Here is a 113,965-nt window from a genome sequence, read left to right as displayed (position 1 = left end):
ACGTTGTAATTGTTTTATACAGGCTATTCATTTGGATTTATCCATACAGCTACCATTTTCATGACTATACATTCCTTTCTACATCAGTATTGTTTAAACATACCTTACGTGAGTCTATTGTATCTCCCTAAAGGGTTGGCCTGCCCCTGGCCCAGCTGCCCCTGCCTGCCAATATCTCCTTCCCATAAACCCTGGAGAACACCTAACCTTGTGAGGCCAAGCCTTTCAATGGCTCCCACTGCCTGCTGGACAGGATTTATAAACTCTTTCCTGACCCATTCCTTACCTGCTTCTGAAACCTGGCCCTTACCAGAGTCCCGCTCCTCGCTGGTACTCTGATTCTTTCATACTCTGGACAAACTGCTCCAGTCCTTCAGGACCAGTCACTTCCTTGGACGGCTCCTTGTGATCTGTGAGGAGAGGCAGACACCCTTTTGAGAGTGCCCTGCTCCAAACCCACTTGGTTGTCCAGCCTGCTCCAGCTGCTCCGTGATGCATGGATGGCCTGAATCATGTGTGTGTCCCCATTTCCTGGCCCAATAGGAACATAGGGCCTACACTGAGGTTATCCACAATATAGTGATAATAACCCCTGTAATGCTTTTTCCTTGTGTTGCTTTGAAGTTCAAATCCTAGTCTATGTGAAACAGCTTTAAAAGTTGGAGGGAGTATGTACCAGGATTAATGGCTGTTTCATAAGCTTAATGGGAAAAATTTTTAACAAAACATGAGTAGCTTTATTTTATTCCCAGGAGATTAATTTAAGCATCAGTGGATAATTCATTTTCTAGTCATGTGCCTGATAATAAATTAGCTTTGTAATAAGAAGTCATTGTTAAAAATTTTTTTCTTTGTTGTTGAACTCTTTTAAAATAAAATCTTACACGAGACCCAAATATATGAAATAAATTTAAAATTCACATTGTGGTTGAAGCAGGAGTGAGGCTTTCTCACAGCAGTCATCAGCAGCACAAAACGACCACCCTGCTGTTAAGTCCAGAGAGTCTTAGGCAGGTTTATTACGTTCTTTTCAACCAGAAACTTGAATAACTGTTTACCATTCCAACAACCCATCTCACATTTCGACGTACCTTCTTCAGAGTTAAGGAGAGCTGCTTTATACACAGTGTGGTCAGATATAGCCACGTATGTAACAAACACTCCCGCAGAGTCATTGAGTCCCTCTGTGAACAGTCTGCTCAGCTGGCACTAAGTACTGTGGCGCGCTGGCCTGGCTCTGTACTTCAGGTCACCTACCCTCCAGGACTCCCTGCCTACCAGAACCCAGGTGTCACTGATCTTGCGAAGAAACTTCTGAGCTTGTTCTGTGACACATATAATTTACTGAATTTTTTAAGACTGAGAGATATCTGTGAATTTCAAATGCAAAAATAAAATTTAAAGTGTCCAGATAAATTGTGTTATGCAAGGTTTTATTTACAACTTGGATGACTTTATGATTGCTCAGAATCTGACACAGACTAATAAGTTTTATTGTCTGAAAATACTCATAAAATACCTCATCTCCAAAATAATTCAAATGAGTAATTAAATGAATGTTTTGAAAATGACAGTTTTCAAAAAGGAAAATTAAACACATTTTAGTAAATATATATGTTTTATTTGTCAAGAGTAAATGTCAGTTTTATTTAGAATACTCAAGTACAAAAAATGAAAATTTATATATCTATGACTGTTAAGAAATGTTAGAAATCATTAAAATGTTCTGAGAATACTAGTAAGGCACTGAATGCAAATACCACCTGAAATATGAATTATGTGCATTTTCATATCTTTAATATTCAGATGTTCTTAGTTATTTTCTCAAAATGTATTTTTAATAAAATGATTCAACATTATTTTTCCCCTGGAAGACAGAGTTTAAACAAGTATGTAATGAAAAGTTTTCCTAATAAAAGCTGTGATACACTCATACTCAAAGGTACTTTATCATTAGGAAAAAAGAGTTTATATATTTGGATGTTTTAACTTTTAAAGATATTTTGTTCCACCACAGTAATACATCAGCCATAATAAGGCATAATAAAGCATGAAGTCATATTAAATAATTTGACATAAAAGCTTAAGATCGTATCACCAATTGGGTAACTGTATCAAAAATTTTTAAGTTCTATAAAACTATTAAGAGGTTAGAGTTTCAGCTCTATAATACATCCCAAAACATATTCCCCAAAATTTTTAGTATAAAAAAGGTTCACCTTGGAATATAAATGCAATCATATAGTCACGATATTAATGGGTTCTGTATTTTCAATGGCAGTGACACTTTGCTCTTTGGTATAATGCACTGCAGTGACAATAGCTTGGTAGCAAGACAAAAGATTTAGATTCATCACAAAACAGCAACTTAAAAATTTCTAACAACAGTGAATATATATGAATATGTAGGTACAAGCTGAGTATCCCTTATCCAAAATGCTAGGGACCAGAAGTGTTTTGGATTTCAGATTCTGGAATATCTGCATATATACAATGGGACCTGACTAATTACATAATTCAGGTTTCACATCCACCTTATACATATAGCCTGAAAGTAATTTATATAACATTTTTAATAATTTTGTGCAAGAAACAAAATCCGTTTAAACTGAACCATCAGAAAGCAAAGGTGTCAGGTGGGGAATTTTCCACTTGTGGGGTCAAGTCAGTGCTCAGAAAGATTCAGATTTTGAAGCTTCTGGATTTCAGATTTTTGAATTAGAGATGCTCAACTTGTAGAATCATTCACTCTGGCTTATGTATTGACCTTGTACTTGAAAGTACTTTTCCATAAATATCAGTAACTGTGGCCGTTCACCAAATATAGAAGTGATAAAACAAATAAAAACAGCAAAATCAAAGCACACTTCTAGTTTTTTTTTAATAAAGTTTGCTTGTGATGATGACCTTCTGTGCTCTGGAACTTCTGTTTTACAAAAAATTGGAGCTGGAAAGAAAAAGAACCTTTTGATTGGTACACTTTGAAAGAAAACATTCAAGAAGTAAAAATTAGCAAATATGCACCTAGTATATTATAGGATATCTGGCTATGGGACTTTGAAAAAGCAATGAAAAAACCAAAAACACCAAACCATATTTTCTTGAAGATAAATTCTTCTAGAGAGCGCTCAAAAAATACGGGTTTGGCCCTGATTTTGCAAACAACAGTAGGGTTCTCAAGTGGAGCAGGGAAATAATTTTTACAAGGTAAATGTAAATTATCTTTCATATAGGCAAAAAAATGTGAAATCTAATTTTAGTAACACTGGGTTAAGATGAAAGGAAAAAAAGTATTAATAAAAGAGCCATAAGCTTTAAAATTCAAAGCAGGTTGAAAAGCAGTAATAAATTTATAGTTTATCTTTTGAAATTCAATGCTTGAATAAAATACAGCTTTTATACTACTTATTCTTTAAAAAGTAATTGCATGCCTACTATGTACCAGACAACTGCTCTAGGCTCTGGGGATGGCTATATCAATGAACAAGATAATGATCCATGCCCTTGCAGAGCTTACATTAAAAGATCATACATGCGAATTCCTTCTTCTTTTCCAAAAAAAACAAAAAACAAACAAACAAAAAACCCTGTAAAATATATAAGCCAATAAAACCTGCCAAAGTCCTGTGGTTTACTTCTCCATGTTTAAAAAATTGAAAGCCACCAATGGGCCAAGGTTATGTTTTATTATTTTAAAGTTGAGTTGCAATATTCTGAAAATGGGTCTGACATAGATGCAGTGAGAGCATTAAACCAGATGTGTTGCTCTGTGGGGAACATGGGAGCATGCAATGCTGCTAGCACAGAGGCAGCTAGAGTAAACTGAGGCAGAGTCCACCAAATGAGCATTCTGAACAGAACAAGGCATGATGAATTTCCTCAACAGCCAAATAGTTAAACCAACAGGGACATCTTTAGTGGGAGAAATAAAACAAGGGACACAAAGTACAGAAGGAAATTATCACAAAGGAAAAATAAACTTATTTTCTAAAACTTGGGTAACTGATTTTAACACATACCCCAAACCTACACGCCTTGTGATTATCATCCACATGCTACTCATGGCCGCCCCCTTGCACTGTGGCCCTCTCTACCTTTCTCTGCATCTTTACGTCCACCACTGTTTTCACAAGTTCTGACATCAACGCACAGGAGTTCGAATCCACAGCTTGGTTCCCTTATTAAAATAAAAATTCTCACAAAATCAGTATCAGTAGAATTTGTTCTAAAAAAATGAACCTAAGAATTAGTTTAATAAAATACTATCTATGTCTATAATTCCCCAACAAAGGGCACAGCTTCATTTAGACATGAAATTCAAAATAACTCATGGTAGGTCAGCAGCCATTAGCTGTGTACTAGGGTCACGACTGGGCTATGAAATAAGAGCAGCCATTTTTCCCCCAGCTAACTGATCCTTTCTACACTGTGATGTATTTTTATTTTGTTCATTCATTCATTTTGGCAAATACTGAACACATAACATGTGCCAGGTGCTGTTCTGGATGCTGGGGAAACCGCAGTGGACAAGAGGGACAAGGTCTCTCCTCTCCAAGAGCTGACATTTAGTTGGAGGAGGCAGACAAAGCATAAGGAAGCAGAAGTAAGAAGCGCAAGGAAGATCCGACAGGGCAATGTGACAAGTGCGGGCAGGGCTGCCAAGGAGGGTGGCTGGGTCTCTTACTTCTTACGGTCCTTGTCCTTCCTCAGGTTGCTGCCTGTTGCCAGAAAGGACTGGCCGTGAAATATCTCGGAGGTAGCTTTCTTTTTAGAGAAAGCAATTATTTCTTCTTCCAAAAGTCTTCTCTTTTCTTCAAGTTTCATTCTCTCTTCTTGGTGAAGTCTCTTAAGGTGCTCAAATTTGGCCTGTAGCTGGAAACAAAAGTGCAATCCCCACTACTGACACAGCACGGCAGCAGAGGCACGCTCTCCAGCTCAGCAACACAAAGGCGGACCCCATAGCACAACACAGAATAACCTACACAGTCAAAATCTTCCCGAAGTCTCAGAAGTTCACAGTTCAAGGAAAAGTTTACATATGGAATTCCCTTGGTAACTTTAATTTTAAATGAGTTCCCATGCAAAAAATGCTTTAAATATAATAAAAATCACAGCTTTATGAACAAAACTGTTTTTAAAACACTGTGACCTTTTCCTAGAGTTTTTATTTTCTCAGTGTATATTTTCCCCACAAAACTTCTTAAAGTCTCTTAAGTCCATGCTCAATAAAAATAAGAGATGCAAAGTATAGAAAGAAATCACCAGGAAGGAAAAAAACAACAACACTATTTTCCAAGTAAAATATGTGCAGTAAACAGTTATTGAAAACTGTACTGGTAAACATCACTGGAAAGCAAGTGTCAACTGTCAACTATGTCAAGAATGTCAAAACTGTATTCTATTTTTCCAGTCTTTCAATGTCTTGAGATCTAGGCTTTAAAAAAATCCTAAACTCAGAGAAAGTTTTACATATAAAAATATTCATCGTGTTAGAATTTACACTATCCAATAAAGATAAAGTCAAAGAATAAATGCTAAACACATCTGATGCAGCCGCAGGAGAGCAGAATGTGCAGGACTGTTGAGCTGAGGGCAACTAAGAAGCAGCAGATACAGGAAAGCTCTCTGACCTCCCTTTAGGTGCCTAAAGGCAGGATATAGATGTACAAAGACAAAAGGTATCCAGCTCCCTTCCCCAACCAGGGAGAACAAAGGTTAACCAGCAAAGACAACTTCAGACCCTTTTGGGCCTAGAGACTGGTACCAGACAGCTCTACATTAACTAGCTTTACTGGCTAGCCTTCATCTGCCAGCTATGTGCCTTCCTCCAAATTGCTGCCCCTAGAGACTCCAAGTCCTTTTCCTTTGTCTTGTCATTTTTTGTAAAAATTAACTGTTCTTTGTTGAAGATGCTATAGAAGGTAGAATGCAGTCACTTCTTTGAGAACTACTCATTGACTGTATCACCCATGTATATGTGAAATACACATGCTAATAAACTTGCTTTTCTTTTGTTAATCTGAGAATAAGGGGTCATTCCAATTAAGAACCTATAGGGGTTATTCTTCCCCTAAACAACTGTTAAATGAGTTTCACAAAAGTTTATAACATTACCACAAGAGATTTCTCTTAAGTGAAAAAAGCAGAAGAAAAAATTATTTAAAGAATAAAATTCAGTAGTTTTGCATCTCCTTGGGGCTGAAAATCACTTGATAAACCATATAAAGGGAGCAATGTCACCTTGGATGTCAACTTAGGGGCAGGTCTGTCTTTTACTTTATATTTTTCCACAATTTAAGGAATGCCCTATATTTCTCAAAGCTATGAAGGGTATAAAACTCTGTAAACTTACAAATAAAAAGGAAGCTTTAAAACAACTGGGATATACCAAAAGAAAAATTCTATCTAATGTTTTTTACCATGATGGCTGGCACTGAGTAAGCACTCAATAAATATTACCCATTGTTAATAACAAAAAATAGGAAACTTATCTTGCTCCAACTGCCACCCCGGGTAGTTCTTTCTGTGCCCTGTGCTCTGTTATAGGTGCAAAAGAGAAACCCTTAGCACACATGTGCTGGGCTAACTGTGGAGCAGCGTCTCCCTGAGGATTACTTAGGAGCTATGTCTTTTTTATTTTTATACCCCCAGCACAGCACACAACGCTGCTCATAAAAGAATTCTAAATGATGTAGAAGAACTAGTAATGAGAAGAAATACAGATGGAAGTTATGTGAAGTTCTGCATGCAAGTTCAAAGAGACAAGGTCCAAGGAAGAATGTAGGTGGTCCTGGTTTAATTGTGGCTTACCTCAAAAAAAAAAAATCTAGGGTCTTAAGCCAGCTCCATACGAATCAGCTGTGTGCTGTGCCCTCTAACAACACAAAGACAGTGTCTAGAATCTACATTTTAAAAGATAACCGTATTTTTGGTCCTCTGATCTGGTTAGGTAAATCTAACATTAACGTTTTAGTTCTGGGTAGAAACCTAGCATTCATGCAAACAAAGCAGGACTTGGTGTCTAGAAAAAGATGACATAGCTGGGCGTGGTGGCTCATGGAGGTTTACAGGCATGAGCCACCGCACCTGGCTATGTCATCTTTTTCTAAGACACCTAGTTGTCTAGAAAGGGGGAGACCTTTGGGAGGCCAAGGCGGGTGGATTGCCTGAGCTCAAGAGGTCAAGACCAGGCTGGGCAACACGGTGAAACCCCGTTTCTACTAATACAAAAAATTAACCAGGTGTGGTGGTGTGCGCCTGTACTCCCAGCTACTCGGAAGGCTGAGATAGGAGAAATGCTTGAACCCGGGAGGCTGAGGTTGCAGTGAGCCAAGATGGCGCCATTATACTCCAGCCTGGGCAACAGAGTGAGGCTCCATCTCAAAAAAAAAAAAAGATGACATATAACATTTGAGGAAATATTTCACTGAAAATCAGAGACTGAGGGAAGAAACCAGAGAGCTAAACTCTGGTCTAATAAAAGTGTTATGTTCCAAATACGGAACAGGTTGTCCTGTGAGCCAGCGAGCACCTGACAGGAGAAGTATTCCAAGGGAAACAAGGTTAAAACAGATAATCGAATAAGGCCCTTCTAACCTAAGATGCTTTTATTCCAGAGGATGTCTTTTCAGAGAAGCATCAGTTCCTTAGTATTTGTTTATTTAAATGGTTCCTGCTTTTAAAAAAGTTACATGCTAGGTACGTGTGTGTGTTTAAAGGGCACGCTACCCAGATGTCATTCAAATCGGTGGCACAAACAGAGAGTGACAGTTTTCTGCACACGTGTGCACCGGTGATGTGGGAGAGGAGCAGGAGTGGGGCAAAGTCTGGAAAGGAAGCAGCAAGGGCAGGTTTCTATCACGTGACTAGAGATAGCTCTCTGGTTACTCAAATGGAGGTTGTGTACCTCATATGCATACTAAAATATCTTGAAAGGTCACAGAGCCCTTCATACATCATTCATGAGGTTGACTAAAAATTTCCAGGAAAACTATAAAGAGGGAAACATTAAACAAGATGGTGGGGAGGTGTGAATGTGACTATTATTCACACTGTGTGGCATTTCCAGCTCTGGCTATCAACAACTATTTCATATACATGAAGCATGCATGCATGGTTCCATTATTCACTATGACAGGCAGTTAATTCAAACACATTTTCAAATTCTCAAAAAATTAAAAACAAGGGATCTCTTGTGTTACCAATAGTCACCAATTCTCTTAAGATTAAGTCATCAATATGGTACGACAGTCTCCCCTTTTCCATGGGGGATACGTTCCAAGACTCCAGGAGGATGCCTGAAACCACAGGTAGTACCATACCCTATGTTTTTTCCTATATATAGACACCTATGGTAAAGTTAAGGCACAGTGTAAGAGACTAACAATAACAATGAATAATAAAATAGAACAATTATAACAATATATGTAATAAAAGTTATACGAATGTGGTCTCTTTCTCTCTCTCTCTCTCAAAATATCTTATAGTAATATTTTCAGACCGTGGTTGACCACGGGTAACTGAAACCTGAGAAAGCCAAACTGAGGATAAAGGGGAATACTGTACAATGCTATACCTTTTGTAAACACTACTTTTAAGGATACTACACATTCTGTCACTCAAAGATCCTTTTAAAAGTATCTTTTTTCTTTGGGAGGCCGAGGTGGGCGGATCATGTGAGGTCAGGAGTTCGAGACCAGCCTGACCAACATGGAGAAACCCCGTCTCTACTAAAAATACAAAATTAGCTGGGCAAGACGGTGCATGCCTATAATCCCAGCTACTCGGGAGGCTGAGGCAGGAGGATCGCCTGAACACAAGAGGCAGAGGTTGCGGTGGGCCGAGATTGCGCCACTGCAAAAAAAAAAGTAACTTTTTTTTTTTGAGAGGGAGTCTCACTCTGTTGCCCAGGCTGGAGTGCAGTGGCATAATCTCGGCTCACCGCAACCTCTGCCTCTTGTGTTCAGGCGATTCTCCTGCCTCAGCCTCCCGAGTAGCTGGGACTATAGGCATGCGCTGCCATGCCCGGCTAATTTTTGTATTTTTAGTAGCGATGGGGTTTCAGCATATTGGCCAGGCTGGTCTTGAACTCCTGATCTCAAGTGATCCACCCGCCTTGGCCTCCCAAAGTGCTAGGATTACAGGCATGAGCCACCACACCCGGCCCCATTTTTAGAAATTAGAAATAAATACTAGGGAAAATATTTCACTCTGCTGAGCTAGCAGATGACTTCCATCTAAATTCTGTGTGGTCCCTTCTGCCCTGCCTGCCTAGAAGTTAGAGCCTTAGAGCCCAGTCTTTGTGTTCACTTAAAAATTCCCTCGACCAGGGTTCTCGGCTGCCCTCTGTGCAAACCCCTTCTTCACACCCTGTATTATAAGTCTCCTGTTCTCTTCATGTTCATGGTTGTAATGTAGCTGCATTTTTAAATTGCAAATTACTGAGCATACTTTTTGGAAATATGAGGGGCATAAATGTTAAATGAAAAAATTATCCCAAGATATAGACTGACATATCAAATTGGGTAGTAATAATAACTTAATGATGGTCAAGTAAGCTGAGGGATAAATATAAATGGTACTTTTTCTTAAAGTGGGGGGGGGTATATAAGAAATCCATGTGTCACACACACATGCCTCATGAGTTCTTCTAGAATGTTGTCAATAAAGGAATAGGGAAGACAGAACGTCAACGATATTTGGAGACATCATTTGTTCTGTGCATCTCCCCACTCTACTCATCTAATGTTCACACACTATTATCTAAGCATACATCATTTTACTAACCTACATATAAAAATCTAGATTTATACAAAAGATAAGGGATATTTGTTTCACAACAATATTGGCAAGGACATATTTAAGTAACAGTCCTTTATTATAGAATTAAATAATGTTCTGAGTGGTATCTTTTTATTAGTGAATTGGCAAAACTAAGAGTCATGCTATATAAGAAACACTTGAATAAAAGAAACTAAACAAACATAATACCCATGTACAATATGTAATCTGTGATTGCATCCTGGTTCAAAAACAAAAACAGAAAAATCACCAAATAAAAAGGAACGATTTTGAAAGCCAATCTTGGGACAACTGGGGAAATCTGAATAAGGACTGAAGATTGGGTGCGATTATGGTATTCCTATTTTCCTAGGTAAGGGGAAGGACATAGGTATCCTATACTTTCACTTTTCTGGTGTTTGAACTTTTTCCAAATACAACATCAAAATTTGAATTATAAATAAATTAGTAAACTATTACTTTTACAAAACCATTTCCTGCACAGTTCACTTACGCAGCAAGTACTATAAGTGTATTTGAAATAATAAACTAGCACAACTGGATTACAGATTAACTCTTCAAGAAATCATGTATTTTCAAGAAAATAGCTTTACTCAAAACCTAAACTGCTGCTTGAGAACTAGAAGCAAACAAAACTATGGAAGTTCACTGGTGATTTTTTTTGGTGCCAGGACTACCCCAAGGTCATCTAGACCAGGGGTCCCCAATCCCCAGGCCACGGACCAGTACTGGTCCATGGCCTGTTAGGAACCACTGCACAGTATGGGGTGAGTGGCGGGCAAACAAGCAGTATTGCCTGAACTCTGCCTCCTGTTAGATCTGTGGTGGCATTCGATTCCCACAGGAGAGCAAACCCTATTGCAAACTGCGCATGTGAGGGATGTAGGTTGTGCACTCCGTATGAGAATCTAATGCCTGAGGATGTGAGGTGGAACAGTTTCATCCTGAAACCATCGCCCCTGGTCCGTGGAAAAATTGTCTTTAGGAAACTGGTCCCTGGTGCCAAAAAGGTTGGGGACCACTGATCTAGACCACCTAACTACACCCTGACAGACTGAGAGACTGGGTTCAAATGGGAAGTAAAGCTACTTCACAGCCTTCACAAATCCCCATTTCAGGGCAAACAACCACCCCAGCAACACTCAAAAAAGGCTTTATTAAGCCATAGTAAAAATGTTTATGGCTCATGGTTAAGACACTTCTCAGTAACCTAGTCCATTATGAGCCCTTGGTAAGCCATTTCAAATGGAAGAATATTTGCTCAAAAGGCCAAAATTCTCTTTGGTCTCAGTTAAAGGAGTGAGATGACAAAGGGAAGGTCATCGTTTGGAAAGCATCACGGTAAGACGCATACACTGTGTTGCCACTGTGGCTGTGAGGCCCACCACCTTCAGGAGTTGGCCTGTGGCAAATGTGGCTTACCCTGCCAGGCACAAGAAAACATCCAGTGGTGTTTCTTCCTTTAGCCTTGGCACTAACAAAGACAAACCACCACTGAGACTGGTTAAATGACGCACCTAAAAATTGTATACTGTGGATTCAAGGCATGGTGGATTTCATGACAGAAAAATGTTTGCACCCAAGAGGGTAGCTGCTGCAGCTTCCAGTTCATTATAAGAATTTCAACGATTAGTCACTCCATAAATGCACTACTTTAAAAAAAAAAAGAAGGCCAAAGTTTTCATTTAATTTCAGGCTATGATTTTAAGTCAATATTCAAATACTATGTGTTGGAAAAACTACTCTTTAAAGAACAAGTAGCCTACAAAAGCATCTCAAGCAAATTCTTGGAATAAATTCTCCAAATTAATAGGACATCTAAAAAATAAATGCAAACCACATCAAACCAGCATACTTGCCTCTCTCTCAGCTTCTTTCAATATGGCTTCTTTCTCCTTTACTCGTTGCACAAACATCTGCTTCATTTCTTCTTCCTTCCTCTGACGTTCACCATGGAACTCATGTCTTTTGGCTTCATAGGTCTCTTGAAGACTAAAAAGTTATTTGTGTTACTCTCCTGTTAAAAAGTTATATAGGCCGGGTATGGTGGCTCACGCCTGTAATCCTAATACTCTGGGAGGCCAAGGCAGGTGGATCACCTAATGTCAGGAGTTCAAGACCAGCCTGGCCAACATGGTGAAACCCTGTCTCTACAAAAATACAAAAATTTGCTGGGCATGATGGCAGGTGCCTGTAATCCCAGCTACTTGGGAGGCTAAGGTGAAAGAATTGCTTGAACCCAGGAGGCAGAGACTGCAGTGAGCCGAGATCACGCCATTGCACTCCAGCCTGGGTGACAGAGCAAGACTCTGTCTCAAAAATAAAAAAAGTTATATAATTGGCCGTGCCTGGTGACTCATGCCTGTAATCCTAGCACTTTGGGAGGCTGAGGTGGGAGGATCACCTGAGGTAAGGAGTTCAAGACCAGCCTGGCCAATATCGTGAAACCCTGTCTCTATTAAAAATACAAAAAATTAGTCAGGCATGGTGGTGTGCACCTGTAGTCCCAGCTACATGGGAGGCTGAGGCAGGAGAACTGCTTGAGCCCAGGAGGTGGAGGCTGCAGTGAGCCAAGATCCCGCCACTGCATTCCAGCCTGGGCGACAGAGTGAGACTCTGTCTCCAAAAAAAAAAAAAAAAAAAAGTGATATAATAAACTTTAAAAAATACAAGTGCTCACCTAATGACATTAACAGGTTCTTGAAAACTATAACTTTAAGTGAAGCAACATATAATTAAACCAATTTTTACTGTAGGGTAATTGATAGAAATAAGAATTAAGTTCCTATGGCATATTTCTGGTCACAAAAACACTATCAAACTTGTAAGTAAAAACTCAAAACCTTCCTAATATTAAACATAGAAATAAATGTTAGCTATATACACATTTAAGAAAAATTAAAAACAAGTAGGACAATTAATTACCCAATTTTTGGTGCATCAGTGAGTGATGGCAGTCATCGTAGTGGAGGCGAAATCAGGGAATAAGTGTTTGCAAAGGGAAAACTGTAAAGATCATCTCCTACCACAATGTAATTCAAAAACAAATAACAACAAATATGGCAGGCTCACTGACTTCTTTCACACCACATTGCTTACTGTCCTACATTTGTGTACTGTATACTTAACAAATTTTTATGTTACAATAATACGTATTCATTCATTCATTCTCCAACCTGCTTACTCCAGTTCAGGGTCATGGATGGCTGGAGCCTATCCTGGAAGCTAAGTGGAAATCGGCCCTGGACAGCACGCCATTCCGTTGCAGGGCACACTCACACCACCCACACCCAACTCAGATTGGGACAATTTAGACATGCCATGAACTTAACGCTGACAGCTTTGGGATGAAGAACCCAGAGAAAACCTGTAGATACAGGGAGAATGTGCCAACTCTACACAGACAGTGGCCATCACCAGGAATCAATTTTTTTTCTTATCAATGTTATAACAAAATGACATTGAACAAAACATTGTTATTCAAGAACCTGCCATACATCCCATGTTCGGCCTCATATATGTAACAGGTACCAATATCTTTTTACACATGGTAACCCAAAACATGAAATTTCCTATAGCATGAAATATGAAGTCACCTGTGTTAGTGCTGATATGGAGTACTAGAGTCCTGAAGTCTCTGCTTAAGCAACTCCTTTACAAGAAATACCCTCGTTTCAGCCTGAACACATCCCTCTTTCAATCTCACTATGAGTAGAACTGGAATCACTATGTGTAGAAACTTGGAAATCCTGAGTCATCTTTCACTCTTCCCTTACCCTATCTCCCTATCTTATCACCAAGGTCCATTAGTTCAGCTTCTGAAGCTAAGCCTCTTAATATAACCTTCTTTCCATTTCTACAGATTATCTGATTACAGCCGAACCTGATCTTTGTGATTTTCTGCCTTCACTACTGCAACAATCTCCTAATTCATCTCTGAGCTTCTAGTTCCTCTTTCACTTTGTTCTTGTCACTCTCTAGATTTTCCACCAAAAGCACAGATCTCATTATCTTTTCTCACCACATTAAAGTTATGTTATCTATAGAATAAGGTCCCACCTCCTTTAAATTGCACTCAAGAAACTTTGTATCTGGCCTAATTTTACCTTTCCAGATTGATTTCTCACCAAACAATTCTGACACCCTCAGGTTTCAGTCACACCAATGAACAGCCACACCAGTTCACTGTTCCTAGAATGTACCTGGCATTTCAGGCTTCAATTTGTGGCCACTGTCCACTTTCTACCCCCATGCTGCCCTGCTAATCCTCTGCCCCTCAAGGGCAAATTCACATACAACTTCCTCTGTGAAGTCTTCCCCATTCTCCCCTGTTGCAGGCTGAAAGAATGAGGGTCATGATCAACTCAGTATACCACTGGAGGCTTTATAAGTAAAGAGCAAACTGTTCTCACAAATGCAGAATGTTAGCAAACTGACAAACCGCGTCTGCCGTCCAGAAGAAATGCTGAGGGCAGTCACAACCCAGGCACAAGTGTTTCTTGTGACCATCTACAGGGCACATCTGAAGCCTGTTAGCAATAATATGAACCTGTGATCAATTAGGCAGCTGACAAATCATTACCTCTTCCTCCCTGTTCTTTCTACCCAATAAATATGAAGGGCTGAAGAAGATTGGGGTGGCTGCCTTTGCCCACTAGAAGCAGGGTGCTCTCTTCTTCCCCTGGCCCCTTCCTTTAAAACAGTTTAAGTTTTCATTTCTGCATTTGTCCTCCTTCGTTCAGTCCTGTAGTGACTGCCACACTCCCCAGTTAGAATTAACTGTTCCTTCCAAGCACTGCCATGGCATTTATATCCTGCCTACCTCTCCCTTCTCATAGGTCACAAACCTTGAGAACAGAAAATGAATCCTTATTCACCTCTGACTGACTATCCAGCAGAACTCTCTAGACATTTCAGTTTCTTTATCAATGTTCATTCCATGACAAATTTCTGGGAGAGGGGAGGCAGACTGAACCAGCATAACCAGCAAAGAAAGGACTATCCTGGAACTCTACCGGTAGCTGCCCTTTCCTATGTGTAGCATTTTGGAAGTATAATAAACCTTCCTATATGTCAGAAATGCTGAGCCCTTCCATTTGGGCTTGCTATCAGAATATCCCAAAGGTTTGACAGAGAACACAAATTCACTTTCCAGCTGCATTAGTGAGAAATGTCTATTGCTTATAAAAATAAATCAATTTCAAAATATGATGAATTAAGAAATCTTATTAATCTTAAATTTTATAACTGGAGACATCAAGCTTTTAAGTATAGAATTCTGTAAGTTCAAAGAAACACAGAGTAAGAAATACTACACAACAGCTACCATGGCTGAGAGGTGAGTGTGAGGCATGCACAGGAGGGGTTCCAAGAAGAAACAGATCCTAAACACTTGCAGAAACATGTTCTTTAAAAGAAGAGATTACAAATGTGCAAAATACCCTAGACATCATATGTCTCACACCCCAAGGAGGCATTTTACTTAGTACCAGGCTTTTTGCTTGTTTGTTTTGATCTTTTTTTTAAAGAAGCCCCTATATTTATCAGCTACTTTCATCATCTTTAGAAACTTCACTACATTTCACTAGTCCAACATGACTGATAGTCTTTATAGACGAGCTTGATGTAAAAATATCTTGAATTCATAACAAACATAAGATTTTTTAAAACAATGACTTCATTAATCTATACAAGCACTTGAGTTGTTCACAAGGAAAATACACCTACCCGGTGAAGAGAAGAGATCTAACATGTGCTGAGTATCTGCTACTGGCAGGATACTCTTCTGGACTCCTTTATGTTGACTATTTAATTCCCACAGCAACCCTGAAGAACAAGCCCTCACATTCTAAATAAGAAAACTAAAGCACAGAGAGTAATCCGCCCAAAGAAACACAACTGAAAAGTAAAAAGCTGGGATTTGAAGCAGATTAGACTTGTTCCAAAGTTCATATTCCCAACTACCACAAATCGGATTGCCCCAATGTGATGTCTCAGCAGAAGAAAGTGATGGACGGCTTCTGCATATTTTGCATCTTATTGTGCTGCTTTCCAACTTCTGACAATGTAAATTTACAAGGCCAATTTCAAGTAAAGAAACTTGTACTATTTTTCAAAAGGTGGTAAAGAAAGATCTAGAAGAGAATGGTCTATAAAGTTAGTATTCTAAAACTAATGCAATCATTGTTTCTTATAGATTAAATAAAAATAAAAACATTTTTTTGCTATACTATTCCCTTTTCTAGCATAAAAGTAGCTTGCTGTCATAATTTTTTTCTTTTCTTTTCTTTTTTTTTTTTTTGAGATGGGCTCTCACTCTGTCATCCAGGCTGGAGAGCAGTGGTGCAATTATAGCTCACTGTAGCCTCTACCTCCTGGGCTCAGGCAATCATCCTGCCTCTATCACGCAAGTAGCTGGGGCTGTATAAGCATGCCACCACAGCTGGTTAATTTCTGTATTCTTTGTAGAGATGGAGTTTTGTCATGTTACCTAGGCTGGTCTCAAACTCCAAAGATTAAGTGATGCACCTGTCTGGCCTCCCAAAGTGTTGGGATTATAGGCGTAAACCACTGCGTCTGGCCTGTCATGAATATTTAATGCCAACATACTACTATTGTTGCAAATCTCACTGATTTAAAGTTGAAAACCAAAGAGAAAGAAAGAAAAAATCTCAGATGCTCATGTCATCAAGAAAAGTCCTTTCCTTCAATTGGGACATGTTTGTGTTTCAAGTACAGTTCCAATAAGCCTAGTGAACTTTTTCCAAGTCTACTATGGACTACTTGAAGAACTATTTAGTTCTTCAGAGTTCCAAAGACATTAAGTTTTACTAAAATTACATCAAACACTTAAGCAACTCTAAACTACTACGCATAAATCTTCCTTTCAAAGCTATAGGTCCCACAGTACTTCAATGACAGTGATTTTGTGCTAAAAAGTTAAAGGTGATTAACTGTGGGAAAGAGATTAGTTAGGTTAATCTTTATTAAACTTGGGGATTTAAAGAGTTTTATAAAGGCATGTTTCCAATGGTTGAAATAATTAATATAAAATGTTAAGATCAGTAAATTAAACTATAAGACTATAATGCTATTTACGTGGGGCTCGTGACAAGCCTACAATTGGTGCTGGCAGATTAGGATACCCACTATGACTCAGCATACCCATTCAATAAAACGTAAGTGGAAAAACAAACGGAAGTTCTGGCAACAAAGAGGGCCAGGAAGTACAGTGACATAAAGGTCACCCAACAGGTTCGCATCACTTGTCTTTATTGCTAGATAGATGTAATACTGGGGGACAGATTTTACATGCCAAACAAATTACAACAACTACCAAATTAAATGGGAAAAGACTCCCCAGAAAACAGATATAAATTATCTTTTATTTTATTTTTTTGAGATACAGTCTCACTCTGCTGCCCAGGCTGGAGTGCAGTGGTGTGATCTCAGCTCACTCCAGCCTCCACCTCCCAGGTTCAAGCAATTCTCCTGCCTCAGCATCCCACATAGCTGGGATTACAGGTGTCCGCCACCACACCCAGCTAATTTTTGTATTTTTAGTACAGACAGGGTTTTACCATGCTGGCCAGGCTGGTCTTGAACTCCTGACCTCAGGTGATCCACCTGCCTCGGCCTCCCAAAGTACTGAGATTACAGGCATAAGCTACCGTGCCTGGCCAGATATAACTTCTTGAAACTATAAAAAATAAAAGTTTCCTAATACATCAGACTATAATGAGCTATAAAAGCCTTATCAAATCATTTAATCACATACGACAAAGCACCAGAAGAGACATTTTGCGTCAACTTTACCCAAGTGATCCAGAAATACCGTAGAAAGGCCTACTCTCTCAGAAGAAAATACTGAGCCACTGCTCCCACTAGCTCTGTAGCCTGACCTAAACTTACTGAGTTTCTTCCAGCCGCTGCTCCCACCCAGTCCATAGCCTGACATAAGCTGAAGAACCTCCCTTTCTAATTTCCCCTTCTTTGTGTGATCAGTGAGCAGATGCTTCCCAACCTGAAGAAATGCTCAGTAAATGGATGTGATGGGCAATCTATGATTCCTGACTGCCTATCATTGAGCCCTTTCCTCTTGGTACCATTATCCTCATTACCTTTTCGGGGGTTACCTGTCCCCCATGGGATACAGTCTTGTGGGACAATTAATCAGGTTCATACTCACTCCTAAACAAGAGATGGGAACATGAACTACATTGGGCCTACTGGACTTTCTTTCCCTGGATACGAATTGTGAGCAGTGAACAAAAAAGGCTGGCAATGGTTTCAGTTCATTCATTCCACTCCCAGAGCTAGAACGAAAATGGTTTCTTCGTGTTGTAGGCCTTCCCTTCAAATCTGCAAGTCCAGACCTATGGAGCCTTCCAACCCCTGCCGTTTTTCTTTTTTTGTTTTTTTGAGACGGAATCTTGCTGTTACCCAGGCTGGAGTGCAGTGGCATGATCTCGGCTCACTGCAAGTTCCACCTTCTGGGTTCACGCCATTCTCCTGCCTCAGCCTCCCGAGTAGCTGGGACTACATGTGCCCGCCACCATGCCGGCTAATTTTTTGTATTTTTAGTAGAGATGGGGTTTCACCGTGTTAGCCAGGATGGTCTCGATCTCCCGACCTTGTGATCTGCCTGCCTCAGCCTCCCAAAGTGCTGAGATTACAGGCGTGAGCCACTGCGCCCGGCCCCAACCACTGCCTTTTTAAACTGAACACAAAGTGGTCTTCATTATTCTCCAAGAATTGTCAAGGAAGTACCTCTGTACTTATGCAGCATAAACTTGGCCCTCAACTTTGACACAGCAGCACACTCTCTCTTTCTTGATCCCCTCTGTCAAGTTTCAAGACGTGACACTGCTGGTTTTCCTCCTCCTCCCTTCTCATGCTCTCCTATCTGCTCCTCCAGCTGACAAATACTAAAGTGACTCAAGGCTGTTTCCGAGTCAACTTTCTTTCTAGATGTACTTCTCTCTACAGGCAGTCTTATCCCTGGTCACACTCAGAATTAATCATTGAAATGCCCATGACTCTTAAGCGTATTTCTTTGGCCCAGCCCTTCTCTGACCTCCAGAAAGATACCCCAAAGTGTTTACTTGTAATTGTCACTTTGCTGTTTCAGAGGAAACTCAAAGTCAACAGGTCCAAAACTGTGACCTCCATTGTGCCTACCACTGCTGCCTCACACATACATAAAAGCTAGTCCTCCTTCAGCCATACCTATCTAGATGAATGCATTAACCATCCACCTAACCATGAAACCACAAATTCAGGAGACTAGGAGTCTCCTTCTAGCCTCCTGCTTTCTCAGTTTATTGTATCCAAACAACCACTAAGTTCTTCCAATTGTACCTTCTAGTCATCTCTCAAATATGTCCAGCTCTTTATTGTCATTGATCTCACTTTGGTCAAAGAAATGCTCTCCTAACTGGCCTCTCCTAAGCATCTCTGCACACCCCTTCAATACCTCCTTCACATTAGAGCAAAGAATAATTTTTAAAATGCAAATACTATTCCTAAAATAACGTTGCCTTCCCCTTAGGACAAAGATCAAAATCCTCCCCAGGGCCTCCGCAGCTGCTGCCTGCCTGTTCTCTTCTCTCATCTCATGCGAGCCCAGGCCTGCTTCATCTGTCCTGCTGTACTGCGGTGCACTGATCTTCTTCCAGAGTCTTACAGATGCCATTCTCTCTCCATCTTCAGCCCTTTGTCTATGTCTTGCTCTGTTTTCCCCAAGCTATTACAGCTCAAAATAGTCACTGCCTCAAGAAAGTCTTCCCGAATTTTCCAGCTTAAATTTGGGACCCCCCCACCCACACCACCCATTTTACACTGTCTACCTCTCCTTTAGTGCTTATATCACAGCTACAATGTACTGTGCAATTAGGTGTTTAATTTTTGAACTCCCCTACGAGAACGTAAACTCCATGAGAAATAATAGTAATCTCTAGCATTTAGCACAACCTTTTAAAAAACACTTAAGATTTTACCCAGTATTATTCACTGTTGACTCCCAAATTACTATGGCAGCCCTAACTTCTCCCTAGCTCCAGATTCATGTTTGTAATAACCTACTCAAACTCTTCAACTGAATATTTAACAAGCAGCTTAAATGTAACATTTCTAAAACCTCTGAATTACCAATTACACCCCTAAACGCTCCGATTTCCATCCTGCTCAGGTCAATAAAGATCACTACCAGTCACCCCACTTTCTAGGTCAAAATGGTGACTGAGTTATCCTTGATTCCTCTCTTTCCTTCAAATCCCATATCCAAAAATAATTTATCAGTGGGTCCTCCTCTCTTTCCATCCAAAAATAATTTATCAGTGGGTCCTCCTCTCTTTCCTTCAAATCCCATATCCAAAAATAATTTATCAGTGGGTCCTAGTAACTTCAAATTACATATCCTCAGCCAGGTGTGGTGGCTCACGTCTGTAATCCCATCACTTCAGGAACCCAAGGCAGGCAGATCACCTGAGGCCACGAATTCAAGACCAGCCTGGCCAACATGGTAAAACCCTGTCTCTTCTAAAAACACAAAAATTAGCCGGCGGTGGTGGTGCATGCCTGTAGTCCCAGCTACTCAGGAGGCTGAGGCATGAGAATCGCTTGAACCTGGGAGGCAGAGGTTGCAGTGAGCCGAGATCACGCCACTGAACTCCAGCCTGGGCAACACAGCGAGACTCCATCTCAAAAAAAATAATAATAATAAAATTAAATTTAAAAAAATTACATGTCCTAAGCATACTTCTCACCCCTCTGTCACTACCACTCTCTTTCATGCCTCCATCTTCTCATGGCAACCTCCTAACTTGGTCTCCCCACTTCTGCCTGCCTCCCCCCAACTCTCTTCTTCACATAGGGGTCCTCCTCCCACCCCACAATACAGACTCTACACAGACAGGGTCTCTTGTTTGATCCCACAGTGCACATATACCCAATGACTAGCATTTGGCTGAGCAGACAGCAGACAAACTAATTATTTGCTGAATGACTAAGAATTCTGACTGCAGATTTTTAGGCTTCATCCCTGGAAATTCTGACCCTGAATTTCTTAATCATCCACAGGTGACTGATGATAACTCCACCAGACACCCAGGCCCATCTCCTCACAGAGGACTTCAAAGCTGTCCCTGCATGCTCTTACTCAGGACTCCTTCCACCTCAGTGCACAGAGGCCTCTGAAGTGATCCTGACACTTGGAAGAAATGAGAAGAGAGCCTCCTCTGAGAAACACTAGGGAAGCTAACTCAAGATGATTAATCTTTAGTGAAGACAGTATCATGAGAAAATTGTCAGTTTACCAGAATGGCCCACAACCAGAAGCATCCTATGCCTGAATTTGGTGAGGGTGGGTTAAGTACATACAATGCTTTTTTTTTTTTCTTTGAGATGGAGTCTTGCTCTGTCACCCAGGTTGGAGTGCAGTGGCACGATCTTAGTTCACTGTAAACTCTGCCTCCCAGGTTCAAGAGATTCTCCCACCTCAGCCTCCTGAGTAGCTGGTTTTACAGGAGTGCACCACCACACCCAGCTAATTTGTGTAATTTTAGTAGAGACAGGGTTTCACCATGTTGGCCAGGCTGGTCTCGAACTCCTGACCTCAAGTGGTCTGCCCGCCTTGGCCTCCCAAAGTGCTAGGATTACAGGCATAAATCACCACACCTGGCCGTAAGTATACACAATTCTTAATTCACTGTGCTACCAGAAGCGAAAACATTAATTAACTCCATAGACTGAAGAAATTTAAAATTTTAACTTCATCTAAGATTAAGTCTTCCAAAAGCTTATATGCAACAGCAGCACTGATTTGATGCACTCCTCCCTCTTTCTTTTGTGTTTACTCTGGTGCAGGTGCTAAGAACCAGGGAAATAACAAATGCAAACAATGCAATGGAAAAGGAATCCTCAGTCTCATAAGAGAGTTTAAAATAGCATTTGTCCCAAGGATCTCATGCTTTCCTCCATGCAAACACTGTTCTGGAATGCTACATCAAATCGATTTGATTCCGTACACTAAGGATTCGAGTTTCATAAAATCTGGGATACAGCACCATATGAAATTACCAAGGAAGTTTCTACAACTTTTAATGCTTTATATTACTGAGCAAGGAGGTGTTCAGATTCTAAAATTCTTATAACTACGCTGTAATATGGCAAGAAACAATCTAATCTCCGACTCCCTACAAGCACTTTCATTCTTTCTCTATAATATGTTTTGCTGAGCTTCACTCATTCCAAAACTTTTACAGAAGAAAAACCAACAGAAAATGTTTTACTTTATTTTAAATGATTCCTGAGGACTGGTATAGAGGCTCACATTTGTAATCCCAAAGCTTTGGGAGGCTGAGGTAGGAGGATCACTTGAGGCCAGGAGTTTGAGACCAGCCTGGGCAGCATAGTAAGACCCTGTCTCTACAAAAAATAAACAAATAAAAATAAGAAAATGATTTGTGTTCCAACTTACCTTTATGAAAACAGTTAAATATATCATCTGTCTCAGATAAATACAATAATAAATCAAATAATGAGGGTATTTTCCTTCAGTTACTCATGTCAGCATGAACTGAAACAGGGGGCCTCTGTCATACATTCTTCATCATGTTTAACTCTTTCTGAGTCAGACAAGGACTTAAAAAGCAAGACTCTTCAAAAGCAAGAAGGAGTCAAGTGATTCAAGAAGCACAATAATTAGTCATTACCAAATGATTCTATATCGTGGTTTTGGGAGATTCTAAACAACACATGCCCCATCACCCTGGATATATAAAAATATGCAATCCTCTCTAACTTCCTCTTAGGTTGGCTTCCCAAGAACCCAACCCTACCTGACCGGCTTGTTTTCTGGGCCCACATCTGTAAAGCCCATTTCCTCCAGTTTGCAGCGCCTGTAAAGCTCATAGTGCCTGGTATGGGTCTGCTCTCGCAGGTCCTCCATGTTTGTACAAATGAGCATTTCCCGCAGCTTTACAAAGTCACAGTGGTTTTCATTTTCCACTAGCCAAAAAAAAAAAAAAGAAAAGAGCAACACTGGATTTTAATTCCTGGCACACAATTAAGTGTTTGCTGAATGAACAAATAAATGAAAACATGTGAAATAACAAATAGCAAAATGATCAGTTTGTTTAATTGCTACGATTATTTTATACAGGTAACTAAGGAAGAAACTCTTGCAGTGTAAACACTGTATCATAGGCAAGGTGAATTAACAGACCAGGAGATTTACTTTAAATTTAGTAGCCAATGGACCACCAGGAAATAGCAAAAAAGACACAACTTATTGTTAACCAACTGTTCTAGTTATTTCACACGAATATTTTGTTAGCAGTTTACAAACTATCCTGAAGACATTTCACGTAATGTTTAAAAAGAGTATATAATATTAGTTCACCAAAACTTCAAAGTAGTAAATTCTACAAACTCAAGAATACTATCCATCCATGCTATAATTATCAAATTCATTTTATACAACACATTTATGATCCTGTGTTAGACACTATTCAAAATTAGTGAACACACTTACATGATCCTTCTTCTATGTTTACGGTGACTAGAGGACTACAAATAAATATGTGTTATTGTGACCAACACTCTTTGGTATAATTATTACTTTTATATATATATATATTTTTGAGACGGAGTCTGGCTCTGTAGCCCAGGCTAGAGTGCAGTGGCCGGATCTCAGCTCACTGCAAGCTCCGCCTCCTGGGTTCACGCCATTCTCCGGCCTCAGCCTCCCGAGTAGCTGGGACTACAGGCGCCCGCCACCTCGCCCGGGTAGTTTTTTTTTTTTTTTTTTTTTTTGTATTTCTTAGTAGAGACGGGGTTTCACCGTGTTAGCCAGGATGGTCTCGATCTCCTGACCTCGTGATCCACCCATCTCGGCCTCCCAAAGTGCTGGGATTACAGGCTTGAGCCACTGCGCCCGGCCTATATTTTTTATAAAATTAAAAATGTTACATTTTCTCAATATTTTTCACTAATTATAAAATTTATCAATTAAGAAAAAAAATCCGCATTTGGAAATCTATACTAGTAAGGGTAATCTATTCACCATTAATTAGCACTATAAGTAAATGAACCATACAGTACTACTTACTTACTCATTATAATGTCAGATAAATAATCTAAATGTCAAGTGGATTTAACTTTTTAAGTTGGCTGACTGGTTTATTCTGGAAATAGCTGGCAATACTTTGATCAGCAAAAATAAATAAATTTATAAGATGGTTGACCGTCCTCATAGTTAAGTGGTAATTAGTGATGTTTTATGTCTGAACACTAGTTTCTACATTCACATTTGGGTCAGAGTGCCCCACTGTTGTTTCCCACCTACTGACAGGGTACCGCGGGGAGGTAATGTGTGTGTGGCATAATGAGAAGGTGGAGGCTCTACATGGCCTCCAGACTTTGGCTAAAATAGTACACAGCCAACTCCTCTGACAACCAATCACATCCAAACTAAGCATCACCCCAAAGAAGGCATGAAAGGCAGCTTTGAGATTACTAGATACATATTTCTAGTCATCCTTTGTCTCATTTACCTTGTACAACACCCCAAGGGTACTGGCGAGCTTTGACCATCTTGTTTCCAACTTTCACCTCATCCATACTTCCCACAACAGCAAATGGCAACTGTCCCTGAAAAAGAATATCAAACACATCTCATACCAGTGTGATAACTGACTAGATAAAAGACATTTTATGTAAGAGAGAAGAGAATAATTTATTAAATAAACCTATTAAAATCAAATGGTCAGCTATGCCTCAGATTTTAAAACCTGTCAGTGAATATGTGCTAACTGTTCTACAAGAGTCATCTTTGAGCCCCATAAAGAAAAGTATTTACATGCAAGGCATTATGCTATTGGGAATACACACAAACAAAAAAAATCTTATTTATTTTTATTTTTATTTTTTTGAGACAGTCTTGCTCTGTCGCCCAAGCTGAAGTGCAGTGACATGATCTCAGCTCACTGCAGCCTCCACCTCCTGGGTTTCAGTGATTCTCCTTCCTCAGCCTCCCGAGTAGCTGGGATTACAGTTGCTCGCCACAACACCCAGCTAATTTTTGTATTTTTAGTAGAGACGGGGTTTCACCATGTTGGCCAGGCTTGTCTCAAACTCCTGACTTCAGGTGATCCACCTGTCTTGGGATTATAGGTGTCAGCCACCACACCTGGCCGAAAAACAATTTTCCCCTAAATGACAAAGATAATGTTGAGGAAATTACACATACACACACCCACAGTATACATATTGTGTATGTAACTATACAATAGTGTATTCCTATTCTGTGTGTACAGTGTGTGTGTATAGATATGATACTAATATAAAGTAGTATACAAAGTCCCAAATTAATGTCAATATAGTAAATGTCCTAGAAATTGAGAGGAGTGAGAGATCACTGGGAGCAGGAAGATACAAACTAAGCCAGATCAAGAAGAACAAGATTTAGATGGATGAGCAAAGTGGCAAGAAATGGCTTAGAAAAGGAAAAGATTCTGAACAAAACGTAATAGCTAGGTTCAGGGGCAGGGAGCAGACTGGTCTGTCTGAAGTTGAGGATTAATACAGGGGAAAAGTCTAATGTAAAAAGTATTAATTACTATGTTTAATATTTTTAAATTGACATATTTAGTTTCTTAATGGTGGCTTTCTGAATATTCTAGGTGAGCACAAGAAATAAAATTAGATGTAAAGACAATTTAACATACAGGAATTAAGATCACCTCATTTACATTAGTTTTTTTATAGACTTAGTTTAGGTACATTAATATAAAAGTGGTATGAAAAATCAGAAAAGGAAAATAGAAGAAATGGAATGAACAATTATTCAAAGTCACTGGTAGGCGCTTAACAAAGGTGACATCATTCATCCCTCACAACCACCCTTAAGATGGGCAGTATTAACCTAACTTTGTAGATATGTTAAGTCTCAGGGAGGTTAGTAACTCCAATGAACATATGGCCAAGCCTGTCGGATTTCAAAACCCATGATCCTACAAAATATAACCAGGTGCTTTAAAAATGTGTTAGCTTCAAGAAAGTAAAATAAAGAACTTAGTAACCTTCCATTGTATTAAACTAAAAGTTACGTGAATGTAACTTGGCACTATAAGAGAGAAGGAGCATAAATACTAGCTTTAAGAGGCCTCCTTAAAGATTTTAAGATTCTACAGCATGCAAAGAGAGGCTGTAAAATCTTCTCGTGTTTATAAAGACAAGGTAGGAAGGTGTCATCTTTCTAAGGCAATTACATACGGTTCCACAAAAGGTATATCCCAGTCTCACAAATGTATCACTTTATTTTGGTGAAAGCAGGGTGAAAGAAAAATATGCTTAAAAATAAATTCTCCTTATACTTTTTCCAATTTAAAAAATAAAACAATTTCTCATACTAGACTTTTTGAAAATTCACCTTGTTTGAAGTCTTTTTGGAAGACACAAGTGAAAGTATATTAGTAGCAATATTACTCACAAATTAGTTTTATTTTCACATGGAAAACAGAATTAACATTCAATCAGGAGCTCACATTCATCGCAGCATTGACCTTAGCGATAGTGTCATCATCCGTTGGGAACTGGTATATCTGGACGCCATTGCTGACCAATTCACTCATGAGCTTGATCTTAAACTTCTGTAATTCAGTTTTAGAAACCGTATCTGCTTTGGCAATCACTGGTATAATGTTTACCTATTAAGAATAAAGAAAAACAAAATCTTATTGAGGATTTTTTTTTAATCCTGCAGCTGTTTTTTCACTCAAAACCGTTCATTCTTTTCCCTAAACCTAGATTGGAGGGCTGGCAAACTACGGTCCATCTTGCTGTTGATTTTTATACATAAAGATTTACAGGAACACTGCCACATCCATTTACTTGTGTACTGTCTACAGTTGCATTCACACTACAACAGCAGAGATGAGTTACTGCTGCCAGAAACCACAGGGCCCGTGAAGCCCGGTGTATTCACAGCCTGGCCCTCTGCAGAAAAGGTATGCCAACCCGGACCTAGATGGCCACTCTCCTGTATATATACACCCCTTACACGCTCATTCCTACAGATGCTGGCCACACAATCTTTTTTTTTTTTTTTTTTTGAGATGGAGTCTCGCTCTAATCCAGGCTGGTGTGCAGTGATGCAATCTCAACTCACTGCAACCACTGTGTTCCGGGTTCAAGCGATGCTCTTCCCTCAACCTCCCAAGTAGCTGGGATTACAGGCACCTCAATCAATGCTTTCAGAAAGCAGAACTCTTGTAAGATTAATCTTTCATTTGAGTTTAGGTTTAGAAATCTCACATTTTCTTTTCTCTCAAAATCTTGCAATTTCATCAAACACTTAAAAAGTAAAATGTGATAAAAGGTAAACTGAACTGGCTCCTTAATTCACTAAGAATTTTTATTTTTTAGTAATCTAAGCACTAAGTAACCAGGGTGATTGATCCCTCAGCAAAACTAAAAGACAGGTGAAGCTTCTCTTTCTGCCTCTTGTTTCAGGACTGACTCCAAGCCTACCTATGCCCCATTGTCACAGACTTACTTAGACAGCAGAGGAAGGAAACCGTATGTACTAATACCAATTAAAAGTGTTCATGATGCAAAGGAATAACTTTCTCAATATTATTTAAAGTCCTATCACTGACAGAGGGGAAGAGATATGGGGCTGTGAAGACCAAATAACTTGTAAATTTAGTTCTATAAGATTAATATCCCCACAAAAGACTGATAGCTCCACAAATTTGTGACTGGTGGTTCTTAAGTTTTTTAGTTTGGTTTTCATCAAAAACCTCAGGCTAATCAGTCATATGTATCAAGAGAGTAAAACCACAATGTAATTTTCAGATTAAAAGTAAAAAATTGGCTGGGCATGGTGGCTCACGCCTGTAATTCCAGCACTTTGGGAGACTGAGGCAGGTGGATCACCTGAGGTCGGGAGTTCGAGACCAGCCTGACCAACATGGAGAAACACCATCTCTACTAAAAACACAAAAAAATTAGGTGGGCATGGTGGTGCATGCCTGTAATCCCAGCTACTTGGTAGGCTGCGGCAGGAGAATCGCTTGAACCCAGGAGGCAGAGGCTGCAGTGAGCCGAGATCACGTCATTGCATTCCACACTTCAGCCTGGGCAACAAGAGTGAAGAAAATGTGGCACATATACACCATGGAATACTATGCAACCATAAAAAAGGATGAGTTCATGTCCTTTGTAGGGACACAGATGCAGCTGGAAGCCATCATTCTCAGCAAACTATCACAAGAACGGAAAACCAAACATCGCATGTTCTCACTTATGGGTGGGAATCGATCAATGAGAACACTTGGACACAGGAAGGGGAACATCATCCACTGGGGCCTGTTGTGGGGTGGGGGAGCGGGGAGGGATAGCATTAGGAGATATACCTAATGCAAACGACGAGTTAATGGGTGCAGCACACCAACATGGCACATGTATACATATGTAACAAACCTGCACATTGTGTACATGTACCCTAGAACTTAAAGTATAATAAAAAATAAATTGAAAAGAGGAAAAAATTATAATTCCTATTCTATTCTTAATTTTTTCTCTTCTCAAATTTCACATTGATGCCAAGTATATATCTGAATGTATCAGTCTTCCATATGCTCCAAAGGAGAGAAATTTTTTCTATCTATGAAATTAATGGCAGAAAACTTTCTAGCAATCCTAAGTAAACAACTTTCCTGTTAAATTAGTCAAAGTACATAAACATTTTGATGCCAGGTCCTTAGTTTCAATATTATATACTTAGGTATTCAACGAATTATGCCAAGTTAATAACTTAGAATTGCTTGCACAATAAACTGCAGTAGACTGAATACTAAACATCAATGTTTACATGACTATTAGAGGGAGGGAAAGTAACAGATACTGCCCAAAGAGGGTCACTTGCCACCAATGGCATAAGAGAAGATAACTTTCCACATCAAGCAGTTGAGTGTTCTGATTTTGAGGAACAGAAGACAACTATCCGGAGGCAGCCTGGGGAGTGGAGAGATGAGGTCAGCAAGCACACCTCTCATCTTTATGTAGTGCCCTTGTGTAAGTTAGAATTTCCCTACACCCACCAGCTGCCCCTACAAAAAATCTGTGTATTGCTATTTAAAATGGGCCAAATCAAGCAATTTAAGCATATCCTGGTTTTTCCTTTAAACTTATAACAAAACTTAGGTGTTAACTTCCTGTCTAGTTTGTACAATAGAAAGATAAACGCAGGATTTTGATAAGGGAGTCCCAATTTTAGAATTCGTCTCTCATCAACTGAATAAGGCAGAAGTGAGTAGTGACAATCTTTAAATGAGTGCATGATACCCGTGACCTTTACTGTTACCACAAAAGATTTCATTTTGGTTTGAATGAAATAAGGTATTGGTCAAAAGGTAATATTGTAATGCTCATCAATGTCTTTACAGCTGCCCCCCTCATCATCTGTGGGTTCTGCATCCACAGATTCAACCGAGGATCAAAAATATTAGGGGAAATTTTTTTTTAATGACAATACAATAAAAATTATACAAATTTAAAAATACAGTATAGAAACTATTCACATAGCATTTACATTGTATTAGATTTTTTTTTTTTTTTTTTCAAGATGGAGTCTAGCTGTAGCCCAGGCTGGAGTGCTGTCGCGTGATCTTGGCTCACTGCAACCTCCGCCTCCCAGGTTCAAATGATTCTCCTGCCTCAGCCTCCCGAGTAGCTGGGATTTCAGGTGCCTGCTACCATGCCCAGCTAACTTTTTGTATTTTTATTTATTTATTTTTTTTTTGAGACGGAGTCTCGCTCTGTCGCCCAGGCTGGAGTGCAGTGGCGCGATCCCGGCTCACTGCAAGCTCCGCCTCCTGGGTTCACGCCATTCTCCTGCCTCAGCCTTCCCAGTAGCTGGGACTACAGGCGCCCGCCACCTTGCCCGGCTAATTTTTTGTATTTTTAGTAGAGACCGGGTTTCACCGTGTTAGCCAGGATGGTCTCATCTCCTGACCTCATGATCCGCCCGCCTCGGCCTCCCAAAGTGCTGGGATTACAAGCATGGGCCACCACACCTGGCCTGTAGTAGGTATTATAATGAGTAATCTAGAGATTATGTAAACTATATGCAAGGATACAAGTAGGTTATATACAGTCATGTGCTACTTAACCATGGTGACATGGTTTGGATTTGTGTCTTCGCCCAAAATCTCATGTAAAATTGTAATCCCCAGTGTTGGAGGGGTCTGGTGAGAGGGAACTGGATCATGGGGACAGAGTTGCCCCTTGCTGTTCTTGTGGTAGTGAGCAAGTTCTCACGAGATCTGGTTGTTCAAAAGTGTGTAGCACCTCCCCCTGCTCTCTATTCCTCCTTCTCAGGTCACATAAGATACGCCTGCTTTCCCTTCACCTTCCGCCATGGTTTTAAGTTTCCTGAGGCCTCCCCAGCCAGGCTTCTTGTACAGCCTAAGGAACTGTAAGTTAATTAAACCTCTTTTCTTCATAAATTACCCAGTCTCAGATAGTTCTTTATAGCAATGCAAGAACGGACTAATACACATGTTGATAGGAATGTGAATATGACCTTAGGTGATTTTGATGCTGTGTGAACATCACAGAGTATACTCACACAAACCTTGATGTTATAGCCTATAACACACCTAGGCTGTATGGTATGGCTCACTGTTTCTAGACTAGAAGCCTGTATAGCACGTAACTACACTGGATACTGTAGACTAACTATAATACAATGGTAAGTATGTGTATATGTAGGCAACTATAATACAATGGTATGTGTATATCTAAACATATCTAAATGCAGAAACATATAATACAGTACAGTAAAAATAAGGTATAATCTTATGGGACCACTATTCTATATTTGGTCCCTTGCTGACTAAAATATAGTTTTGCACTGCAAGACTGTCCTACACTATTTTATATAAGGAATTTCAGCATCCTCAGGGTATTGAAACCAATCCCCCTTGGATACCGAGGGATGACTAGGAAGCATCTAGAATTAGTTATTACAAGAGTTTGCAGGTTGAACTGCTGATTCAAGGTGCACTGCCTCTGAACAAGTGCTCATTAGCTCTTCCATTTATTCCTGAAAATCCACTAAGGGAATACATCAATATAAATTGCTCCTGGCTAACACTTCTTAAAGACTTCTGATGACTCAAAGGTGGGTGGGTTGGCCAGTACCTCGAATACCAATACGTAAATATCCTCAATAAACTGTGCCTGTTAATTTTTAAATAAGTTTTAAATAACAATAAATAACAGAGGTCCTTCATATATGCCAGGCATTGTGCTAAATGCTTTGTAATGTTCATCTCAGCTAATCTCCCCAAAAGTCTTAGAGTGAGCTCTCTCTAGCGCTTTTTTTTTTTTTTTGAGATGGAGTTTCGCTGTGTTGCCCAGGCTGGAGTGCAGTGGCGTGAATTCAGCTCATTGCAAGTTCCACCTTCCGGGTTCACCCCATTCTTCTGCCTCAGCCGCCCGAGTAGCTGGGACTACAGGCGCACGCCACCACACCCTGCTGATTTTTTTTTTGTATTTTTAGTGAGACAGAGTTTCACCGTGTTAGCCAGGATGGTCTCGATATCCTAACCTCGTGATTCGCCCACCTCAGCCTCCCAAAGTGCTGGGATTACAAGCATGAGCCACCGCGCCTGGCCTCTAGCACTATTTTACACATGAAAAATTGAATCCGAGTTCATCCAGGGCCACATAGCCGCTAAGTGGCGGGGCTGAAGCAGAATCCAGGCAGTTCAGCATGATGGCCATGTCCTAACCCCTCTTGACTGCCTGTTTTATACCCGGACGGGGAGACCTCAGCTAACTTTTAAGACAACCTTCTTTTTTTTTTTTTTTTTTCAGATGGAGTTTTGCTCTGTTGCCCAGGCTGGAGTGCAGTGGTGCAATCTCGGCTTACTACAATCTCCACCTCCCAGGTTCAAGCGATTCTCCTGCCTCAGTCTCCCGAGTAGCTAGGGCTACAGGCGTGTGCCATCATGCCCGGCTAATTTTTGTGTTTTTAGTAGAGACAGGGTTTCACTATGTTGGCCAGGCTGGTCTCAAACTCCTGACCTTGTGATCCGCCCGCCTTGGCCTCCCAAAGTGCTGGGATTACAGGCATGAGCCACCATGTCCGGCCCAACAACCTTCTTACGTAAAATAAGAGGCAGATAGTTTACAGGGTAGTTTACACTTTTATCATAAAAAATAAAGAATATATTTAAGTCACCAAAGTTGGAAAAGATTAGATAATATATACTTACACAGTATACTAAAGCAAACTTCTATGGCAGATAGGCTCTTACTGAGCATGCCTATTTGCTAAACCCTCTATTTACATGGATCAATTTAATTAATTTTCATATCTGCCTCTTGAGGTAGTTCTTCTCCCTAGTTTTTATTTAAAAGTGGAGGACACTGAAAATCACTTAAGTTCACTGAGGCTCAGAGGGCTAAAGAAACGTGCAAGATCAGACAGCTAGTAAATGACAGAGCCAATATTTAGAGCCATCCTCCACTGACACCAGCTTCTACAACTCTTTATACAAACTACCTCATGTTGCTCCACTTTAGCTAAGACAAAACTGCACACTCTTGTTTTTATGTTCCTTTAACAAATATGAATTTCCACATAATCAGACTCAACTATGAAAACAACTGGTTAAATGGTTAGAACATCTGATCACATGTGATCAGGTGAACAGACTGTCATATAAGCTACATCAATTTTTGCTAAAACCAGGGGACCAAGTGACTAGTCAAAAGTAAATCGACCGATGTGCCAAAGCTTCACTAGGCAGGCCTTCAGGCTTTCCATACAGGTTTCTGCAGAGAAAGCAGCAGCATCCAGAACCTTGGATTTTGAATTCAACTTACACAGTTAGTAACTAGGATCATGAAAGCTTCATTTCGCATACCATTTGAGATTATGGAAAATTCTAATGTTTCTTTAATATAAGATTACTGTCTTTAGCCATCTTTTAAACAAATATAAAAATCTGAAGTGAGTTAGTTTATGAATTTTTCTATAGCTCCCCCAAATTTATATATAGCTCCTTGACTCGGAAATTCAAAAATAGGTTTTCTCTGTATGGTCCAAATTAAAATCTATTTTACGACAATATCTAATGAAACATTAGACCTTCATCCTTGTTAATGAAGTTCTTCTCACTTAATAGTTTCATAAAGTAAAATTAGTATCAACTAAATTCTGCATTAAAAATGTAGAGAATACCCATGTTCTGGCATGCAATTTAATCACTAAAAAGGGAACTACAATTTTATTGCAATATTCCTTCTTTGCATCTCATCTTCCAAATTGAATTTCTCTGAAAAAATAAGCTAGATGGAAATATAAAATGTTTTAAAGATTTCCAGGCACTGGGCATGGTGGCTCATGCCTGTAGTTCTAGCATTTGAAGAGACCAAGGAAGGAAAATCACTTAAGTCCAGGAGTTTGAGACCAACTGGGCAACATAGCAAGACACCCAACTCTATAAAAAAAAAAATTAAAAAGTTAGCTGGTGTGGTAGTACATGCCTACAGTCCCAGCTACCTGGGAGGCAGAGGCAGGAGGATCATTTGAGCCCATCAGTTTGAGGCTGCAGTGAGTCACGATCTCACAACTACCTCCAGCCTGGGTGACAGAGTGACTCTATCTCTAAAAAAAATAATAATTAAAAAAAGATGCACAGGATAAAAGTTACAATACATACCCATATTGTAAAAATATTTTAATAGTTCAAAATAAATATGAAAGTATGGTAAGGTGATTCCTTTCCCCAACTCACCTTGCTGTCAAGGTTCTTCATGGTTAAGAGATCAAGTGTCTTCAGAGAGTGGCCTGTCGGTGAAATGAAGTAGAGGCACACATGGATGCGAGAATCATGGTAGGTAAAGAGAGAACGCTTAATCTTCAGCTCTTCTTGGAGATAGGCCTCAAACTGAGCATCTATGTAGTCAACTATTGGTTGGTAGCTGAAAAATTATTTAAATGTTTAATACAACATTATTAGTGCTACCTTAAGATATCTGTGCAACTCTTAGAAGTTTGAGGTCTATATTTTCATTGATTAATAAACAGTTAATATCTATGCTGAACAGATAACTGTAGTGATAAAAAAAATGTACAGAACATGCACAAAAGCTATACAAATGCTTCTCAACTTACAATGATGTTACATCATGATAAATCCATCACATAAGCTGAAAATATTAGCTGAAATGCATTTAATATCCGAATAAACCTATCATAAAGTTGAGAAATCATTAAGTCAAACTCTCCTAAATTCAGTATCATTTGTACTTCCAAAACCGTTAGGGCAATCTGTGCTTGAAACGGTATTGAATTTACATTGATTCATTCTCACAGTCATTCACACGCTGGGTCCCTTTCTGACATAGCTTCCCACACTTACCAGACTGCTGAAAGAGGCTGGCAGCAGTCTAATTTGTAATCAAACTGGTACATGGCTTATTATTTAACTAATTGAGAAAATGCATAGGTATCAATACTCAAAAGATACTTAAGTCAAAGTCCATGACTCCTTGCCTCTTAGATTTATAAGGCACGAAAAGCATAAGTAAAGAAGAAAGGCATACATCAGCTGAAAGTATCTAACTAGCAATGCTAGCATGTTTTTATTTTCATTTGATTATAAATAAAAGAAAGGCCAATTATATCCTCTGCTCAGATAACTCCTCCCTGGAAATGCAGTCTTCCTTCTGGCTGACTCACGTTATTCAGCCTTCAAGATGCAAATCAATCACAGTGCATGTGCAGAGCAGTGTGCTAATGCTGTTCCAAGAACAGTCTGTGAGCATTCCAAGTTCTGATATGTTAAACCACTGCCTTTGCAACTTACTTTTCTACTCTTAACTATTCTCATTAAACAAATCTGGGTTTCCAAGTGAAAATAACAGCAAACAGTTCCCATGTCAAATTCCCTGGAAACCTTTGTAATATCCTTCTAGCCCTATAATGAACCAGTACCTTGAGCAGCTGAGGTACTTAATAAATGTGTACAGAATTAAATTCTTCTATAAAGTTGCCTGACCTTCTAGTCCTTGAGGATCATCACTTCTTTTAAAATTATAGAATACACATTGTTCTCCCTATGCAAATGGTAAACAATGTGAGGACTGAGACAGTATCTTATATATCTGTGTTTTCCACTACAACTAGCATAGGCTAGGCTCAATGGCTCACATCTGTAATCCCAATGGTTTGGGAGACCAAGGCAGGAGGATCACTTGAGGCCAGGAGTTCAAGAACAGCCTGGGCAACAACACAGCAAGACCCCCTAAAAAATTTTAAAAATCAGCCAGGCATTGTGAGGTGCCTATAGTCCTAGCTACTTGGGAGGCTGAGACGGGAGATCCCTTAAGCCCAGAAATTCAAAGCTGCAGTGAGCTGTGATTGTGCCACTGCACACCAGCCTAGGTGACAAAGCAAGATTCTGTTTTAAATGAATTTTTTAAAAAAATTCATTTAAACACAGGGTCTTGCTGTGTTGCCCGGGCTGGTCTTGAACTCCTAGCCTGAAGCAATCAACCTGCCTTGGCCTCCTAAAGCACTGGGATGACAGGCATGAGCCACCACATCCAGCCTCAAAAAATGATATTTTTTTAACAAGTAAATAAATTAAATAAATAGCATAAAACCTTGAACATTACAAGAATTCAATTCATCATCAGAGTGATTATTATAACAACAGTAAGTGATCCTTCAGAAAGTGGTCTAAATGTGACCCAATAGGATTCGCTTCCCAAAACAATAAAATGGGAAAAATTAATCTGTTAAGTATATATTTCAAATAAACATTCCAAAGAAGCTTTTATTAATGACCTGAAATAGGTCAGTAAGAGGACCTATTATATGACCTAAATAAATAACCATAAATGTACCTCTATCTGAATGTTTTGTCTTATGCTATTCAAGAATGAAAACTGTAAAGATTTTCTGCTAAATAAATAATATGCCATTCTTTCATAATCTGGACAAAAAGATAAAAAATATGAATCAGAGAGATTAAAAGACACAAGATATAATGAGAAGATCTAACACACATTTCATCAAAGTTTTCAAAGAAAAAGGGGCAGAGGCAATATTTACAGAAGAAATGTCTGAGATTTTTTAAAAAGAACTGACGGACACTATTCAGAATCAAGAACTCAAACATATCACAAGCAGCGTAAATTAGAAATAATAAAAACCCAGATACAGCATAGCAAAATTGGAGAACAATAAAAACAAAGATCTTAAAAGCACTGGAGGAAAAACAGGAGAGAACCCTTAAGGGTGACTCCTTAATAGCAAAGATGGAAGCCAGGAGAGAGTGGAATGATATTTCCAATGCAAGAAAGAAAATAACTGGCAACCCAGAAATGTATATCCAACTAAAATTTCAAGTATGTGAGTAAAACAGAAATTTTTGGTTAATAAATGGTAATAAACATATACTGGTCATATAATAATACCTTGTATAGTTAAAAAATAGAGAACTCGGCCAGGCATGGTTGCTCACTGTAATTCTAGCACTTTGGGAGGCCAAAGTTGGAGGATTACCTGAGGTCAGGAGTTCAAGACAGCCTGGCCAACATGGTGAAACCCTGTCACTGCAAAAATACAAAAATTAGCCAAGCATGATGGCGGGTGCCTGTAATCCCAGGTACTCAGGAGGCTGAGGCAGGAGAACTGCTGGAGTGCAGGAGGTAGAAGTTGCAGTGAGCCAAGATCGCTTCATTGTACTCTAGCCTGGGTGACAGAGTGAGACTCCACCTCAAAAATTAAAAAAAAAAAAAAAAAAAAGAAAAAGAGAGAGAGAACTTGGTCAGATAGTGGCTCATGCCTGCAATCCCAGCACTTTGGGAGGCCAAGGCAAGAAGATTGCTTGAGGCCAGGAGTTTGAAATCAGCCTGGCCAACATGGCAAAATCCCATCTCCACTGAAAATACAAAAATTAGCTGGTGGGGTGGCGTGTGCCTGCAGTCCCAGCTACACAGGAGGCTGAGGCTTAAGAATCACTTGAACCCAGGAGGGGGAGGCTACAGTAAGCCGAGATCGCACCACTGCACTTCAGCCTGGGTAATGGAGTGAGACTTTGTCTCAAAAAAATAAAATAAAATAAAAAGAGAGAGAGAGAGAGAGTGAGTGTTAGTATATAATAGCAATCAGGAGAAGGGATTAACAAAATTTAACTGTTCTAAATTTAATTTCATTGTCTATTTGTATTATCAAGGAGAAGTATAAACACTCATCTTCAACCTTAAGTGAAAGATTATATGTGATAATGTGTAAGAGAACAGGACCCCTACGTTTTACCATAAACAAAAATTAACTCAAGATGGATTAAAGACTTAAATGTAAGATCTCAAACAATAAGAATCCTGGGAGAAACCCTAGAAAACACCATGCTGGACACTGGCCTTGGAAAAGAATTTACGATTAAGTCCTCAAAAGCAAAGGCAACAAAAACAAAAATTGTCGAGTGGGACCTAATTACACTAAAGAGCTTCTACATAGCAAAACAAACCATCATCAGAGTAAACACACAACCTACACAATGGGAGAAAATTTTTACAAACTATACATCCAACTATAGTCTAGCAGCCAGAATCTGTAAGAAACTAACAATTAAACAAGGAAAAAACAACCCCATTAAAAAGTGGCCAAAAGACATGGACATACAAGCAGCAACAAACATGAAAAAATGCTCAACATAACTCATCAGAGAAATGCAAATCAAAACCACAATGACATACCATCTTACAACAGTCAGAATGGCTATTATGAAAAAGTCAAAACACAACAGATACTGGCGAGACTGTAGAGAAAAGGAAATGCTTGTACCCTGTTGGTGGGAATGTAAATTAATGCAGCCACTGTGGAAAGCAGTTTGGAGATTTCTCGAAGAACTTAAAACAGAACTATGATTCGACCCCGCTATTCCAACTTAGAATATATCCAAAAGAAAATACATCGTTCTACCAAAAAGACACATGTACTTGTATGTTCATCATAGTTCTGTTCACAATAGCAAAGACATGGAATCAACCTAGCTGCCCATTAACGTGGACTGGATAAAGCAAATGTGGTACACACATACCATGGACTCCTACACAGCCATAAAAAAGAACAAAATCAAGTCTTTTGTAGCAACATGATGAAGCTGGAGGCCGTTATCCTAAGCAAATTAACTCAGGAACAAAAAACCAAATACCGTATGTTCTCACTTATAAGTAAGTGGGATCTAAACATTGGGTTAAAGTGGGATCTAAACATTGAGTACACATGGATATAAAGATGGCAACAACAGACACTGGGGACTACTAGAGTGGGAAGGGAGAAGTGGGGTAAAGGCTGAAAAATTAACTACTGGTACTATGCTCACTACCTGGGTAACTGGATCACTTGTACCCCAAACCTCAGCATCACACAATATACCCATGTAACAAACCTGCAATTGTACCCCAAATCTAAACGAAAATTTGAAATTGTTTTTTAAAAGGAAAAAAAAATACTTATAAAAATGGAAATAAGACTGGGAGCAGTTGCTCACGCCTGTAATCCCAGCACTTCGGGAGGCCGAGGCTGGTGGATCACCTGAGGTCAGGAATTCGAGACCAGCCTGGTCAACGTGGTAAAACCCCCCGTCTCTACTAAAAACACAAAAAAATTAGGTGTGGTGCCAGGTGCCTGTAATCCCAGCTACTTGGAAGGCTGAGGCAGGATAATCGCTTGAACTGGGGAGGTAGAAATTGCAGTGAGTTGAAATCACGCCACTGCACTCCAGACTGGGTGACAGAGCGAGACTCCTCAAAAAAAAAAAAAAAAAAAAAAAAAATTGAAATTCATTTCAAAAAAGAAAATGAAACAAAAAGTTATTGCTTTAACAATCCTTTTCCCCCTTTTATAGTTTAAATTTGATACAGAATCTCTACTCAATCTTTATATGAGCTTAGGAGAAATATGAAAAGAAATAGAGACATCAGGTAAAATATAAATTAAAATTTCACTATCAAAACTTTCCTGCAATGATTAATAATTTAACTGGCTAATTTGATTAGAATTTTACAAAAAATTCACGCATCAGGTATTTGGCCATTGTCTATAATTGTTCTTACATGTCTTATTTTTTTTTTCTTCAAGGAGATAAGCCCTGCCTGAAAATTAGTATAATTAATATACATTTAATTTGCATGTCAGGAAATAATTAAAGCTACTTTTGCTGAAATGCACATTTTAATAAGGTGATTCAAATTATTCTAAAGAAATTAGACAAATGGATAATGTCAATGTGCTAATAAGAACAAAATATTGCTTAATTATTTTATTGTTAAAAATTAATGTATGGAAGGAAAGGTATGGATTACTATAGGAGAAAATCAAATCATAGTTCATAGGGCTATAAGGCAAATGTCTTGAAATAAGAAAAACTTGTTTTATTACAAGAAGAAAACACGTACCTCTCTTCTTTATTTATTTGGTCACCAAATCCCACTGTATTCACAATGGTCAATTTCAATCGAACATTACTTTCCTGGAGTTCATATGTCTGAGCTTTAAGTTTAACATTTGGGCAAAAATGTGAGGATTCATAGTCTTCAAAATTAGTATTAAACAATGTGTCAATCAGTGTTGATTTTCCAATTCCAGTTTCCCCTGAAACACACAAAGGTACATCTTTATGGTTGTACGAATGGCTGAAAAGAAATACAACTGTAAATGCCTAGAGTGGTTTCAAAGATCCCTAGTATTTCAAAGGCCAGGGTGCACATGAAAGAAATACACACTATGGCTGGTCCCCCAGGTCATTAGCAGAGCACAGAGTAAGTGTGCTAAGCTACTCAGGACTCTGACAACAACACTGAAATGTTCACAGAACAAGCCAAAAGTTTAAAGCTAACAAAAACAAAACTAACAGAATCTAAACAACTGAAGAGAATCCCTGGGATCATGATTTCAAATTGATAACATAAGCATCGTTCTGCCCATGACAAGAATGAAGTGAGTACAAGGAATATGAATGAACAACTTAGAGGAAGATAAGGTGGCACGTACCCACACAGAGAATATTAAAGCAGAAACCTTGCTGAATGGATCTGTTCACCAGCTGATCAGGCAAACTCTCAAAACCAACATGGCCAGACATAGTCAAGGAACGAACGTTTTCTCTTTTCTGAAGGAAAATAAGGACAAAAACAACAGCAATAATAACAGTAATAAAAAACTTTGACTTAAATAGGATGTAGGTGTACTTGAAAGGATAAATATATCAAATAAATGAAAAATTTTATAATCATTATACCTCATCTAAGATACAAGTGATTAAGTAAATTTTCAGGAAAAGAAACCTGTGTCCAGATCCTCAAAACACACATTTCTTATCCCTTTCATACAACGAGAGTCTAGCACTATGTGTAACATTAAAACATTCGATTTCCAAAATAGGAAAATATCCAACTATGGCATATTCACTTACAAAATAAAAAGTTAAAGTCCATTTGTTTATAAATTTTTAACAACTTAGAAAATTCTTACATTAAAATGTCAAGTGAAAAAAAAAATACACAACAAAAGTACAGATACAGGTTCAGCTCCCGGTAATGGCAGAGTAACTTAGGTCAAACTTATCCGCCTACTGATAACTATTACAAGCAACCTTTTTAAGTCACTAGAGTGCAACCAAAGGCAGATAGACACTGGACAGAATAAGACTAGAGGGAAGAAAACTTATCAGGTGAGATGAGTTTATCTAGCTTTTTCCCTGAAGACACTCCCTAGTCATTATGGCAAAAGGAAGATAGAGTTCAGGAGGGAAGTTATAGTCTTCATGGGTTAAGATGTCCATTGGAGATTGGGGCAGGCAGATTGGTTGGGAATTCAGGGAGAAAATTCCAGAAAGAAGGGAATCCAAAATCTACAAACACACTCCACTCAAATCCATGGCTGATGGCCAAACTGCACACATATAGAGGGAATACAAAGATTCCAGAAAGGGGAAAATGGGAATTGGGAGGAGTTATGCAGAGTTTTCAAGTGCCATCTTGAGGAGATGAATAGAGCTTAAATTTTAAGCCTGTAAGTTAAACGGTCTCCTGTAAACACCCTAGCCTTCTACTGAAACCCTAGGAGTAAGGTCCATAACTCAGCAATCAGAAAGCATAGCTGAAGCAGACGTGCCTTAACAAAGCCTTTAACAAGGCTCAACATGATCGATGTGATCAGTCAGCAATTTAATTATCTGTCAGAACAAAGTTCAACATTCTGCAGAAGAAAACAGAATCTAGCATCTCCATAGTATCTACTATACAATAAAAAATACTATGACAGGGAAAAAAAACAGAAAAATGTGATTCATGGTCAAGAAAGAAAGTCAACAGAAAGAGATCCACAATGAACCAGATGTTTAATTAGCAGCTAAGAACTTCAAATAATCACAACAAATATGCTAAAGAATCTACAGAAAAAAGACGGCTATCATGGGTGGCATGACAGGGAATTACAGAAAGATATGAAAGAGCTCGCAACAGCAAAAAGCAGCAGACAATTTCTAGAATGTAAAAGTGCAACATCTGAAGTAAAAAATATATTTAGTACTAACAGCAGATCAAATAATGGAAGAGACATTTGTTCAATAGTTATCCAAGCTAAAAATCTCACAGAAAGAAAAAAGATAAAACTATGCCAGTCTTAAAAACTTGCATGAGAGTATCAAATGGTCTAACACACCAGTAATTGGAATACAAGGAGAAAAGTTAGAGAAAGAGGAGAGAAGGTGAAAGTGTGGGGTAGGAGGGAGGAAAAAAAAATCTAAGTAATAGTGACTGAAAACTTTCTAATTTTCTAAACTTGAACTCAGAACAAGAATTTTAGCAAACTACAAAGAGGAAATATCCAAAGGAACCCACATCTAGGGACATCACAGCAAACTGCTAAAAAACAAAGATAATGAAAACTTTAGGCCCGGCACGGTGGCTCATGCCTGTAATTCCATCACTTTGGGAGGCCGAGGCAGGTGGATCATGAGGTCAGGAGATTGAGACCATCCTGGCTAACATGGTGAAACCCTGTCTCTACTAAAAATACAAAAAATTAGCCAGGTGTGGTGGCGCACACCTGTAGTCCCAGCTACTCAGAAGGCTGAGGCAGGAGAAGCGCTTGAACCTCAGAGGTGGAGGTTGTAGTGAGCTGAGATTGCACCACTGCACTCCAGCCTGGGTGACAGAGCGAGACTCCATCTCAAAAAACAACAACAACAACACGAAAATTACCCGGGCGTGGTGATGCCTATAATCCCAGCTACTCGGGAGGCTGAGGTGGGAGGATCACTTAAACTCGGGAGGCAGACATTGCAGTAAGCTAGAGATGCTGCTTAAGAAACAATGCAAACCAGAAGACAAAACAATGACCCCTATAAAATGCCAGAAAAAAAAAAAAAAAAGACAATGTAGAATTCTATAGCCAACGAAAACATCCTTCAAAAATGAAGGCAAAATGAAGACAACTTCAGATAAATAAAATCTGAGAAAATCCACTGACAGTTGGCCCACGGTATAAGAAATGATAAAAGTTCTTCAAGAGAAAGGAAAATGACAACAGATGTACAAAAAGGAATGAAGATCATCAGAAAGGTAAATATGTGGGTAAATGTAAGAGAGGTTTTTTTAACTTCTTGAAAATAGAAATGTTTAAAGCAATAACAAAAACAATGTGTTACAGGTTACATGCACAAGTAAAATATATAAGAAACACAAAATACAGGAGGAGGACTGAAGGAATATTGTTATAAGGTTTCTACAGTATACATAAAGTGTTATATATATCAATTTTTTTTTTGAGATGGAGTTTTGTTCTTTTGCCCAGGCTGGAGTGAAGTGGTGTCATCTTGGCTCACTGCAACCTCCGACCACCAGGTTCAAGGGATTCTCCTGCCTCAGCCTCCCGAGTAGCTGGAATAACAGGCGCCCACCACCATGCCTGGGTAATCTTTGTATTTTTAGTAGAAATGGGGTTTCACCATGTTGGCCAGGCTGGTCTAAAACTCCTGACCTCAGGTGATCCATTCACTTCAGCTTCTCAAAGTGCTAGGATTACAGGCGTTGAACCACCGTGCTGGGCTAAAATTTTATATTGTCTGAAGGTTGGGTGTGGTAAGTTAGAGCCTAGGTCAATTACTATCAAAAAAAAAAAAAAAAAAAGCCAAAGAGGTATAGCTAATAAGCCAAAAGCAGAAATGAAATGGAGTCATAAAAATTCTCTATTAATCCAAAAGAAGGTAGGAAAGAAGAAAACGAAAGGACAAGGGCACATATAGAAAACTAGTTATCAAGAAAATGTACAATGTCCACCTCCCGAGTTTAAGTGATCCTCCCACCTCAGCCTCCCGAGTAGTTGGGATTATAGGTGCCACCACGCCTGGGTAATTTTCGTGGTTTTTTTTGTTTGTTTGTTTTTGTTGTTGTTTGTTTGTTTTGTGTTTTGTTTTTTGTTTTTGAGATGGAGTCTTGCTCTGTCACCCAGGCTAGAGTGCAGTGGTGTGATCTCAGCTCACTGCAACCTCCACCTCCCAGGTTCAAGCAGTCAGGTCAGGCGCGGTGGCTCACGCCTATAATCTCAGCACTTTTGGAGGCCAAGGCAGGCAGGTTACTTGAGGTCAGGAGTTTGAGACCAACCGGACCAGCATGGCAAAACCCCATCTCTACTAAAAATACAAAAATTAGCTGGGCATGGTGGTGCATGCCTGTAGTCCAGCTACTCAGGAGGCTACAGCATGAGAACCGCTTGAACCTGAGGCGGAGGCTGCAGTGAGTCAAGATCCTGCCATTGAGCTCCAGCCTGTGCAACAGAGCAAGACTCTGTCTCAAAAAAATTCATAAAAATAAAAATAAATAAAAAGTAAAATTGAATATCCAACAAAACAGCTAAAATAAAAAGGCTGAACATGTCAAGTGATAGAGATAATGAAGAACTGGAATGCTGGTAAATTTGCTAGTCTGAATGCAAAATGGTACAGTTGCTTTGGAAACTAGCTTGGCAGTTTCTTATGAAGTTAAAAACATGCTATTATATAGCCAAAAAAAAAAACCCGCTTGGAGGTATCCAAAATAATGAAAATATATGTCCACACAAGAACTTATGCATCAATGTTCACAGCAGTTTTATTCCCAATGGTCAAAAACTGGAAACATCCCAAATATCAAACAAGTGGTGAATAGATAAACAAATTGTAGTATACTAAACTACTGATATATGTCACAACATGGATGACGAGCTAGGTATCCCGACAGTGATTTATTTACTGAGGTTTGAGTTTTTAAAAATAGGCATTATGTGCATTTTTCACATAATCATATATTCATACACACACACACACACACACACACACACACACACACACACACAGATGTAAATGTCTCAAAGGGTGATGACAGACTATTGAGAGTGGTTACCAGTCAGCAGTAGACTAACAGACTGCGGTGAGAAGAAATCGCTGTTTATTGTATATAGTGGGCAGAATTCTAAGATGGTCGCTAACACTGATGCCCCTGGTGCACACAAACTTTCTCCCAGTTATTAAATCAAATGCTAATTTAGGTGTCACTGAGAAGAGATTTTACAGAGTGATTAAGTTTCCAAACCAGTCAGTCAGCCTTCGAAAGGGAGATTATCCTGGGTGGGGGCCAGACCTAATGAGGTAAATCATTTTTTTTTTTTTTTTTTTCCTTTTGAGACAGAGTTTTTGCTCTGTTGCTCAGGCTGGAGTACAATGATGTGGTCTCAGCTCACTGCAACCTCCGCCTCCTGGGTTCAAACAATTCTCCTGCCTCAGCCTCTCAAGCAGCTGGGATTATAGGTCCTTGCCACCATGCCCACCTAATTTTCGTATTTTTAGTAGAGACAAGGTTTCACCATGTTGGTCAGGCAGGTCTCGAACTCTTGACCTCAGGTGATCCACTCACCTGGGCCTCCCAAAGTGTTAGGATTACATGTGTGAGCCACTGTGCCCGGCCATGAGGTAAATCCTTAACAGGGCCTGGACACTTCTGGCCAAAGACTTGAAGCATGAAGGGAACTCCACCTGCCAGTTCTCCCTTGCTGGCTTTCAGAATGGAATGGTCTCTAGGAGCTGACAACAACCCCCAGCCAGTAGGGAACTGAATTCTGCCAACAACCGGAAAGAGTATGGAAGGAAAGCCTCCAGATAAGAACCCAGCAGCTGACCTCGTGAGCATGAAACCCAGAGCAGAGAAGGCAGATGGGTCACATCTGGCCTTTGACCTACAGAACTGTGAGCTAACAAACAGATGCTGCTTTAAGCAGCTAAATTTGTGACGATTTGTTATGCAGCAACAGAAAACTAGTATACTATATTCTCTTTTGTGCCGTTTGAATCATTTTTAGTCATGTAAGCATGTTATCCTCATATATTTTTAAAAAGCACTGAAGAAGCACTAGGCTTCTTCCTCGTGAAAGTGTTCAAGATGATAAGAACTTCATAACTTGTTAAAGTTGCTATCTGATAGGCATATGCTTATTACATACAAGTTGAACTAAATGGCCTCTAGGATTCCTTCTAGTTCTACAATGACAGGATTTTAATGCCACCAGAAAAAAGAAGTATTTCAAAAATGAGGGTGTGGTCCCCACGATGTAACACAGAAGAGGGGCCAGGGAAAAAGAAACTAAGCTAACAGTCACCGGATGGACTAATCACTAAAGATTAAAGATTACTAGTGACTCTGACAGTAATCTCTGGAGGATTAAACATCATTCAAAAAGTCTGTGAGGAAGATGGAACAGACTGTTAGTACCATTGATATATGGAGAAAGAGGGAAAAACAAGAAGAGACTACAGTTACTGGAGCACAGAACTAAAGAAAATTATTTAATCTTATTGAATTACTGGCCAGGTGTGGTGGCTCACGCCTGTAATCCAAGTGCTTTGGGAGGCAGAGGCAGATGGATCACTTGAGGCCAGGAGTTCGAGACCAGCCTAGCCAACGTGAGCAAAACCCCGCCTCTAATAACAATACAAAAATTGTCCGAGTGTGGTGGCACATGCCTATAATTATAGCTATTTGGGGGGCTGAGGCATGAGAATTGCTTGAACCTGGGAGGTGGAGGTTGAGTGAGCCGAGATTGCACTACTGCACTCCAGACTGGGCAACAGAGCGAGCGAGACTCTGTCTCAAAAACAAACAAAATAAAAAACAACTTACTGAATTACCCATGTTTGTATTTGCAATTTTCTTTCTAGCTAAAGTTTAAAACGTTCCTCTTTCACCAAATTAAATTTACTTCCTATTTTTAAATACAAATTTCAATATAAATTACCAAACCCCTCCCTGCAGATCCTTAGAAGAATCAGGTCTAATCTTGTATCAGGGAGGCATCTGGCAGGACCACCCAAGGGCTCCCTAAACTCTGCCATTCACAGGAGTTCTATGCACCCACCACATTCTGCAGTGTGCTTAAAAAAATAATAATAATAACAGCTGGGCGTGGTGGCTTACGCCTGTAATCCCAGCACTTTGGGAGGCTGAGGTAGGCAAATCACTTGAGGCCAGGAGTTCGAGACCAGACTGGGCAAACTGGCAAAACCCCATCTGTACTAAAAATACAAAAATCAGCCAGGTGTGGTGGCACACACCTGTAATCCCAGCTACTTGAAAGGCTGAGGCATGAGAACTTCTTGAACCCAGGAGGCAGAGGTTGCAGTAATCTGAGATTGCACCATCACATTCCAGCCTAGGCAAGAGAGCAAGGCTCTGTCTCAAAAAAGAAAAACAAACAATGAATGAAAAAAAGAAACAGGGCTGGGCGTGGTGGCTCATGCCTATAATCCTAGCACTTTGGGAAGCTGAGGTGGGCAGATCACTTAAGGTCAGGAGTTCAAAACTAGTCTACCAACATGGTAAACCCCATCTCTACTAAAATACAAAAAAAATTAGCTGGACGTGGTGGCAGTCACCTGTGATCCCAGCTACTCGGGAGGCTGAGGCAGGAGAATTGCTTGAACCCAGGAGGCAGAGGTTGCAGTGAGCCGAGATCACACCACCCCACTCCAGCCTGGGCGACAGAGCAAGACTCCGTCTAAAAAAAAACAGAAAAAAAAATGTCCTTAATGTCAGAATATTGTGTATACTCAATTATTCAATCCATCATCGACTTTTCACTTGAATCAACAGAAAAATTAATTCATGTTGGAGGTGAGTACAAACAGAAGTCTCTATCACAAGAGTCTATGAGCACTCCAAGTAGTTATTTTAAAATCATAGAAGCATTTACAGTACAATATGGTATCTATTTAAAAGACATACTCACTCTCTGTTCATCATCAGATCCTTGTGAAGACATACAAGTTGTTTTCGTTGCCATGTGAGACTGAAAGAGCTAAAAAAGGAATACAAAGGCTTAAAAGGAAACAGAAACATTACTCCCCAAAACCCAGTATCTAAATAATATATTTACATGAATAAGGTGTTATAATACTGTTGTTATCACCAAGTTTTGAAGTGTAGTCTACATTATTGAATCATGTTTGAAATTGTGGCTTTCTTGCTGGATAGGTATCTACATAAGTAAATTACATATAATATTCAACACATATGGTAATATACTCACACACAAAAAAATTGTAAGAAATTAGTAAACTTCCATTTACAAGTAGGGAGACAAATAACTTTTTTTTTTTTTTTTTTGAGATAGTGTCTTGCTGTGTCACCCAGGCTGGAGTGCAGTGGTGTGATCTCGGATCACTGCAACCTCCATCTCCTGGGTGTAAGTGATTCTCCTGCCTCAGCCTCCTGAGTAGCTGGATTACATGCATGCGCCACCATGCCTGGCTAATTTTTGTATTTTTAGTAGAGACGGGGTTTCACCATGTTGGTCAGGCTGGTCCCGAACTTCTGACTTCATGATCTGCCCGCCTCGATCTCCCGAGCACTCCCTGCTCGGATTACAGGCGTGAGCCACCACACCCTGCCTTTTCATTTTTAAAGATACTCTAAAAGCCATGAAGTCCCTCAAAATTAGGTATGTTCCACTGTAGCGTGTCAGAGGAAACATAAATGTCAAGAATGCTACAATTGCAGTGTGGTGGGGAAAGCAGGGATTTTATAATTTTAACAACTACCTTTGTCACTAACATAATCATTTATAGAACTCATATTACACATCCATATCACTATGCTAGCTCGTTAAGTTCATTTTCTTATTTAATCCTTACAATACATCTGAGCTACACATAGTATTATTCCCACAGCCTAGATGAAAAAATTCGGATTCTGAAAGGTTGAGTAATTTACCCGAAATCATACAAGCCAGTAGGGTGTAGACATAGGTCTGATTTGACTGCCAAACTGGTGTTCCTTCTGCTGCCCCAAGTTGTAAACCAAATGGATATTCACTGTTCCCAACAGTAGAGAATGAGGGAAGAGAGGTACAAGAAAAACTGTGCTAATTCCAAGGTACTGCTATCCTACTTCTGAATACAGCACAAGATACTGAGGAAACGTCACATTATTTAAAAAGTAGTATTAATATTGGTAAAAAAAATTGCAAATGGTACCAATGAGAATAGAGTGCACATTACTCCCTTCCCACTCTTGATTCTCTAGTAGCTCAGTGCTCTTCCTGAGAGGCACCAGACCCTTACGCATCCTTCCAGAGAGAGGCTGTGCATGTCTAAGCAGGCCTCCTTTGTTTATATAAATGGTAGCTGTCTACTGCTCTGTGCTGTGGTTTTTTTTGCTGAATCTTTCTGAGACTGTTTCGCAGTACTATTTAGATCTACCTCATTCTTTCTACAGCATAGTGTTCTCCTCTGTGTACTACAGTGTGGTATATATACAGCCGCTCTTCATTGAGACTGTCCTCTCCTCTGTACTTACAATGAACCATGCTGCAACAAATGGCACTGCAATGAAAGACAGAACTTGGGTGCTCCCACCACCTCACCCTGATCCTCTGTGTGCGCACACACAGTGAATGAATCCTACACAGACAAAATAGTGCACATCGTGACTGACAACCATCTTTTGCTGGTACATTTTGATAAAATAGGCTGACCTTGTAACTGAACACTCCGAATAACAGTGTTTTTTTTGTTTTGTTTTGTTTTGAGACAGAGTCTCGCTCTGTCACCCAGGCTGGAGTGCAGTGGCGCAATCTCAGCCACTGCAACCTCTGCCTCCTGGGTTCAAGCAATCCTCCTGCCTCAGACTCCCAAGCAGCTGGAATTACCAGCAAGCGCCACCACACGGGGCTTATGTTTGTATTTTTAGTAGAGATGGGGCTTTCACCACGTTGGCCAGGGTGGTCTCAAACTCCTGACCCAAGTGATCCTACCGCCTTGGCCTCTCAAAGTGTTGGGATTATAGGCCTGAGCCCCCGCGCCCAGCCAACAGTGTTTTCAAATACTAAGTTTTTCTAACACAAAATGATGTTTGTCAGTTGGAAGATGCTCCTATAGAAAAGCATGCAAAAGCTCAGTGAGGGACACAATGGTCCTGGTTGTGTTTTCACAATCTGAAAAGTGAAAAGTATGTAATGATACAAAGCACATCAGAGACTAGCCTGATTTTAATACCTGGCCTCAGGCTTTAGTTTTTAACTACACATATACTTCACTTACACCCTGCCATTCTGAAAGGCCCCCCAATCCCAGTCACCATGTGGTACCTAAGCAGTATCACATCCCTCTAGTCTGTAGAATACAAGCAAAGTGAGAGCCCCTGGAAACAAACAGTGGTGGTTACAGAAATTTGGAGAAATTAGAGATCACTGAAGGCAGGAGTCAAAGAAGAAAATGACTTTGAAGTGAGTCAGGAAAGAGGTACAGATCTAGATGAGACATTTAAGGTAGAAAAAAAAATCCCTAAATACCACAAGGCAGAATTTCGTACTAGAAGAAAACACAGTAAGTGCAAGAATTTGATGGAAAAAAGGAACAGATTAGGGACAATACCTGAGTGGCAGACTGAGTAAACCAGAAGTGTCCATTTAGAGTCTGACTTTCTGCTAAAGGCTAAGAAGTGCCACAGATAATATTTGGCTAGGGGCCCTGTTCAGAGCCCTGCACTAGACACAATGAGGAGGAGGGTAGAACATTCCATGCTTGTCATTAATTCCGGACCTAACATACTACCTGCTTGCCTCTCAGCATCTGTCTCTACTATAAGTGATGTACTACACATATAATTCACTGAGGCTGTATTATTTTGACTTGTCAAGTATAGAACTTTAAGGAAAAGTTTAATTTTTATTTTATTTTAGAGACAAGATCTCCCTCTATTGCTTAAGCTGGAGTGCAGTGGTGCGATCACAGCTCGCTGCAGCCTCAACCTCCTGGGCTAAGGGGATCCTTCCACATCAGTCTCCCAAATAGCTGCGACTACAGGCACGCACCACCACACGCGGCTGAAAATCAAACTTTAAAAATTACTGATAAAAAAGTAGTTTTTAGTTTTTAATATAGTGATGCTATATGATCAGCATATGAGTTTTGGTAAAATGCTGCTTAGTGTTGATAAGTAAAATTTGCTTAGAAAAAAATTAGAGGCTTTAGGCTGGGCGCTGTGGCTCACGCCCGTAATCCCAGCACTTTGGGAGGCCGAGGCAGATGGATCACGAGATCAGGAGATTGAGACCACCCTGGCTAACATGTGAAACCCCATCTCTACTAAAAATACAAAAAATTAGCCAGGTGTGCTGGCGGGCACCTGTAGTCCCAGCTACTTGGGAGGCTGACGCAGGAGAATGGTGTGAACCCAGGAGGCGGAGCTTGCAGTGAGCTGAGATCACACCATTGCACTCCAGCCTGGCAGATAGCGAGACTCCGTCTCAAAACAAAAAAGAGAAAAAAGAAAAAAGAAAAAAATTAGAGGCTTTATACTCATTTACCACTAAATTTAAATAAAATACAGGTTAAATTTCTGTCATTTATGTAAGTTCATATCAAATATCTGCTTTTGTTTATTGATTTACTGTGTTTCTGAACATCTGCCAAAAAGCCTACATAAAATCTCAGTGGATGAATGTTTTGATCAGGAAGTTTAAATGAGTCACATTAAAGTAATATGAATAATTATTTCAAATATTTTCCACTAGTACTACTTGGTCAGTTAAATTTCCAAAACAAGTTTAATACTGGAAAAGTTTTGAATTTTTTTTAAATTTATTAACTTAGTTATTTTTGAAACAAGTTCTGGCTCTGTCACCCAAGCTGGAGTGCAGAGGCACGATCTTGGCTCACTGCCGAGATCCTCCACCTCCCAGGCTCAAGCTATCCTCCTGCCTCAGCCTCCTGAGTAGATGCGACCACCAGCACATCCCAGTATGCCTGGCTAAATTTTTTGTAGAGACGAGGACTCACTCTGTTGCCCAGGCTGGTCTCGAACTCCTGAGCTCAAGCAACTTGTCTGCCTCAGCCTCCCAAAGTGCTAGGATTATAGGCATGAGCCACCGTGCCCGGCTGGAAAAGGTTTTTAATAAATTAGCAGGAAAAATAACAATAGGACAAGTGTTGGCTGAATCCCTCTAATGGCAAACAGAGCTCTGTGTAGGGCTAAGAAACACTAAATTAGAAAAAAATTAAAAATCTGCCAAGAAGAATTCTGGCCTGCTCTACCGTTGACCACTACTTAGTATGTGTAAACCACTCAGCTAGGCTCTGCAGTCTCAACAATACTAAGATATGGCCCTTGACCTTGTGACTGTGTCTCAAGAGAAACATGAATGCACAACAGGCAACCACAATCTCGTTTCAACGTACAAGGGGGTAAGGAGACTAACCATCTCAACCCACCTTTGACTACATAGTCAATTTGCTTCTATTTCAAAGATACATATATCACACACACACACAAAACCATATATAAATCTACACACCTACTTTCCAAAAGGAAAAATCCCATACAGTAACTTAACTCCTAGCAAAGTCAACCATATACTTTTTAAGAAGTTGTATTATCTATGAGTCCTAGAAAGAAGTGCCAGACGTGAGACAGCTGGAGGAAGGTCAGGTGCTCCACCTTCTTTAAAATCCCAGTTTGTGGGATACAGGCAATGTGAGAGACACACAATTCATCCTGGGGCCCTTGGGAGACATGGCCTTTTCCTATCTGCCAATTACAGATAAACTTATGATGGTTCTTTCACAACAGGCCCCAGATAACAATTTTCCTTACCCTGCTGGGAAACATTTCTGAAAATGCCTTACAGCCGCCCCTTAAGCAGAACAATGAGGCTCAGGCAACAGAATCCTAACTTAGCTTTATAATCGCTTCACTGTGTTTTTGTTTTGTTTTGTTTTGTTTTTTTGAGATGGAATCTCATTCTTGTTGCCCAGGCTGGAGTGCAATGGCATGATCTCAGCTCACTGCAACCTCTGCCTCCCGGGTTCAAGCTATTTGTCTGCCTCAGCCTCCCAAGTAGAGAAGCTGGGATTACAGGCATGCACCACCACACCCAGCTAATTTTTGTATTTTTACTAGAGACAGGGTTTCTCCATGTTGGTCAGGCTAATCTTGAACTCCTGACCTCAGGTGATCTGCCCACCGCAGTCTCCCAAAGTGCTGTGATTACAGGCGTGAGCCACCGCGCCTGGCCTTATAATCGCTTCCCTTTAACTTCACTTTTCCAAAATGTTTTATTATTATAAAGTTAGTCCAAAACATAGAACCAAAGTTTTTACACCGTCCCTTGGGATTCTATGAGATGTTTCTTGGCATTCTTTAGGACAATACGAGCAAGAGTGAGAGAGAGAACAAAAAGCAAAAAGTGGCCTAAATAATTATCATCTGGAGGCCGGGAGTGGTGGCTCACGCTTGTAATCTCAGCACTTTGGGAGGCTGAGGCGGGTAGATCACTTGAGGTCAGGAGTTCAAGACCAGCCTGGCCAACATGGTGAAACCCCGTCTCTACTAAAAATACAAAAACTAGCCAGGCGTGGCAGTGCATGCCTGTAATCCCAGCTACTGAGGAGGCTGGGTTCAATTAATTTGCTCATTTGCTCCATTTACCAGGAGGCAGGAGAACTGCTTGAACCCGGAAGGCTGAGGTTGCAGTGAGTCAAGATCACACCACTGCACTCCAGCCTGGGCAACACAGAGAGACTTGGTCTCAAAAAAAAATAAAAATTAAAAGAAAAATTATTATCGGGGCCTATTTTATGAGTTTCAGGAGGGTGGGGTATTTGGCTTGAAACAATACTTTGAAAGATTCCACAGACTCATTATTTAAAATCATTTTATAAAATCTTCAGGTTATGGGAAAATTCAAGTTAAAATAAAGTTACAGATTAACAGTGATCCAAAATTTTCCTAAAACAAGTAGTAACATTAAGTTATTCAAGTTAATGCAGACCACACTGCTAGAAGGGGATGCTAATTACAGCCCAGAAAAAAAAAGAACTCAAGTGGAGGCCGGGCACGGTGGCTCACACCTGTAATCCCAGCACTCTGGGAGGCCAAGACCGGCAGATCACTTGAGGTCAGGAGTTTGAGACCAGCCTGGCCAACGTGGTGAACCCTCTCTCTACTAAAAATACAAAAATTAGCCAGGCTTGGTGGTGTGTGCCTGTAATCCCAATTACTTGGGAGGCTGAGGCAAGAGAACTGCTTGAACCCAGGAGGCAGAGGTTGCAGTGAGCCGAGATTGCGCCACTGCACTCCAGCCTGGGCAACAGAGCAAGACTCAGTCTCAAAATAAACAAATAAATAAATAAAATAAAAGAACTCAAGTGAAATTACCAAGAGTGAGCAACATAAGATAGCAGCAAGTTGGCATCCAGTGTGCGTGGCCTGTTTGCATATCCCCGGGAGGGTGTTAGTATAGCAAGGCTTACAGTTGTCCAATCCCATCAAAATAGCACCTCCATTATACCATCAAACTCCAACAAATACATCAAAAGTTAAAGGATAACTGCAAATTCTACTTTTTAATCTCAAAAGATCATCAGGATGGGGAAATTCTTGAAGTAGTTCATATAAAAGTTAAGAGTCTCAAGCTTAACAAAAGCTTGCACTACAACAATAACAGTTGAAAATACAAATGCAATTTTATTTTAAAATTACTCCTCCTAATTAGAAAATTATTATAGAAAAAATATCATTTCTAATTTGTGCTGTTACTAATTAGTAACATTGCAATGAATGTTCCAATTTGTGCTATTTTACTAACACTACAACAAACTTCCTCTCATGGCAGCCAAAGAGGTGTGCCATTCCGATTCCCCCTTCAAGCAATACCTAGTCCTGTGCCTACAAAGATTGCAGCTCGCTGACCGTCTCTACCTGCAGAGCCTTCGGATTCTGCTGCAGTATAGACCCAAGACCACTTTCTCCCTAGGCAGCTGGTAGGTGAAGACTGGGCGCAGTAAGGATGTCAGGGCTGCCTGGCCCAGACTTTGTCAGATCCACACTGTTCTGCAGCTCTCACTGCCCAACTGGGCTTCCTCCCTTCTTTCCTTGCATGGCTATCAAGATCTGGATCAGGGTCTGAAGGCTTCCTCCCCAACACCCACCTGTCCTGCTTTCTTCCCTCTTCAACTTTCACAGGCAACATTCCCCCTGCCCCTCATCTCCAAGAAATCTCCTACACTGCTAGCTCCTCCTACATGTCTGCTTCCAGAATTCCACCCAACTCACCAGTATAACCATCAATTATTCTGTGCATCTGACAATATCTTCGTGATAAATTCCTAGAATATCATTCCTGTTCCAAGCAAACTGCCCCTCAAAAAGACTGGACCTGCTTATATTTCTAATACTAGCAATGAGTTGAAAAAAAAAAAAACACACAAACTGTTTTTCCTCTGCTCTCACACAACACAGGATAATTTTGTGACCAAATGTGGGAAGTTTTTCCCACCCACCAAGCAAGAATCAGTTCTGTAGTGGACACTAGCTGGGTGCCCTCTAATTTAATTCTGACACTGTCCACTTGGCAATAGAGTCAGATCCCACAGACTGAGGGCTAGTCCCCAAGACTCTGCCCCATCCCCACTCGACTTCTGCTCATCACAAGTAACAAATGGTTAGAAATCAGGATTCCCACAACCCCCATCTCAGGTTCAGTTAATTTGCTCATTTGCTCCATTTACCAGTTTATTACAAAGAATATTTTAAAGGATACAAATAAACAGCCAGATAAAGAGAAAGAGATACAAAGCTCAAGATCTAGAAGAGTCCCAAGCCCAGGGGCTTCTGTCCCCATGGAGGGGGGTGTGCTACCCTCCCAACACATCGATGTGTGTAAGCCTCCACGATGTGTGTAAGCCTCCACGTGTTTGGTTATCTGCAAGCTCTCTGAACCCAGTCCTTTGTTCTTAAGGAGCCTCCATTATACAGGCATGGTTGATTAACCACTGGCCACTGGTGATCAGTTAACTCTCAGCCTCTCTCCCTTTCCTAGAGCCTGGGGGATGAAGCTGAAAGTCCCAATACTCTAATCTTGCCTTGTTCTTTCTGGTGACCAGCCCCATCCTGAAGCTACCTAGGGGCTGCCAGCCACCAGGCATCTCATTAGCATACAAAAGACATAACTTTGGAAGTTTTAAGGATTTCAGGAGTTGTATGTCAGGGGGTCAAAGACCAAATACATATTTCACAATAATCACTAATGTATAAAAGGGTCCATTTCATTATATATTAATCAGTACAGGGTATTAATTTTTAAATTTTTGTAAATTTGACAGGCAAAACTGACATCTTAATTTGACTTCTGGTATTTTAAACATTTTTTGGTTTACTGGCCATTTCTACTATATTTCCATAAATCACCAATTCATGTTTTCCACTTGCCTATCAGGGTACTCCTTTGTTTCTCTTACTAGTAAGACCTATTGAGTAGTGTAACTCTTTGCTTGTCATGTGTATCATAAATATCTTTTCCTGATTTATTACTGATCTTTCCAGTTTTCATAAAGTCTAATCTATAAATCTTTTCTTTATGGCTTCTTCCTTAAATATAAAGCTTAAAATATCTTTCTACACCCTGAAGTTAAAAAAAGTAACTAAATTTTATTTTATGATGTCTTACAGATTAAGTTTTATAATACTCTACGAGTTACTTTCTAGTACTGTATGAGTCAAGGAAACATGACTTTTTCCCAATATTGTTAGCCTATTGCAGCATAAGAGGATTAAGGGACGGCAAAGTCTGTCATATGGAAATGAGCTTCCCAAGGGAAAAACCAGGACCCATGAATAGACTAGTGAAGCAGATTTTGACACAAGGAAGGGAAATGACTGAAGGACTCAAGTTGTCTAACAGAAATGAGCTGCCAAGGAAGCACTGAGCTCAGGCCCTGGAAGGGTTCCAACAGCGGCACAGTAACCCCTATCAATACTACAGAGCTGATTTCTGTACTATGTGGGTAACAAAGGTAACAATTTTCTAAGATCCCTTTCAGCTCAGATTTTATAACTATAACTTGGAACAAGCAATGAGAGAAAGTATGTGATGTGAAGAATGAAAATAACTTACAGAAACTGCATGAACAGAAAGGGAGATTCTGGACAATAAAATTAAGATTAAGACAATAAAATTGCATCTTATTGATGTGAAAAGACCCTGTGGAACTAAATCTCAAGGCTTATTTAAATAAAAAGTAGGCCGGGCACGGTGGCTCACGACTGTAATGCCAGCACTTTGGGAGGCCAAGGCGGGTGGATCACCTAAGGTTAGGAGTTCGAGACCAGCCTGACCAAAATGGTGAAACCCCATCTCTACTAAAAGTACAAAATTAGCCGAGTGTGGTGGTGCATGTCTATAATCCCAGCTACTCAGGAGGCTGAGGCAGGAGAATCGCTTGAACCTGGGAGGCAGAGGTTGCAGTGAGCCGAGATCACACCATTGCACTCCAGCCTGGGCAACAAAAGCGAAACTCCGTCTCAAATTTAAAAAAAAAAAAAAAGGATTATTAGATGGCTTGAATTCCTTCAAAAGAGAGCATGTTCCATACAGGCTAGGTGACAGAAAAGCCAATGAAATTTGAGACGGCATTAATTTAGCCCAGGAAAAGCAAATGAGAGAGGAGTTGAAGAAAAGGGAAAGGAACAGAAATAGATACACATTAAAAGGACTTAAAGCCTGAACAACACGGGCAGATCCTGTCTCAAAAAAAAAAATTTAGCCAGGCACAGTGGTGCGTACCTGTAGAAACAGATACTTGGGAGGCTGAGGCAGGAGGATCATCTGAGTCTGGGAGGTCAAGGCTGCAGTAAGCTGTTACTGTGCCACTATACTCTGGCCTGGGCAACAGACCACGGCCCTGTTTCAAAAACAAAAACAAAAAACAAAACAAAAAAGCATTAAAAGCATTAAAAGGAAAAGAACATTTGAGGAAAAAAAGAATACTTAGGAATCAGTGAGAAGTCTATCAATGCTTTTCACTTATTCCACAAATGTATACAATATTATCATTATTATTATTATTTTGAGACGGAGTCTTACTCTGTCACCTAGGCTGGAGTACAGTGGTGCAATCTCGGCTCACTGGAAGCCCCACCTCCTGGGTTCACACCATTCTCTGGCCTCAGTCTTCCCAGCAGCTGGGACTACAGGCACACACGGCCACGCCTGGCTAATTTTTTTGTGTGTATTTTTAGTAGAGATGGGGTTTCACCATGTTAGCCCAGATGGTCTCAATCTCCTGACCTCGTGATCCGCCCGCCTCGGCCTCCCAAAGTGCTGGGATTACAGGCGTGAGTCACCATGCAGTGCCTCACAATATTATTTCTAAAGCCTTACATTTTAAGGACAGAGTAACAGACCCCAGACATTGTGGATCAAAGCTGTATAAATCAATATTCTTGCAATTTAAATCTTAGTACAATTGGGAGACATACATACAACTAAAAATATGGAAAAGACACTCAGGGTATAATGAAATCTGCATAGTCAGAGAAGGCACTGGCAAGAAAAGGCTTGAACAGAGACTTGAAGAAACAGGAAATTTCCTAGCAAATAAAGACTGGCTGGGCACGGTGGGTCCTAAGGTCAGGAGTTCGAGACCAGTCTGGCCAATATGGTGAAACCCCATCTCTGCTAAAATTTTTTTTAAATAGTTAGCCGGGTGTGGTGGCGGGTGCCTGTAATCCCAGCAACTTGGGAGGCTGACACAGAAGAATTGCTTGAACCTAGGAGGCGGAGGTTGCAGTGGTTGAGATTGTGCCACTGCACCCCACCCTGGGTGACAGAGCAGGACTCCATCTAAAAAAAAAAAAAAGAAGAAAGAAAGAAAAGAAGAAACAAAGGAGGCTGGGCATGGTGACTGCGCCTGTAATCCCAACACTTTGGGAGGTTGAAGGCAGGTGGATCGAGGTCAAGGAGATCCCGAGACCATGCAGCACTGAAACCAGATCTACTAAAAATATAAAAATTAGCCAGGCGGTGGCAGAGCCTGTAGTTCAACTACTTGAGAACCAGATCGCCATCCGGGAGAACTCGATCCATCAAACAAATCAAAAAGATCAAATCGAAAGCAAAATCAAATCAAAATCAAAAGATCAGCAAAATCAAAAAGATCAAAATCAAAATCAAAATCAAAACGAGGGGAAGGAAAAGAGGTGGAGAAGGGAGGGAGAATTAGGGAAGAGGAGGAAGAGGGGAAGGGTGGAGAAGGGGAGGGGAAGGGTGGGGAAGGGAGGGAAGGGGAGGAACAAGACAGTAGTGGAATCAGCATATGCCAAAGGTACAAATATAATCAGTATGGTTGGAAAAGCACAGTGAGCACATCATTGAAATCCAAAGAGGCTTACATGTAAATGCAAGGACAGCAGAAAAGGTGGGGCTACAGAGGCCAGGGAGTCCGCCCGTGACTTCATGATTCTGAGTCCAAGTGACTCAAACTAAGGTCACTGGAGAGACGTCACTGTGAAGCAGGAAAGAGAATAGGAGAGGAATCAGCACAGGTTTGATGCAATTTTGGAACTACTGAGTTTATGGTTCCTATGAGCACCCTGGATCCCTCAAAGAACTTTTATGTAATCACCCAAATCTTTAGTCAAGCATATAATTAGGGTAAATTTTACATTATCCAAAACAAATATACATGGCCCAGTGGTAATTCTCACTTCTCTTGAAGTTTCCACTGATTCCTTGAGACTGGAATTGTTCTATACTGATAAGAGCACTAAAGATTCAGCTTAATTAATCAAGCCAGTTAGGCTTAGTTTTTAGGCTGAATATAATTATACCATATTACTAGTATCAGGCAGCAGTTTATAAAATATTATCTCATTTTTATAGTCAGAAAAAAAAATCGTCAAAAGGAAGAAAAAAGTTGCATATATTGAAATGGGGGAATTATTACTACAATGGGCAATTACTACTACAAAGATTAGAAGAAATAAAAAAATTGAGAGAAATGGATATGTGACATTAAGCAGTAGAAGAATACAGGTTTGTGCTGTATTAACACCATGGTTAAAAGTAAAAATGATTTCTGCATATGAACAAGTATTATGAAGTCTGAGTCTTGGAGGGGGAATAAATATTTCCCTTTCTTTTTGATATCTATTAATATTATTACTTAGGTGAATTTAACAAAGACTAATACAGAAAAAAGACTACAGATCTTCCTCAAATATCTAAAAAAATGCATTTGATCAGCAGCTATGTATTGAGTGCCTACTATGTTACAGAAACTGTCTTAAGTACTGGGGATGCATAAGTTAAAAAACAGAAAAATCTCTGCTCTTACACGGCTCCTATTCCAGTTAGGAAAAGACAGACAAAAATCTAAGTAAAGCATACACTTTGCTAGAGGATGATAAATGAAAGAAAAATAAGGCAGGGAAAGCAGATAGGAAATGTGGAGGTGGCATGAGCAAGGGATGGGCACCTCTACCCTGTGTGTTTACCCGCTTAGGGGGGCACAAGGACAAGGGCAGAAAACTGAAAAGGTGGGGACTGAAAGGATAATCTATGCAGATGCTGAAATCATCCAGAATTCTGACAGGTCTAATGTTAGAGAATTATAGGCAGTCAGTAGCTAAACCATCAGGCACCAGGAGAGGTGGTGTTTCAGATATGAGTGCAACAAAGGCATGTGGTTAGCAGACAGTATGACAGCTGAGTGAGGTCAGAACTGTTAGCCGGGAGAAGGAGGATCTGGAAATTGACGTGAGGAATGTGGCAATCAACTATTCCATCTACAGATTCTAGGGTACAAGGTAAATCCATAAATGACAGAAAGTTCCCAGACATTCCCTCTGGGAAAAAGTTCAGTCAACATAAAATTAGTCAAATATTTCTGTATTCTGACTAAAATCACGAATACATAAAGGAAGGCATGGCCCACCTTAACCAAGAATAGCAGTGGGCAAACCTTCCTAGGAAGCTGTGGAACAAGACACAGGTCATAACGAATTGAAAACTGTCACTGATTATCCCTCTTTCAGCTATGCTGACAAACACATGATTCCTGTTCCTGCTCAGAGGCAATCCTTTTGAACCCAGTCATAGCCTCTGGTTACTCCGGCTGCACCCAGGCCCTGCGGGATCTGGCCCCACCTAGTTTCCAGCTTCATCTTGCTCCTGATGTCCTCCTCTGGCATGTTTCAGACACACCAAAGCTCCACTCACCACCAGCCCTTTGCAATGCCATTCCCTCTACCTGGATGCCCTTCCCATCCTTTGTCCCACACAAAGGTTCTTCCCCTCAAGGGGCTTATATTATAGTGAGGAGACAGAGTTAAACAAGAAAACAAACCGTGTAAGTGCTGTGGAAGAAAGAAGTAATGTGGTAAGAGTGTAACTGAGGTGGTAGTAGGGAGGAGATTTTCACAAAGGCCCAAATGCAACTCAATGGAGAAAGTAGAGTTTAAAAAAAAAAACAAAACCAAAAACAACAACAACAAAAAAAACAGTGCTGGAACAATTGGACGCCCATATGCTAAAATGAGCAAAAAGAACCTCGATTCATATCTGGTACCACATATAAAAATTTATGCAAAATGGAGCTGACCTAAAAACTTCTAGAAGAAAAGGTATAAAATCTTTGTGACTTTGGGTTAAGCAAATACTTTTTAGCTACAACACAAGAAGCACAATCTATAAAAGAAAAAATGATGAACTGGACTTAAATAAAAAAATTCTGCTCTTCAAAAGATGTAGTTAAAGAGACTGAGCTGGGCACGGTGGCTCACAACTGTCATCCCAGCACTTTGGGAGGCCCAAACAGGTAGATGGCTTGAGTTCAGGAGTTCAAGACCAGCTGGGCAACATGGTGAAACCCCGTCTCTACAAAAAATTTAAAAAATTACCTAGGTGTGGTGACGCATACCTATAGTCCCAGCTATTCAAAAGACTGAGGCAAGGGGATCAGCCAAGCTGAGACAGTCGAGGCTACAGTGAGCCATGATCATGCCCCCCTGCCCTCACTTCAGCCTGGGAGATAGAGGGAGACCCTGTCTCAAAAGAAAAAAGGGACTGAAAAAACAAGAAAGACAAGATACAGACTGAGATAAAACAGCTGTAACTCATCTGTCTCATAAAGGACTTATACAAGAAATATATATATGTGTATATATATTTTTAAACTTGTACAACTCAATATTTAGACACTAACCCAATTGAAAAGTGGGAAAAGACGGAACACTTGACCAAGGATGTACAGATGGCCAATAAGCACATGACAGTCATTAGGGAAATGCAAACTAAAACCACAGTGAGATATCACTACATACCTATCAGAATGACTAACAAACAAAAAAACCCAAAATGGCAAGGATGCAGAGCAACACACTCTCATTCATCACTAGTAGGAATACAAAATGGTACAACCAACTTGTAAACAGTATGACAGTTTCTTATTAAGTTAAACTCATACTTACTATACCACTCAGCAATCCTACTCCTAGACACTGACCAAAGTGAAATGAAAATTTACATTCAGCTGGGTGTGGTGGCTCATGCCCATAATCCCAGCACTTTGGGAGGCCAAGGCAGGTGCATCAACTGGAGGTCAGGAGTTCGAGACCAGCCTGGCCAACATGGTGAAACCCTGTCTCTACTAAAAACACATAAATCAGCCGGGCATGGTGGCCCACACCTCTAATCCCAGCTACTCGGGAGGCTGAGGCAGGAGAATCACTTGAACCCAGGAGGCGGAAGTTGCAGTGAGCTGAAATCATGCCACTGCACTCCAGCCTGGGCGACAGAGTGAGACTCCATCTCAAAAAAACAAAAAACACATTCACACAAAAACCTGTAAGTAAAGGTATACAGTATCCTCATTCATAATTGCCAAAAACTGGAAACAGCCCATATGCTCTTTAAATGGAGAAAGGATGAATAGACTAAATTGCGGCACATCAATATAATGGAATATGACTCAGTGATAAACATGGATGAATCTCAAAGGCATGGCATTGAGTGAAAGAAGCCAGTGCAAAGGCTATGAAAATTCCATACAACTGACACTGCGGAAGGCAAAACAATAGAGGCAGAAAACTGGTCAGTGGTTGTCAGAGGAGGGTGGGATAAGAGGTTGACTACCAACAGCACAAGGACATTTTCGGGGGTTATAGAACTAGCTTAAATAGCTGGTGGTTACACAACTGTATGCCTTCACCAAAACTCATTGAACCTTATACTAAAAAGGGTAAATTTATTGTACATAAATTGTACTTGAGGCCGGGCGCAGTGGCTCATGCCTATAATCCCAGCACTTTGGGAGGCCAAGATGGGTGGATCACCTGAGGTCAGGAGTTTGAGACCAGCCTGCCCAACATGGCAAAACTCTGTCTCTACTAAAAATACAAAAATTAGCTGGGCATGGTGGTGGGTGCCTGTAATCCCAGCTACTCAGGAGGCTGAGGCAGGAGAATTGCTTGAACCTGGGAAACGGAGGTTGAAGTGAGCCGAGATCGCACCACGGCACTCTAGTCTGAGCCACAAGAGTGAAACTCCATCTCAAAAAATAATAAATAAATAAATAAATTAATTAATTAATTGTACTTGAATAACAAAGTTAATTCATAAAAGTATAACAATTTTCTGACTAAAAGGTAGGTAAATGGCAAAGTGTAGCTAAAATAATCAGAATATCTGAGGATAAACTAAATAATATCTGTATAATTTTGTAATCAACAAAAAAGAAAATACATAGCAAAATACGCAAATACAAAGCAAAATTAAAATATTTTCTCCAACTGTTCAAATTATAATGCTGGCTTAGGTTCTTTGGTCCTCAGAGTTACATAGAAACTGTAAATTATAATTCTTTTCTATACAACAGAATTTCTGTTACTATATGACAAGCAGCCTATCTTCTACCAAAACAGAGAGCCCCTAGAAATTCTCTCAATGACCCATGTCACAAAGGAGAAGAGTTAACATGACATCAGTATAAATGTATGTTAAGAAGGCTGTTAGAATTAACTGTTTATAGTAGCAACAGATGCAAAATGCTGCATCATTAAGAACTGCCAAAGCCTGCAATGAGGTCTGGGGCAAGGAGGTACAAAGACAACATGGAGCAAACAAGAGACATTTTGTGCAAGGATGTGTGAAAGTTGCATCTCATCCAAAAAACTGGAGATAACAGTACTCAGCTCATGGGCTGGGAGAATAAAATGTGATAACACAGGATGGGCGCGCTGTCTCACGCCTGCAATCCAGCACTTTAGGAGACCAAACAGGGTGGATTACAAAGTCAAGAGATTGAGACTATCCTGGCCAACATGGTGAAACCCCGTCTCTGGGTGTGGTGGCACATGCCTGTAATCCCAGCTACTCAGGAGGCTGAGGCAGGAGAATCGTTTGAACCCAGGAGGCAGAGGTTGCAGTAAGCCGACGTTGCACCACCGCACTCCAGTCTGGCGACAAAGTGAGACTCTGTCTCAAAAAACAAAAAATAAGAAACAAAATGTGGTAACACAAGGGAAGTACTTGCCATGGTAAATGCACTTCAGCATCTGGTAGCATTCAATTACCATAGTGGACATAGTTATAGCCACAAAGAACAAGTCCACAGAAAAATATATCTTAACTACTTTATTACCTGCAAAGATCTTCAGAGATTACTGGGCCACTAAAAGTTGAAAATAGCTAAAAAGTTCCCTTTTATTAAAAAAAAAAAAATCGCACTAAAAATTTTAAAGCTATTTCTTTTTTTTTTTTTTTTTGAGATGGAGTCTCACTCTGTCACCCAAGCTGGAGTGCAGTGGCACGATGTCAGCTCACTGCAACCTCTGTCTCACAGGTTCAAGCGATTCTCCTGCCTCAGCCTCCCGAGTAGCTGGGACAACAGGCACGCACCACCACGACAGGCTAATTTTTGCATTTTTAGTAGAGACAGGGTTTCACCATGTTGGCCAGGCTGGTCTCGAACTCCTGACCTCAGGTGATCCACCCACCTCAGCCTCCCAAAGTGCTGGGATTACAGGCATGAGCCACTGCGCCCAGCAAAGCTGTTTCTTTCAGGAATAGTGAAGAATTGAAAGGCTTCTCATGTTATTTTAAGGCTGAGCATATAAACAGTGTCAGACAGTGAATATTCTTCCTGTCTAAAATGTCTAGCCTGATTTTCTCCACTAATCCGTGCCCATCTCTTCCTTTACTATTTAGCTCAATATTGAGCTTTTGTAAAAAGCTTTAAAGGTAGTATAAATCATAATCACACAAATAATTTGTATTTTCCAAAAATTCATATTAGTAAGCTGCTTGGAGTAAGAATACATCTCCATAGAACAATATTACAAACAGCTAAGGTCCTGAGTAGGTTCTCGAATGCCTCATTTAACTTATAATGTACAGAGTATTTAGTCTTAGACTGTTTTCAAATCTAGTAGCAGACTAAGAAGAAAAAACATATGTTGCCCTATTGCTAGGATGGCTAACTATAGATCATGCATTCTCAATGCGGGCAGTACCTGTATTATCTCTCCCCCTAAAGAGAGGAGAAATTGGTTCTTGGGAGGACAAAAATAAATAAATAAATAAATGGTCTGTGGCCTTCAGCAAAGCTCAACCTTATCTGAAAAATGTATATTCTTTAGTACTGGATTCCTCCCATTAGGGAGAACTTAATTACTTGAATTAATTTAATAAAAATCAAATGTTATTAATTACATTTTATTTAAATTTAATTTTTCTCCTGAGGTGACAATAATGAAAAAAATGTTGAGAAACACTGTTCTAGACAAACCTTGAAAAAGGCAAAGTTTAGATTTAGTCTTTTCCCACCTTCCTTTTCGCAGCCCTCCCCTCCCCTAACTCCTCACCCAACTTGCCCTAAATCAAAACTACCTACCTGTGTTCACCCCTAGGGAAACTCTCACTTCCTTGATTCCCAGGATCTCCCTAGGCATTAGGAAAGTCACCCACTGACTAACCTGCCTGGAGGTATCTATACTTTTATAAGACGACAAAAGGACTTTCTATAAAGTAGATTTCATGCAGTGCAAATGGGAAAAAAAACTGAAGATTATGCTGGAGATGGGGAAAAGTTCAATGTCTGTTTCTGAAGCCGTGACTCATTCAGAGTGAGCAGAACTAGCTACTAATTTGTCAACGAGAACATTTCTCATCTATTCACATAGAATTACCTTAGTCAACTATTCCTCTTAAAGGTCCTTTATAACAAAAGCAGTTTTTCATTTTAATTTTCAAAAATCATTTGAGTTAGTTCTGGCCTAACTTAGAGCTCAAGGTAATGTTCCTGCCAAATAGTATATATGCAGCTAAGGGAAAATGTCACCATTCACAGCTTCTATTTGTCTATGAGAAAACTGGGATAGTTTTCTCATGGACACTCACTAAACATTCAAGGTATCCATCAATATACTCCCTACCTAATATTTCACAATTTGTGAACTCTTTCTATGCAACAGACACTCTAAGACAATAGGACTTTCTTGCTATCCCCATAAATACAGACCACACAGAGGGCAGGATAAACTTGACCTGATTCTTAAGGGAGGAAGGTAAAGGAAATCAGAGAATAGCCACATTTCCACCTTATCTTTGATAAGCTCCTTGGTTATGTGAAGTTAGGCTGAAACTAGTGTGAAGGGGCTGGGAACCCCATCCTACCTGGCACAGACCAGGCAGCCTATTTACTAAAAATAATACCAACAAAGTATAAGTGCTATATCCCAAGCTATTAAATCTTATTTGTTTTACGGTGTTTAACATTAGAATTTAACAGTTTACTTTTGTCATTATGACTATGAGATATGTGATTCCTCCTCCATAATCCTTAAATCAGTAGTAGATACAAATCCTGAAAAATATTAAATTTTCTAAATAAAGCATTATCTAAATCAACCTTCCAGATGTAATCAGAAGAAAGTGTAAGAATTAAAGTTCTCATTACAAAAGCTTTGCGCATCAGGCATTTTATACTAGGAATGCCCAAAATCTAAAGCAGAGACAAATTACATTAATATGGTTGAAAACAAGGGTCCTGTACATATTCTTGAAGAGAGGGAATCTATCCTGCAGTAGATTATAAAAATTTAAGAGTATCCTTCTCCTTCTTTCCCACACACCAAAATATAATCAATCAATCAATCAATTAATCCAAACAGAGTCTGGGACTACGTTATAATGAAAATCAGTCTGGGAATATCTGAAAAGTATGAGACTATCAGTGTTACAGCCTAGGGAAGGTGGGGCTTCATTAGACCATACATGTAGATGAACAAACAGCTCCTAGCTGCCTGCAAGCATCTATAATTTATTCATTTAACATTCAGCAAGAGTAAAATTGTCCAAGATAACATACTTTCCATATAAAAAAAATCAACACCTGTCCTCAACGATATATGAGTATGGCTATGGAGGATACAAAGAATAACACAGGTTGCTCTTCCTGAAGGCAGATCATTTAATTAAGGACGAAAAAATGCAGAGCTTACTTGATGCAAAAGGTTAACAACACAAAAACATAAATTAGGAGGTACTGCAAGGTAGCATATGACCAAATGCCAAATGAGAAGTAGTCTGGCTGCCAGGGGCTGGGGTTCTCTGGGAAAGCTTCAGAGGAAGTAGCATGGGAACTGAGTCTTTCATTATACTACAATGATTATAGGATCTCCAGATGAAGAGATGGGAATATCCGAAGGCGCGGAGATGGTAATTAACAGGACATGAAAGGAAAGAATTAAGAATCACAACTTCAAGACAGAAAGTAAAACAAATGAGAGAAGCCTCTTAGATACAAAAATTATCCTCACTGAAGAATAACTGAGAAGGAATGAGAAAAAAAGTTCAGAAGCATTGTAGCTAAGACAGAAAATGACAAATGTGGACAGGAATTGCAAAGATTTAGACACCACTTAAAAGGTAAGGATAACTGAAGAAGTGGAAAATTACGGCTGTTTCTCAAGAGAGGAAAAGGCAGCCAGTGGACTGTACTCAACACTGTTTCAAGATCCACTATCTCAGTCAGCAATAACTAATTATACAGTCAGGATCTCCTGAATCATAAAATGATGCAATTCCCTAATAAGGGGCATGGTGGAGATAATGGCAGGGACAATATGACACAGAGCAATCTCACGATCACTAGCTCTGATTCCTTGAGCGAGACACTAAACTTACCTGAAGTGTTTTTTTTTTGTTTTTTGTTTTTTTTTAAGAAAGAGTCTCGCTCTGTTGCCAGACTGCAGTGCAGTAGTACGATCTCGGCTTACCGCAACCTCCACCTCCCAGGGTCAAGCGATCCTCCTGCCTCAGCCTCCCGAGTAGCTGGGACTACAGGTGCACGCAACCATGCCCAGCTAATTGCTGTATTTTTAGTAGAGACGGGGTTTCACCATGAGGTCATGAGGTCTTGATCTCTTGACCTCATGATCCGTCTGTCTGGGTCTCCCAAAGTGCTGGGATTACAGGTGTGGGCGACTGTGCCCAGCTACTTCCCTGAGTTGTAATATCCTCTTCTATTAATAAAAGGTCTGGGCTGGGCACGGTGGCTCATGCCTGTAACCTGAACACTTTGGGAGATTGAGACAGGTGGATCACCTGAGGTTGGGAGTTCAAGACCAGCTTGATCAACATGGAGAAACCCCGTGTCTACTAAAATTACAAAAAATTAGCCAGGTGTGGTGGCGCATGCCTGTAATCCCAGCTACTCGGGAGGCTGGGGTATGAGAATCGTCTGAACCAGGAGGTGGAGGTTGCAGTAAGCTGAGATCACGCTATTGAACTCCAGCCTGGGTGACAGAGCAACACTCCGTCTCCAAAAAAACGAGAGCGAGAAATGAAGAGAAATACTATGTACATGATTTAGAAAATTCAACATAGTAAAGCTATCAATTCTCCCTAAATTGATATAAACATTTAATGTAATTCCTCTCAAAATCCCAGCAAAATTATTTGTAAATATAGATAAGATGATTCTAAAACTTACACAAAAAGGCACAGAACTAGAGTACCTAAAAATCTGGGGGAGAGGGGAATCAAGTGGGAGAAATCAGTCTACCTTATTTCAGATGTACACAGCTACAGGAATCAAGACTGTGTGCTAATGGAGAACCCAGAAACAGACTGAAATAGACCCACACAAATATGCTCAACTGACTTTTGACAAAAGTGCATCAACAATTCAGTAATTGAAAGTGAGTCTATTCAACAAACGGTGCTGGAGCAACTGGACATCCATAGGCCAAAAAATGGCCCTCAACTTAAGTCTGACACCTAACAGAAAAATTAACTCAAAATGGGTCATAACATAAATATGAAATATAAACTATAAAACTTTTAGGAAAAAAATACGAGAAAATCTTTGGGATCTAAGGTTAGGCAAAGAGTTCTTAAACTTGACACCAAAAGCACAGTCCATAAAAGGAAAAAATGACAAATTTCAACAACATTTAAAAATTTTGCTTTGCAAAATACCCTATTAGAAGATGAAAAGATAAACTACAGACTGAGAGAAAACATTTGCAGATGACATATCTGAGAAAGGACTGGAATTTAGTATGCCTGAAAAACTTTAAACCCAACAGAAAAAAAAAAAAATCTAACTAGAAAATAGGCAACATGTTGGGAGGCTGAGATGGGACGATCACTTGAGCCCAGGAGTTTGAGACCAGCCAGGGCAACATGGTCACACCCCTGCCTCTACAAAAAATACAAAAATTAGCCGGGTGTGGTGGTGCACACCTATAGTCCTAGCTACTTGGGGTGGCTGAGGCAGGAGGATCGCTTGAGCCCAGGAGGTCGAGGCTGAGGTTGAAGTGAGCCATGTTGGCACCACAGCACTCTAGCCTGGGTGACAATGTGAGAAATGCAAGTTAGGTGTCACCATACACCTATAAGAATGGCTAAATTAAAAATAGGGACAACACCAAACGCTGGTGAGGATGTGCAGAAAACTGGACCTCTCCTACTCTTCTGGTGGGGATGGAAAATAACACAGCCATTCTGAGAAAGTTTGGCAGTTTCTTATAAAACTAAGCATGCAATTACCATATGACCCAACAATTGTATTCCTGGGCATCTATCCCAGAGAACTGAAGACTTATGCTTACATTATGAGTTACTGTACATGAATGTTTATAGCAGCTTTATTCCCAAGAGCCAAAAACTGAAAACCACCTAGATGTCCTTCAAACTGTGGCACAATCATACCATGGAATACGACGGCAGCAAACTACAGATAATGCAACAACCTGGATGAATCTCCAGAACTTTGCTGAGTAAAAAAAAATCCAACCTCAAAAGGTTACTAACTGGGTGATTCCATTATATAAGTCTTGGAATGACAAAACTATAGGAATAAAAACGAATCACTGATTGTCTGGGGTTAAGGAGGAGGCAGGGCAGGAAAGAAGTGAGTGTGGTTATAAAAAGGCACTATGGGATCCTCTTGGTCCTGGGAACATCCTTTATCTTCACCGTAGCAATCAATGACAATATCTTGGTTGTGATATCATACTATGGGTTTGCCACATATTACTGTGGAAAGCTGGGTAAAGGGTTCTCTCTATACTGCATTATTTCTTACAACTGCATACGAATCTACAATTAATGCAAAATAAAGTTTAATTCGAAAATAAGTTAGTCTCAAAGCAAATTAAGTACAATTAAAAAGAAATCTAACATCAGCTAAATGAAGTGCTCTCTTCTGCTCAAGCGTGTCTGGATACGTACTCTACGAATCAAAGAGTTTATAAAACACATTTTCCTCACCAGGACCCCTCAATTCTCCCTCACTCACACATGCACACAAACACAGCAACTGAGACAAGGGGGTCCAAACAGAAAATTTGAGATTTTTTAAAATACGCGATAGAATGAAAAGAGACCTGGGCTGAATCGGGGAGAAAAATCTTTGTCCAGGTTCTATAAAACAAACCAACGGTGTCACTTTGGACGGATCCTCTAATCTCTCAGCCTACAATCTGAACTCTTTCTACAATTTAAACTTCTCATGTAGGAGGCTGCTTAGGAGAGTAGTTCTCAAACTTTTTGGTCTCCAGCCTCCAAAGGGCTTTTGTTTACATAGATTAAAGCCACTAATGTTTACTATCAGAAATTAAAAGGGAGAATTTGTTTTTAAGAATACACAGACCGGAGCTTGCAGTGAGCTGAGATCCAGCCACTGCACTCCAGCCTGGGCGACAGAGCGAGACTCCGTCTCAAAAAAAAAAAAAAAAAAGAATACACAGACATCGGCCCTCCAAACGGTGGTATCATTCCATATCATGTAGCCTTTGGAAAACTCGATGTACAGGTCCTTGGTACTATTACGAAAATAGTTGTAACGACACTTTGAAAACCGCTGGCTTACTAGCAAGCGAAATAAATATACAAAAGTAACTGGAAAGGTTCAAAACAATGAACAAACGCGTTCTTTTAGAGTACAAAAGAGTCAAGGCGGGAAAAAAAACGGTTCGGAGGAAAACTTGGACGACCACACCATTGGGTAAAACGCGAAAGCTTTTGAAAAGCCAGGGAAGCCGGGCTTTCTCCCGGGGGCAGGGAGGCTGGGAAGTGCTCACGGCTGTAAAAGATGACCGCTATTCAACCAGTCCGCACAGCGCCCTCAACACCGTTACAGCCATGAGAGACCCACAATCACCGCTGTGGGTTTAACTTTTGGCAAAGACCGGGAAGTCGTTCAAGAAGAACTCCCCCACCGTCCCGACGCTGGCACCGCGCCCCGTGCCTCGCGAGCCGGGGTCCGGCCGCGCCCAGGCTCCGCAGAGGCTCCTGTCCCGCCCCAGGCGCCCGGCCGCCGCGGAAGCCGCGAAGGACTGGGCGGGCGGGGCCCGAGGAGGCGCGGGTCACAATCCCGGGCCGGACCAGGGGGCCGGCGGGCCGGGGTCGGGGTCCGGGAAGTCCCGCGGGGGCCGAGGAGCTCGGGGCTGGGGCCCCGGCGTCGGCGGCACTCACCAGGTGCCGCGCCACCTCCGAGGAGGCCATGGTCGCGGGGAGGGGCGCGATGAAGCGGCTGTATCAGCCCGGCCCCGAGCGGCTGGTCCCGACAACGGCGGCGGGAAGGCGGGAGCGCTGCAGTAACGGGCGGGGCGCGAGGCGAAGCGGCTCCGCCACGGGGAAGGGACAGGGGCGGGGCCGAGCTGGAGGCCTCCGGGGACGGTGGACGGGGGGCGGGGTCGGGGCGGACGCCCGGTGGTGCGCGCTGAGCGTTTTGAGTTCGCCAAACGAGCCCCTCGCGGGAGCTGCCCTCGACGACTGAGGACTGAGTGTCAGTGTTGGGGCGGGCTGAAGGAGAGCCGGGACTCCAGGAAGAGGGCGCGAAGAATGCAGGCGGGAACTGCGGAACAGTGATTGCGGCCCACGCGAGGCCGGAAGTGGGCGGGCCCTGAGGCAAGGCCGCCCTAGGTGGGTGTGGCTGATATAGCGGGGAGCGGAAGTGGGCGTGGCCTGTTGTCGTGGGCGCGGGGCGGGGATGCGGGGGGCGTGTCCCTCCGGGCGCGGCCCAGTGAGGCGGTGGCCGAGTTCTCCGGCCTGTGACGCCTAGGCTGGCAGCCCGCTGAGCCCGCCAGACTCCGCCGTCGTCGGGAGACGGCCGCTGGGAGCCCGCCGCGATGGGACCGCGCTGAGCCGCCCGCTGGCGGGGGAGCAGCGCGGTCTAGGATGGAGGGGTCGGCAGAGTGGGGCCCCGAGGCAGTGCTGGGCCCCGAGGCGGTGCTGCGCTTCCTGGCGGAGCGCGGGGGCCGGGCCCTCCATGCCGAGCTGGTGCAGCACTTCAGGGGCGCACTGGGCGGCGAACCCGAGCAGCGCGCCCGCGCCCGCGCGCACTTCAAGGAGCTGGTGAACGCCGTGGCCACGGTGCGCGTCGATCCCGCCGACGGCGCCAAGTACGTGCACCTCAAGAAGAGGTTCTGTGAGGGGCCGTCCGAGCCCTCCGGGGACCCGCCGCGAATCCAGGTGACCGCCGAGCCCGAGGCCCCCGACTGCCCGGCCGGGCCCGAGGTGCGCGATCGGCTCCCCGACGCAGCGGCCCCGGAGGCGCTCCCTGGACAGGGCCGCGAGCTGGGCGAGGGAGAGCCCCACGCCGCCGCTCACGGGCCGCCCCTGAGCGCCGGGGCTCGCAGGAAGAACTCGCGGCGCGAAGTGCAGCCCCTGCCCCGGACTCCGGCCCCGGGACCCAGTGAGGACCTGGAACCCCCGCCCCATGGCTGCGAGGAGGCGGACAGGAGCAGCTCCCTTGGGGGGGGCCACCGCACAGAGGCCGGCCCGCCAGAACTTCCGCGACCTGGTGATGGGCAGTTCCCCGCAGCTGAAGAGGAGCGTGTGTCCCGGGGGCAGCAGCCCGGGCAGCTCCTCCGGGGGAGGACGCGGCAGAGGCGGTGGCGACTCAGACAGCGCATCGGTGGCCTCGTCGTCCGCGGAGGAGGAGAGCAGCGGCGGAGGCTCCGTGACGCTAGACCCCCTGGAGCACGCCTGGATGCTCTCTGCCTCCGATGGCAAGTGGGACAGCCTGGAGGGCTTGCTCACCTGCGAGCCCGGCCTGCTGGTCAAGCGGGACTTCATTACCGGCTTCACTTGCCTGCATTGGGCCGCCAAGCACGGAAGGCAGGAGCTTCTGGCCATGCTAGTCAACTTCGCCAACAAACACCAGCTGCCGGTGAACATCAACGCCAGGACGAGCGGGGGTTACACCGCCCTGCACTTGGCAGCCATGCACGGGCACGTGGAGGTCGTGAAGCTGCTGGTGGGGGCCTACGACGCCGATGTGGACATCAGGGACTACAGTGGGAAAAAGGCCTCCCAGTACCTGAGTCAGAGCATCGCTGAGGAGATCAAGAACCTGGTGGGAGCCCTGGACGAGGGTGACGGGGAAAGCGCCGCGGGTAGCAGCGGTGGGCGCTGGAGGCTTTCAAAGGTGCTTCCCTCGCATCTCATCACCTACAAACTCTCGCACGTCCTAGATGATGGAGGAGACCATCACTACCATCACCATCACCAACATCACCACTTGGCTGAGGGGTGGGTCGGAGGCAAAGCCAAGGATCCAGGGCGCAAAGCTTCAGGCAGCTCTAGTGGACGTATAAAACCCAGACTCAACAAAATCCGCTTCAGAACCCAGATTGTCCACACCACACCCTCTTTCAGGGATCCAGAACAGCCACTGGAGGGTGGCGGGGAGGAGGAAGTGGAGGAGGAACGGTCTGTTAAAGGCCACTCGTCCTCCTTCAAACTGAGACCAAAGTCCAATGTATTTGGGTAAAAATTGTTTCTTTTAGAAAATGCTAAGGGTTATTTGTCTTAGGAAATTGAATACTAGGTGTTATAAGGAAATGAGACCAGAAGAACAAGCTAAATTATGCATTCTTACTTGAGGGACTGGAATGGATGGGGCGGAGTTCCCTTCAGGTTAGCAGCCTGGGGAAAGTGGATTTCTTTTTAAGAGATTCATCATACCTTGACCTGTGCCTCTTTTCTGCCCTCCACTTCCCTGCCCTGGAGCCCGTTTCTGGAGACTAGAAATGTATCTAAATTGGGGGAACAGAATGAATGAATGAGAGTTCCTTTGCTTTAACCATTCCTGGATGTCTGCAAAGTAAGGAATAGTGCACTTTTTATGTATCTGATTTTATAAGGGGTTACTCTTTCAAGAGCAACAAAAAAATGCAAATTGTAATGAAACTGGTAGTATTTCTGAGTGTGAAAACGACAGGCTGCCCCATTTTTTACCAATTGCATTTGTATTTTAAGGTACTACTGAAGGTCAGATCAAAGTGGAAATGCAAAAATACTAATTAGGTAATAATGTGAATAAATGGGAATCCTCTTGGTATTTTATGTGTATTGTAAGTAGCAGTTAAATTATTTTTGTAAAAGCAATTTCAGTTTTAATCACTGAACAAAAGAAACAGGCAACATTCACTTCTGTAGTATGGTTTCCAGCCATCTCTAATATCACTATTAAGGTACACCAGTGTTAAGGTACATTAATAACTACACAAAATTTTATTTAAAGAGGGCACTTAGCAGCCTATGATAGTTTTAAATAAAATGTTGCCTCTCCTTCGGATTCTCACTAACTTGTGTTACTATTCTAAAAGTTTGCATTTGCTGGGGTGTTTATTCTGAGGATCATATAACCATTGTTCTACTTGGCATAACCCTGTTTAATGGTGCTTAGAGCTGAATTACCTACAGAAACTGTTTCTGGTTTAAATAATTAGCACAAATTGGCTCATGAGCCCATGTTCCTGTGGAGTAATTATTAAACCAACGTAATGATCCTCACGTAAGGTACACTTTTTATTTTACTACATTGGTAGTCTCTATGACTTGTAGCAATGTTTTATAAATGTTTAAAATGCTAAACTTAATTTTCCAACCTTTTCTTGACAATTAGATACCTATCCTGTAGTTACTGAAAATCTGGGTAGTAAATCTACCCAGTTAAAATGGCACTTTATAAAAGGGAATAGAGAAGAGATGGGACTATTTCTATATTTAAATGCTGCTGGCTATTAAATTCCTTTGTATATAAATGAAAAATACCATTCATTAAAATTAAGGACTTAAGTGTGGTTCTTAATTACATTTCATTCATTTATATTAGAGTAAATGGCTTCATAATTACTTTAAAATTTAACCCACAAGCATATGAAATCTGTTTGTCATAAAATTGGAAACAGTTTTTGAGAGGGACTAATTTAAACAAGTCCTTCTTCTTTAGTCTTTTGGGTCATGTAATTGCTGAAACCTAAGTACCTACAGACTACAGGATAAGGAAGTTCACAGCCTGCAGGGTGAATGAACCCATGTGTGAACTGCACAAAGCAATTCATAGAAAATGCACAGAAATTTGTAACACTTTTGTCATGTCTGTCTCTAGATGCTCATTGAATTTGTTTAAAGATGGATGAAAGGCTGGGCATAGTGGCTCACGCCTGTGATCCCAGCATTTTGGAAGGCCGAGGTAGGTGGATCACTTGAGGCCAGGAGTTTGAAACCAGCCTGGCCAACATGGTAAAAACGTGTCTCTTCTAAAAATACAAAAATTAGCTGGGTGTGGTGGTGCGTTCCTATAGTCCTAGCTACTTAGGAGGCTGAGGCATGAGAATCACTTAAACCTGAGAGGCGAAGGTTGCAGTGAGCCAAGATCATGCCACTGCACTCCAGCCTGGGCAGCGGAGACTCTGTCTCAAAAAAAAAAAGAAAAAAGATGAATGAAAATATGAAATATCTAAACTATTATCCATTCGTTTGCCTTTTGTTGTGGGATTTTAGATATGAACTGTGTAAATTTGAGAAGCACTTATGCATACACGTGGGTGAAAAACCAATCTAATTTTGTATAAATAAAAATAGGCTCCTGGAAGGTGAGAAGTAGTCATTTGTGCTAAATCTATACATATTGCCTGTATCTAGTGCGGAATAAACTATGACGTCCCATTGAGGAATCTTAAATTTCATAGACATGTAAAGCTGAAATAACTCTAAAGAGTAGATGTTTCAGAACCATCAGAAGGTTCTGGTGAACAGTCAGTATTATCTCTTAAATGTATATGTTGGTCACTAATTGCACAAAATCTATAATTTGCTAGGGCTTTAGAGATTGAGTCAATATGTCATTTACCGTGGTTTTCCCCCAAAGGCTTTAACTTTTCTGATAAAATAATATTTTAAATTTTCAAAAACCCATTCCTGAGGGGAACTACTAGCATTCCTTTTCATGATGTGCTTGTTTGTGCAGTAAGTAGCATTTTTGGCTACTTAACTCTACATTCCTCTTATTTTTCAGTTTCCAGTCAAGATTATAAAAAGCAAGATTATAATTTGATATTCATAGAGTTGCGCCTACCTTTAATGGAAAAATGTATGTCAGATATTTAGATGTTTATTGATATGAGACCATGTGGTTAAAAAACCCAAGTATGTCCATGTGTTTCTTATAAGGTACACTTGAAACTAGTGAGTATTTGTCACATTTCACTTTCATGGTATGTAAAATGCAGTTCGCATATATAACTTGAATATCTGGTACTAGTTTTTTTCATGCCTGAAATCTTGGAGTCTAGGTTGCCTTGTCTCTCCTTTTTTTAAATAAGTGAAATTTGGGAGATTGTAAAATCTGTAAAGTTTGTTTTGTCAAAATAAAATGTTCACAGTAGAATTTTTCTCTGAATTGTTTAAGTTTCTGTCGTCCTTTAGACTTTTTACATATACTGTGTTTTACAGTTCACAAAATGCTTTTTGAAGTTTCAATTTATTTGACCCTTTTCCTATCCCTTAAGATTATGGGCCATATGTTCTTGACTTACAGATAAGAAAATAAAGGTTAATGGTTGTTCAGGGTCACACAGTAAAAAGCTGTTAGTAAGATCTTAAGAGTTAGTGCTTTCCCACAACGTTACCTTTTCTGCACGTTGAATTGCCACATTTTTAGCAAAACAGCTGTAGTTTGGCACCAGTGATGGAGGAATCAACTAGGAGAGAAGGTAATACCTGCACCACTACCTAAAAAAAAGCTGTATAGGTTTTGCACACACCATCCGCCATAAACCCTCCCTACCCAGGGCTGACTTCAAGACAGGTGTAGGAATACTGTTTTTCATTTTTCAACCTCTGTCAAGCATTGAGAGTTAATTTCCTCATCAAGGCTGCCTGTGATCTGTATTTTTAGCAAAATTCAACTCTGTTGAATGGCAAAGGGATGTGGTACTCCTTGGTGTAATCGCCCACTATTGCTGTCTCCAGGAGATCCCACTATTATGGCTGCTGGAGTTTGTTGTTTTATGACAACCCATAAAATATTTTTCAGGATAAGTGAAAGACTAGATAAGTAGTTTCTTTTTCTTGAATAACTTCTTTCCTTAGAAGTACATGTCTTAAAAGGATTTATTAACCAGTTCACTTAAAGATATTTTTGAAATTTTCCTAGTAAAAATTATTTTTATTTTGCTAAGTAAATAGCATTATTTGGAGTTTCTTACATGATTAATTCCAGTAGTAAATACTTGGAATTTGCTGTAAACCAGCATTCCTTCAATGATGACCCAAGTCTTCATAAATCACTGAATATTAGAGGGTTGGAAGATGACTCTACAGGAACTTGTTTCTCAAGATACGGAAGTCATATGGTTCACATAACTACCTGCTTTTTCCCTGAAGAGCACTATACTTTTTTTCTCGATCTCTTTAAATGTCAGTTTCACCTCAGTAAGTAGCTTTCCTATTCTGTTAACTAATAGCCTATTTTTCCACATCGATGCATTGGTAAGGAATGTGTGACAAATGTTCCCACCCTTGCACAGTACCTGGCAAGTTGAAGGTACTCAGTAAGGGTCTTTTAATGGAAAACATTAAATATTTTATAATGTTACATAATATGGATGATTCAATAACATGCGTTCATGCTATGCAAATAAAGTTATTTTTTATGTAACATGGCTCTTAAATGCCAGCCTACCAGTTCATCTGCAGCTCAGCCAAAAGAACAGCAAGTTATTCCAATCCTGAAGATAAAATCAACTTTATTAGAATTGTACTTCATGAGCGACTTAACAGATTTTCAAGAGTAAATTTGCTTGTAAGAAAGTTTTGCTGCCGGGCGCGGTGGCTCAAGCCTGTAATCCCAGCACTTTGGGAGGCCGAGACGGGCAGATCACAAGGTCAGGAGATCGAGACCATCCTGGCTAACCCGGTGAAACCCCGTCTCTACTAAAAAATACAAAAAAAACTAGCCGGGCGAGGTGGCGGGCGCCTGTAGTCCCAGCTACTCTGGAGGCTGAGGCAGGAGAATGGCGTGAACCCGGGAGGCGGAGCTTGCAGTGAGCTGAGATCCGGCCACTGCACTCCAGCCTGGGCGACAGAGCGAGACTCCGTCTCAAAAAAAAAAAAAAAAGAAAAGAAAGTTTTGCTGTATGTGGTGACTCACGCATGCAATCCCAGCACTTTGGGAGGCCGAGGCGGGAGCATTGCCTGAGGTCAGGAGTTCAAGACCAGCCTGGCCAACATGGCAAAACCCCGTCTCTACTAAAAATACAAAAATTAGCTGAGCATGGTGGTATATACCTGTAATCCCAGCTACTCGGGAGGCTGAGACAGGAGAATCACTTGAACCAGGGAGGCGGAGGTTGCAGTGAGCCGAGATTGTGCCACTGCACTCCAGCCTGGGCGTCATAGCGACTCTGTCTCAAAAAAAAAAAAAAAAAAAGTTTCCTTACAAGCTGACTCAGGTCCATGACCTGTAGGAGAATCTATTCTAACTGGCCTTAAATCGTCTGAGTACTGTCAGTTACACAAATGACTACTTATTCTGTAAAATCCCAAAGAGCAAATGAATAGGGAAATGAAGTTTAGTTTAGCATAGAGAACTTTCTAATAATCATTTTAAACATACCATGGACTGCCTTGTGAGATAGAACATTCAGCCTTTGGAGATAATGTGTCAGAGGTTGCATGAGCACCTGAAAATTTAAAATAGATCATTTTAAAGCACACTTGTGACCAGTTCTGTCTCAAGAAACACTGCTCTAAACCATATTCATTCTGACCAAAACTTTGGCCAAAAGCAGCCAGACTTAGGATAAAGTTAACCAGTACTTTGCCAGTGGTGTAAAGTATAATCATGTAAGTTGTTGGTTTGTTGTTGTTGTTTTCTGTTTGAGATGGAGTCTTGCTCTGTTGCCAGGCTGGAGTGCAGTAGCGTGATCTTGGCTCGCTGCAACCTCCGCCTCCCGGAGTCAAGTGATTCCCCTGCCTCAGCCTCCCGAGTAGCTGGGACTACAGTTGCACGCCACTATGCCCAGATAATTTTTTGTATTTTAATAGAGACAGGTTTCACCATGTTAACCAGGATGGTCTCGATCTCCTGACCTCGTGATCCGCCTGCCTCGGCTTCCTAAAAGTGCTGGGATTATATGCATAAGCCACTTTTTTTTTTAACTCAACTTTATGCTATTCTGATCAAAGAACCTGGGGGCCCTCCATTAGAATAGTCTTCTGGGTCTCTAAGAAACTTTGAATATAATAGTTCAGAAACGTAGTTGAGCATTCTGGAGATTTGTCCAGAAATTTCTGATATTGATGTGGGATCTTTGAAATTTGCATTTAAGAGGCAATTATGGAGGGGGCAGTGGCCCACACCTGTAATCCCAGCACTTTGGGAGGCCAAGGCAGGCGAATCACAAGGTTAGGAGTTCGAGATCAGCCTGGCCAACATGGTGAAACCCCGTCTCTACTAAAAATACAAAATATTAGCTAGGCATAGTGGTGGGCACGTGTAATCCCAGCTACTTGGGAGGCTGAGGCAGGAGAATGGCTTGAACCTGGGAGGCAGAGGTTGCAGTGAGCTGAGATTGTGCCACTGCACTCCAGCCTGGTCGACAGAGTGAGACTCCGTCTCAAAAAATAAATAGATAAACAAATAAATAGGGAATTATTTGGTTGTAGTCAGTTCAGTACTATTGAGCAAAGAATCACCTTTGGCTTAGTCAGGTTTAGAATCACCTAAGTGCTGACTTGGCAGCAAGACTAAGGTTAAGACTAAGATGGCTAAGACTTTCAGGAAGCTTACTGTATATGCCCGACGAGGTTTCAAGTACTTTATAAAAAGCAAGCTGTTTAGCCCTCATAATACCCCTTCCCTGATTCTAGTAGCCTCACTTCTATTGATGGAGAACTGAAGTACAAAAACCCAAGTAACTGCTGCTTGCCCAAGGTCCCAAAGCTAGTTCTTAGCAGTTCAGCTTTGCGCTCAGGCAGATTGGCTCTAAGGTTTGTGGGAAGCGCTAGTGGTATAGGAAATACCACTTCTTTGGGAACATAGGAGACAGTCAACTGGCCTGAAGTTTATGGGGCTAGCACCTAATGAAGTACAAATGATATAGGAAATTCATACTATTGCAGAAGAGAGCCAACTAAGAACCAGAAACAAGCACTAATGATTGAGACGGATAATGACTTCAACACTCTGTTATTACTGCACAGCAGTAGGGTTAGAACTGGATTTTTAGGAGTTTGCATTTTCTGGTGTCACCTAGGATCAGGAAAGAATATTTGGGTCAGGAAAGAATATTTCTTTAGCTCAGAATGGTGGAGCTGCTAAAATATTTGAGGTGTAGTTATACTTTCTTTGGCTCACCTCCCCTCTGTCCAGCCCCCTTTCGCTTGTCTGAATACTTAAGCATTAACGGAAGGGCTTAACCCATTTCCACATAATCATGAGATTAAAGGCCAGTGTAGAAGAAAACCAGCAACACGGCATCTGGTTTTCGTACTATACATTTATAAATTTGCAGCCCACTAAAAGAATTTTGATAGTTCATTTTGAGACCGGGCGCGGTGGCTCATGCCTGTCATCCCAGCACTTTGGGAGGCTGAGATGGGCAGATCACCTGAGGCCAGTAGTTCGAGACCAGCTGGCCAACATGGTAAAACCCTGTCTCTACTGAAACTACAAAAATTAGCCAGGTGTGGTGGCACATGCCTGTAATCCCAGCTACTCGGGAGGCCGAGGCAGGAGAATCACTTGAACCCGGGAGGCAGAGCTTGCAGTGAGCCGAGATGATGCCATTGCACTCCAGCCTGGGCATGATGAAACTCTGTCTCAAAAAAGAAAAAAAAAAAAAAGTTCATTTTGGCACAGGCAGGAGTGTTATGTTTGTTCTATCGGAATCTATTACAAAGGGTATTTTCCCTATGTGTAAATCCCTGGTGGCCTCTTCCTTGAGCCCATACCCACACCCAGCCACTCGTCATTGTCCTCGTCTGTGGCCCTGCATGTCCCTCTCCGGTGCACCACCAGTTTTCTTGTCCACTGTGCAACTGCTCTCCAGAGTGGATGTCTCAGCCACACAGCCATCCTGAGCAGGCTTGTACTCGGGGGCTGTTTATGGGTTAATAGAATGAACAGCTCTTCTTGCCAGCTGGCCTCCTGCAGTCCGGACTCTGCCCCACAGTTCTTGGATCTCTAAGAGGGTGACCTATCTGGAGCTTCCCCTAACCAAAATCCAGAGTGACTCTCATGGATGGCTGTGGGCGGGCGACTCCGGTTTCTGTGTGGTCAGATGGAATTTGCCTAAAAGCTACCCGACCCTGATTATTCTTCCCAATGTCTGACACCTTGAAATGGCACATGGCTTAAGGTGTGCACCCAGGTGGGTGCTGTGAGAGAATTCTGTCCAGGAAAGAGAATGCTCTGGTCCATAATCAACTTCTAGAAAACCATGATGCCTTTATCAAGAAGGTGGATACCCTCATGGAAGCAAAATCAGTCTCCTGAAAGAACTCCAAAAACAAGGTTGGTAGGTTTGGGGTGGGGAGAGGAAAGGAGAAGGGAGAGGACCCAGGAGAGCCTAGGATGGGGTCTGGACAGCCAAGAGGTGCTCATGGGAGTCTTTGGCAAACCACAGGGGTCTTCCCCTATGTCGTCTTTGTGCCCATTTAATTTTAAAACAACGTGATGGGTGCCTTCTGTGCACTGCACAGCTGGGGAAGGAGCTGGGTCTGCTGTTGACTCAGAGCTTTGCAAGCCCACTTCTTCAAAAGAGGCCAACGGAGCATGGAGGGTGGCCTCAGGCTAAGACAAAAATAAACACCAAAGTTCAGCCCATCTTACAAAATTGTTTTGAGATAACCTTCACTCAGGTGGTGCTCCAGGGAGGGGTAGCAGGAGGCAAGCACAGTGGAGCAGGTAGGGACCATCTGGAAGAGTACTTTGAAAGCTAGCCTGAGAAATTCATTCAGAAAGAGGCTCTGGGAAGCTTTTTGAGCAGGGAGGTAACATGATGCATATTATATTTTAAGAAATTCATCTGGAAGAATCAACCGCTTTTACTATTCTGACCATTATTGTGAACCATGACACATGCTTTCAACGGAACTCGCCCATCTCACAAACATGATTTCGCTCCTAGACTGTTCTTCAGGTTTCCATCTACAGCCATCTGTGAGTTGTCTGGGGAATGTTGCTGGAGGTCTGCTCCTCTTTTTCTTTCCCTGTACGGAGGTAATGAATAGTCTAGATATCTGAGAATCTTGTGATTGTGGTGCTAAAAATGTGGTGCAACGAGAATTCTCATACGCAGAAAGGGTGTAATTAGTGCCACCGTGGAGAGTAATGTGGAAAAACTACTTGGAAATGCAGTTGAAGACACGCATACCCTTTAACTCAACTATTTCACTTCTCATCACATATGCTGCACCAGTGGTGCCCTTGGGACCAGCAGCATCCTCTTCTTAGACATGCAGAATCCAGCCAGGCATGGTGGCTCATGCCTGTAATCCCAGCACTTCGGGAGGCCAAGGCGGGCAGATCACCTGAGGTCAGGAGTTCGAGACCAGCCTTGCCAACATGGCGAAACCCCTTCTCTACTAAAGATACAAAAATTAGCCTAGAGTGGTGGTGGGTGCCTGTAATCCCAGCTACTTGGGAGGCTGAGGCAGGAGAATTGCCTGAACTCAGGAGGCAGAGCTTGTAGTGAGTGGAGATGGCACCACTGCACTTCAGCTCTGGTGACACGAAAAAAAAAAGGGGGAAGGGAAGGGGAGGGGAGGGGGGGGGAGGGAGGGGGGGGGGGGGGGGGGGGGAGGGAAGGGGAAGGGGAAGGGGAAGGCAAGGCAGAATTTTAGGCCCCTCCCAGTCCTACTAAATTGGAATCTGCATTTTAGACCCTGGGAACTCCCAGGCACTGGCCTGGAGATCTCAAATATGTGTGCCTATGTCTTTGTTGCAGCATTGTTTGTAATAACAGTAGAAAGGGGAACAACCCGAATAGCCAACATATGGAGAACAGATAAACTGTGATGCTGTCATACAATGACATGCATAAAACAGTTAAAAATAAATGAAGTAGGCCAGGCGCAGTGGCTCATGCCTGTAATCCCAGCACTTTGGGAGGCCGAGGCAGGTGGATCGTGAGGTCAGGAGATCAAGACCACCCTGACTAAGATGGTGAAACCTCGTCTCTACTAAAAATACAAAAAAAAAAATTAGCTAAGCATGGTGGCACGTACCTGTAGTCCCAGCTACTCGGAAGGTTGAGGAAGGAGAATTGCTCGAACTCGGGAGGTAGAGGTTGCAGTGAGCCGAGATCGCGCCACTGCACTCCAGTCTGGGCAACAGAGCAAGACGCCATCTCAAATAAAATAAAATAAAAATACACATAAATGAAGTAGAGCCATATATGCCAGCATGGGCTGCATCCAAAATCATAACATGAAGGGAAAGAAAAGCAAATTGCAGACTGAAATGTAGGGTAGGATACACTGTATACAAAATGTAAAAACAAAACAATATTCTGTTTCATCTGGGGATACAAGCATGCTTAGTCAGAGTATTGACCACAAAGACCAAATTAAAGACATGGTTACCTCCGGGAGAAGGGGAGTGAAGTGGAAAACTGAACTAGATCTGCAGTGTTCCCTTTAAGAAAAAAATTAGAATGAATCATAGCAAGATGTTTAAATATGATAAACCTAGGGTATATATTTGTCTACTACATTTTTCTGTGTTAGAAATATGGTATAAGGGGAAAAAAGAATTAAAATGACAGGTGGACCTTGGTCTCCCTTGCCATAACCTTCCTGTTCTTCCTTATTTTGTTGTTTCTTGAACTCATTGACAGTAACATCTAGATGATAACATCCAAATGCCCCTGAGAAGGGCCAGGCGCAGTGGCTCACACCTGTAATCTCTGCACTTTGAGAGGTCGAGGTGGGTGGATCATTTGAGGTCTGGAGTTAGAGACCAGCCTGACAGACATGGTGAAACCCCGTATCTTCTAAAAATACAAAAAATTAGCCATGTGCCTGTAGTCCCAGCTACTCTGGAGGCTAAGGCATGAGAATCGCTTGAACCCAGGTGGCGGAGGTTGCAGTGAGCGGAGACTGTGCCACTGCACTCCAGCCTGGATGACAAAGTGAGACTCTGTCTCAATAAATAAGCAAGTAAATAATTAATTAATTAAATTCCCATTATTCCCAGTATGGCCACATTCAGTTTATACGAATTTAAGCCTCCATCATTTATATCCTCATTTATGTTCTAATACTTTCTCAGGTGGATACATTTTTTTTCTGCTAACCTCGTCCTCTTTTTCTCAAAGTTCTCTGCTTGCTTATATATATTCCAAGCCATCCAGATTGTGCTTTAAGGCACTTCGCCAATAAGACGACATGGTACTTTTTCAAAGCGCATCCCAGGTAGCGTGTTTATCCACTTTAATAGAGTAGATTTTTTTTAACCTCACCAAAAAATACTTAAGTGAGTGAGAGTTATTTTTCTCTTCCCTTTTGAGGAATTTCGGGCTCTTGGCAGGCAGGTTGGCAATCATTTAAAATGTCTAACTAGGCTGGGTGCAGTGGCTTACGCCTGTAATCCCAGCTCTTTGGGAGGCTGAAGTGGGTGGATCACCGGAGTTCAGGAGTTTGAGACCAGCTGACCAACATGGTGAAAACTTGTCTCTACTAAAATTACAAAATTTGCTGGGTTTAGTGGCGGATGCCTGTAGTCCCAGCTACTCAGCAAGCTGAGGCAGGAGAATCGCTTGAACCCGGGAGGCAGAGGTTGCAGTGAGCCGAGATCCTGCCACTGCACTCCAGCCTGGGCGACAGAGCAAGACTCTGCCTCATAAATAAATAAATAAAATGTTTAACATTTAAATACTGAAGGGCTGCCAGCAAGTACAAATGTCACTTGTCCTAAAGATACATGTATATATATACATATATTTTTTTCATTTTCCTGGGCCTCATTTTCACAAGCTTGAAAAATGGTAAATCTCCACCTTAATATAACAATTAACTTACAAATATTTACTAAGTTGAGAATTGATTTTTAAATCTCAACACCATGCTGTACTAATTTGAATAGTAAGTATGAAAATGTGTGTATGAGGTCAGGCACAGTGGCTCACACCTGTAATCCCAGCACTTTGGGAGGCCGAGGCAGGTGGATCATGAGGTCAGGAGTTCGAGACCAGTCTGGCTAATATGGTGAAACCCCGTCTCTACTAAAAATACAAAACGTAGCCAGGCATGGTGGTGCATGCCTGTAGTCCCAGCTACTCAGGAGGCTGAGGCAGAAGAATTGCTTGAACCTGGGAGGCAGAGGTTGCAGTGAGCCATGATCACACCACTGCACTCCAGCCTGGGCAATAGAGCGAGACTCTGTTTAAAATTAAAAAAAAGAAAATATGTGTATGAGTATGGCTTGGTAAAGAGACATATACGTTATGTATCCTGCTGATATTTATTCATTAGAAAGCAATTCTAGAGCTCATACTGGGCGCAGCAGTGCCTCCGCTGTGGAGAACACAGTGAGCTAGATGTCCCAGGCTCTGCCCCGAAGGGACTCACAGTCAGAAGTGAAACACAACACGCCCACACATCACTGAAGTGCAAGAAAGAATGAGAAGAAAATCCATGTGGGCTAGACAGACAAGGCGACACTAAGGTTTAGGAGACGGGAGAAATTCCAGCTGGAGGACTGCATATATTATGTGTGTGCATGTGTGTATAATTACAATCCTCTAGCTGGAATACATATATGTGCATATATATATATATATTTATGTCTATTATGATGTTTTGACATCTTTAAAAAAAAAAAAACCCTCCCTGGGGCAGCCAATTCTTGGAGATAAGAAACAGGCTCAGGTTGGAGCATGCTTTTGATACGCAGACAAACGACCCAGAGCCAGCACTCCTCTAGCTGGCCTGCAAACCCTAGCAGACAGCTCCTCTACCTCAATCATCCCAAGGCCAGGTAGTACCCCAGGCAGCCAGGGACCATCCCTAGAGTCCAGAGCCCACCAGAATTCTCCGCACTAGCCAATCCTATACGGTCCACTCTGCCCTGCCTTGCCGTTCCTGTGGAAACCACCATCAAGGCCGTGGCCTGACCCTTCCCTGACTCCCGTCTTCCGCCTCCTGGCCACCCTGGTGTCTGCTGTGTGGCCTGTGTAGCGAGGCATGCGTCCTTCCTCTAGGACCGATGAGTATGATGCACTTTGCTCTACCCAGTCACTCCTTTGTTGCCTCTCATAGCCACACTTGACTGATGATTTCCTAAAAGAGTACAAAACAAGGATCAGGAAAGGCTTTGTGGAGGTAATATTGAGGGATGTATACTACGAGTATAGAAAGTTTTCAAGATTGAGGCTGGGCGCAGTGGCTCATGCCTGTAATCCCATCAGTTTGGTAGGCCAAGACAAGCGGATCACCTGAGGTCAGGAGTTCAAGACCAGCCTGGCCAACATGGTGAAACCCCATCTCTACTGAAAATACAAAAATTAACCAGGCATGGAGACAGGCACCTGTAATCCCAGCTACTCGGGAGGCTGAGGCAGGAGAACCACTTGAACCCAGGAGGCGGAGGTTGCAGTGAGCCGAGGTCACAGCACTGAACTCCAGCCTGGGCGACAGCGAGACTCCGTCTCAAAAACCAAGAACAATGAACAAACAGAAAACAAAAAGAAACTATCCAACATTAATAACTTGAAAAGGAAAAAGGGCTAGCTGTTGATGATTAAACAGACATGACATCATTGCTATGTGACCTGGGTGCTGACTGTGCCAGTCACAGGATTGCAGACGTCATCTCATTCACCTCCGAGATAAGGGATAAGTCACCTTGTGGCAGAGCCAGAACTTGAACCTACAACTGCGGATGCTTGGCCCTACATTCCTGCCTCCATGTAGACTATTTCCTATGAACTGGACAAATTATACTTTCTTGTCATATGGAATATTTTGAAAAGAAGTCTTATTTGTAATCCCAAGTCTTTTTGGAAAGTGAGTTAAGTATATAGAAATCAATTAACAGGTTGAATTATGACATCTATAATAATTTGTCAAATTCTGGCCAGGTGCAGTGGCTCACACCTGTAATCCCAGCATTTTGGGAAGCCAAGGCGGGCAGATCAACTGAGGTCAGGAGTTCGAGACCAACCTGGCCAACATGGTGAAACCCCATCTCTACGAAAAATACAAAAATTAGTGGGGCACGATGGTGGGCACCTGTAATCCCAGCTACTCAGGAGGCCGACGCAGGAGAATCGCTTGAACCCAGCGGGTGGAGTTTGCAGTGAACCGAGATTGTGCCTCTGCACTCCAGCCTGGGTAATGAGTGAAACTAGGTTTAAAAAAAAAGAAATAAAGAAAAAGAAATATCATTATCTCTGTTGTATAACAAAGAATTTATATTTTTGCATAACAAAGAATTTTTATTTTTGTATAACAAAGAATTTGTATCTTTGTATAACAAAGATATAATTCCTGAATTCCTGGTATGGAGCTCTAAAAACCCTTGGGGTTTTCTGAGTGGTAGTGCTTTGTTATGCTACCGAGGCAATGGTGGACGCCTACACAGCCTCAAGATGGGTGCTGGTTACCAAAAGAGCAGCCCAGCTTGGTGATTAGAGGGTTGGGGAATTTGAGTCACCTGATCTTGAAGAGAGGACGGGGTCTGGAGGTTGAGATTAATCACAGGTTCGGTGGTTTAATTACTTGTGCCTACAAAATAAAACTCCAGTAAAAGCTCTGGAACTGGAGGCTTCCAGGGCCTCCTGGTTGGTGAACATGTTGATGTGCCAGGACAGTGATGTGCCCTGATTCCACGAGGAGAGGCCACTGAAGCTCTGCATTTGGGACCCTCCCATATTCGTGTGCTTTACAGTGAAACTAATCATAAGCATCATGCTTTTCTAGGTCTGCCAGTTGTGCTAGCAAATGATCAAACCTAAGGGGGTCATGGGAACTCCCAAATTTGCAGCCAGTCAGAGTATAATTGCCCTGATGACCCTCTGAGACTTGTGGCTGGTGTCTGAAGGGGACTGGTGATCTGTGGTGAACTTTGCCCTTCATCTGTGGCATCTGCACCAGCTCCAGGAAGTTAGTGTCAGAATTGAATTGCTGTACACCCAGCTGGTCAGGTCAGTTTGGGTGGAAACAGAATGTCATATTATCCATTTAAAACTTGACGTCCAGCCGGGCGCGGTGGCTCCTGCCTATAATCTCAGGACTTTGGGAGGCCGAGGCAGGTGGATCACAAGGTCAGAAGTTCAAGGCCAGCCTGGCCAATATGGTGAAACCCCGTTTCTACTAAAAATACAAAAATTATTCGAGTGTGGTGGTGGGTGCCTGTAGTCCCAATACTCAGGAGGCTGAAGCAGGAGAATCGCTTGAACATGGGAGGTGGAGGTTGCAGTGAACCGAGATCACGCCACTGCACTCCAGCCTGGGCAACAGAGCGAGACTCTGTCTCAAAAAAAACAAAAAAACAAAAAAACTTGATGTCCAAGATGAAATACACAGTAATCATTTTAGATTTGTTTCCCTTCAAATTCTTTCAGTTCCCAACTCTTACGAGTTACCACAAATGTGATGCCTTCTTTGTATTGTACTCATGCTCTGTGGAGAACAGCACGGCTTGGGGAAGGGGAACTGCGTTAGGCAGGGTTTTGATGGCAAATAGAAGGCACACTCACCGGAATTTTTTTTTTTTTTAAGTTTTGAATGAAGACGTGATTTTAAAAAGAACAGACAGGGACGGTCGTGGTGGCTCACACCTGTAATCCCAGCACTTTGGGAGGCCAAGGCGGGTGGAATCACCTGAGGTCAGGAGTTCAAGACTAGCCTGCCAACACGGTGAAACCTCATCTCTACTAAAAATACACAGATTAGCCAGGCATGGTGGCACTCACCTGTAGTCCCAGTTACTCGGGAGGCTGAGGCAGGAGAATCACTTGAACCCAGGAGGCGGAGGTTGCAGTGAGCTGAGATCGTGCCACTGCCCTCCAGCCTGGGTGACAGAATGAGGCTCTGTCTCAAAAAACAAAACAAAACAAAACAACAGACAGAATGAAGGGAACAGGCGGGAAATGATGCTGAGGCACCCAGGGAAGCAGCTACTACCCTCAAGCCTGAGGTATCATCAGTGCCTGGGTGGCAGAGGACCTCAAGAAGGGGCCATCCAGCAGGACCTGCCATTGCAGAATGACACAGCCCTGCAGAGCCACCGCCAAGTGGGAAGGGACAACCCCAACCTCTCTCTTCTCTCCTCTCCCAAAATAAAGCCAAGATAAAACGGAAACCCAGATGACTCACCTCCCAGGTAGAGGATGAAGCTGGGGGGAAATGAATGATTTAGTGTTGAAATGAGCATAGGTCACTGTAAGAGACTGCTAGATTCCAGGACTGTCACAGATGGGTTGATGTTCAAAAAGTCAGCCTGGCGCGGTGGCTCACGCCTGTAATCCCAGCACTTTAGGAGGCCGAGGTGGGTGGATCACGAGGTCAGGAGTTCGAGACCAGCCTGGCCAATATGGTGAAACCCCATCTCTGCTAAACGTAAAAAAATTAGCCTGGTGTGGTGGCGGGCGCCTGTAGTCCCAGCTACTCAGGAGGCTGAGGCAGGAGAATCACTTGAACCCAGGAAGCGGAGGTTGCAGTGAGCTGAGATCGCGCCACTGCATTCCAGCCTGAGTGACAGAGTGAGACTGTCTCAAAAAAAAAAGTAGCTTTGATTGAATGTATTCAAAGATATAATATCCAGGAATGTTTCCCAGTTGATGAAAAACACCAGTCACCGATCAGGAAGTCCAACAAATTGCAAGCAGAATAAATAAATAGAAACTAATAGAAACCCACACCTACACACATTATAATAAAATGTTAAAATGCCATTTACAAAGAGAAGACATTAAAATAAGCCATTAAGAAAAAGATTATCTCCAAAAAAGGGTGATTAGGCTGAATTAGTATCTGAATCACATCACTGAGGGCCAGGAGGCCGGGGAATGAGAGCTTCAGAGCAGGCACAGAAGTAGCTCTCAACTGTTGCAGAAGGTGGAGTTTCCAGGACTTTCTAGATGGAGGGCAAAATAAAGATATTTTTCAAACAAATAAAAATGGAGAGAGTTTGTCTCCAACACAGTTACTCATTAAAGAACTATACTGGGGCTGAACTAAAGTAATCCCAGATGGAAATCCTGAGATTCAAATGGTGATGTGTATATTGGTGCATATATGTAGAAAAATCAAAAGAATATTGACTGTGTAATACAATAATAACAATGACTCATAATGTTAAAAAGTAAGAGAGAACTAACATGGGAAGGAGGCTTAGATTAGCATAAAGATTATAACCAGTATTCACTATAACACTAATTATTTGCACATAATACAAAGTCACAACCACGAATGCATATTCATGAAGAAATAAAAGAATAAGTAAACAATTATGATTGTCCCTTTATGATTAAATATTCCTTTGCAGGCATGTTGACTTATTTTGTCATCTACCAACAATCATTCACAAATAGGCTGTGGCAAAAATCTAAGTGATAACACACATTCATGGAGAAACTTGAAACTAATGATACTCTAACATTTTCTGTAAATTGCAAAAATAATGTTTTGTCACTGACCTAGGTGTTTAATCTACTGTGTAAAACTCCAGTGTTTAAAAAAAAAAAAAAAAAAAGGAAACTCCAGTGTTCAGCAGAAGTGAAAGAACTCCTTGGCATATGTTATTTTGTTTTATTTTATTTTATTTTATTTATTATTTATTTATTTATTTAGAGATGGAGTCTCACTCTGTTGCCCAGGCTGGAGTACAGTGGTGCCATCTTGGCTCACTGCAACCTCTGCCTCCCAGGTTCAAGTAATTCTCCTGCCTCAGCCTCATGAGTAGCTGGAATTACAGGTGCATGCCACCATGCCCAACTAATTATTGTATTTTTAGTAGAGACGGGGTTTCACAATGTTGGCCAGGCTGGCCTCGAACTCCTGACCTCAGGTAATCTGCCCGCCTCGGCCCTCCAAAGTGCTGGGATTACAGGTGTGAGCCACTGCACCTAGCATATTGTATTTTAAGCAGGCATTTGTTCAATAATTCAACACCTATCAAGTAGTGGAGTGAGTGGCAGATCCTCGCTGTGAGAGCGTTTTCCTAATTCATGAGGAGAGCCAGGTGCTACATCCAAAAAGGGAGCTGAGCCCTAAGTGGGTTGTCTGACCCTACCTCGTCTCAGATGGTCGGTGGGGGACACAGAGCAGAAGTCAGAAAGCTGAATTGTGCAGATGAAGTTAGAGTACCCTCTCCCTCAAAAAGAATTCACTCGAAAAATATTGGATACCAATTAGATGCCATGCACTTTGCTGGGTGCTAAGTTGTAAACATGAAAAAGATATGCTGTCTAACTTTTCCCACTACTGGAAAGTGGTAAGTAAACACAGAATTGTATTATGGTTATTAAGTGCTATAGCATGAATGTTGGTGTACCCCCAGAATTCCTATGTTGAAATCTTCACCCCAACGTGATGGTGTTAGGAGGTGGGGGCTTTAGGAGGTGATCAGGTCACAAGCGAGCCCTCATGACTAGAATTAGTGCCCCTACAGAAGAGGCCCCGAGAACTCCCTCTCCCATTCCTCCACGTGAGGACACAGAGAGAAGGCACCATCTGTGAACCAGGAAGTGAGCCCTTACCAGACACTGAACCTGCTGGCACCTTGATCTTGGACTTCCAGCCTCCAAAACTGTGAGAAATAAATGTCTGTTGTCTATAAGCCACCAAGTCTGTGACAATTTGTTCTAGCAGCCCAAATGGACTAGGACATTAAGAATCTGATGATGGTTTAGAACTCTCATGGTTTTTTTCACTGAGAAGAGCATACCAGGATATATTTTTTCTATTAAAAATAATATGCCTTCTGATAGGATACATATTACTTCTATGAAAAGAAGAACACACTACTTCTATGAAATCTTTGCCAAAAGTGCATAACCCAAAGGAGACAATGAGGAACACTTGACAAACCCAGATGGAGGGACATTCCTAATCCTGGTATGTAGTCTTCAAAATGCCAATATTGTAGAGGACAGAGAGACTGTGGAGCTCTTCCAGATTAAAGGAGACCCAAGAAATATGACAACAGAATGCAACATGTGACTCAGACTTCTGCTATGAAGGACATTGTTAAGATAATGGCAAAATCTGAATAAGATCTGAAGATTAAAACAGTGTTGGCCGGGCACAGTGGCTCACACCTGCAATCCCAGCACTTTGGGAGGTTGAGGTGGGCAGTTCACCAGAGGTCAGAAGTTTAAGACCAGCCTGGCCAACATGACAAAACCCCATCTCTACTAAAAATATAAAAATTAGCCGGGCGTGTTGGTGGGCACCTATAATCCCAGCTACTCAAGAGGCTGAGGCGGGAGAATCACTTGAACCCGGGAGGCGGAGGTTGCAGTGAGCCGAGATTGCACCACTGCACTCCAGTCTGGGTGACAGAGCAAGACTCCATCTCAAAAACAAACAAACAAACAAACAAACAAAAAATAGTGTTGCGACGATGCTAGTTTCCTTATTCTGATCATTGTTCTGTGATTGTGTAAGAGGATGTCCTTGCTGCTGGAAATGCATGCTAACTATCTGGGCTAAAGAGCATCCTGACTATACATGACTGTACTTTCAAAATACAAGCAAGAGATAGAGGAGGATAATGTAAATGTGGCAAAATGTTAACATTTGGAAGCAAGATGAAAGATAACACGGGAGGTCTTTGTATGCTTATTAGAACTTATATTTAAAAAGGTAAAAGAACAAGAGTTAAGAGTTAGGCTTTTCAAGGATTCCTAGCACTCATTAGAAGCAAAATGAGGTTCATTTAAAGAAAGGGGTAAACACTACGTTTGCTCTCTGAAAAGAGTTTCAAATGAGGCATAACTACTCCCTGAAACTTTCGTTTTCATGTTCCATCAAAGCAAGCTCAAGTTCCAAATTCCCCACCAGGTGTGCATGTTATATGTTTGGATGGGTGTGGGGTTTCTTTGTTTTTCCTGAAGGTGAGTTCCAAAGTGGAGCTGAGCCATCGACAAAAAGATAGCAGTGATCTACTCGCTGGTCTCCTGCATGACCTCTTCGCATTGACCAGCTTAAAAATCAGTTAGATTTAGCTTTCAAGCATGTGTCAATAAAATAAATTCCAGATTTCCCAGGTAATATATTTCCAAAGAGTAGGTTTGCACAGTAATACAAAAACAAAAATTGTTTTTGAATGGAGTCTCAGTAATAGGGAGCCTGTTTTTCAATACTCTTTTAGATTCTTTTAATGGCTAATTCATGGGGGCTTGATCTCAGCTGCAAACACTGAAAAAAAGAACCCCATAGTTCTAAATGCCTAGGAAATTGCATTGCTGAAGTGATTCTCTTGTAACACTCTCTGGTTCTTTTGCCAACCCCCTGAGATGATGCTTCTTGGCACACGTAGAGACTGGAGACTTTTTTCCTACCTCCAGTAGAGGTCTGGCCTTACTCCAAAACAAAGCCTGCACCCAGTAGATGTTGCTGCTAAGAGACGTCGCCTGGAATTCCTACCCAATATTCTTTGACAGAAGGGGCTAGTTGACTAACACTTAGAATGATTTTTGTCATTGTATATTCCTTTCACATGTCAAGGTAGTTTGATCTCCAGCACCTACTCATTTGCAGATATTCACTCATATTTTTCCTTCTGAATTGAGAAATTGATAGTAATTAACGATGGATTTAGCATTAGGCCAAATCTACCCTAAGAAAACAAGCAGGTGTTTCTCTACCTCAGTGGATCGTGTGGAAAAAAGAATTCCTCTAAAATCTTCTATAGGCTTTAATAAGTGTTTATTGGACCCCAGAAATCATATAAGAAATATTGGCTCAGCCGGGCACAGTGGTTCATGCCTGTAATCTTAGCATTTTGGGAGGCCGAGGCGGGCACATCACGAGGTCAAGAGATCTAGACCATCCTGGCCAACATGGTGAAACCCCGTCTCTACTTAAAATACAAAAATCAGCTGGGTGTGGTGGCACACACCTGTAATCTCAGCTACTCGGGAGGCTGAGGCAGGAGAATTGCTTGAACCTAGGAGGCGCTGGTTGCAGTGAGCCGAGATTGTGCCACTGCACTCTAGCCTGGCAACAGACTGAGACTCCATTAAAAAAAAAAAAAATTGGCTGTAATCTCAAGGCTTTTTATAAAAGCTTGTTAACAGGTCATTTATGTTTTCTAACAATACTAGATTTTTTTTTTTTTTTTTTTTTTTTTTTTTGAGACGGAGTCTTGCTCTGTCACCCAGGCTGGAGTGCAGTAGTGATCTTGGCTCATGGCAACCTCCACCTCCTGGGTTCAAGCGAGTCTCCTGCCTCAGCATCCTGAGTAGGTGGGATTACAGGCGCGTGCCACCATGCCTGGCTAATTTTTGTAATTTTAGTAGAGATGGGGTTTCACCTTCTACTACTGGTCAGTCTGGTCTCGAACTCCTGACTTCAGGTGATCCACCCACCTCGGCCTCCCAGAGTGTTGGGATTACAGGCGTGAGCCACCGCACCCGGCCACAATACTAGATTAAGGTCAGAAAAGAACCCAAGTAACTTTCTTCTCTGCGAAGCTGTGAATATCTCTTTCCTTCTTCTGCTTTCTATTTTTTTATTTCTGAAAGCATGCACTAAGCAGAATAGAGGAGTCCCATGAATGCTTTGAAATGATATGATTCCAGCCCAGCACGGTGGCTCACGCCTGTAATCCCAGCACTGTGGGAGGCCAAGGCAGGCGGATCACCTGAGGTCAGGAGTTTGAGACCAGTCGGGCCTACATGGTAAAACCCCGCCCCTACTAAAAATACAAAAAGTAGCCAGGCATGCTAGTGCATGCCTGTAATCCCAGCTACTTGGGAGGCTGAGACAGGAGAATCTTTTGAACCCAGGAGGCAGAGGTTGCAGTGAGCCAAGATTGCGCCACTGCACTCCAGCCTGAGCAACAGAGCGATACTCCATCTCAAATAAATAAATAAAACCATTCCTTTTGTTTTCAAAACCCAAGTCTCCTTTAATATTTCATCTTTCCTCACAATCAGTTTGACCAGTAAGCATGTGTTTCAGGATCCCTTTTCTGAACAGACTTAAGCCTGGCGGAGAAGCTTATTCTCCGAGGGCCTTGTGGGACTGCAGCACGGCAGCAGGGTTCACTGTTCTCAGCTCCGGACAGTGCCTTCCAACTGCTCTTAGGAGTCCTGGCCACACTCAATCATAAAGTAGAAGGCTCAGATTCTTGGGCTCTGTCTTCCTCCTGTCTGACTGTTGTTGACTAAACAGTCATATCAAGTCCCTAAGCCTGGAGACTGAGCATCTGCTGTTCTCAGTCAGACCCAGGTGTAGCAGGAAGGACTGAATCCTATGACTGAGTGCCTGTCTGCAACCCCAGCCCTTCCTCCCAAATCAACTCTTAAAACCTCCTGACACTTAGAGGCTGTGGCTTTTAGGTGGGGCTTACTAAAGGATAGAAATGGAGGGTAGATCTTCGAGAATTAAAGTGGGGAAAAAGGGAGATATGTGGGATGTCTAAAAAGTGCATAACTACAAATAATGGCCTCCAAACATAGACTGGGCTGAGTATATACCAAAATAATTGAAAGCAGAGACTTGGGTTTTGAAAACAAAAGGAATGGTTTTATTTGTTTGTTTGTTTGTTTGTTTGAGATGGAGTATCGCTCTGTTGCCCAGGCTGGAGTGCAGTGGTGCGATCTTGGCTCACTGCAACCTCTGCCTCCTGGGTTCAAACGATTCTCCTGTCTCAGCCTCCCAAGTAGCTGGGATTACAGGCACGCACCAGCGTGCCCATTCATAGCAGCATTAGTCATGGTAACTAAATGATGGAAACAACCCAGATGGATGGATGAATGGATAAGCAAAATGTGGTCCATACACACAATGGAATGTTATTCAGCCTAAAAGAGAAGGAAATCCTGTCACATGCCACAACACGAGTGACCCTTGAAGGCATGATGCTGAGTGAATAAGTCAGTCACAAAAAGGCAAGCACTGCTTGATTGCACTTATACGAGGAGCCTAGAGTAGTCAAATTCATAGAGACAGAAAGTACAATGATGGTTGCCAGGGGCTGGGAGGAAGGGGCAACAAGGAGTTATTTTTAATGAGTGAAGAGTTTCAATTTGGAAGGATGGAAAAGTTCTCCAGAAGCATGAATCCAAATTAGATTCCTGTATTGCATCTGGCTGATGTATCTCTTAAATCACTTTTAATTTATAGTTCTTGCTCCACCCCATCACCATCTTTTTTTAATACCTTGCATTGTACTGTGACAGTTGCACAATGTGAGTGTATTTTATTTTATTTTATTTTGATATGAAGTTTAGCTCTTGTTGCCCAGGCTGGAGTACAATGGCGTGATCTCCATTCACTGCAATTTATGCCTGCCAGGTTCAAGCCATTCTCCTGCCTCACCCTCCCCAGTAGCTGGGATTACAGGTGCCCGCCACCACACCTGGCTAAGTTTTGGGTTTTTAGTAGAAATGGGTTTTCATCATGTTGGCCAGGCTGGTCTCAAACTCCTGACCTCAGGTGATCCACCCTCCTCGGCCTCCCAGAGTGCTGAGATTACAGGCGTGAGCCACTGTGCCTGGCCATGAATGTATTTTATATCACTGAACTGTGCACTTAAAATTGGTTAAAGAGGGCTGGGCGCGGTGGCTCATGCCTGTAATCCCAGAACTTTGGGAGGCCGAAGCGGGTGGATCACGAGGTCAGGAGTTTGAGACCGGCTTGGCCAAGATGGTAAAACTCCGTCTCTACTAAAAATACAAAAATTAGCTGAGCGCAGTGGTGGGCACCTGTAATCCCAGCTACTTGGGAGGCTGGGGTAGGAGAATCTCCTGAACCTGGGAGGCGGAGGTTGCAGTGAGCCGAGATCACGGCACTGCACTCTAGCCTGGGTGATGGAGCAAGACTCCATCTCAAAGGGAAAAAAAAGAAAAAAACTGGTTAAAGAGACTGGGCACGGTGTCTCACACCTGTATTCTCAGTACTTTGGGAGGCCGAGGTGGGCAGACAGCAGATTACCTGAGGTCAGGAGTTCAAGACCAGCCTGGCCAACATGGTGAAACTCTATCGCTACAAAAATTAGCCAGGTGAAGTGGCACACCTGTAATCCCAGCTACTCAGGAGGCTGAGGTAGAAAAATAGCTTGAACCCGGGAGGCGGAGGCGGGTGGATCACCTGAGATCAGGAGTTCTAGACCAGCCTGACATAGATGGTGAAACCCCATCTCTGCTAAAATACAAAAAAATTAGCCGGGCGTGGTGGCAGGTGCCTGTAATCCCAGCTACCCAGGAGGCTGAGGCAGGAGAATCACTTGAACCTGGGAAGCAGAGGTTGCAGTGAGCCAAAATCGTGCCAATACTCTCCAGCCTGGTGGAGTGAAACTCCATTTAAAAAAAAAAAAAAGAAAAAAAATGGTTTAAATGGGTAAATGTTATGCTAAATATACTTTATCACATTTGGAAAAAGCCATGTGGATTGGAGAATAAAGGGACAGTATTCTAGCCAGTCATGGAAATGGCAGAGATAGGCTCTTCGTGTCTCCAGTAATCGTTCCCTTTTCTCCTTTGGCTATTCGAAATGCATTACAGGAATTAGGATTAGAAAAAGAAAGCCGCTGAGTGAAGCAGTTCAGGTATTTCAGCAGATGGTGTGCTGGGCCATTGACCACTGGCCGCAGAATGCCTGCTGCAGGCAGGAAATAAAAGCCCCTTCCATATGCAGGAAATGACAGTTGGTTTAGAGTCCAGGAGGAAATCTGCTCATATCTGTTAGATTCTGCTTTAGGGTCATAAGGCAGAATCTTCCCACACTAAGCCCAAAGTATTCAGAAAGCTGTCACCAGGTAATGCTTCATTCTTCTAAGCCTTCAGTTTTCCTTCTTTTTTTTTTTTTTTTCTTTTGTTTTTTGTTTTTTGTTGTTGTTGTTGAGACGGAGTCTGGCTGTCACAAGGCTGGAGTGCAGTGTCATGATCTCGGCTCACTGCAACCTCCACCTCCCAGGTTCAAGTGATTCCCCTGCCTCAGCCTCCCGAGTAGCTGGGACTACAGGTACACACCACCACGCCCAGCTAACTGGTTTTGTTTGTTTGTTTGTTTGTTTGTTTGAGATGGAGTCTTGCTCTGTCACCCTGCCCAGGCTAGAGTGCAGTGGAACGATCTCGGCTCACTGCAACCTCTGCCTCCTGGGTTCAAGTGATTCCCCTGCCTCAGCCTCCAGAGTAGCTGGGACTATAGGCGTGCACCATCACGCCTGGCTGAGTTTTTAGTTTTTTTTTTTTTTTGAGATGGAGTCTCACTCTGTCGCCCAGGCTGGAGTGCGGTGGTGCAATCTCAGCTCACTGCAACCTCCGCCTCCCGGGTTCAAGCGATTCTCCTGCCTCAGCCTCCCGAGTAGCTGGGATTACGGGCACCCACCACCACATCTGGCTAATTTTTGTGTTTTTAGTAGAGACGGGGTTTCACTATGTTGACCAGGCTGGTCTTGAACTCCTCACCTCATGATCTGCCCGCCTCAGCCTCCCAAAGTGCTGGGATTGCAGGTGTGAGCCTTTTTTTTTTTTTTTGTATTTTAATAAAGACAGGGTTTGACCATGTTGGCCAGGCTGGTCTCGAACTCCTGACCATGTGATCCACCTGCCTTGGTCTCCCAAAGTGCTGGGATTATAAGTGTGAGCCACTGCGCCTGGCCACTTTCAGCTTTATTTTTCCTAACTTTACTTTCAGATGTCATCATCTTTTTCCTTCCATGCTTTCAAAGTTCTACCACTAGCATTTAACTGATTATTAACATTTAAGTCAACCAGATTCATTGACCACTTACTCTGGACTGTAGTGCTACGTGTGCCAAAAAGTGCCAATGTTCTTGGTCTCGGTAATTTATAACCTAGACGGATAGGAAAGTCATATGCACATAGAAAGGTAACGAACAAGGCCAGGAGCAGTGGCTCATGCCTTAGGCTAAGTCATGTGATGACTTAGACTTAGGCTAAATCATGTGATGACTGAACGCTTGGTTCCAGCATAGGACGGTACGATGTATGTACTCAAAGTCTGGAATCTGCATCTCATATTGGAAGATAAAGAATATCTTGGCCAGGTGTGGTGGCTCACGCCTATAATCCCAACACTCCGGGAGGCTGAGGCAGGTGAACTGCTTGAGCCCAGGAGTTTGAGATAAGCCTGGGCAACATGGTGAGACCCTGTCTCTACTAAAATTTTTTTTTTTTAATTAGTTGGGTGTGATGGCTCACACCTATAGTCCCAGCTACTCAGGAGGCTGAGGTGGGAGGATTGCTTGAACTCAGGAATTTGAGGCTGCAGTGAGCTGTGATCGTGCCACTGCATTCCAGCATTTTAGCCTGGGCGACAGAGCGAAACTTTTTTTCAAAAGAAAGAAAAAAAAAGATCGTCTCCTAACTTGGCTAGAAAAGCCTATACTAGTATATAAACGTTCCATAAACATAACATAAACTCTAGTTCAATTGTCAGAGGCATTTGAATCAGAGCAACTCCATCTTGAAGAGGGGCTGGGTAAAATGAGGCTGAAACCTACTAGGCTATTTTCCCAGACAGTTAAGCATTATAAGTCACCGGATGACATAGGAGATCAGCACAAGATACAGGTCTTAAAGACCTTGCTGACAAAGCAGGTTGCAGTAAAGAAGCCCACCAAAGGCCGGGCATGGTGGCTCACACCTGTAATCCCAGCACTTTGGGAGGCCAAGGTGGGTGGATCACCTGAGGACAGGAGTTTCAGACCAGCCTGGCCAATGTGGTGAAACCCTGTCTCTACTAAACATACCAAAAGATTAGCCAGGCATGGTGGCACGTGCCTGTGGTCCCAGCTACTCGGGAGGCTGAGGCAGGAAAATCACTTGAACCCAGGAGGTAGAGGTTGCAGTGAGCTGAGATCACACCATTGCACTCCAGCCTGGGCAACGGAGCGAGACTCTGCTTCAAAAAAAAAAAAAAAAAAAAAAGAACTCCAGTCTCCTGCACAGCTGACTCTGCATGAATTTTTCTTTCACTATTGCAATTTCCCTGTGTTGATGAATCTGCTCTGTCTAGGCAGCTTGCGAGGTGAATACCTTGGGCAGTTACAATGGTATTGAAAACCATGGCCTCTTATCAGATCACTAAGGGAGAGAATTTGGTTAAAGAAAAGTAGTTTGTGTTAGAGTTGGGGTTTTTCAGAATCTAAGGAAAAATTGCTTAAAAACTGTCTGCAAAATAGCTCCAAGGCAAAAAGAGAAAAGAAAAGAAAAGAAAAGAAAAGAAAAGAAAAGAAAAGAAAAGAAAAAAGTGGGCTTTTGTAGTAACCGCTGTGAACTGTGAACTGGTTCCTGTGTTCCTTTTATCCCCAAGGGCATGTGAAACACTGTTTCCCAGGCAGTCACAGCAAGGCTGCCTGGATGCGGCCACTGGGACTGGAATTTCAGCCTGCGGCCTGCCCTCCGCTTTTCTTAGCCGAGCTGTCATCTAAACCTGGACCTTGTTTTCTGCCCTGCCTCCCCCAGCTGCTTGTCAATATTTGCTTTCTAGATCACAAGATCCTAAGCCCCAAGGCCCATCGCTTTAAACGAACAGAAGAGGAAGTCAGCAATAACCACTCTGGTGAAGCTGTCTACTTTAGGGACGTTTCCCTAGTTGGTTTGCTCCTGCCAGTTCCCACTCCTAGGAAAAGCACTGCAGTGCTAACTGAGCAGCTTTGTTTGCCTCCCGACTGTGGGGCCCCCAGCAACTATGCCAGGATTCACAAGCCAGCGGGATCCTAAATGTCTGTGTGCATGGCAGCAAGGTTGCTCTTCAGTCTGTTGGCAAAATTCTTCCGCAGCGCTTTTATTTCTCAGCCACGCCTTCATGGACCCCAGAACTTAATTCCTTGACGGCTGTTGTGGAGCCTTGGTTGCCAACGAGTGGCAACCAAGGTTATAATGTAAATTAGCTTACAGAGTGAAGCGAGGTTGCAAATACCCCTCCATTTAGTATGTAAATTCAGCAACCTTGGTCTAGAACAGCAAGGAGTATTAGAATTGGCACAGAGTGGGCACCCAGCCCCTTCTGGCCAAATCCCTGATAAGAGATGCTGAAATTCACCCTTTCAGCCTGAGATTTTGTTCTCTGTGTAAAGCCAGTCGTTGCTGTCATTAATAAGCGAAACTACGCTTTACAAAAGTAAATGCGGGTCCTCCTAAGTTTGCATCTGAAAGAAGGCTTTCCAGGAGGGGAAGGTGTGCTAAACTAAGGCTGGCTGTTCCCGCAAGCTCAGGCTGCCACAGGGTCTGAAGCTTGGATTCCTGAGAGGTGGGACAGGCTCAGGGTTCCCTGCCTGGACTCAAGAGTCAGCCTGTCTAGATTGGAATTCCCGATCCATCACTGAAATATGTGGACAAACCTCCTTCTGCCTCAATTTCCTCATCCGTCAAAAATAATTATTACTAGTGCCTACCTCCTAGAGCTGCTTGGAGGTTAGAATTTGTGAACATAGATGAAGCTCCTAGACCTGTGTCTATATCCAGTAAGTCCAGCATGAGTGTTCGTTTTTTGATTATGGCTGCCACCCACATACTGGCTCTCAGGGGTGCGCCATTTCCATTTCCAACTCTATGTTCAGAGTGTGGACAGAACTCTCAACACAGCCAAAAAAGGCTGAAATGCACACGAAAACTTCACAGACACCACGGAGAACTCAAGGGAGCTAAAGTCAAAGGAAACGTGAAGCCTGACACCAGCTGAGTTCTACTAGCTAGGGCTGGAATGCTGTCCCCAACCTTCCCTCCTCTGGCATTTGGTCCTTCTGAGGCAACCTAGCATGCTCTCACCCTAGGCTATGTTCTGTTAGCTGATTTTATTTCTGGTCTTCTCCCGGGTGACTGGCCCTTATCTGGAAGGCGAGAGCTGACCTACTTCACCCAGAAAGTGGCTGTGGCTTCAGACCAGGACCGGGGTCAGGTGTGTGAGATGCTCACCTCGGGTGCAAAATGTAAAGGGGCAAAAAGTCATCCAGATAAATGATATTTTGATGCAATATTTTTAAAAATTAAATGAATTTTTTAAAAAGCATCACAAATAAAATATTACTATTTTAAATACAGACAGTCTCTGACTGCGTCATGCCCAACCACATTGGAGCCTGAGGCAAAAGGAGTAATGGTCTCCCCTGTATTCATGTTTGCATGGATTTGTAAACAGCTAATAATGTTTTTTTTTAGATGGAGTCTCACTCTGTTGCCCAGGTTGGAGTGCAATGGCACAATATCAACTCACTGCAACCTCTATCATCTGGGTTCAAGTGATTCTCCTGCCTCAGCCTCCCAAGTAGCTGGGATTACAGGTGCCTGCCACCATGCCTGGCTAATTTTCTTTTTTTTGTATTTTTTGTAGAGATAGAGTTTCACCATGTTGGCCAGGCTGGTCTTGAACTCCTGACCTCAAATGATCCACCCGCCTTGGCCTCCGAAAGTGCTGGGATTACAAGTGTGAGCCACTGCGCCCGGCCATGAATGGCTAATAATTTTAAGAAAATATTGTTGTGAAGGATTTGCTTCCGTCAAAGCCAGGAAGGTAAAATGGTAATTCTATTTTGGGTGTAAGCAAAATGTTTACATGGAAAACAATACTGGGAGTTTTAATAAACTTGCTTTTCAAATTTTCAGTATTTTTTCACTACTTCAACATGCTACAGAAGTTTTTAAAATCGTGGAAGAAATACATAAAATACCTGTAGATGAGATGAAGTTTTTCGCTTTGCCTGACCCACAGGGCAGGGTGCTGGGCTCAGTTTCCCAGCCCAGACCTTCCCGTGCGTGACCCGTTCGGGACGTGTCAGCCAGTCAATGGCTCTCCTCACTTTTTTATTTTTTTAATTTTTTTTTTTGAGAAGGAGTCTCGCTGTGTCACCCAGGCTGGAGTGCAATGGCACGATCTCGGCTCACTGCAACCTCCGCCTCCCATGTTTAAGCGATTCTCCTGTCCCAGCCTCCCTAGTAACTGGGATTACAGGTGCCTACCACCACACCCAGCTAATTTTTTGTATATTTGGTAGAGACGGGATTTCACTATGTTGGCCAGGCTGTTCTCAAACTCCTGACCTCAGGCAATCCACTCGCCTCAGCCTCCCAAAGTGCTGGGATTACAGGCATGAGCCACCACGCCCGGCTCGGCTCTCCTCACTTAAACACCCTTCCTTCATCCCAGTGTGGCCCTAGAGGTCCCATCTGCAGATGTAACCCTACTGAGGACATCTGACTGAACTTCTAACTCTGTATGTTCCAAGCAGAGTAGATCTCGTTTGAGAATTGGGAACTGGGACCAGAGAAGCCAGTCCATACTGGAGACATGTTGGCTTGGAAGCAAGGGCACAGCTGTAACCACTTGTGTGAACAGTCTCAAGGACAACAGGGGCAGATGTGCAGAGGAGAATGGAGATGAGGCCATGGGATCAGGAGCAGAACCTGGAGACAACTTCCTAGGTCCTGTTTGTTTTCTCACGAGGTGGCTGCACAGCTGGCGTGGATAGATTTCTTACACCGGCTATTACTTAGAGTAAAAAATCCTTGAGGCAAATTTGGTGAGTCAAATAGGATAGTCGTGGCCTAATAGCAGGGCTACAACTTGTAGGCCTGTCACTGACAATGACCAGATTCTACATGAATCTAGACAATGTATGCAAAAGGTCAGAGAAGGCAGATGCTAATAGACTGATTTGCAGGTGTAAAGTAACGAGGGCTGTATCGAGGTGGCCATTCCAAGCAACTGCAAAAAGCCTGATGGACTAACCCTTAGGTTGCAATTTAAACACTACTTCTTCAGGGGATCCTTCCTTGACCCCCAGACAGAAGTGAGTTCCCCCCAAATTAGGTAAATATGTATAAGGCTGAGAGGGATGGCTCCTGCCTGTAATCCACTTTGAGAGGCTGAAGGGAATGGATCACCTGAGGTCAGGAGTTTGAGACCAGCCTGGCTAACATGGTGAAACCCCATCTCTACCAAAAATACAAAAATTTAGCCAGGCATGGTGGCATGTGCCTGTAATCCCAGGTACTTGGGAGGCTGAGGCAGGAGAATCGCTTGAACCCAGGAGGCAAAGGTTGCAGTGAGCCAAGATTGTGCCATTGCACTCCAGCCTCCGTTTAAATAATAATAAAAAAAAAGTGTAAGAATGTTTTAACTTATGTCTTCTCTGCCAGAATGGAAGCTCCCTGAGGGTGGGCACCTGTGTCTGTTTGCTCGTAATTCTACCATCCCCAGGACCTGGACAGTGGGGAGAGAGGGCATGTCAGGTGCTTAATAAATACTAGTTTACTAATAATATAGGTTAACAAATACTTTGGGTAAGACAGTATCTTACTGTAATATCATGACCCCCAAAGCAATCCTACAAGTTAGAAATCCATGTTATAGAGAGTCTCATTTATTACAAACAAATATTTGTTTTTAGATTGAATAGAAACAGCTAGTGCTTAAGTAGTACTTTTTCTGTGCCAGTACTATTAAAAGCACTTACAAAGTTAGCATTTTAATCCTTACAACAGCTCTACTGGAGAGCCGAGCAGGGCCAGGGTTTGGATCAGCTCCTCCAGCTTCAGAGACTACATCACCTCTCTTTTTTTTTTTTTTTTTTTTTTTTTGAGACGGAGTCTCGCTCCGTTGCCCAGAATAGAGTGCAGTGGTGCAATCTCGGCTCACCGCAACCTCCGCCTCCCAGGTTCAAGCGATTCTTCTGCCTCAGCCTCCTGAGTAGTAGCTGGGATTACAGGTACTCACGACCATGCCAGGCTAATTTTTATATTTTTAGTAGAGGTGGGGTTTCACCATGTTGGCCAGGCTGGTCTCAAACTCCTGACCTCAAATGATCCATCCGCCTCAGCCTCCCAAAGTGCTGGGATTACAGGCGTGAGCCACCAAACCTGGCCTACATCACATCTCTAACTGGATGAATTGAATGCAGGAATGCTGAAACAGAAATCATTAAGGTCCAGTGTCAATCATCATTTACACCTTATTGTGAATGGAGCGCCTGAGAAATTCCAATAGGGAGACCAGAAGAGGCTTCCCACTCGCTGGCCTCTGCAGTGGGTGTAGTCATGTAAATTGAAGCCACTTGCATAGAGAAAAGGACATTTGCTACTCCCCAGATCCACAACATTAGAGCCAGAGAAGCAAAACTAGGCTTGCTTGTATGTCCTTCCTTCTTGAAAGCCTTTGGCAATCTGGTCTGACCAAGAATTTGAGAACAAGCGTCATTCCACAAATGCTCATTAGCTGCCTCACTCGGCGCCCACTGAGGCCTGGCCCTGGGGTGATGCATCACATACCCTAACCCTTCCTTGAGCTGCTTAAGTATGTTGGAGGAGGCAGAAAATAAACAAGTGGGCAAATTAGCAGTAATCACACATTAGGAGGAGTTACAGGATGGAAACAGAGAGGGTGCAAGAACCAAGTGGCCAAGGCTGGCCTCACTGAGAGCATGAGAGGCACAGCCCCACAGAAGGGACGGTGACCGCTTGGGTCCTGGGGTGGGAATGCTTGGCGTGGGCTGGGAGCTGAAGGGAGAAGAATGCGAACACTGAACCACTGAACCAACAGCAGAGGACTCAAAGGCAGGATGGAGGCTTGGCTGGCCGCAGCCTGGCAGGGATCTGTGGACAACATTCTCTGTGCAGTGGGAGTCCCTGGAAGATTTTAAGCGGCAGAAAGACACCATCTGATTTACATCTTTTTCGTTTTCTTTTTTTTTTTTTGAGACAGAGTTTCACTCTTGTTGCCCAGGCTGGAATTCATGGCACAATCTCGGCTCACCGCAACCTCTGCCTCCCAGGTTCAAGCAGTTCTCCTGCCTCAGCCTCCCAAGTCGCTGGGATTACAGGCATATGTCATGATGCCCGGCTAATTTTGTATTTTCAGTAGAGATGGGATTTCACTATGTTGGCCAGGCTGGTCTTGAATTCCTGACCTCAGGTGATCCACTCGCCTTGGCCTCCCAAAGTGCTGGGATTACAGGTGTGAACCAACATGCCCAGCTGATGTACATCTTTTTTTTTTTTTTTCTGAGATGGAGTCTTGCTCTGTTGCCCAGGCTGGAGTGTGGTAGCGTGATCTCTGCTCACTTCAACCTCTGCCGCCTGGGTTCAAGCAATTCTCCTGCCTCAGTCTCCCGAGTAGCTGAGATTACAGGCACGTGCCACCACACCTAGCTAATTTTTGTAGTTTCAGTAGAGATGGGGTTTCAGCATCTTGGCCAGACTGGTCTTGAACTCTTGACCTTGTGATCCACCCATCTCAGCTTCCCAAAGTGCTGGGAGTGTGGAGTGCTGGGAGTGTCTGCTGTGTGGAGAATGGACTGGTTGCGGGTGAGAGGGCTGGGTGTAAAGGTAGGACAGCCAGGTAGGTGGCTACAGGCATAACAACGGCCACCTGGACCAGTTGATGGCCTGGTGCTCCCTAACTATTTTCACCCCAAAAAGACAAAAAGGCAATAAATAATGCTCACTAAAAACCATAATTTTTTTTTTTTTTTTTTGAGACGGAGTCTCGCTCTGCCGCCCAGGCTGGAGTGCAGTGGCCGGATCTCAGCTCACTGCAAGCTCCGCCTCCCGGGTTCCCGCCATTCTCCTGCCTCAGCCTCCCAAGTAGCTGGGACTACAGGCACCCGCCACCTCGCCCGGCTAGTTTTTTGTATTTTTTAGTAGAGACGGGGTTTCACCGGGTTAGCCAGGATGGTCTCGATCTCCTGACCTCGTGATCCGCCCGTCTCGGCCTCCCAAAGTGCTGGGATTACAGGCTTGAGCCACCGCGCCCGGCCCTAAAAACCATAATTTTATAGTATTCATTGAGAACTAGGAAATAAACACCTGATTACCAAACCATTTAAAGAATGAGAAAAAGCAAGATTCATCAAAGCTGGTAACAGCAGAACTGAAAAATTGCTTGCAAAACTACAGTAGTTTGATTGGCTCCATGACTGAAGTCCTGGAGACTAAATGAATGAAGCTTAAGTTGAAGCTTTCTAATGTGAGGTATGTGTTCCTGAAAACGGTACTTTAAATCTATTGTAGGGATTTAATATTTAAAGGCATTATTAATTTTATTTTTGGTTTTTTGGGTTTTTTTTTTGAGACAGAGTCTCACTCGGTCGCCCAGGCTGGAGTGCAGTGGTGTGATCTCAGGTCACTGCAACCTCCGCCTCCCGGGTTCAAGCGATTCTCCTCCCTCAGCCTCCCAAGTAGCTGAGATTACAGGCACCCACCACCATGCCTGGCTAATTTTTGTATTTTTAGTAGAGATGGGGTTTCACCATGTTGGCCAGATGGGTCTCAAACTCCTGACCTCAGGTGATCTGTCTGCCTCGGCCTCCCAAAGTGCTGGGGTTACAGGCATGTGCCCCCATGCCCAGCCAGTATTATGAATTTCATACCTTCCTAAAGTGAAGATTTTTTTGTAAAGCATGTGATTACTTCCTTGATTATCTGTTGAGAAAGTGTCAAGTTTTTGGTATCTCATTTTCTTAAGACCTGATTTCTAGAACACAAATTTTCTTTAAGAAAAATTCCCTCTGATGTGTTTAAAGAAAAATGTTGGCTACTTCTGCACAAATGAATCTTGGAAAGCCATTGTAACAATACGTTAGCTCATTGGAGGCCACGGCCCCACCCTTACTGGCACGTTTTACTAGACATAATGAAATGATAATTCTAGGCTGCAACCGCTTGTTGCAAAACAATTGTGACCTTGTCTGAGGGCAAGGCTGCAATGATCCTAAAGTTTCTCAGAACAGTCTCACTCAGTTTTGGATATTCCTCGTGGGACAGTAATATGGGTGACTTTGTTTTCCCAATTGACTCAGATATTTGTGCTCCTTTGTATTTTGTGGGAAACAAAAGTCGCTGAGATGATGGAAATTCGTAAGGCTCATCATCATACCTTCTGGTGAGGCTACAGCACACACAGCATGAATCGGATTTGGAGAATGGAGCCTATGCCACACAGATAGGAATTTAATCTGGGGAATTAGGAACAAAATTAGCAGCTGGCAGAGCAAACAATAGAAGGTAAGGCATCCCAGAGGTTAGTCATTGCAAGAAGCCACTAGTCTCCCAAGGCAGAAAGACAAAAAGCGGAGGTGAAGCCAGGTGTCCAAAAGCCAGGACCACCTATGTGAGCCAGGACTCTGGGGGAGGGCCTTCCTGGGCAGAGCTCTAGCACTGAGGAGAGACAGCTGGAGATGCTACTTGAGTGGGGAGACCAGGCAGGGGTCCCACTTCCCTCCTTGCCAATCTTTCACCAGTGCCTCCCACAGGACCACTGATGTGGTTTGGCTGTGTCCCCACCCAAATCTCATCTTGAATTGTAGCTCCCATAATCCCTATGTGTTATGGGAGGGACCCAGTGGGAGATCATTTAATCATGGGTGGAGCTTCCCCCGTACTGTTCTCATGGTAATGAAGAAGTCTCAAGAAATCTGATGATTTTATAAGGGCTTTCCCCTTTCTCTTGGCTCTCATTCTCTCTTGTCTGCCACCATGTTAGATGTGCCTTTTGCCTTCTGCCATGATTGTGAGGCTGCCCAGCCATGTGGACCTGTGAGTCCATTAAACCTCTTTTTCTTTATAAATTACCTGGTCTCAGGTATACCTTTATCAGCAGCGTGAAAACGGACGAATACAACAACCTAGCAAAAAGCTGGCGGGGGAGTCTGGGAAATGCTGTTTTGAGGGACAGTCCCCAGTGGTGCAGGGCAGAGAGTGGAGGTAAATGGCTGGCACAAGCATGACCTTGCTGCCTAGTTTCGATTCTTGTGGTTCTACCCATATTTAACTCCTGCCAGGACCACCTTCTCCTTCATACACCAACTTCTTCTTCATACATCCTCTCCCCACAAAGGGAGAGGCAAAGTTCCAGCAACCCCTGTACTCATCTCAAAATGAGTTGCAAGGTAATAATGAGAGGGTTCACTACCATTTCCACCCCTTGATTCCTGGGCCTGTAAATGTCTTCTGTGGAAGAAACAGTACCACATATTACTCCCTGGCTCATGGCATTCTGTAGGGCTTGGCTCCCAGATGGCTCCATAACTGAATATATATAAGACTGGGCTCAAGCAAGTTCAGAAGGTACAAGTGTTGAGCAGGTGACCCAGTGTTCCATGACACCTACTCCTGCTGCATTGCTCTCCCAAACAAGTGGAAGCTCTTTATGACCATACAAGAGGAGAATGAAAGCTTGGGTCTGGTTTACAATTAGGTCTACATGATATATTGGCACCAACAAGAAAGAGACTGCTGTTGCACCAAGCACTTCTCAAGGGTGGCCCTGAAGGACAGTGGTGAAGAAAAATATTTCCAATGGACAAAACTTTGAGCCCTTTCCCTAAAAGGAGCAGTCACCAGAGGTGAAGGATCTGCGCTGACTCACACACCTTGGCTAATGATTTGTGTGGTTGGCTGGGGACTTAGAACAAAATTGGAAGATTTATGACAAGGAGGCCTGGGAAGAAGCCAGAACTTTCAGAATGGGTAGAGCGTGATAATGTTTGTGTCCTGCATGATTGTTTCCCAACTGCATCCACCGCAGAGGCTTTCAGAAGTCGGGTGAACAAGATGATGGCGATGATTCCTACTAGCTCTGCGCCCTAGCTTGCTTCGTGGTCCACGTACAAAATGGCCCTAGCAATGAGATGAATGTTGCACATGTGTCAGCAGTGCAGCCCCACTCTCACCAGGGCTGACCCAGCTATTACCCCTGCTGACAGCCCAACCTGCAGTGACAGGGGCCAGTGCTTCCTCCCCAGCACAGTACCATTCCTGAGAGCAGGTGGTGTGTGGTGGCTCCATGCTAGTGGGTTGCTTACATGAGACCTTTCCATCATCAGTAGCGTTTGTCCTTACTACATTAGACAACTACGCTGTCTGTGGGTTTGCTTCTCCTGCCTGCTGTGCTTCTGCTAACCCCACTATCCATGGACTTAAAAAAGGTTTTGTCTCTCATCACCATACCCTGAGAAACCTCACGCTGACCAAGTGTTGTGGGAAGTCAGGGACCCCAAACAGAGGGACCGGCTGGAACTGCGGCAGAGGAACATAAATTCTGAAGATTTCATTTTAATATGGACATATATCAGTTCCCAAAATTAATACTTTTATAATTTCTTATGCCTGTCTTTACTACTGCAATCTCTGAACATAAATTGTGAAGATTTCATTTTAATATGGACATTTATCAGTTCCCAAAATTAATACTTTTATAATTTCTTACACCTGTCTTACTTTAATCTCTTAATCCTGTTATCTTCATAAGCTGAGGATGTATGTCAGCTCAGGACCACTATTGTGTTAACTGAACAAATTGATTGTAAAACATGTGTGTTTGAACAATATGAAATCAGTGCACATTGAAAAAAACAGAATAACAGCAATTTCAGGGAACAAGGGAAGACAACCATAATGTCTGCCTGCCTGCAGGGTCGGGTAGAATAGAGCCATATTTTTCTTCTTTCAGAGAGCCTATAAACAGACGTGCAAGTAGGGAAGATATCACTAAATGCTTTTCCTAGCAAGGAATATTAATAATTAAGACCCTGAGAAAGGAATGCATTCCTGGGGGGAGGTCTATAAATGGCCACTCTGGGAGGATCTGTCTTATGTGGTTGAGATAAGGACTGAAATACGCCCTGGTCTCCTGCAGTACCCTCAGGCTTACTAAGATTGGGAAACCCTACCCTGGTAAATTTGAGGTCAGACTGGTTCTCTGCTCTCAAACCCTGTTTTCTTTTGTTTAAGATGTTTATCAAGACAATACGTGCACAACTGAACACAGACCTTTATCAGTAGTTCTGTTTTGTCCTCTTCCTGTTTCCTCAGAAGCATGTGATCTTTGTTCCCCTTTTTGCCCTTTGAAGCATGTGATCTTGTGACCTATTCCCTGTTCTTGCACCCCCTCCCCTTTTGAAATCCTTAATAAAACTTGCTGGCTTTAAGGCTCAGGTGGGCATCACGGTCCTACCGATACGTGATGTCACCCCTGGAGGCCCAGCTGTAAAATTCCTCTCTTTGTACCCTTTCTCTTTATTTCTCAGCTGGCCAACACTTATGGAAAATAAAAAGAACCTATGCTGAAATATTGGGGGTGGGTTCCCCCGATAACCAAGGGACCCCTACACAACAAAAGAAGGAAGGCACGTTTCACACGATGATGGATTCCTCCTGCATGTGCACAGCCATGTGACTGGGTGGGTCAGACAGCACCCAGTTCATGATGGCAACTTGAGTTACCTACCAATCCAGTGTCCCATGGCCAACCCTTCAGTCTCTACCAGAGGCCAGGAGGAAGCCAGAGAAGTTTCTCAAAAGCATAAATTATAGTTCCCTGTAGAAGCTATGGATTTGCTCTCCCTGACAGAACACAGAGATGTTTCACATTCTAGAAATTAGCATCAATATATATTTAGTGTTCAATAAGTCCCCAGTGTCTTAGTGCTTCCCTTTCCTAGATGCACAGTCAACCTGGTAAGGAGGCTCCTCCTCCTTTAGGGGAGGACTTGGAAGAAGATTTCTAGATGATGTTATTTCAGATAGAACTCAAGTTTCCTTCCTAAGGCTCTTGGGCTCCTTTTCAACATGGGATCAGTGCCCCTGTGAGCCAGCAAAGGTCTGGCAATTGAAAGAGAAATAATTGCCTTTTGTGGTTACTCAAGGCAGCTTCTGCTGATCAGCCTAGAATTTCTCTGCTTCTATAAATGAAGTAATGCTTTAGGAAGGTGCCAATTTGTTCCATTTCAAAGATGACTGTGGCTGGGTGTGGTGGCTCATGCTTATAATCCCAAGACTTTGGGAGGCCAAGGCAGGCAGATCATGAGGTCAGGAGTTCGAGATCAGCCTGGTCAGCACAGTGAAATCCTGTCTCTACTAAAAATACAAAAATTAGCTGATTGTGGTGGTGGGCACCTGTAATCCCAGTTACTTGAGAGGCTGAGGCAGGAGAATCACTTGAACCTGGGAGGTGGAGGTTGGAGTGAGCTGAGATCATGGCACTGCACTCCAGCCTGGGTGACAGAACTAGATTTTGACTAAAAAAAACCCAAAGGTGACTGTGATCCCTGTCGTTCACCCTTGTCATGCATGACAGGCACTGCAGCCCTTGTCTGCTGGCAGTGCTGTTGGCTGCTAGCCACTGCTGTAGCTTCTCATCCTTCCCACTGGGTCAGAGAGCCCATTTTATGGGAATCTCCCACTGTCATTCTTGCAGGGCCGACCAAGGCTGCTGGCTCTCCCCTCAACAAAGCATTTCTCAAAGCCTTTGTAAAGGATGTCTCTGAGTCCTCCTGGGTGACATAGGTGGTGGGTAAGTGGTCACGCAAAATACTTTCCTTTCAATTTTCTCATATTCCTAAATCTTTGAATTCCTTCCTTGACAATATGCCAGGGAAGTCCTGGCCTCCCTATTTTGTGTAATGCTGTACACTGTTAGGCCTAGGTTTCAGTCAAACAGACAGACTGCTAGGGCCTTTTCCAGCTCTTCAGATAGCACTCATCTCCAGAATCTTATTGATAAATGTAGTCCAGTCCAATAGCAAAGTCTTGCAGTTGCTTTGGTAGTAAGCTGGATCTGGATCTGACTCTATGGGTCTGGAAGTAATGAGCAGAGGTGATGAATAAGTCTTTAGGAAAACAGGAATTCCCTTGCAAGGCAATTACTCCAGGTGAGGTCCCTGAGCAACGAATGGTGTCCTCAGACAGTGTGGGAGGGGTTATTTCCGCTGGTTGGGAAGCCTGGGCGGATTTGGAGTTCAAGGCTCTCAGATTCATACAAATCCATCCAAATGCCCCCATCTCAATCTCCAGGTCCCACTACCCCCACTAACAAGGTTCTACTCCCCCTACCTAACCTTAAATAAGAGACATAACAAGGCCGAAGGCTGAACTCATCTTGTAATTTGGAAGTCTACAAAACCAGGTTTGGGGTCTAATCCTCTGCTTGTGCTATGGAAATAAAAAATGTTGTTAGGGTCACCATGGAAATTCTCAATTTCTTTGGTCATGCCTTCACTTGAGCTAAGAGTTCAAGACCCTGAGCTTAGCATTTTTTTCCCTTTTCATTATGAGCTCTCTAGTACATGAAGAAGCCAGCCCTTCTTCATTACTACCATATCCATCATTACTACCACACACCTCATTACTACCACACCCATCTAGTGCAGCAGCTGCTTATGTCCCAAAGCCTTGCTTTTTACTAGCCCTTCAATGAAAGCAAAGATGACAATTTAAGTCATTGTGATATCATCGAATTGATAGAGCTCATCACCGCTTTCAAGCTCAAATAGGTAAGCAATCCCAGAATTCCTCAGACTGCTTCTGGGATCATGAGTTATGCCAGTTAGGAATCAATCAGGGCAGGGAATACACCTGAGGCTGAACAGACACATCTGGCATAGCAATGGGGCACACAGTTTGCACTTGACGACTTACCAGCTGGGTAATCCTTGGAATGTGGTGTGACCTCTTAAGAGTGTTCTCATTTGTAAAGAGAGGTGATCTGATTTTTCTTTTCTTTTTTCTTTTCTTTTCTTTTCTTTTTTTTTTTTTTTTGAGATAGGTCTTGCTCAGTCACCCAGGATAGAGCACAGTGGTGTGGTCTCGGCTCATTGCAACCTCTGCCTCCTGGTTTCAAGCTATTCTCCTGCCTCAGCCTCCCGAGTAGCTGGGATTACAGGCACCCACCACCATGCCCGGCTAATTTTTATATTTTTAGTAGAGATGGAGTTTCACCATCTTGGCCAGACTGATATTGAACTCCTGACCTTGTGATCCACCCACCTCAGCCTCCCAAAGTGCTGGGATTACAGGCATGAGCCACTGCACCCGGCTG

At 42.3% G+C, this 113,965-nt stretch overlaps 2 protein-coding genes across 9 annotated transcripts; one reads left to right on the top strand and one right to left on the bottom strand.

The window, feature by feature from the left end:
• Positions 1 to 1,416: 1,416 nt before the first annotated feature.
• SEPTIN10 (septin 10) lies at positions 1,417 to 71,610 on the bottom strand. Of its 8 annotated transcripts, none has more exons than XM_003909109.5 (12): positions 71,189 to 71,356; positions 47,156 to 47,224; positions 39,890 to 40,007; positions 39,295 to 39,490; positions 33,618 to 33,804; positions 26,349 to 26,510; positions 24,357 to 24,453; positions 22,641 to 22,809; positions 11,661 to 11,793; positions 4,685 to 4,872; positions 4,095 to 4,177; positions 1,417 to 2,947 (listed from the first exon to the last, which is right to left on the bottom strand). In XM_003909109.5, exons 1-12 carry the CDS (start codon positions 71,216 to 71,218, stop codon positions 2,742 to 2,744), a joined length of 1,638 nt encoding a protein of 545 aa, XP_003909158.1. In that variant the 5' UTR covers positions 71,219 to 71,356; the 3' UTR covers positions 1,417 to 2,741. The 8 variants fall into 8 exon arrangements, with proteins under 8 accessions (XP_003909158.1, XP_009183190.1, XP_031511243.1 ...); XM_009184926.4 differs by lacking the exon at positions 71,189 to 71,356 and adding an exon at positions 70,795 to 71,051; XM_031655383.1 differs by lacking the exon at positions 71,189 to 71,356 and adding an exon at positions 58,597 to 58,622.
• Positions 71,611 to 71,720: 110 nt separating this feature from the next.
• On the top strand, positions 71,721 to 76,394 carry SOWAHC (sosondowah ankyrin repeat domain family member C). Its single transcript, XM_021925177.2, is given in 2 exon segments — positions 71,721 to 72,466; positions 72,468 to 76,394. Coding segments are annotated over 2 exon segments (1,596 nt in total). The 5' UTR covers positions 71,721 to 71,893; the 3' UTR covers positions 73,491 to 76,394.
• The last annotated feature ends 37,571 nt before the right edge of the window (positions 76,395 to 113,965 follow it).

Source organism: Papio anubis, chromosome 14 (assembly GCF_008728515.1).
Source record: "Papio anubis isolate 15944 chromosome 14, Panubis1.0, whole genome shotgun sequence".
NCBI classification, from domain to species: domain Eukaryota; kingdom Metazoa; phylum Chordata; class Mammalia; order Primates; family Cercopithecidae; genus Papio; species Papio anubis.
This window is presented reverse-complemented; position numbering and strand designations above follow the sequence as displayed.

What these genes read in the sequence shown, in the direction of transcription:
- SEPTIN10 (XM_003909109.5), bottom strand. Translation starts at nt 71,218, where the DNA reads ATGGCCTCCTCGGAGGTGGCGCGGCACCTG. An exon ending in CGGAGGTGGCGCGGCACCTG is followed by an intron (nt 47,225 to 71,188) that starts GTGAGTGCCGCC and finishes TTCCTTTTTTAG; the next exon opens with CTCTTTCAGTCTCACATGGC. An exon ending in AAGGACAAGGACCGTAAGAA is followed by an intron (nt 4,178 to 4,684) that starts GTAAGAGACCCA and finishes TATTTTAATAAG; the next exon opens with GGAACCAAGCTGTGGATTCG.